Below are 144,179 nucleotides of genomic sequence, written 5' to 3' on the forward strand. Positions count from 1 at the left end.
CATAATATATTTGTTTTTAATACAGGTTTCAAATATCTATGAGGCTTGTCCTCCCTCTTTAAGAGGAAGAGTTAGCCTTTCTATAAATGAATTAGGGTGGTGCTTGTTGTGCTTTGTTAATGTTGTTTACATTTTCCTTTGGAGTTGTCTTGTTCTGTGTGTGTGTCCAATGTATAAATGAACATATTCAAAACATATTTATAAACAACATTTTCAAAACAAATATGTCAGTACTGGAACTGCATGTGTGTTAATTGCTTTAAATATGTATTTTGTATTTAGTTGAATTATCAGTATTGAGTTTAATCTGCTATTGTATTCTTTTGTTTGTCTTTGTTGTATTTGTGCATTGTTCTATGAATTTAAGTTTGTTAGAATCCTAGCTATTTGTAGACTTCACTCATATCCAGGAATGCTGAAATATTGAATGATGAATGCATTTTGTACAGATGAGTATAGTGTATGCAATAACCATAAATGTGGGATGCTATTGCACAAACAGATTACAAAAAAGCATTCTGCATGTAAGTTGCTGTGTTGTTTGTGTGCTTGTCATAAAATGACTGATTCTATGAGCAAGTGTTCTTTGTATCCCATATGGTTTCTATGATAGTCTTTTTGTTGCTCTGTTCTTTGTTGTTCTATGCAATAGTATATTTTATTTGTGATGCATGAAATGAGTATTTTGTAGAGTGCAAAAGGCATGTGACTGATGTATATTATATAGAGCACGGGTAGCCAAAGTGGTTGATATTGACTCTTGGGAGTCGATATAACATTATTGGGGGGTCAATTGAAAAATTGAAACTAAAAATCACTAATATAACTACAGACAATATTATGTTTTTGAACATTGTTTCAATGAATTTAATAGTACAGCTATCCATCAACATGTAAAATGGCTACAGATCAAGTCACACAGGACAACAGAAATTGCCAAGTCCATGCTCCAGTTCTTACATACACGTCAATCATCCACAGCATTCATAAGCTTATGTCTGATTCACAGTATGCTGACGTTATTAGCACTTCTACAGCTGTTTTTAAGCCACTGTTCGTTTAATTTTAGTATTTCACATATATACAATAAATGTAAAAAGTGTAAAATTAAAAGAGATGTATTAAAATAGTAAGATTTTTTTTTTGCTTGTAACACAAACTTTTTGGTGGTGGTCGATGTGAGGTTTTGAAAAGTTGTAGGGGTTGACGATCAAAAAATTTTAGCGACCCCCTGGTATAGGATCTTTGATATTGTTGTTTTTGGGTTTCATGTATGTTATGCCCTATGTAAATTGTAGCACCACAAATACATTTACACTAATATATGTTTAATTTGTTAACACTGATTTTAATGTCAAAACAGTTAATTATTTCTATTAACTGGATTTTAGACAAAATTTTTTCTAAATACATGATTGTAAATGTTAAAATATATAGAAAGTGAAATATAGTTAAATAATCAGAGCTAAAGTAATTTACAAAGCTATCTAAGTATTAAATAAATATATATAGTTATTATAAAATGATAACCAGTTTGAGCCAAGTTAGCTCAAATATCAATAATATACAGTAAAACATGTAAAAGCCAGAAATCTTTCAGAGGTAGAAGGTTCAAATATTTTCTAGTAAAACGATTACATTAACCTAACAAATGTTCTCTGAAAGTCAGAACCTGTGAGATGCAGATGAAATGGAAATAATCATGCTATGCATCCCAAATACAGGAAAATATAGATGCAAAAGCCAGAAATCTGTATGTTCTGAATTTCCATATTGGTGCAAAGCCATTTATCAGGAAATAAATTATTTTTCATTAGAGGGTGTTTCAAATCATGCTAAAGGGCTCATTTTCCCATTTTGTTTGGAAGTGTTATTTTGTGCTTTTATTTTTGTGCCCTTATACTTTTTCCACTGAAGAACTGATGCTATAAATCTTCATGAAATTGTGGACTAGCAAAGTAAAGACAATAAAGATGATGATGACCAGCTAATAGAAGTGTCTTTATCTTTAAATAAAACAAATTTAAATCTACAAAAAGCTTACATAAAAGCTAAAAAAACCAAGAATTTTGTGATAAGGCCGTGGAGTAAGAAATTTGTTTCAATAACTTCATTTTGCTTATTAAAGTTCATTTCTGTTGCTTTATAATATTATATATATTTGTGTTTCAATAATGTCATTAAAAAAACCAAAGTCAACTAAGTAGACAAACATAGGTTGTTTTATTAAAAAGTGAACTTTGTTTGCTTATTTGTATGTAAAATCTGTAACAAATGTAATAACAAACATATGTAAATTATTAAAAAGTTTAATTTTTTCACCAAATCCCACAAAAGGAAAAAGAAACTTTTTCAATGCATTTGTGTAGGCCAGAGCTTCTTAAACTATGGTCCCATTTGAAAAATCGCTTAGCGAAATCTTGGGATTGCGAGATTTTAATGCAAAATATTGAAAATAATTTGTGAAAGTTTGAAAATGGCACGCTTTATGTCATAGGTTTCGTGAATTGCGCTTTGTGTCACTTCTGGTGCAGCGAGACAACGATTTAGCAACACTGATTGTAGTGTGAACTAGTGTAGTGTTGTCGCTTTTCAGTGTATTCAGTTGTCTCTGTTCCATTGTAACATGGGTGTGAACTGTGGTAGTACACCATTATTGTTTTTGCAAATTTGTATATATCTTTATTACATATTTTTGGGTCATGAAAAAAATCACAATCATAAATGGAGTCGTGAATAAAAAAAAGTTTAAGAAGCCCTGGTGTAGGCAATATATTAATAGAAAAGTCAAAAGACCATATCAATGAAACATGTGAGATACTGAAAAACTTCTGGCTTTTGTTTTACTGTGGTACTTAATTTACTGTGTAAGTTTGCACCTAAGCAAATTCCAAATTTTTCTTTACAGTCCATTCAAAATTATAAATACACCCAACTTTTTTCAATAACAAAAACATTAACGATACTAATATAATAAATATATTACTATGTTGTTTACAACATCAATTTAAACATTTTCTGAAATTTTTTGAGCTGTCTGACAGTTACAAAAAAAATTATCACAGATTTTCAATTTTTGATTGTTTCAAACGTATAAACACAGGTGCATAAAAAAATTATTTGTGCTGTCTCGATATTTTGTAGGTGTACCATTTGATTTAATTGATTCAAATACTCTATCAGGCATACATTTTACTAGTTTTTCAAGTTTTTGTTTAATATTTTCCCAACAATCCATGATAACTAATTTCAGTTCATTTATAATGTTGTATTGTCTGTTTTGGCCATAAACAAGACAACTCATAATGCCCCAAACATTCTCTATCAGATTTATATCAGGGCTCCATGATGGCCAATCAATTACATTAATTTCTTTTTCAGCAAACCAATTTTTAGTTGACTTTGACACAAATGGTAGCATTATTCTGTTGGAATTGCCAGTTAGGTGATCAAAAGTTATTAAATTTTGATACAGCAGTTCTTGATACTTTTCTGAATTCATTCTACCTTCTATACAACGTCTGTTTTACCCCCATCCAAATCCTACCCACACTATCACAGAGCCCCCACCTTGCTGTCTGCTCATTCTGACTTCTTCATTCTTCCTCAAATCATGCCAGTTTATAGTCACTATTGGCATGATTTGAAGAAGAACCTGTCAGGTCCATCCAAATTCGATTTTTTTTTCATCTGATAAAACTATTTGTTTCTACTCCTCTTTCCATGTCATCTTGTCTTTGGCCCACTTTAATGTAGCTGTTTTATGCAATTGTGTTAATTTTGATTTGGCAGCCATATTTGTAAATTTGGCAATTTTATGATTATGCATACATCTCCATACAGTTGCTGGTGAAACTGCAATTGGTAATGTTGATGCTGATTCTCTGACAGACAACTTGTTGACCATCAGTAGCTGAAAAACCTTTCTTTTATTTCTAGGTGTAAGGAGTTTAGGCCTTCCACATTGCTTATTTCTGCCATAATTTTCACCATGAGTTACATTTCTCACAGCACATGTAGATGATTTACAACTGCCAAAATTTGTCTTAGTAATTGTCCTGCTCCTTTTAGTTGGTAAATTTCATGTATTTCCAACTCTGTTATTGTTTTTCCATGAGGCATTGTTTTAAATCACAAAAAAACTGTTTAAAATTGGCATCACTTTTGTAATAATGAATGATACTATCCTCTGATGACAACTAATTAAATCAATAATTAATAAAAAAATTATCATATTAATTTTATGCACCTGTGTTTATACTTTTGAAACAATTAAAACTTAAAAATATTTGATAGTTTTTTTGTAACTGTCAGATAGCTCTAAAAATTTCAGAAAATGTTTAAACTGATGTTGTAAACAATATAGTAATATAATAAATACTGCTACATTAATATTGATAATACTTTTGTTACTGAAAAAAGTTGGGTGTGTTTATAATTTTGAAACTGACTGTAATGCCTGTCACTAATGTCATTTCCAATATGTACTCAAAGACGATCTTGAGACAGAAAGCAACAAAAAATAAGATGTCAACTATGTTATTTCCTTTTCTTGTTCCAACAGTAGAAATTTGAGTCTAATGTATTTTATATGCAAAATATCATCTTGGCATATGAAACATATTATCTATACTTATTAATTTCCATTTGCTATCAAAATAAAAACTACCATATTACATATACATGAACAACTGTACTTAAATTATAAATCAGTACACACATTGTCATTACAGCTGAGTCTGTTGCCAGATGCTTAGTTTTTAATGATTTTATAATTCTGCATTGTAATAACTAAATTCAGAATGATCTAGAAAAGAAATGACTCAAAATGAATTTCAATTTGTAATGTCTTCATACTATGTAAACATATTAAAATTATGCTATTCAAACATTTGATTACCTTTTATCTAACATACATTTGGAAAAACATATTAACATTTTTATTTATCATCATCATTTGAAACAAATTAAAAACACATCAAGAAGTATTAAAAAAATGTTATGAATAAGTTTTAAGATTCAAAAAGCTATTCAATATCAAATATTTCACAAAAATCATTTTTATATAGAAATGATTGTTATATTACACATTTTCTCCTTTAAAAATACAATGTCAATTACAATTACAATGATGCAAGTTCAAGTCCCACCTTGGGCCAATTCTCTACTTCCAGAACCTTCTAAACTAATTATTAAATTTAGCAAGAGATAGCACCTAACATCTGCCTCTAGTGCTAAATTACTTAGCATTTAATTAATAATAGTCATAGTAATATAGCCCAATATAATCCAGCAATTGTTTAATATATAACTATTGGTTTGGATGTTTATATTTGTGTAACAAGTAATTACTCTGTTCCATCAAATCTTTAATTCCACATTTTTATGTATTAATTTTGATTCTTATCTTTAATTTGTCACAGACTTACAAAGAATGATCAGACTAATTAGTACGACAATTACATAATTTCTCTCTATTTTTAAATTTTGACATTGCATATTAATATGAAATGCATTTCTTATTTTCATGTTTGGCAGGCCTTGCCAGGCAAGTTAATCATTTCAAAGTTATCAAGTACAAGAAATTTTTGGGAGAGCTGATATTACCAAAATTAGCAAGTATGAAAAATTCTTGCTGATGCCAATGAAAGAATTAATGTTTTATTGTTATTGTGAACCTTTAACTTCTTTAATAGGTTAATATTTTTACTTATGAAGATTACCAGGCATTACCTGGAAAAACCAAACCTGCCTTTTAACCAGTTAAACATATTTTGAGGATTGCTCTCATCTTCAGATGCTATGATAAGACAGTAAGTAAAATTAAATTCAAAACTTTGAATTTCAGTTCCTTAAAAAAGTTCCTTATTTATGCAATTTGTAAATATATAAAAATGCAATTGTAAATATTTTTCATTTTGAACAAATAAATACTGGTAATTAAATTTTAAAGAATATAAATACTTCATAAATAAAACATAAATTTATGTAGTTTTATATCTATTTTTATTTACATATTAAAAAGAAATTTCTGTTTCTAATAGTGTTGTAACAAGTTACTTTGTTCTATTTGATTTTATGATGACAGAATTACTGATATAACTATTTTAAATATAACTCCTTTAAATTTGATTGTTAATAACCCATTATTTGCCCAATATGGATGGGCATATCTTGTAAGAGTTGATAGCATCAATAAAGAATGGAGAATACTGCACCACCATATACTCTACAATGCTATCTATTATAAATTATGATGTCTGGACATTTTAGTTTCTGATAATTTAATATCTACAGACACTATTATTGATTTAACAAAAACACAAAATATGAGTTTTGATGTTACATTTCAATTACTGTTATCTTTCATTTAATAATCGGAACATGTTATTAGCTAATACAAATAGAGAAATAATGTTATGTAAATAACAAATTCATTAGTAAAACTAATATTTATCTTTTGTACAAGGGTCATTTTATTTTTGTTTTTAATTATAAGTGTTAAAATTAAAAACAAAAATTCTGCTAAATTAAATCATAATATCTTATCAAATCTTGAAGATGGATTATGAAGATGCAAACATTTTTGGATCTTCATAATTACAGTACAATCTTGGTAATCTGGCCATTTGTCAATTTGACATATCCAGTAATCTGACACTAATCAACTCTCATATTACCAGCATACTACCATGTCATAGACAAGCATCTCATATTATAAAAATAACTGCCTAGGTATAGTAGATACTAAGTTACATTTTGCTGCTCTAGAAGGTTATGAGTAACTTAGTAAGCTTTCCATAGTTCAAACTCCAGTTCCCACTACACATGGCATGTATTGAGCTCAAATGTAAACACTTGAGCTTAGGCATGATATTAAAGATCATTAAGATCATCATCTTAGACTGCTCAACAAAGTACAGTATCTTATAATGCAATATAGGTATCCCTTGCTTAACTCAGGGTTTAATTAATTAATGAGTGAAATTGCAACAATCTTTTTTTATATGCAACAGAGTTTTAATTAATGCAGCTTTAATAGCTGTCTTCACATGGATCACTGATGGTCTGTACAGAAATTCAGACATTGATCAACTCAAGGTTATGCAAAGTACAAAGTCGACCCCCTTATAACACTGTTGATTATTCTGTTCTATATGAATTCCATGTTGTATGAGTCACTTAGATTTACAAATAAGTATGCCAGGCTATGAACGGCTCACGTATTTGTAAAATCTAAGTGACTCGTACAACATGGAATTTATATAAAATGGAATAATCAACAGTGTTATGGGGGGGGGTCGACTGTATTACAAAAGAAATGTAAAATGCTTGGTCACTTTTTTCACTCATTGGGGGTTTTTATTTGAATCTAAAACCAAACACAAAATGAATGTTATCAATAAATAATATTGTCAATAAATCAATATTGTGAATGCAATTGTTATCCTTCATGGAAAAGAGCCAAGAATCCATAAACTTATTTCAAACAAGCAGCAACAAACTTGCAGTAATTTGTTATAATTATATAAACAAGTGAATTTCATATTAATAAAGTAAAATAAAGCAAAATGAAACAATTCTACAGATGTTTGTATCATTTTAAAAAATTCACAATAGTGATCCGCAGGATTCAAAATTGTGAGTTTGGTGGTCCATGAAGTCAACAGGTTACATCACACATTTGAATATATATATTTCCTCAATTAAACCCTAGAAGGTTTCTTTTAAAATACTTCTTTCCCAGGGTTTATTCAAGGCCAGTGTCTATTACCTTACAACAGAAGATGAGTGAGTAAAAATTGAAAGAAACATCTTAATTATATGTACATTTTCCAAACTAAATAAACCATTTATTTACTGTATGGGTTACAATATTTGAAAAAATTTGCTAAAACACTTGAAATAATCAGTTTTCATAGTTAACCTGATTCAGCATCTTCCAATTCAGTTATTACATTGTTATTCATGTCTGCTTTGATGTAGGAATCAAGATCTTGACTACCATCTTCTAGTTCAAACTCACCATCTTCAATCCAAACTTTCCTAATTACTCTTTGGCTGATAAGCTCTCAACTTGTGAACTCAATCATGGTCTTTCCATACTCAATATTTGAGAATACAGTAGAACCTCTATATCGTAATATTTGATATTCACATTTTGACGACTTTTTTATTTTTCCATATTCATCAATATTTTCTGTATTTGTTGTCATTCCCAACATCAAAAGTGGCACTACAATCACATGCCCATGCTGATCAGCTAGCTGTAGTTAATCAGTCTGCTTTGCGCAGTCATTGTGTGTGTTGTTGAGTTATTGAAAAATAATCAATGCGAGAAACCAAGTTCCAATCACTCCAAAGTGGCACCCAAATGTTGCTATAGTCAACCAGAATACAAATACATTCAATGATAATGTAATTACCTACTTCAGAAAAGTTTTAAAAAGCAGACAAAAACACACAACACTGGACAAGTTCTTTATTAAATCAAGTACTACTAAATCATAGGCAAAACAGACCCCACGATCATAATTGGAATTGCCTAATGTTTTAATTGATATGTCTTCTTCTAAACAATAATACTACATTAATAATACTGTTCTTTCCCTTCTACCACTATACTGTATTTATTTAGTACAATAAAGATAAAGTTTTACAAACAACATAATTTTTATTCTTGTACCTTTTTTCAGGATGGAAACAGATTAATTGAATATCAGTTATTTATTATGAGAAAAATTGTTTCTATAGTCATCATATTCCATATTCATTAGGTCCTTAGGAACAGATTAAAGACGAATATAGAGGTTCCACTGTACTTTAAATTTTTTCAAATGTTTCCACAAACCTTAAAATAGAAAGTGCTGCCTGATTCTAGACAATTTAAAGATGTAGAATTTTACTTAAGTTCCTTACTTGTCACAACACTATATTTCCCTTTACAGTACAACACATGTTTTCCATACTTTTCAACCCAGTTTACAAAAAATACTTCTCAATGACTGGAATATAATACTAAGTACAATCAACTAAACCTTTAAAATTTTCAAAACTGGAAGTTAATGTCAAATTGACAAATGTTGGTGACCTGAAGCAGATCTTGGTTAAAATCAAAAACATTTGTCAATTTGACATTAAAATTTTCAAAACTGGAAGTTAAAGGTTTAGTTGATTGTGTCTGGGGTAAACTTTTAACAGTACTTTTATTCCCAGGGTCTATTTGAACCCTGGGTTTAATTGAGGAAACACAGAAATTAAAATACAAAAATGTAATATGCCTATAAATAAAATAAAATTTACTAAATTAAACTTTGATTGTTTTGATTATATTCTAAATCTTATTAAAAATGAACTGATAAAATACAAAAATGTAATACTAATCTGTGGACAAGCATTACACCAGAAAAAGATATTACATTATATTAAGTATACATTATTTACAANTATATATATATATATATATATATAAAATTAATATGTTTTAGCTTATACATAAAGTATAATCATCATTTGGCTTTTATAGGACTTGATACCCCCACAAAAGCCTAACTGTAGGTTTTTTGCTATTTTCAACATCTTTCCATCTTATTCTATATTCCTTCATTTTATCTCCCAAATCCTTGTCTCTACATCTACACCATTTTTTTTTCACTTCCTCTCCCCATATTCTGTTTGGTTTCTTTCTTGATAGTGGTCTGTTTATGTGAGGACCTGGACATGATTGGATCCTTCACCAAAATCCCTGAATTTTAATTGTAAAAATAATTCCTTTTAATAATTTCTATACTATTGAGAAATTTTGAATGACTGGAACTTTGGAATAATAACTATCAATTCTTGATTTAAACAATGTTAAATCCCAAGATCAGTAAACATCCCTAGTTAGAATTGGATATCAGTATCAAATTAAACATCAGTGTCAACCATTCCCAAGTCTGAGTTGGTCTTGAATTACCTCTGGAAACAGGTAAGATACCAATCAGGAAGTGAAGTTGAGGACAAAGACCAATCAGGATGTACAATCAAGTGGCAAATCTTATAAAAATCTGTCCCTCAAGGGCACAGCACACATTCTTGATCAGTTTCTATCTGGCCCATCTATCTTCTTGGATTAATTTTGTGCTGCTGCTGTATTCCTATTTGCCACTAATTTTTCTTCCCTTGTTGAACTGTATATGCTTGTGCTCTCTCTTTGATAAGACTGACTGCCCTTTACTACTCTGAGGATCAGGAACTTTCTATCCCTTTCTGACAAACTCTCTCAGCATGGACAGCTAACTGATAAAGCCTGGAAAACTGGCCTTCGTGGACTTTCATTAAAGTCGGAATAAATCAAGGATCATATAAGAGTATCTCTTTCAATAAACAGTATTATCAAATAATGAACCTTCATTTATACCAAACATACATACCCACATGCATGATTCCATTCTGTTTGCACCTATTTTCTCTCCAGTGTAATTTCTACCTTTTTAGTGAATGTTTCAGTATTGAGCTATAATGAGAGTCTCATGGGCCACATAGTTTTTTTCAGAGCACCAAATACTTTTTCAGCCTATTACTACTTATGTAGACAATAAGATATCTGCCATCTACATATTTGGCTCTTTCATTATTAATGATTAAGAGTTCATATAGTACTAAACCAAACAATCGCCATAATTAATTGGGCTATTATTTTGCTATAATTAATAATTAAATATTAAGTAATTTTTGGTATTAAAGGTAGACATTAGGCATCATATCATATCTAAACTAATAAATTATTAAATTATTATAATTAATGTATTAAATAATTTAGAACAATCTGGAAAAAATTATAGCAAAATAATAGCCTGATTAATTAGTGATTGTTTGGTTTACTATCAATGCATCAGGCTTCTGGATGTTTATTATAGGTTCATACAATTTATTGTTTTTTCTGCTTACATAAGACACATTATATGCTTTGAAAATAGGACCAGATACTTCGTGTACAACAATAAATATTTATTCCAAACTTTATAATATAATCTTTCTGAAGAGCACTATATTAGTTATATTAAAAATCAACAATAAATTAACATTTATAATTTTTTAATTGTAGCTCTTTAAAAAATTCTTTAAAAAAATAAAGGATTTCTCATCAGCAAGTTCAATTTAATTTATAAGTTAATCACAAGATTAACTTCTTGAATTTTTTCCCATATAAGAGAAAAGTTTGATTTCTCTTATATAGAATTAAAATTTTAAAAACTTACATTATAGCTATTGTTCCCTTTCCTTTGTTCAAGTTATTAATGATATAAATTTCTAAAGTTACCAGAATAATAATTATACATGTTTTGTGAAATTATCATCTTATAACATGTAAAAATACTTGAATATATGTAAACCAATAAACATTTATTCATTGGTTTAAATAAAATTTAAAACCTAAGTATATAATAATAAAATTCAACTTGTCTTTTGTGTTTATGTAGCATTACAATTCATATTTAATTATTAAAACTGTTTATTAGTTTTCTTTACCATCTTGCATGTTCAAGTCAGAATGTTTTCAAATTTTTCCTTGATTCTTAAGATACCTTTCTATCAGTTTCATAGTTATTATTATTCTTTATTGCATTGAATTTGTTACTCATTTCTATCAGTTACATCATAAGTTAGTTTGCTGTAGAAAATATTATAGTAAAATTTCTAAATTTTAATGTTTTTAATAATTTAATTAAAATCTTAAAACAGGTGCCTGTACATGCTTGTTACATTACTATCAACTACACTGTTAAAGATTAAAAAAATCTATCAAATTTTTAAAACAAACTGTTTAAGATACTCAACATGAATAAAGAATACAGAGGCTGTAGTTGATTAAATCATACAGATGAAAATTTATTTATTATTATTATAAACACAAAAAAACTAATTAAATAATATTTTAAAGCTTGCAACATCAATAAAACATATTTATGCAAAAAGCACAAATGTTTATCCACATTTAAAGAATAAAAAATAATAAAGTAAAATGCTTATGCTCTAATTTATTTCATTTGAATGTATAAAAATAATCTTTATTCAAGCTATATAGAATCACAAAATTATTTTCTGTTAATACTATTTTGCATCTGTAACATCAGCTGTTCATTTTCATGTAACATTAATTAATTTTCTCCAGTAAGATTTATATTATAGTTAATTTCTTTTAACTTATATTGTTTGCGTATAAAAGAAAATAATCATATTGCACAATTAATTTTTATTATAGCAATTTAACTATAAAAATTCTTTATTTTATAAAAAAAAAACAAATACTCATTTGTAAATTTAAATTTAAAGTTCCAGATCAACGTTAATTCCCCTAAAAAAACAAATTGTTTTGATTTTAAATTAAGATAAATTCCCAACAAAATAATAATAAAACATTTTAATTCTTATAATTATTTCATCTAAATTAATATATAAAAATACATTTTTGCACTAATCATTCAAAATGAAAAATCAATTATGCAGAATCGAATTGGTTATTATTATATTTACAATCAATTTATTTTCTATTAAAATTTCCACATCATAAATTCTTACATGCATTATTATTTTTCAATTTAAATCAAACAAAACTAAATTTTTTTTTATTTAAACAATCTACAATTATTTTATATTACTTCATTAAAAAAATATGTGTACTAATATATTAATATTGTATATACTTGAAAATATATATATATTCAAGTATATACAATATTAGTACAATTTAATATTGCATAATAAAAATAATATTTGTAAACTCAGTTTGATTTCAATTACCGTGATATTTTCTACACAAAATAATATAATTGTAGGGACAATTTTTTTTTAAATTTAGCATGAAAAGGAAAAAAATGTTTGCAATATAATAAATCTATATGCCTATAATGGAACAAGGAAATAACCATATATATTAAATTTACTCAGAATTTTTTAAAAATTGATACATTACCTATTACTATATATAAAGTTAATTACATATTTTCCCATATAAACCTTTAATGTACACATAAGAATTAATATATGCTGCATAAATGTATAAAGTTTACATGATAATTTATGAGTTTGAAACATAACTAAACAGTATTTATATACATTTTCCAAGCACATTGCTGACATTTAAATTATTATAACAAATCTAATCCGCGTATACAGGAAGGAATGTTTAGATATTGTATATGACGAGAAAAAAATTAAAAAGAAAAAAAGAATATATAGCCATATACCTCAGTAGAAAACATCTTTAAAAGACAAATTACGGACAGACAAACATATGGACGTATCGAAAAATAATTAAATTTTATACAGTTTCTATTCGATTAAATTAATATAAGAAAGATTAATAATTACCTTATGGTTGATGAATTATCTTAGAATCGATTATTTTCTTGCAAAGATGAAATGACGCCATTTCGTCGCAACTGGTTCTGAAACGTTTCGTTTTCCTTATTCTTTCTTACCCCCCCTCAATAATGCGTAGTCTAGATGACTCTCTTCTTATTACACACACATATTACATTATGTCTTTTTTTAATAATTTTTTTATTTTTATTATTATTACAAAAAATACTTTTACGATATCGTAATTTATTTATTTTATTTATTATATATTTACTGAGTAAATTGTTAAAAGTAAACATTTATTTTACACTTTCTTCGAACGGCGCCATCTGTAGTAGATTGATGTATATTATAAAAGTTGATAAATAGAGCATCGCCAATCGTCATCGTCATCATTTAGTTCGTCCGATCGACGCGAGGGGGGTTTGTTTGTTTGTTTCGTATGGGGAAGGTTCTGTTTGTTTCTGTTTTCGGATTATTATTATGTTTTTTTTTTTTTGTATAAAATATTTTAAATTTTATATATTTTTTTTATTTATTTTTATTGTTTTAGATTTGTTTATCCATTTTTATTAAAAAATAAAATAAATTATAATTTAAGCTCCCTTTTTTTAATAGCGTAAGAAGGAAAAATAATGTAAAAAATGATCAGTGATGTTTTATTTGAGATATCGAGTGGAATTTTTTGTAAAAAAAAACTCAAATTTTTTTGCTTATTTGTTAATTTAAGCAAAGATCATCGGTTCTGCTCAAACGATTAAACATTAGAACTAATTTTTTTATTCTTTGTAATAGTCCAGGAAAGCGGATATAATACGGTTGGATAGATAATTTTCGGTTTTACAGAAAATTTAAGAATTATTCAACCGTAAAAGATCATTTTGATTTTGTAAAGAATCGCATTCGTGTAAAAAGCATTGCAAACGTAGCGCGTGATGACGAAATCAGGATGATTTTGGGTTTATGCCAATAGAGCATTGATTATATCAGTAACAACTGATACACACCTGTACATTTTTTTTAATTTAAGAGTTTAAATTTATTATAATTTGCAGAAGGATAAACTTTGATTAAATAAAATTTATTATTTTATGTCAATATGATACAGTACATTGTAATGGAGAAGAATAAGTAATTGTATGAAAATTCACCAGTTATGTGGATATGTAGTAGTAAAATACAGTAACCGGTGACTACATTTTCTCTCCTGATTTTTATTAACGTAATACTATTAAGAAACTCTTTTGATGTCATATGACAGGTCACAAGAAATTCATAAAAATTACGTATAATTAAAGTATGTAACTATTGTGAAAGTTAAGGATGTACGAGACAAATATTCCAACAAATACTAACTAAACAATAGTTTATTACAACCAGAATTAACAGGTAATACAGTGATGCCCGTCAGAGACACATACACAGATAGATATATATAAGTCTCTGTTCTCGTTCGGATTCTTACAATGAGTTGTTCTCACGATACGGATTCGAATTAATTACTAACTTATAACTAACTAAATCTAACACTACACTAAGGAGAGGAAAATGAAGGAAGGAAAAGTATACCGGTATTTAGCACAGGAGGTCCTGATTGTGGTTTCTGATGATTGTGGGGATTTTGTCGATCGACATTGGAATATCCAACATTCCTGGTATGATAATTGTCACTTGGGTTTTGTAGACCACTATTTCTTATTGGACAAGTCACTAGTCCTTTTCTTTTCTTTTAGGACTACTCGATACTCAGCACGTTCGGCTTGTTCTTTGTCCTCGAGGTCCGACTTAATGTCCCGACGATACTTTCGCAACCTCTTCTCTTCGTCGCCCGGGCAAAAAGTGTCTTTCTCACCCCTTTGTTCTCCTTCTGTACCCCACGGGCAGGGCCCCTCCCTGTTCACGTCGATAAGCCACCAATCAGGACCCACGAATTTCCCGCTCCTGTCGGGTGACCGGAAATGGTCATTAGTAGAAAGAAGAAGGAAAGGAAAGAACAAAGAATTCTAAATCTAAATACTATAACTATCCATACGTTTCTATATTCAACGGTTGACTCAACAGTGAATTTTCCGTTGAGTCCCTCCGTTGAACGATCTGACGTCACGTTTTGCAGAAAAAAGAAACGCTTTCGTTGAGAGGTCGCTTTTCAAGATGGCTGACTTAAGTAACGAGAAGGTGGCGATTGTGACTGTTTTGCTAAATAATTAAAGTAACTCGCTTAACCATTATTCGAATAAATCCTTTTATTCAAATGAACCCGTATCTGTATCATTTTTTTGTATACTGGGTCTTTTTTTAATTAATAATTTTAATTAATTTCTTGAATATTTATATCATTAGGAAGACTTAGCGGGCCAAATATCAGTCGTAATCAATTTTGGACAAATGAAAAAATCTTTATATTTCAATATTGACCAAATTATCCAACATAATCGTGCAATCACGTGTTTTATCATATACAGATTGTTCATTAATCTGTTCGCTATTACAGCATCCACAGCAGCGAATGGATAGTTTCTATAAGCGAAATTTACTTTTTCGTGGAAGCCGCCATGTTAGTTTGTTGACTACTCAACGGTCTTTCAGGTCGTTGAGACCGTTGAGCTCAACGGTGAAACAGCGCTGACGTCACTAGTCTCAACGGAGAACTCAACGGTCCATTTAGAAACGTTGTTCTCTCACCGTTGAGTCAACTGTTGAATATAGAAACGTACGGTATGTATATACAAAAATGGCGGACAGCCACACTATAACTATGTCATGATAAAAGGCTAAAGTAATTTTTAATTGATTCAAGTGAATCTAAATTTATTATACAGTATTTGAAAATGTTGATTTTCTTTTTGAAACCGTGTCCTGTTTTATATTTGTGGCGTAATAAACACTAGTACTGTGTTTTATTCCAAAGACACATGGCAAATTTTTCATCAAATTTATTTATTAGTTGATACGGTACATTGTTTTGTACTCGTTTCGGGCTTTGCCCCTCTTCAGTCAACTAAAATACAATATATATATTTAACTTATTACAGTAGAGAGTTTACATAAAATAATGAGTACATAAACGATATATAGACGTACCTTTTGGTTACACTTTGTATAATTTAAAAACGTAAAATCTGCTTTAATCTTTGTGTAACTAGTATATACTGTATAAACTTTTAACCTTTTAATTTATTTATAATATATACTAGTTATACAAAGATTAAAGCAGATTTTACGTTTTTAAATTATACAAAGTGTAACCAAAAGGTACGTCTATATATCGTTTATGTACTCATTATTTTATGTAAACTCTCTACTGTAATAAGTTAAATATATATATTGTATTTTAGTTGACTGAAGAGGGACAAAGCCCGAAACGAGTACAAAACAATGTACCGTATCAACTAATAATCAACTAATAAAGGAATTTGATGAAAAATTTGCCATGTGTCTTTGGAATAAAACACAATACTAGTGTTTATTACGCCACAAATTTGAAAATGTCTTCTCTACTTAATATACATATGATTTGAAATTGCCCACCAGTAGCCAAGCGGTCTTCGTACCCTGAACACTGGTAGTTCGGTCGAGGGTTCGTGCCTCGCTCGGATGGGCTAGCCACGTGGAGTTTTCCCAGTTGGATACTTTCCGTGAAAATTTCTGGGATTCTCAGGTGAGCAGTCCTCAGACCAGTAGCGTAGCGTGGGTGTCAGCCGGCCGGGGCGGAGGAAAATTTCATCGCCCCCATATTTAGGTATCTCAATTTAAAAGACTAAAATTCAGTTTCGTCACAGAATAAGTAATGAAAAATTCCGTGCTCATTTCAATCGGTCCGAATCGTAGGTGCGACAAAAATATGAAATGGTTCAAATTTTTACAAGATATTATTATTATTATTTATTGTGAAATTTTGCCGCCCCCTAAAAGTGCCGCCCGGGGCGGCCCACTATGCTACGCCACTGCTTCACAGACTAAGTTATAAATCCTACCATCCTATTTCGTACCAACAGAAAAAACGTATAGAGTATTCACTTTAGCAATTATCCCGGCACAAAAGAGATCTTTTCAGTACTGCACGAGTATATGCATAGATAGTCTACAGTTGTAGGCCTATTAGTTCTACCGCGATGTTTTCAATAAAATAAATTATCGAAATACGAAATCGGCGTCGTATTGCTATATGATATGTAAAGATCGTATTTTTAATTTGTTCTTTGTTCTTATGTTTGAAATTTTTGGGTATTGCCGCAGAACTTCTGCGCTATTTACACATATTTTTTTTTGAATTAATTAATTATTTTAGTGTAAACATCGCAGAGAAATTAAGGCTCCATAAACTATGAATATATTGACGGCCGGATAACCGAGCGGCTAAAGTGCCAACCTACCACTCTGGGTTCAAATTCGTACGGGTCGAAAATCTCAGGGATTATTCAGGAAAGTGGTCCGTCCGAATATGTCGAGTTCAGTCCCTCACCACCTGGCCGCCTCGTTGTGAGTCTGACCAAACTCATAATAGGCTTGCTAAAAAGAGGTCCTCTTGGTGCCCACAAGGTGGACGGAGTTTTAAAAAAGACCTAATATACTCGTGCAATGCTGAAAAGATCGCTTTTGCTTCTGGATAAATGTTAAAGTAAACACCCTCTATATTTTTCCTTTGGATTCTGTGATAATCTTCTCACCTGGATTCAATACCGAATCCCTAGAGCGGTAGGATAACACCTCAACCATCCGCCATCGAATGGGTGTTAGCATCAGAAAGTAGATGTAAAAATTGTATGGAACATTAATCCAGTTTGAATATTCCATACGATTTAGCTTAAATTTGTTATAGTAATTATACATAGTATTTTATATCACGACTTCTGTTCCGTTTTCTTGAAGCTGTAGCGTGCCCAAAATACTCGTCTAATTAAACAGTATATTATCAAATATGTAATTCAAATTCTCAGCATTCAAAAGGACAAGAATTTGTTTCATTGTAAAAATAACATTTTTATACGAAGTATAAGTAAAAAAATATATAACTTCTGAGAGGTTGATCGTCGTTTCTTCGAATCTCAATCCACTAAATACAGTATTTCTGCTCGACTTTTTCTTCTCTGAATTAATATAAAAAAAGATGCAGATATATGAATGAAATTATCTAAATTATATACATAATATTAGTAATTTTCAATCGATATAATAATCATTTAATAATCAATGAAAAAAAATTATTTTATAAAACTTATAATAATTTTATTTATAAGGATTTTGTTTGATTTTATAATACTAAAATATACACTAGATTCAATTCTAGATCTTACAAAATCCATTTAATGAAATATTATACAAAGACTTTTTAATAACATTTTATTACAAAAGAAAATGTATTTACATAATCCTAAATAAAATGTTCGGTTAATTGTATATATTGATATTTTGCATGCATTATTGCATCAGTTTGATGGAATATAAAATTAAATTAATACTGTTCTTTCCCTTCTACCACTATACTGTATTTATTTAGTACAATAAAGATTCTCTAGTTTTTAACAATCAATAAAGAAATTAAATACAAAAAATTATTTTTAGTGCTTAAAATTTAAACAAATATTTAATTCTGTTTAATAGTCAAATTATTTTTAATTGATAAAACTTATTAATTTCAAACATTTTTATAACAAATTATTTTATTTAACTTTTCTTTATAATAAACAAGAATTATGTTTAATTATCTTTATCGTTGGATTGTATGTGTTTAATTTTTTAATTTGTGAAGTTAATATATCGATACAAAATATTTACATTTCTCTGTATCTATTTATTATCTATTTGTATTGCTTTAAATTACAGTAACATTATACTCTAATTACCCTATATATAAGAAATGATGTAATTTTTGTTTACCTTTCAAAGTTCATATTACAATATAACAATGATCAATCATTTTAATTCCCTATAAACTTTTTTGGAAATTCGTATTTTAGATCATTTTAATTTCATAAAAAATGTTTAAAAGTAATATTGATATTTTTAAATCACTTTTAATATAAATCATTTTATCAAAATTGTCTGATAAATCGAGATTACTCTTCTAGTGATAATGAAACTTACAGATGTTAGAACTTATACTGAACTGTCTGCTAGTATTTTAGGTGTATCTAAATAACCTAAACCAAAAACCTAAATAAAAATACCTTAAAGATGCTACCGTATCGGGATGCAGGCTAAATAATTATTATAAACAGTTTATATAAAGTGTTGTCCTTCGTCAATTACATATGCGTTGGAGAAGGGGTATCGATTGCCCTGCCAATTTCGGGAAAATAGTGGAAAAATTTTGAACAAAGCAAGAGTAAGAAAATATCAGACAGAGAAAATGTTAAGAAATTATCGGTTTTTAATGATAAATCTTATTGTAACGGATTTCATAAAGCTTTCACGATGGAAAGAAAAAGTCAAAAAAATAAAAGTCAGTGCAACTTTCTATAGGCTAAATATTTTAAATTATTAAAGAAGAGCCAATCCAGGGAGAACGGCTAAGAAACAATGAACTTTTCAGATTATAGAAAGAAACTATTGCTGAGTTTCTAAATGCAACATTTCAATGTCTTTACATCATTGGTGAAGATATTAAGTTGTCTTTTAAAAACGTGTACAGTATATACAAATCATGTCAATCGCCATGTGTTGTGACATGAGACCCGAGCGAGACTTCAGAGTGCACAGATCAGACGTAACGTTCGGTAGCTCTGACTTAAACAATACATTAGGAATTTAGGAATGCATGCAAACGACTACCGTTATCGTAAAGTTGAAAATTTATGTATAAGTATAATATAGTCTGCATAAATCGTGTATCCATATTTGCATCACCCAAATCTCCAGTGTGCTACGTTGTTAGTGATTAATCATGCTACTTTGCAGCAGGAGAAACCCCTAAATACAGCCATTAAACTTCAAGAAAGACAGGGATGTATGACTTCTGAGATATTGCAATCCTTGTTGAAAGAAACTCGAATATAATGCTGTAAATATTGATTAACGAAAATAAAAAATTCGTACGTGCTGACAGGAGTCTGGAGCAAAACGTTGCACAAATGAACAAGACTGATTTTGTATTCTAACCTAGAACGTTGGCAAACCACAGTAGCACAGCTATGAAAATGTCTGCAAGATATGTTCAACTGCGTTTGTTGTAGAGGACCTTCGGTCGCCATTGATGAGACGTTTCTCGATCTTACGCTATTAACAGCCTAAGATCGAGATGTTTGGTTTTATTGGTGTGTGGCAACGCGATACATGGGTGATCTACTGAAGGGAAAGTGCTCCCAGGAGGTCTATTATGGGAAACTGGTTCCTATTTAGGTGTTACTAATGTGAAGAAAATCCGGAAGATACCATGTGACAAGCCCAATTGGCGAGGCGCGAAACCACGACCAGTGTTTAGGTTATTAACGACGGAGACTGCAGTAGCGAGAAGAATAAGGCCACTGAGACAATGATGGACACAATATAATGTTTCCAAATAAGTTACGATATAGTCTGATATATCCTTTTCGTTACCCTTGTATAGAGATGAGAGATGCTGTAGTAATCGACTTCTAGAAGAGTCAGTTTCTGAGCTCTGTAGACTTATAGCTTGGTATCGAATGTTATGGTATGGAATACTATCAGGGTGCGACTATACAGGCGCGACCGAGCGAGAATATGTGGCGAGAAGAGGCGGGACGCGATAAATATCAAATCCTGTTAGATATGTGCGAGAACCAGAAATTCGCTCTCGCCAGCGATATTTCTCGCTTCTCGCTTCTGCATGGTTTTCCTTTGCGAAAACTACATCTCTCGCAACCTCTCGCTCGCTACTAAATTCGCGTCTGCATAGTGTCTGCATAGTCGCACCTTCAGATTAGGTTATTTAATTAAAGAGCTTATTTTCGGGCTCAAGCGTTTCTTTGTTGAATAGTTTCATTCAATAGTCTTCATTTAAAATAGTTTTTTTAAATGATAAATACATAGTTTGGTAGTTTGGAGTATCTTTTGTAACAACGTGTATATATTAAATGACGTGTATATGTGAGGTCCCAAAAATGAGTTAAAATTAAACATTTATTATTAGAAATTTATTAAAACGAAACTAGAAAAAAATCGTCTATTGTTAAAAACCGATCAAAGATCGAATTAGTTGTTCTAGTCATATGAAACCGCGACCAGAGAAAAAACTGATTGATGTAAACAAAACGCAATAATTATAAATGATTAATAATTGTAAACGAACGACCTCCAGCAGAGATGGACCTCGCTCATATGCGATCTTCAGTAGAGATTGACAAGTCGCTCATATGCAAATAATTAGAACATAGAAATTTTGAAAAGAGGAAAGGTTTAATGATGAAAAGGAACATCGCGTCGTGTCGTTAAATTTCAAAAACGTCACAGACTAGACAACAATGGTGGAAAATATGAGCGCAAGTTTCAAAGTTCCATCAACATTTTGCATCCAGAGTAACGGATGGTGTCAAGTAGATTCTTCGAAGCGGATCTTTCTGGTTACTCGAACAGGAATCATCTTTCGCTTAGAGCAGTGGTGGCCAACCTTTTGCATACCATGCGCCAATTTTTTGACAGACGAGTTCAGATGCGCCATATAACTCGACACTTTTTATACAATCTTACGTTCAATGTTAGGGGTTGATAAATAGAGATAAGAATAAATCTGCTTCGCTTAGGAGAGAAAAAGGAATAACTTTATTCCGCAGTTGAATTAATTAATTTATGACGGTTTATTGAAGCACCAATTTACAATAGTCAACAATAATCTCCTGTACGAGAGGGCTATTGCTTCATGATGGTGCTATTGCTGCCAGAGTCTCGTTTGGTAAAGATTACTCTGCACCACAATTATTGGCACTGAGAACAAGATCAGCTTGGAATAACTTTAATCACAATAAATGTTTTCGGCCATTTACACGCCTGTAAACTGATCGGAAATAAAGATCGCAAGACTCAAAATACGTGCATTCACTGTAATTTACTATGTGGAGAACACTCATTTTATCTGCAAAATAGACTGTAACGAATTGTGCAACAAATGAACTTGCTATGACAGACTATAAAAAAAATTATTTTTTTATATAATATTCTTAATCGCAAAAAAGCCAAATCTTGGCAATTTTGCTCAGAACTAACTGAAGCGCCACTTGTAATCGTCCAATGCGCCACGTTTTGGCCACCCCTGGCTTAGAGACAGACGAGAGACCAATCGGGGAGCGAGAAAAAAGGGACGTGGAGCCAATCAGAAGAAAACAAAACAAAGAACGGAGATTGATATAATCCCCGATCTTCTAACTGTGCACCTGCACACGGTTAGTCAACGCGAAAAAGCAGTTTTTCGTTTGTTGTGCCCAACTGGTAACCTGTGACTACGGACTCAGACCGACGCCGACACCGACTGACGAATCTCTACACCTGTCGTTGCCCCGGGGCCTTCCTTCGAGCAACAGTAGAAACACCTTCGACAATTCGAACCTCCAATTGTATAAACAACATTTTTGTTCCTTAGTGTAAGTTTACTTTTAAATTTATAATAAACGGGTTTATGTGAGATTCTTGTCATCTGTGTCTCCTCCGCCACACCCACACGCGAACGACCCTAGATCATCCTGACGGGGGATTAACGATTCCCCCTGGAAATTGGAAAACTTACACTGGTGTCCGAGGAGTGGGAAATCTCCAATCTCCACCAGGTCAGCGAACTTACATACATAGTATACAGGCTTAGTAGGCTACAAGTAAAATTCTGTATAAGTCGGGTGTATATGGATAGTTAACTTTAAAAATATGTCCAAAATTTAAATTCAAAACCTTGTATTTTTATTCAATTAATAACTTATTTTAGTTTCAATAAAAATATTTTTCGTTTCACATACCTGGCATTATTGTTTCCTATTCGACATTTTCTATTGATCGTACCGGTACATACATAAATGTATTCACTAAACTTTCATAATTACGTTTCATAACCAAATTTCTTTATTATTTTGTTATATTCTCAATTGTAATTTTATCTATTAGCATTATAATACTTTTCTTCAATATCCATGATTCGATAGTCAAATAGAATAGTTTTCCATTTAATTATATTGACAAAAGTATTTATTATGTTTATCTATAGAAAGTGCATCTTTGATTTTATTCTTCTCTTAATTTTTGTAATACTTCTAACCATTTCTTTTATTATTGATGCTTAGTTTATTTAATTTTTTGACCGGTTTGAAGTAAAAATTTTTTAATTCTGTAATAGCATTGCAGAAATTGATACAAAATACTGAGCTTCATTTTGTTAGAGAACTAGTCCAAAATGATCGTCTTTGGCGACAATACAGTGATATGGACTGCCAACTGTGGAGTTATGGATGGTATATCACATTCCTGATGTCATCACCTGACAGATCTTTCTTGTATGCGTCTCTCAGATCTCCGACATCAAGTGGCACTGCTGGGTCCACCTTATATTCCGATGCTCTTAAGTGATATCATAGGAAAATATCCAAAGTGATCGAGTCTGGAGAATGTGGTGGCCATGAAACGGAGCAGTAGCCTACTGTCCTATTCTGCTGCTACCAAATCTGATTTAGTTGCACTAATAACAAGTCATCGAGCCATTTGTCCACCATCTGTTTAGGATGTTCAGATATCGGTCACTATTCACAGTGTCGTCAATGAATATAGGATTAATAAGTTGCTCATTCCAAATTCCACACCAGACATTTGAGTAAAATGCACTCGGTGTCGCGTATGTCGTGGAACATGTTCTGCCTATTGGTCTACATTGTGCAGTTATACAATCCATTCCGGGAACACTGTTACGTCGATTCATAAAATGTGCCGAAAGAATTATGTTTCTTCATGCTGTAAATTTAACATCACATTGCACCAATCAAATCATTTTGAGGCATCCTCTGCATGTTATGCTGGTTGCAAATAGTAGCGTTTTTAAAAGGGGAGACATAATATCCGGTGTATTTGTTTCTATGCAGTTCACAATCTAACCTAACCTAATCAAATCATTGTTGGAAAGATATCTTTTGTCTCTGTATAGATAATTCTACTTCACAATTTACACAAATTCATTTATTTTTTGACTTGAATAATTTACAATGTATTTTACGAGATATATGATGAAAATACAAGCACAAATTTTAAAAAATTAGTCCATGTGATAAATTTGTTTTCTGAGAAGAAAAAAATCGACGATAAGCTAAAAGGAAAAAAGGCAAATAAAATTTTTTAAATTTTAGTTGATGATACGAAGAAAAACTCTGTCATTAACAAAAAAGGACTATATAAAACATGTTAACTTCTAAACATTTTTTACACGCGCACAAACGTTAAAGATTCATCTAAAACATATTATAGACAAGGAAAAATTTCTTTAAAAAGAAATTTGTGACCTAAAGAACCATATTTTATTTATAGACAAATGTGTGTATGCGTGTGTTAGAGATTGAACTGTAAGTTTTAGGCGCTTTTTGATAATGTTTAGTCATTACGCATCAAAACAAACATTTGCTTTACTATTAATTTTTCATCAACCTGTTTGACTAAAATATTAAAATAAATTTTGTACGGAACCCGTTCTTAATCGACGGATTCCGCCCCGTCGGTTCGTCTCACTAATTAATCAACTAGTCCAATATTTCCATAAAAAAAAAAAACTTTATTCCGCTCTCAGGGACCACTACTTCGCACTCCCTCTCGTGTCCCGAATTCCTCTCTCAAAAATTCCTTCTTCCCGCGTTTTCTTCCCGGGTCTTAACGGCCCCTCGTTAGCGTGTGTCGATGGATAGATCGCATCTGCCCCGACGAAAACCCCCCGGAGAGGGAGGACGAGAAGGTCCGATATCACTACAAATTTAATTGTTTTATTAAAAATAAAGGATATTAAATAGGAAAATGATATTGAAAACTTTTAAAGCAGTGATTCTCAAACTTTTTCGATCCACCGCCCCCTTTGTTCCATAAAGTTATACTAAACGCCCCCTAACCCATTTTCTCTTGTGTGAGAAAAGGATTGGAAATATTCTTAGGAAAACTTTTCTATGAATCTCACACTTTGTGCCCTTACTGTACATTGTTCTCATCATCTGGAAACCATTAAACGCAATGTTTCCTCTTAACAGCCCCAATTTTGCCTTTGGTCACCGTTCAATACCCTGCCTCTATCATAGATCTATTCATTGCGCCAGAAGGGGGCGTTATTGCTTACTTTGAGAAACGCTGAGCTAAAATAAAAGTCAATGTGTTAGAAATATTCAAGTTGTGACCTCCAATAAAAAATAAAAAATATATAAAATGTCAACATTTTATATATATTCCGTCGAATTTTTATATATAGAATTTGTCTGCCGTCGCCCCTCTATATTTCCTTAACGCCCCCCAATTCTCTTTGAGCCTTCTACTGCCCCCCTGAAAGTCTCCAGCGCCCACAAGGGGGCGTTATCGCCCACTTTGAGAAACGCTGTTTTAAAGTAACCGATTATCGTCTTAAATATTCTATTGAAAGAAATAATCTCCTATTGTTTTCTACACGCTTTGTTACCAATGTTAATATCTAGGACAAGAGGAGCGTTTCCAGACCTGACGAGGAAGAGATGTTGCGTTAGCAAGAGGCACGAGAGCCAATTTTTAAAGTAAATTTGTTTCCTCGCAATGACTGTGTCTAGTGTTACCACCCGTCCGGTTTTCGCCCGGACAGTCCGGGAATCGACTCACTGTCCGGGTGAACTATTAATTCTGTCCGGGAATATCGTGCGCAACTTGTCGTTTTTTTTTTGTTCGTACGATTCGTATTCGTACACGTCTCCAATATCCAATAGAGCTAAGTCATCTGTGGTTGTTTTTTCTTAATTTAGTTACTACTACTACCCAAGTCTCTCTAGTCCCTAACTGTAACTCATTTAGAACCGGCATGCACTGCACGTTATTCTTCGCATCGCAAAATGACATTTCGCATACGTCATGAACTTCTGTTCGAACAAACCACACCTGCCGTCTGGTCAGCGATTTTGAAAAGGTGGCAACACTAACTGTGTCCATACTTCACATACTATAGTGTGTGGAGGAGAAAATATAAAAAAATCCCCCTAAAATAAAAAAAATTGGCGAGTCAGATCCAGTGGGTCGTTGGTGCGGATAGATGGGGAATTGTGGTTAGAAAAAGGGCCGAGAGACCCGGGGTTTTACCGGACCCGTGCTTTCCCCCCAAGGGGCTTGACATATCTTTTTAGATAAATGTATCAAAATAGGTGTAGGCTTATATACACAAACAAAAAGTGTGTTGAAAGTTTAGCGTTCGAACAACTACATTGAAAAGTCGAAGTGAATTTAATTACAATAAATTTAAAACATCTAAAAAGAGCGATTATAAACTGGAATAAAAACTATTATTAATATAAATTGAAATTAATCATAAATTTTGATGGCATTTTTTCGTCATACACTTCGTTTCAACATAAAATATTATAGAAGACCGGATGGCCGAGCAGTTAAGATGACAGCCTACTCTCTGGGGATCCGGATTCGAATCTGGACGGGTCGATAAATCCCCAGGAATTTTTCGGGGTGGTCCGTCCGGATATGTCGGGCCCCGTCCCTCACCATCCGGCTGCCCCATTATTGGAATGGCCAAACCCATAATGGGCTTGTTAAAAGAGGATCTCTTAGTGCCCACAGGGCGGAAAGAGTTAAAGAAGGTACAGTTATTGATTATAGTATTGTAAATGAATTATGATAGCGAAAAAGATTTAAAACTCACACCAAATGTTGCAACGTCATGCGAATCTTTCCGAGACGAGGATCGTAGGTTCGCCATCTTTGACTTAAAGCAGGGACGTATATGAAAGAATAACAGGACGGCCGGACATATCGGTCTGGAGACTCAGGATCGAATCTGGACAGTTGAAAAACCCCAGGAATTTTTCGGGATGTGGTCTGACTGTCCTGAATGTGTTGGGCCCCAACCATTGGCATTCGGTTCACCCGTTATGGGACTGGCCGAACTCCCGATGAGTATGATTAAAAAACAACCCTCTTAGTGCCCACAAAACAAAAGAGTAATAAAAACAAAAACAAGCTAGTGCAACAGAAACAATACTAAAAGGATACAAAAAAATGATTAGGTTTTTCGAATGCACTTAGAGCATTTCAACACTTCTGTATTGAAGAATAAACAACAAGCTAAAATTATTATTACAGAGCTCTCAACTATATGCTTTTTGTATGGACAATTAATTAGCTTTTCGAGAGATGTTCACTGTGTTTGGCATTTGTCTATTTTTTTTTTCTGATGCTTCTAATTATCAATCTTTAAGTGTTGTTTCATTTTATACTTTTTTTAAATAATTTTTTTTGATATTTTTGAAAGAACTTTGACAGTTTTCTTTCAAAAGTTTTTGTAATGCTTTAAATAAAATAATACTTTTTCAGGTTTCAAGCTTTTAAAGACATTTGGAAAGAAATCGTCTAATTATGTCAAAAAACACAATTAGACGATTTATTTCCAAATGTCTTTAAAAGCTTGAAACCTGAAAAAGTTTCACTACAAATTATAAATACTCACCATTAACTCTCTTACTTGGAAATTCATATTTTAAAAAATTTGCATCATACTGTATTTCCTTTCTTTTACAATTATTGTTTTTGCATAATTTTTTTTCATATATTAAATATAAATCAACTAATCCTATTTTTTGTTGATTGTGACTGACAATCAATAGAGTGTTTTCTATATTTTTAAAGAATTTTTTAAGCAGAAAAATAATGTTTATCATAAAGTGCATATGCCACTATACAAGAATTGGTTACTCCCATATGGGAACACAATAATTGCTATTCTACACTACTGTGTTAGTATAACAAGTGCAAAATGATCAAAAATACAAAATGGGTGTAATATACAATGAGGTTCTTTAGTGCAAGACATACAGAAATAATCCTATTTAATAATAGTATTATTTCTGTATGTCTTGCACTAAAGAACCTCATTAAAATTGTCAAAAATACCACATTTTGATTAGAATTTTGGCTGTCAACATTTCTGGGAAATGCCAGCTTGGTTTGGCTATGATAGCAGATTTTTTTTTTTCAAAACTCCAAGTTTAGATCCCTGTTAGTAGTATATTAGTAATTCTCTTATTTATACAAGTATCAGCATTTGCACATTTTTCCAAAATATGATTTACATTTACGAATTTCAAATCTATGAATCAATGAAAAATATCAATTTAAAAATGAGAAATCTAGAAGAAAAATAAAACATAGTAAACAAAAATTCTTTGTAAATTAGTTTTTTAGAAAACTAATATTTAACTTTAACAGTAAAATATTTTATAAATTGTTTTGCTAACTTGCTTAGTTTCCATTATAAAAAGAATTTGAAATATATTTAATAATTTTTGGTGAACAAACTTATATATGGTATTGTGATATACTGGAATTACCCTTCCTATTTTATGCTTATATTTTACTGTATTTGTAACTAAAAATTAGATATAAATTGCTAGAAAAAGAATTAAATGTGTATAGTGTCTACATTTCTATTCTGGTATGATTGTTAATTAATTAAATTATTATCTCACAGTAATAAAATAATTTCTATTAATTTCTGACTTCAAACACCACTAAAAAACAAAAAAAAAAGCAGTTAAGAATTTTATTTTTTTTCACAAATAGATTTCCATTTATTTAAAAATCACATAAAATGTAACTGAAAATATTTTATGATCCATTAATAAAAACAGAAATTAAAAATTATTTTTTAAAACAAATGTGAATCTTATTTGTAAAACTATTAAAAATTACTTAATTCTAAAATATACAAAATAATAATAATAATGACAATTTTCTTTGCAATAATAAGGACACAACTTTACTGAGATGAAGTTTTTATTTATACTTCACAATTTAACAAAAAAGCAAATTTTTTTGCACTGACAAAAGGTGTATACAGTATTATCATGTGCATAATTAATAATAATATATTTTGTTATATTACATATACAGAAATTACCAGAATACAGATATACACAACCCATAAAACAAGATAATGTATATAATAAAAACTAAACATTTTTTTTGAAGTTATGTACATCTTAGAGGTATCTTGCTATAAATAAAACTTGAAAGTTTTTTCTTTTACATAAAACATTTTTTTTGTTTGTGCCATGAATTGCAATATTTTTCCTATCTTGGAACTGTGATGCAATATTAGGAAAATCTCATTAAAAAAATAGAGAAAGTATACAGTTTTGAAAGCTGTATAAAAATTACGAACCTTACATAACTTTTAAAAAATGTTCTGCACATATATAAAAGAGTATAAAACGTTTCAAGAGAGATACTGTTACAAATTTGATATGTTCGATATTAATATCGAATGTTATGAGAAAATTATTTTAATACCATACCAATTTTTTTTTCTTTTGGCGTAATTGTTGATTCTTAATATTGCATATAGGTTTAACCCCAAAAACCATTTGGTAAATGGTTGTTGAAGTTTAAGGACAGGAAAAATTTGCATTCATTAATTACACATGGACTATTTGTTTTCAATAACATTATCTAGAAATAACAGTATCCATTTTATATAATTTAATACAACATTTTTTTCTTTATTAAATTAATACTATATCAAATTTCATTGGCTTTAACAATGACATTTTTTTTTTCATTAGTTGCATATTCTGTTAAATGATTTCTTACAAATTGCAGTTCTGAACTAAAATAATTTTCATTGCAATAATTGAAATAATATATGTTTAAATTATATTTTAACCTAAATTACATAAACTATAATTTGTTAAAAAAATCATTTTAACTGTTCTCCTCTTAGAAGTACAGTGAAATTTTAATACTGATATTTTTACAATTACTTGAAAATGAATTTGTAAAATCCTTATCACTTTATAATTTGGTATTTATAGTAAAATATAAAAGAGCATTCAACATAAGTTCATAGAAAAACCACCTTTCAAGTAACTTAACTATGCACATTTGAATACCATAAAGCCTTTTGATTTCATGGAAGAAGGCAAACTGTAGTAGTAACAAATTTAAAAAATAAAAATTATAAATTATTTTATTGATTTATGTATTAGCATTTATTAATAGATCCTGATTAATGATTTGTATGAAATTATATAAAGCTACTTTATTTGAGCTATTTTACTATTATATGACACTTATGAAAAATATTTATACAGATGATCTTTGGTCTTAATTAACCCAGATGTTAAACATGTTTAACTATATTATTAAAAAAATATTTTATGAAATTCAAAAATGGCAGGAATATCATAGAATTCGTCAAAAAATTACATTTTTAATTACAAAATATTTGGCTTTTCATTAAAAAATTCAATTTCATTCAGTAAACTTTCTCAATTACTATTTCTGTAATTCTTTAGAAAGTAATGTAAGAAAATCTGATTGATTTTTTATTTATGGTTTATGTTAACATTTTTGTATTGATAATATTGAAACAAAATAAAAATTTACATTTTTCTCAGTTCTTTACTTTTATATGCTAAAATAAAAAACAATCATTGATATAAAATGTTAAATAGTAGTTCTTCTTCATAGAAATTTTTGCTTCAACAAAAATTCAGAATTATTTAATTCTTAAAAATATTTTTATGCACCTAATTCATATATTTAAAAAGAAAATTAAATTATAGAAAAAATTTAACTCAATGGATAAATGATACAATAATTTTTAAGTTTGACCAATAACTTTTGCAGTATTTATTTAAATATTTAAACTTACACTTTGAAATATTAAATCATCATCAGAAAAAACAAAATCAGAATTCAGCTTTTCTGCTGATAAATCAATATTTTATAAAAAAAATAATAATGGAATTTTCTTCTTTAAATTGCTTTTAATGCTTTATTTATTGCTTACTAATTAACAACGAGAAAATTTTTATCCCTGACAATGTTATAAAATTTTGTCTAAATATCAAAAATAAGATTTTATTTTATTGAAAATAGTGAATATCAAAATTGGTTTTGTTATAAAAGATCTAATTGAATGCAATTACTAATGGAAAAAAAAGCATTAAAAAAGAAAAAATAGCAGTTTGAAAAATGTTCAAAAGAACGTGAACATGTCTGAAAATGGTTAATTTAGTTGCATTCAAGTTGTGTAAGACTGCTTTGAATCTTATTTTTGTAAAAAGAACTTAATTAATCTTAACAGTGTGGTCTATGAAGAAACTAGTGTAAAATATATTAAATGTGACAATATGTTAAACTGAGTTTCTGTTAGCATTTTAATTATTCTGTATTTATGAATTTGACTCCAATATATAAAATCATGGTTTTCTAATTATTATAAAAAGTTATAAATTAAATCAGCTAACATAAAAACAAATTAAGTTTGCAGCAATTATAAGTAGACTACTATTACTTCATAATAAATTCTTAATTCAGTATTCTTAACAACTGAAATGTTTACTGTAATAATAAATTCCAAAAGATATAATGACATTTTTGAAATTATTTTATAAAATATTTTATATTATTACGTACAGATTGATTCTTTAATAAAAAATCTCACTAAACACAGTAATAAAACAAGAAAAAGAATAAGCAGCAGATAAGAAATAATATATTAAAATACACCTTCAACACTTTTACCAGCAACCCTTCTTGAAATACTAAAATGCTCTTGGAAAGTGTTACAAACTTTTGGTTTAAACATACAAAGTTGTATTCATTAAAACCTGAGACTGGTCCCTTAAAAAAGGCCGAAAACATTTGTTTTAATAAATAGAAGAGTTGCTGAAAAAAGTGTGAAAGGTGTGTTTTAATATAGACTTGTTCCAGCTTTACTTTTGTATTGTAAATAAGAAAGAATTTATATAAAATTAAAATGATACTGAAGTATGGTAAAACAGAAATATAATGAATAATGCATAATTAAAATACATAAAAGTATGCAAATACAAGGGGGGACCCAAAAAAACCAAACTGAGAGTGCGCTGCCATTCGTAGATGTAGCAGAGAGTTCTCCCATTAGATGGGTTTAGTAGAGACCTTCACAAAACAGCTGTGCAGACGGCATCAGTTTGTAGGTTTATGTTTGAGTGTAGTGTTGTGTTTCTCTTACTGTTATTTTGTTCTGCCTGCAAAGTTCAGGGCGTCTTTCAGCATATTGAAACGATAAAAATTGTTGAAAAATCCGCCAAAAAAGTTTTAAGATGTCTGCAAGAGGATGTGCGAAGGAAATGCCTGGAACTTTGGCAATCAGGTGACTGGTTCTTTCATCACAACAATGACCCGCACACACGGCCTTACAAGTGACCCACTATTTGGCCTCTTCGGAATGGCCTGTCGTTCCCCACCCTCCGTATTCACCAGACAGAAAAAAGTTGCATGGGGTAGCCCCATGCAACTTTTTTCTGTTTCCGAGAATGAAGAAAAGTCTAAAAGGGAAGTGTTTTGATGATGTGGTGGTGGTAAAAACAGCTTCGCTAAGGACACTGGACAATATCAAGGTTGAAGAGTTCCAGAGATGCTTCAAACAGTGGGGAAAAAGACTTCACAAGTGCATCGCATCTAATGGAGAGTACTTTGAAGGTGACTGAAGGAATTTTGTAAAAAAGTTAATAAATAAAGTTTTTATACAAAATATCCGTTTTTTTTTAGGTCCCCCAAGTATATAAATTCAGTCATGAAAATATTGAGTATCATCACATAGTATTAATGAGGACAGAAAATTACATTATAAACTGAAATTAAGAGAACAACATTGTAAAGTGTTAAAAATTATTCAGCTGACAACCTTAAATTTACAGATATAATATTTTTAAAAGTGAATAGATTGCTGACAAATTTAAATTTAATATGCTCAGTTTTAAAGAAGAAAAGTGAATTCTAAATTTATAAAGTTTACCTTAATCTTTAAAAAAATGTTAACAAAAAAATATCAAAATTCAAAAGTTAAGGAAATGCTGTACACTTTTGGGTAATCCAAACCTCCAAGAATTATAATCCTGAACTTAAAACCAAAATGATTTCACTTCAATTTAAAATATTTACCACTATGAGTTTTGATGAATGAACTTCATTATCAAATATATTAAAAATTATAACATATTAATTTAAAGGCAGAAAAATTAGAGAGAAAAATAATATCAATAAATTAATTTTGAGAAAAATCAAGTCTAACCTAATTAATACTATATATAAATTTTATTTAAAATGAAATATCTTATAATAGTATTTTTATATTATCTAAATAGTCACAATCTTTTTTATCATATTATTGTTTTATATAAAGTTGGGCAGTTTAAAATGGAACCTGAACTTGTTTATTGTTTGTAGAAATCTTATATTAAATTATTACTAATTAACTAATTATTGCTTTAGCTTTAATTCACAAACATTTTGTAAGATCAAGGAAAAAAAATGACAAGAGAAAGAATTTTTCAAAAGCTTCTTACAACCATTTTTCATTGTACTTATTTTTGAATATGTTTAGTGATTTGTGGCATTTTTAAATTTTTATTATTATAATCTTTTTTTAAATGAAAAATTCTTTATCATTCTTTACAGAGAACCATTATATATGTAAGTTCAATAATAACAAATAATCAGATGATAGAAGTTTTAAAAGTTTAAAAACTGCAAAACTTTAACACAACACTGCTGTTTAAACTTTGAATATTTTCTCTATATTACATAAAATTCAATGGTTTAAAAGATATAAAAACTGTAAACTAATGTTAGCATACTTCTAATATCACTTTATTATACTCCATTTACATTTAACTAATAAATTCTAAGCATTTTCAGAAAATTCATTGTAGAATAAAATAAATCATTTTTAATTTTATGATAAATATTTTGGTAATGAAAGTAAAGTCCAAGTATATTTAACTTGAAAATACATTTTTAATTTTAAAAATAAGCCAAAAATTAAAAACATTTATAATTCTGAAAAATGAAAGAATTCTTTTATATTAATTTTATAATGTAAGTAAGGACTGAATATACAATATAAAATTTGCACCTTTACACTTAAGTCACGAAAAATTTTAAATTAATTGAAAAAAAAGTCATTCATATATAAAGTTAGATCAGAATAAATTAAACATTAATGAGTACAAAATGAAAATTAAAAACTAAAATATAATATTTCTCATAAAAATACACACACACACACCAAAAAAAGCAAAAGAAAAAACTATTTCTTATTTCATAACTAAATCATTTCTTAATATTTTTAATTTACATATTATAAATCATTCACAATATACAAGGATAGAATGTAAATTGAAGAGAAAAAATAAAACATATTTACTCAAGGAAAACTGCATTAAAATGACATGTTATGCTTCATCAACTTTCTTATATTTTTCCTTAAGTCAACATATTTTTCTCTTAAAATAAACAGAAAATCTATTGGCACTAATTTTTTTTTTTAATTTTTAAATTATAATAATATTAAGTAAAATCAACTTTCATACAGAAATATAGCATAGTATATTGAAATACTATATTTTTTATTTCTTTACAGGAAGTAAGTAACAAGTTGGAAAATATTTTATAAAAAAGTTTTAGAAAATTTTTATGGAATATATCAACACATCTTTATCTCAACACTGGAAAATACTAATAAAAACTCTAACCTGTTACCAGTGCGATCTCCTTCTATGAATGTTCTGTTTATGTTTTTGTTTTTATTAATATTAGTAAGGAAAAGTTTTCTATAAACTTTGATTTTTCATTTAACTTTTTCATCAAAAGTATGAAAATTTATGATTATAATACATAATTTACTTATATTTAAAACCATATTAATCAATAAGAAAATTTATTACTTCTAGTAAACACTTTAATTAATTAATTACATATAGCTGTTAAGTTAAATTGAATGTATTGAATATTTTCACTTTTTTTAATGAATGAAAAATAATTAGAAAGAAGAATAATGCTAGTATTTTACCTAACAGAATATAAAAAAAATTCTTTAAACATAAAAATGCTTTACTGTAAGATAAAATTTAAAAACCTGCAAACATTTTTGAATTAACCAACCAATCTTCTGGTATTAACTTATGAGTTTTAAGTTCAAAAATTTATAATTCTTGGAGATGAATATCAATTCTTTCACATTTCCTTTAATTCAATCCAAACATAAAATTTTAAGTACACAAAAATCAATTACCTGTTTATCAGCATATTATTAAAAAAAAAAAAACTCACACCAAAATCGCAAAAGTATCATTATTCCAATGTTCTATTAATGGTTTAATGATTTAAACATTTGTTTTAAATTATTCTTTTTGCTGTCCTGTAAAGAGACTGAAAACATTCAACATTTAAACTGCTTTTGCTGTTTTTTTCACTAACAAAAAATTTATAGTTTCAAACAATAAAAATTTGTAACATTTATTATATTTAAACATTTTCAAAGTTTGTAGCTTCACTATCAGAAGCAGAAACTATATTTAAAATAAGAACTATAACATTTAAAAATCATTATTTAAAATTCCTGAGTATAATTATGTAAGGCATCTAATTTCATTGAACATCCAATAACTATATCATAAAAATAAAATATTTTTAATATCAGAGTAACCATTTTCAGGTTATGTGCATTAAAAATAAATAATAAAATTAAATTAATGTTAGTACATCAAATAAATAATGTGTTTTAAAATTTATTTGGAAGAACAAAAATGAAAAAATGTTCTATCATCATAAACTTGAATCTGCTGACATAAACCAAAAACAGTATTTTATAATATCAATACAAAAAGGAATTATATATGTCACTGAATACAATGAATCTTAGTGGAAATTGTTAACTTATCCAAGTAAAACAATATATCCAATTCAAATAAAAAATAAGAATTTTAGTATGTGTGTTTATTTTAAAGAATGGAAAAATATAATAGAAATAAGCATTTATAGTAGAACTAGTTACAGATTTAAAAAATGAATTTTTTAATGAATTCTTTGTATTGAAGTCTTCCATGAAAGAAGCTAAAGTCTCTTACTGAACATGTATAAACAGATATATATAAAAGATATGATAAAACAATGATGAAAACATCAAAGTTATACAAGACAACTGAAAAATACAAAACACACAGAAAAAAATTAGAAAGACTACATAATAAATATTAGTTTTATTAGGGTAGGAGAAGAAATAGGAATAAAAAGTTGAGTATTGGCAGAAAGTACATGAAATGGAGACAGGAAAAAGAGAGAAAATTAATGGAGCAGAAGAAAAAGCAAATGTGTCTGGTTTAAACATACTACTCATAAAATTGTACATAAAAATAATTTCATATTATTTATTCATATATAAATACTATATATTAATAAAATTTGATTTATCATTAGAAAAAGGTTAAAAATTTCAAAAATGTTTATTTTTATCAAAATACTTATGAAAAATAAAGCATGGAAAGCAATAGAAAATACTATGCTTAACATTTTTTTATAGTCATAGTAGTAGAAATTTTGAAGAAAAGTAATGCACAGTATCAGATGGGATCTCTAACTCCTAAATTGTGATAGTAGCAACCAGGATGTCTTTTGTTTTGTTGTGAATGACAGTCAAATTGCTTTACAGTCATACAAATCATTTGCATCAAAACTGATAAAAGAGATTAGGACTCAGAATGAATGCTGTGCTAGATAGAGATGAATAAAAAGAGCAACCCAAGATGTACAATCCTCATATTAAAAAGAATATGACATCATCATCATCAAAATATATTATACTAAACAGTTATTTTTATTTAGTAACTTAAAAATATATTCAATTAAGTTAAGTTACTATTATGCTAAAAAATATATAATTTCTATAAATAATATTTATATTATCTTATAAAAAAATTACAAGTGAAATGAAATTAATTCATTGGAATATTAATCCTGAGTTATTTCATTTAAATTTAAACAACATTTATACATAAAAAAAAGATAAGGAAAAAAAATAAATTTTACTTGATCTATTAATAATATGTAAGTTCAATAATAACAAATAATCAGATGATAGAAGTTTTAAAAGTTTAAAAACTGCAAAACTTTAACACAACACTGCTGTTTAAACTTTGAATATTTTCTCTATATTACATAAAATTCAATGGTTTAAAAGATATAAAAACTGTAAACTAATGTTAGCATACTTCTAATATCACTTTATTATACTCCATTTACATTTAACTAATAAATTCTAAGCATTTTCAGAAAATTCATTGTAGAATAAAATAAATCATTTTTAATTTTATGATAAATATTTTGGTAATGAAAGTAAAGTCCAAGTGCTTGAGTGTTTCGTTGNACAAAGTTTAAATTTTAATTACAATTTAAATATTTTAGAACTTTTTAAATTCATTTTCAGAGGATAGAAAATAAACTTACAAAAGAATTTTGTAAGATTAAAGTTGTATTTAAACTTAATTCAAGAAAATGGAAAACAAAACTGCAAAAAATAACCTTTTCTTCTTTCCAGCAAAACATTTATTAATGGAACAAACATTTTCAGCCTGATTTATAGGCCTATAACAGGTCTACTGTCAATTCTAATATAAAAAAAACATTCTAGTTTAGACTATTGAATTAAACCTGGCAAACATGTCATAAATTATTTGATATTTCAAAATAGAACTTTTTTTTTAAATATCAGAGTTGGCAGTAGACCAGACATAGGCCTATAAATCAGGCTGAAAACATTTCTTCCATTAATATTTTACTAGAAAGAAGAAAAGGTTATTTTTTGATGTTTTCAACTTTGTTTTTAATCTAATCTGTAGAATAAAAATGAATGGAATGCTGGCACATTTAAGAAGTATAATAATATCTTCAGACCTCATGTACAAAACTGATTTCTTTCTTTATTTAATTATTTTCAGAAAGTTAAAATTGGAAAACTTTTCAAAATCATTAATAATTTTGTTAAAGTCTAAATAAAATCAAAATGCTGTAATGCATCATAGAAAAACCCTGATAAATATTTTGCAATACATAATAATAATCTGAAACTTTAGACATACAATAACATTTGTTTCTTGTTTCATTATATTCAAAAAATTAACACACAATATTTTTAATAAAACAGATTATTATTAAAGATACCTGAATTACAGTGAATTGTAAGACAAACGGAATTCTGTAAATCATTGCATCAAGTTAAAAGTTTAAAAATTTGTATTTTTGTAAACTTTTGTAAAAGTTTGTATTATTGTTGTTTTAAATAATAATCTCAATAATTGTAAGCAAAAGTAAGACTAGTATTATTCTTTGGTGCATTGAAAAAACAATATAATTAAATTATTGCTTTAATTTATGGCATATATCATGGTACTAGTACTAGTTATATTTAATAGAAATATAATTTAAAATACATTTATTATTTGACATATACATAAAAAGATAAATAGTTCAATACAAAAGTTTGAACTGTTTATCTTCTATATTCATACATAACTTCAATGGTTGTATACTTATGTTAAACATATCTACTTGTTATATGAATAACAAGGACATAAACCAAATTAAATAAATCTTAATGAAATGCTAGTTATTACAATAATTGCTGAAAAGTAAAAGCATCACACAGTACAAATAATTCATTTTTATCTACTTTTGTGTAAGACAAAGAACAAAGCTCAATTTACCAAATTTTTTTCACTGTTGAATGTTTATTTTACAATTTAATGATAAAGCATTAAAACTGTATTATGACAATAGGCTTAGGAAATATTTTTATTAAAAATTAAAATTTTTCTAATTATTGTTGTTAAGTGTGTATATTTACTTCAATATAAGCTATTTTCTTAAGTTAACATATTTGTAAATGTTGCTTATATTCAAAGAAGTTAATAATACACCAAATTAACAGATAAAACAGAAACTTCAGAAAATTACAGATTTATCTACCTGAAAATTCTCACAGTTATAATCTTATAACCTTTGAATATAGTATTTTTCACAGGCTATTTAAGATAATTTTTAAATACTTTAGAATGCTGTTAATTGAAATATTAACTTATACAATTTAATTAAATAAAAGTATAAATATTAGGCTTGTTTTTTAATTATTCATAAAATAATGAATAATTAATTTATTGATATTTTATCTCTGAAAAATTTTACATTTAACCATAAACATTTATGTAAATAAATCTATCCTTTTTTTTGCGATGTTTTTGTTTCTGTTCATTGATATTGATAGGATATAAATGTTTGGTTTCTAGACATGTCTTTGTACAGATTTTTGGTTGAATATAATTGTGAAAAAGGCATTTTTTCACCTAAATGTTTGATTTGGTATTAATGCAGAATAAGAAAATATTCATAAATCTATACATCATCATTAATTTCAGAATTATGAAGTAAATCTCAGAATCTATTACTACATTTCCATATTTTGAACTAATGTATTTATCATCAATAGTTCACATACTACAATATATTTAACAGAAATAAAATATTTAGCTAAATCAGTGAACCCATAATAAACAAATCTTAAAAACAAACTGAAGTATAATCAGTTGAGGATGAAGCACTAAGATTTAAGTTTCTTAAGATTTATTTAATGATCCGAATTTGATTTTATTTTAGGCTCACATTCCCTTCGCTGTCGTTGGAAGCGCAGAATTTGCACGTGTTGGAAATAAAGTAGCAAGAGTCCGACAGTATCCGTGGGGCGTTATTGAAGGTAATTTATAACGCTATTCGTGTTATTTCGATTGTTTTGAATTGTAAGTTCATTCTAAATCTTATATATAGTTTTAATCTCCAGACTTATTTATTATTTAATTATGAATATTACTAAATAATTAATTTACAAGAATTAATATTTAAAATAGAATGCTAAATGTGGTNAAGTAAGGATATTGAAAAATGAAGCAGTCCTCATAAGATATACAAAGTACTTCTAATTTTTATATGATTACTATTACTGTATAATATATCAGTAATGTAAGTAATTAACCAGTTAAGAAGGATTCTTAACTGGTTAATTACTTACAGTAGACAGAACTATTGGCACAAATATTTTTAATTTCTATTAATTTTGACTTTAAAAGATCATCTTCAGGATATACACAACAAATTTGTTGTGTATATTTGGAAGATGATCCTTTAAGGTCAAAAGTATTTAGTTTAAGGCAAAAATATTTGTGATGGTTTGAAAGATGGTTGTCTACTATACTATAATAATATTTATATAATGAATTTCAATACTTCAAGAGCCAAAATGTTCAGTTATAACAAGTAACATTCAATGCCTTATTGAGTCTTTGGTTACATTAAACACTATTGAATATTCTCAATATAACAAGATTCGGAAGGTTCAACATTTCTATATTATTAAATATACAAATATTTAATTGACTTTTTTAGGAATGTAAAAATAAAGATTTTTGGCTCCAAATTAAACATAAAGATACATGTGATATTTATGATAGCTATTATTTTAAAATAATAATGATATTTTTAAATTTCTTTAAGACAATTATAAGTTGATGTCTATAAATAAGAAAAAAAAATCATACTTTTAAGACTAAAGAAAATTCAATAATTATTTATACAAAGTAAAAACATTCAGTGAATAAGATAATGAATTCATTAAACTGATAATGTATCTTCTCTAACTGGTTGTTATTTTCTAGTTTTAGAATGAAATATTCATAACTGATTGATGAAACATGTAGTATTAAAGTGTAACAAGTTTCAGAAAATTAGTTCATTATAACTCAAATATTGTGAACAGACTCATAACTGCATCACTTTCTGCATGAAAAAGAAAAAGTAAACACTAATTTATAGATTTGTAAAAGATTGAATGTAATCATTGTAACATTCTTTAATATTTACAGAATGATGAAATTGAATACATTACAAGAAAAAACAAAAAACAAATTAATCATAATGTTGCAAATTCAAATTTTTCATTTTGTATTGAATTAAAGACAATACCATCTTACATTATATTCACACTAAAGTTTAATTTAAAAATGATGATAAAATCTTTAAGACCTTGTATAAACAACTGTTTGACTTTAATACAGCTATCAGGCTTATGGATGCTGATATTTTATGTATGAGCATGTTATACTATTCAGTTATCATTAATGATGTCAAAATATAATAAAAAGAGTTATGTATATTAGATTGTGCAGCTGAAGGCACTTCAACCTAAAAGATCCATTGTTCTTATTATAGGCCAAAAACTTAAAACAGTCTAGAGCAAATTTCTACTATCAAATATTATCTCAGGTATTTATGTTAATGGTCTTTAAACTTCACATATTGTAAATGGGATACTACACAGTGTGCCATGTAAAAGTGGTCCCACTCACCAATTGAATAAAACTGGGCTACCTAAAACAACAAAGCATTGGTTATAAAAGTTTCTATAATGTTTTGCCAATAAAACTATGTTTTCAAAGCATTTCTTTCACAAAGTTTATTTTATCTTATTTATCCCTTTTTGATTGCAATAATTTATCCAACTGATGAATAGAACTGGTTTTACATGCAACACTTGTAGAATAACTTAATCATCATTATTATTGTATATAATGAATTTCTACAACAGATTAAAACATTTTATATAAAGTAATTGATTTAAAATATGTTAGACATGTAATAAGTCTAAATAATACTTGACAAAATAAAAGGAAAATAGATAGTCTGTAAAATATGTTAAAAAAGTTATGTAGGATTGGTATTTTGAATTGTTTGATGTAGGCGTGTTTTTAAAAAAAAATGTTTTAATTGCTGAAGTATGTACACCATTTTTTGGTATTTGTTCTGTACTAAAATCATTTATTTCAACTGAAGAGGTAATTTAAGTCTGAGATGTAAATTTTGGAGAAAAATAAAAAATGTGTCTGTCAATCTACGACTTGTGATGTGATTGTCCTTTAAATATAGTAATGTTGTTATTTATATTTGAAGAAATTATGCTGAGTTGTTAAAATTTTATGGTTACTACTTACTTAAATAATGATGAAAATATTCATTAAAATGATATTGTCAAGTTTTGCAAAAGTGATAATTAAAACAACAGAAAGCTTCAAACAAGCAAAAATTTTTATTATTTTGTTTTTGCTTGTTTCAAGTATTTTCTTATGGAATTTGGAAGAATTTAAGTGTTAAATATAATATCTTAAAAAATATGTAGATTTATTTTTATTCAACTATCATTAACATGATGTTACTAGAGACAAAAGTACTAAGTCACATTTCTATAATCTTAATCAATTGCATAAAAACACTATTCAATTTTGAATATTTCTTAAATTAAAATCTAAAACTTATAAACTAATGTATTTGAAGGAATTGTTCTTAATTTGGAAAGTTTGAAACATGGACATTTCTTTCATCAGATTTAAATAGGCATTATTGACACTGAGTTGTATTACTGTATTTATTAAAATAAAAATATAAGTAAATATCTTTGCTTTTAGACTCATAAAAATCTAATATTTATAAAAATAAAATTAGAAAATTCTTTTATCATAAAAACAAACAAAGAAAAAAAAAATGATTTTATAAATATTTTAAGGAAAGATTTAGATTTATATGTTAACTTCAGAAAAGCAAGTCATTATTCATCTTCTGTTTAAGTATTGAAATGTTTAATTCTGAAAAATCTACTGATACCATAGGCCCATAGTACAAAGATCATGTCTTATAAAAATTTAAAAGAAAAATTTAGTAATTAAAACTTTAATTTTGATTAATAGCATGGTTATAAAGTGTAAATATATATACAAAATTTTTCCCACTAAAATTCAAGTTATAATTTTATAAAAATGGATTTTTTTTAATTAGTTATTTTAAGTAGTTTAGAATTCACTCTAATACTATATTTGAAATTATTTTTAGAAATGCAGGATGATAATGTAAACTACTTAACTTTGCCATTCAAAGCATATTGTAGGCTTAATACTTTTTGGCATTATACAGTACTCATCACACATCACATTCTATTAATACAATATTTTCACATAATTTTGACTTTGTTTTTTGCTTGATTGTTCTTATAAACTTTTTAATATAAATTTTGAAAATTAAAGTTATCGAACATTGTCTTACATAATTATTATTTAAACTGTAGCAAATAATTTTTTAATACACAAATCATGTTATCACAAATTATTCAAAATATAACAGCATAACATATGTGCAATATGAACTACCTATCTATCCACAGAAAGAAATCAAGACCTAGGCAGAAAAATATGCTTTGTTCTCAGATTAAATCTGAATCCAAATCCTTTTGGTCACATGTAAAATATTCTACTAGGTTAATAGCAATTAATACATAAATCCTAGAATAATTAACAATTTCAGACTTTCAAGTTTGTAGACGAACAATTTTATTTCTAACAGTTTATTTTCAATTAAATATTTTACTCTATATAAAATAGTACGATATATAAATATTCGACAAATATAAAATTGATAGTTCTACTTTTGCTGTAAGTTGATTTTCATTAAAGTAATTCATAACACATTAATGTTTACTATAAAAGTGCTATAGATGTTCAACATTTTCAACTGATTTAACATTTTTCAATACATAATAAATAATGATCATCTGAAAATGGAAGAAAATTAAAAAATAGAAAAAGTTAAGTGACTAAAGTAGTTCTTTTACTTGTTAAAGGATATTTTGATTTTTTATATCATCATGTAAGCATTTGATTATAAGATTTGCTTGATCTACTGATGATTTAGTTTACTAGTACTTGGGTAAAATTTATAAATATGATTCTTTTTAATAAATAAATAATTTTGATCTCAATTATGTTAAACAATTTTTAATCAATTGTGAAACTTATTAATTAAGAGTCTGACATACTTTTAATTAATAGACAGAAAAATGAATAAATCTCAGAGCTACATAAGAATGAAATGGATTAGATTCTCTAAAAATGAGGAAAATAAATCCTTTGAAAAAGAAAAGGAGTCTGATATACTTTTTCAAATGTATACAATTTCAAATATTTCTTATTAATATATTCATTTTTCTAACATAATTGTTCTATTTTATAAAAGCTGGAAAAAATAAATTTCATTTATAGTTTTTTTTATTTTTCTTTTCATATGCAAGTATATATGTATAAAGTATTAATGGAAAAGATACTTCTATTGCTGAAATACTTAAGAGGGAAAAATTTAATTACTATTAATATACAATTTATATACAACTTAATTTATGAGGGTATCTCATTCCTGAAAACCTCTTGTAAATAAAAATATGGATGAGCTTCCATTATTTCTTATGATCAAAATTTGAGTTCCATTTCAGCATAATCCAGTCATCCTACCCATGTTCTCCAAATAAAATTTAAGTCCTATACATACCTATTTAACTATCAACTAATGATTCAAAATAAAATAAAATAAATAAAAGTATTGATTAAGCTATTCACTAATGTATTAGGAATTAATATGAAATGAAAGTGAATATGATATAAGTAAATACTTAAGTTATCAGACATTTCTTCATTTAATGGCAATAAAGGAATATTCATCTAATCATAGTACAGTACTTACATGGTAATTTCAATCTTCTTGTACTTGTAATTAGAATATTTTGTTCCCATAAACACTGTTCAGCAATTGTATCAAATTCTCATTTACTGAATATTCAAATCAGGATTCACACTGCATATGATATGTTGATTTTAATAAATTAAATGTCATATCTTGACACTTGCCATATAAAAATAGATAAGAACAAGTTAACAGTAATTTGCAATATAATACATACAAATGCATTTCAAGATAGAATTTTTCAAATCTTGAATCCTTGAAGAAATACTCTTTAGAATTACTAAGTGCACATGGAAAAATATATGGGAAATTTTCCTATAGAATTTTATCTGATATACAAGGTTATCATAATTAATGTTTATCTATTCTGATCTCTGTAGAAAAAACATCTACTAGTCTGACAATTATAAAACTAAATTAGATACACTACAGGAGATGTTTATATATACATAAAAACAAAAGTACTGTACATATTATCAGTTGTAATTCACATAGTCTAGAAATTGCTGTTATTTAAACATACCAACTTAACAAAATAAAGAGCCCTTTTATTTTCAAATAAAATGTTTTTAAAGCTAATTACATTTTATCTGAAAACAAAAGGTCTCTTTATTCTATTAAATAGTTCTGTTTAATAGCTGGCATGTTTAAACTTTTTCCCCTAATGAGTCACTAGAAGATGAAGCTAGTGTGGCTGTTATTTTACAACTGATGTCCAATTTTTCAATATAAATTAACACTACAAAAACAGCAATATAGCACCTGAAGCACTGAAAGAGTTTCATTGCTTGAAACAACTGCACCAAGGTCCAATGACACCAAATGGCTAAAGAAAATGTTTTCTAAATTTGAAGACACTGAATTGTTTCAAATTATATTGGTTGAAGTTGGAAAACTATCCCAGTAGCAGAAGTATAAGCCATGTCAACCATATGTAGTACATTATAATGAACATGGCAGTGAAGAATGTTTCAGTCAACAGTTCATAAAATCTTAAGCTTTATGGTATTTTCCATACAAGATAAGCCATCATCAACTTGAATCAAGTGATTCATCCATATGAACAACATTTAGTCTAGAATCTCTTGCCTAATAAAAGTAGACAATCATGGCCTTGGACCATCTTGTAGTCTGATAGCTCTCTTCTATTTGAAGGGAACAGTTAATAACCAGAACTGTTTAATTTGGTCATAAGAACATTCCTGAAGTACATAAGATAATCATTTCAGTCACCCAAGGTTACCCATGGTGTCTGTTTATAACTGAACTTATTCGAAATCCTATTTCTGTAAAGTTAAATCAATAGGTATCATGATCTTTATACTTACTGGTAACTATTAATGCTCCATATTTAGCAACAGACTCTTCCAGTCTATCATTTTTACGTACAATGAAGCTCCTTTGTTCATTGCTTTGCAAATGATAAGATTATTGATATTATTTCCCTTTACATAGCCACCTTAGTCATCAAATCTGAACTTATGTGACTTCTCTCTTTGGGGTTTATTAAAATCTAATATCTATATCAAAATGATATTCATAATTTGGCAGATCTAAAAACCAACATAACACTTCATATCACTAGTAGAGCTCCTGATATTCTTCAAAGTTATATTGCTATTTTGCTCTTTCAGTGTACTTTAGACAATAGAATGACACAGAACATTTCCTTTCTTAATGCATACAAATTGTTCTTCTGTTACAGCCACTAGCAACTCTTATTGGCAGGTACTAAATCTATTATTTTGTTCATAAATGTCTTTTGCATCATCTCATTACTGTATCTGTCAAGTGTTACAGTTATTAGGCTAATAAATATATTTCTATAGGGATTGGAGTAGGTAACTTTACATGTGGTTACCATATATATTTCTTCACCATCCAAATCAAATCAAGGATAGAACTGATATATCAAGATACAGTGCATAAGTTAAAATCAGCACTTAAATTTTTTAAAGGAAAAAATATGTTTATATACAGTTGAATCTATCTATCTATCTCAAAATTTATTTTTTTCCTACATTTTTGGCATAAATTCAATATATTTTCCATGTTTATCTCAAATAATTTTCTCCCAAAATCTCTATACAGTAGAGTCCCATACAACGCTGGGGATTCATTACGCATTATAGGAAATCACGTTATTGAAACCTGCATTATCACAAGATTTATGAAAGTTTAAACCTTGGCCTATAAGTTGAAAAAAAACGTATACCTCTGATTGACAAAACTCGAGGGTGTTGATTGCTTTATTTGTGCATTGTATACTCTACTGTACCTCAAATAATGGACTGAAGTGTAAACTACAAATTCAAAGCTCAGTGACTACATTTTGATAGCATAAATTGTAGTTGAAAAACAATTCTTACAATACATTACATAGTTGCAATTCATGCTGCTTTTCTCTGATTGGCTAAAGTTGGCTTGCATCTTATTTGTTGAAGAAAATCAGGCATCAGAAACTATTGACGAATTATATCTGTTACGGTATATCAAAAATATTTCATTTATACCTAATACAGATGTGTACTGAACTGCTATTGTATTAATAAAATACCATACCTTCAATCAAACCTATAACTGTTAATTGTGTAGGAACTTCTATATCTCAAAACCTATCTATCACAATTTTTTTCCTCGTTGCAGTGAGATTCAAAATAGACAGGTTCAATTGTAATTTCATCATTTGTTGAACTTTCGGAAAATAATATATAGAAAAAAATTTCATTTTTGTAAGCAGAACTTATACTGAGAACACAAAAAATTAAATTAATTAATTGTTAAACCTAAAAATAAAGAATTTACTGTATTTTATATATAATTATATATCTTTAGATGATATTAAAAATTTTTAGTCAGACAGTAATATTTTAAAATAATTTTAAATTTAATTAAGAATATCTTCTTAATTGTTGAGAACATTGAAAAATACAAAACATCATGGGAGTCCAAAATCTAACCAATCACCATACTTTCCCTCTGTTATATTCCATAACAGTCAGGAAAGTAAAATAAATAGACAAGTGTCACTATTGCTTATAATTAAATTTTATTATTTTTTAATCTTGTAACCAAAAGAATACTTCAGTATATAAATATTTATGACTTTTTTATATCAATGTGAATTAGTTGAGGAACATAATGTACAGTACACATCATATTTAACAAAATATCTCATTTGTGCTGTGATTAGATTTACTTTCTAGTATAGCTCCTGACATTAAAAGTGGAAGGTCAACATGGTTTAACATTGTTATTATAATCATTATATGCATAAATAAAATTTGTTTCTGCTCAGCCCAATGGAACAAAAAACAGTTTTAACTTCAGCCTTTAAGATTTGAAAAAATATTTTTTCAAAACTCAAACATACTATTTTAAAATTTTTAAGTTTTTGATACTGAAACAATATCTATTTAATAATTAATAGCTTTGAATTAACAGGATGCTAATTTATAAACTAATTACAATGAACAATCAATTTATCACAAAATTCTAGTTTTTATGTAATGAGACAGACAGGTTTCTAGTTACTTAATTTGGTAATTAAACCAGTAACAAAACTATTAAAATTATTTTCAAATTATTATTATTAACATTCATTTTAAATAGAAATTATCTGCTTATAAGGCCTTAAGAATAGTATGCAAATAATCTCAGTAATTAAATATAATAAACTCCTGTTAACTCAGACAAATTTATTTGAAAAACTGTACAGTAATTTTTAATTTCTTCAAAGAGAAAAATTATAATTAATTAGTGTTTTTCATATCAGGAAGTCTTCGCAATACCATGCATTATATTACTGTAGTTGATAAGTTACTACAATACAGTATACAGTGCTGTTTACTGTATTGCCATGAAACTTCTTGAGCTCATTCAGTAATAAATTCAGTAGTATAATTCTGCTAAAGCTCAGTACAACTTTTGTATAGAACTGATTATATTAAATTACTGTGAACATCAACTCTAGACAAATTACTTAAAATTTAATTAATTACATAGTCATATTATAGCTCAATAATTCAGCAGTTCATTTGTGCTGTACTGTATATCCATCTTCTTGTTTTCCATGTCATTGGAAAAAATACCCTGCTAACTCAAACTTTTGTAAATTCTGACAAACTTTCACTCCCTATTATTCCAAGTTAGTGAAATTTTCAATTTATTTTCAAAAATATGGCATATACTGAAAATGTTAATATAATATACTGTATATTTCCTGACCTCTTGATAATCTTTCAGTGTTTTTGTGTGTGAATTTTCAATTTATTTACATCTTTTTGTACGATTTCATTTAATTTCTTATGTAATAAGTATAATTTTATAGTGATAGATGAATTCAAATAATACATGTTTAAAATTATGAAAATTAATTATACAGTAATTAAATAAAAGCTAATTCTTTTATACTGTTCTCCACTGAAGTACGAAAAAAAATTTACTTTTGATCATTAATCAATTTATATTTATTTGGACAACCTTTAACATAAATGCGCAAAATAATTGTTTTACAATTGAATATAGCACAAAAATATACAGTATACAAAAATACTATATAACAGAATTATTTATTTAATGAAATGGTATGTATGAAAAATATTCTATACATGTATAAATTAAATATAGTAGACCATCACTTTTACAACTGAACTGATTCCTAAAAAACTTGTTAAACGAACAGTCATATTTCACCTAAGTTCAGTATCATAACATAAAGTTATGTTCCTGGAAATATAATTTGAACTCTAACCAACTCTGAGATAGTAAAAAAACCCACAGCACTGAAATACTGAATCTCATCCAGTTATAATAGAAAATTTATATATAGTAAAAGTGGAAGATCTACTGTGTTTTTAAAAAAGATCAAAATACATAATTTCCAATTTAAAGCTGAATTAAACTGTCAACTGAATAAGTACTTTTAGTTATTTTCAGATTATTTTGCAATATTTATGTGAATTATCAAAAAATTTTGACAAAACAATATAAGTTTATGATAATTTGACATTTCTGCAATAAAAAGATGAAAAAAAAAACTAAGTACATGAGATTATTTCTACAAAAAAATTATGAATAAAAGAATGCTTGCAGTGATGCAATAAAAACATAAAATTAGGATAAAACAGAAATATGTTATTAGTTGAAAAAATTCTGCAAGAAAGACAAGAGTGTAGTTTAACAGAACAAAGTTGAAATATATTTATCAAGAAAAAGATCTTGGAACAAAAAGAATATTAGATACACAGTCTAATGATCAGAACATTATGACAAACATTAGAATGTAGTCTAATATACAGTTTAGAGCTGTGTTTCTCAATCGGTGAACTGCTGTGTTTCTCAATCGGTGAACTGGTGTTTCTCCATGACGGACCATGGACCCTTGCAGAGTTCCATGGATCACTATGGGTCTGCAGAAATATCATAGTATTTTGTGGATTTTAGATGTCTGCGACACTAAACATTGAAAACCACTCACTAGCTTAGAGGATTAAATATACAGTCAGACCTCTAATTCAAAATCCTATTTATTCTGACACAGAACACTTTAATGCATAAACTTAATGTATTTGTTTTAACTCAATAATACTATATCCCTCTACTATGTATTCTGACACTAGTTCATAAAACAGTAGTTCAATACAAAAATACTATCTCCTTTCTAATCAAAGAAACATCTAGGAACTGTTAAATATTCCTATGAAAGGCCACAAAAATTTGTATCCATTTAGAGTATAAATCCATTAAATTAATGAGCTTGTTTACTCTGCTGTCAAAATCTTCATTGTTGCAACCTGGAGTGATCGGAAATATCCTATCAATCTGAGTTTCAGCAATTGTCAGCAGATTACAAGTGTCATAAGCAAAAATGTTAAGAATTTTAAGAAACAGTTGCAACAGAAAATTGTTCATCAGATTGGGAAGATAATTACAATAATATTGTTCTGAGATAATGAATGAAGACGATGAGACAGAAATAGAAGAGAAAAAAGAAAAACAAATTATTACACGTAGTGAAGCATCAAAATTAATAAACGAACTTTTTTCATTTTCTCATGAAAATGAACTAACTTTGTTAAATCTATTGTTATCTTCAAAAACAATTGGCAATTTTTTTCTTTTTTAACAAATCAAATTGCCTTTTAGAGTAATGTTTTAGTAATCTGACAATTCTTTGATCCCCTGAGTGTTGGTTCACAGGTGTTTTACTGTATAATAATTACAAAATAATGCTACCAATATTTGAGATTTTGATTCTTATTACTGTGAAATGGCTAATTATTTGAAATATGTAAAAAATATCTCATTATAGACTACAGAATAATTGAGGAGTTTGGTAGGAAAACTAAAATAAATCAATTATTAACAACTTTGGATTTGTGCATCATTAATCCATTTTCAAAGAAACTTTTATGGTTCAGCTCCAATGCTTCATGGGTTGTAAACAAATTATTAATAAAATGTTGCATAATAAAGTGTTGGTGAATTGAAACACTCCCTTTTCTTGAAAACTTCTTAATGTAGGACACTCCATTTTTTCCATCAAGCCCCTCAAATTAAAAATAATGAAATTAAGTCTTAATGTTGCAGGTTTGTTCTAGTTGTACATTTTATTTTTATTTCATATCAGTATTTGATATATATACTTAAAAACATTATAGTCAAAAATAAAAATTACAATCTAATATTAACTTAATTATATAAAAATTGTATTTTCAAATTGCAAAAATAGACTGGATTCAAGAGTGTTGTAAGTAACATCATCACAATGAAGTTAAATATGACAAATTTACAATATACCATATCTGCAATTCATAAAGCTCATCATAACCAAATTTATTATTTATGATAAAATATCAGTGATCCAATTTCAAGAGTATACTGTTTTCGTCCAATAGGAATACAGTTCAGGAACTTTAAATGGTGAAAGTTGTCTCTGATGTTTCAGTGATAAAATGAGAGAGAAAGAGGAGTCATTTTACTTCTTCCAAAATACAGACATTGATAGATGAAGCTGAAAAATGAAAAAATAACAGAATAATAAAAAGAGGATATATCCAACTTACTTCTAGTGGAAAAGGTAATTATTGGAGATTAGGTCTAACTTTCAAAGAAGTGAATAGTGTTAGTAACATATGCAGAAACATAAATGAAATTAGACATTACAAAAGCATTTCAAAAAGAAAAGGCTAGTTAAAATTTCTATAATTGATTATAACAATTCTGTTTATAAATTTTAACATGATTAAGAGAATAGTATAGTAGAGGCTATACACGATGTGTATGCCTTTCCAAATGAGGTTTCAATTCCTCAATTAAATTAAAATTGTTTCCCTCAACATTCAATAGTATCAGATTAATTCCATTAACAAAATGTATTCAATCAACAGACAAAATAAATGATAAATTTTCAATGAACTGTGTAATTTATCAATTGAGAGAGCTAAAGACTCATCGGCCAGCTTGAACTGTCTTGACTTATGACAATTCAAGCTATATTACTCTATGTTATAATATAATGATGCCTATTTATGACATTTTCGGTTATGACAAGTTTAGTGAATCCGGGTCATAGTTTGTTTATAAAGTTTATATATTTTTTAATAATTAAAATTTGGAGTGTTCTGAAATTATGTTCTTGGTAATTTGATTTTATTTGATCATATGATATTTAGTACAGTTGTAAATAGGCTTTGTATTTCTGAGAATAAATGTTTATTCATCCAAAAATGTTTGGGTTGTATTTTTTGCATATATAAGAATAAATTCTTAAATAATTTGAGAAATTTATGAATTTTGTAGCAATTTTTTTTCTTAAGAAAATTTTATGTTGAATAAAGTCCACTATTGTATTATTATAATAATGTATTTTTCTTTAATATTCACTTTTATTAAATGAAAATGCTGCAATTTAAACAGTAAATAAATAAAATTAATACAATTCAAACTATTAAAATCTAAATGTTACAATTAATAATTCTGATCTTATATTTTCCATAAATAATTTTATTTAAATCAATGAGGTTGATAAAAATATATAACAAAATTATATTTTTGTTATTAATGAAAAAAGGCATATTTTAATTATTTTATTTATCAATAATAAATTTTGAATTAAAATTTTTAAGATAAACACACAACTTTAATTAATGATTCTAAAGAAAGATTTATTAATATATAAAATAAAAACTAATGCATTCTGGTATTTTTTGTTAACATTCATATCATTACTTGAATTTTATGATGTTAAAAAGAATAAACAAACTAATAACACATCAAAGAATAACTGTTAAAAAAATTTATATACAGTAGAATCCCTCTAATCCATCACTTTTGGGACTGGGGGTATGGTCGGAACACAAAAAAAATCGAATTATCAGAAAAAAGTAAAATAAACAATCTTCCCCTTTGTTCAGTCTTTGTAGCACTGCTAATTTTTCATTTAATGAAAGAGTAACGTGTTTATGTTTCACTCCTGACACGTTGAAAACACACACAACTGTACACATACACACAATGTAAAACATATACTGTAATGAACACAGAAAAACGCCACGCACGGTGAGTCAACGACAAGTCGGGACAAGTTTCTCGACTCCGACCACGGTCAGATTAACCGGAGTGACGGACTAGAGGGGTTCTACTGTAGATTGAAATTAAAATTTATTTAATAGAATATTTTAGTGGGTTTATAAAGTTATAAGCAGAAGTATTATACAGTAAGGTCTTGTTTTATGCAAGATTGATACACAATTTGTTTTCACAAATGAAGAATGATTAGATTAACTCACTTCTAACGCCACTAAGCCATGCTTATCCAGTCTGTGACATTCCAAACACATACTACTACTGAATGCCACTCACTACAGTGAATATCCTGATTTGCTAATATTTAGCTTAATTAGAGTACTTGATATGATATAATAAAAACATAAATAAAACATTTTAATTTTTTCTATTAATTATAAATGGTTACACAATAATCTGGAACTACTTGGAATGCAACACAAATTTAAATGGAATTTCATTTTATATAGTATTTTCTGACACTGAACCCATGTATAAAACAAGACCAAATGGTACTAATATAAAACCACATAGATTTTAATATTTGATTTTATTTCATTATTTTAAAATTATTTAAAACAACATCCTATAATATTTATATATAATCCCTGTTTATTTTTAATCAATCTTTTCATATCTACCAAAATAATGAATTTTTTCCACTTTGTAAAGAAGGAAGTCATTTAATATTTATCAAATTATGTATATTAAAATACATCTGTTGTAATCTTACTATACTGATTAAAAAAATCAATTAAAGTTTGATCATGATTAAACTGTCACATTTTATTAAATATTTTCAACTACACCATTTCTAATCAAAATTTTAAATACCTAGACATTTTATAAATGTCAAATTTATATTACATTTTATTTCATTTGTAAAAATTATCAGAACAACAAATTTGCATATTTATTTTGCACAAACAGACAGAGAATTCTGAAACTTCCATGTTCTAACCTCACTAAAGTTTATAAAACTTCACACAATGTACTGTGCAAAGATATCTTAAGAAATTTAAGTAAGCTGGGACCGTTGGCTGACTCTCATATGCCTTTCTAACAACTTAAATTCCCAATCAGAAAATAAAGAAAAAGTTATGTCATACAGAAAAAAGAATTCAATTTTATCTCATGGTGTGGCTAAAGAATTGATATTAACCAGTCAAATGTATAAAAAATCAAGAAAAGGATATGGCATTATGACTTATAAACAGCAAAAATTTCTTTAAAACCAGTTCTCAAAAGATGCTCAAGAAAAACAAAATTGCATTCTCTGTTCAATGGCTGTTTTATAGAATTCAAAATTATGTCTAGAACTCTAGACACTACAGAACATAATGCTCTGACATATCAAAGATATAATTAAATAACCATGACCTTATAAAAGATTCATTTTGCAACATTTAAATGCAAGTATTAAAATGAACAATTATAATCAAGGTAATATTGCATTATTCAAAGAAAACTTAATTTTATTATAAAATCTATCAAATATAAAATTGTTATTCAAAATAAAACTGTTTTCTTGATTTAAGATTTAAATAAACAATTTCCTTTCATAGTATATAATTATATATATATAATTTTTGATTTTAAAAACTGATGATGAATTGCACAATTTATATTACATAATTATATAATCCAGTTCAATTATTCAATTATTAAAAGTATTTCATTTATGATAATGGAATTTGCATAGTTATATATTCATTTTCAGGTATTTTGTGGTAAAAATAATATTGCTATTGTTTTATATAAGATAAATGAAAAAAGAGAATACTTACATTTTACAGTTTTTAGCAGAGTAATTTATAACAAAAATGTAATATTAACTTTGGTAATAATTAAAGTTACTAGTTATATAATATTTTCAATTGATTAATTTAGGTATTATGAATTGCTGTAATTACATTATTTTAAATTTAATATTTCAGAAAAGATTCTGATTTGAGAATAAATGATTCAATCAATAAAATACATATGTGAGAACTGATGTTTGAATCCCATTCAGTTGGTTTTAACTAATGAAATTTTGTTGATTATAAAACTGATCTGCCTAAATTAATTAATCAAAAACATTACACTAGCAAGTCCAGCAACATTTAATCACTTGTTAATATCTTTGGCCTATCCATACTAGTGTATATTACCATCATTATAAACATAAGAGTTTTGTGGATAATGTAATATTAAAGTTATTATGAATTAAACCATGAAGAGAATGAAAAAAATGTTGAATCTCTAAATGATAATTTTTAAAATAAATTTATCATATTGGACTGANTTTTTTTAAGTACAAAAATATAAAATAATTCTTCCAGTAAGCATCTTTATGAAATATTACTGTTTTTTAAATATAATTCTTGTTTTCTTTAAGAAATTGAATTTATACCAATATATATTTTAACATGAATATAAAATTAATTATATTTTAAAGATAAAGATTTTAAACATACACCTAAATGAAAAAAATATATTTTGTGGTCAGATAAAACTTTAATTTAATAATAGTAAAAAATTATTTAAAAAAATAAACTGATCATGAAATAATTGCAATTACTACTTTTTAAATTTTTCTCAAGGCATGAAGGCATATTGTGGAGAAATAAATTTTATGAATGATTTAAACTTGAATAATAAATAACAAAAACAAATTTATAATTGAGTAAAAAAAGTAGCAAATGTAAAAAAAAAAATATTTCAATTATGCTTCTGTATAAATTGTATTTATCAAAATTCATGCTTGTTATTTTAAAACTAAAAACAGAAAAAAAAATCAAACTATGAATTACAATTTTTTTTTAAATGACCAATTTTAAATGATTTATTAAATTAAAAAAGACTTACTCATTAATTTATCAACATTTAATAAAAAATACTTTTATAAGATGTATAAATAAAAATGCTTACTACAAAATGGTAACTTAATGTCTACGAATCTTATAGATATAAACAGAAAGATATAAAATTAATATCTTAAATCATTTTGCTTCTTCCATGAAATCAATAGGCATTTCCAGCATGTGCTAATAAAACACTCTGACTAAATACTAACGTCTGGAAATAAAACTTGAGGTAACACTATTTTAACTACTTTAACTCATTAAAAAAAATTTCAAATTCAAAAATTATAACTACACATAAAACAATCTTATAGACAAGAGTACAAAAATTTTTGTCTTAAATATATTCTAATATATAAAACAGGACAAAACACTAAACAGAATATCTTTCTGTTCATCAGAAAGATTACAGTAAGAACACACGAGGATGGAATGATTTTAGACTTCACTAGCCATCGATGTATGGGATTTTTATGGCAGTACATTATTGGTGTGACAGGAATTACAATTTGGCTTGGACATGGCCTAATCAGTGTTCTTATCACTGTGACCTTTGTTTCTTATACTCTTGATTGCCTTTTCAAGACAAACAGGAGATGCAGTCTAAAAATGACAGTTAATTTATAAAGCTTCACAATGAATACATTTCTAATATATATATANCCCATTCCCGATAACCCGGCATTTTCACAAACTCGGCCACCCGTCGGTCCACATTAGGCCGAGTTTTCGAGGTTCTACTGTATTTTTGATAGTGAACTTTGTCTCAAAACTCACGTTGAAAGGATAGTTAAATCCCTTACCATTCAATATCTTCTAAAACAACTTTACATTCTGTTTTTGGTAATTTTCAATCACTTATTGGTTACTATATACCAATCTGGTTGATGGATGCCTCCCCTCTGTTAGGAAAAAAACCACAAAAGAATTCAATAAAATATACCTAACTTTTATTAAATTCTGTAATTTACCTTTTACTAGCCACCCTAACATTGTTAGGTCCAAATTGGGTTTGCTGTCATTTCCTAATTGTGTAAAATATTTTGATATATTATAATATAATCCAATTGGACATTATGTGACCATTGTAATATCTAAGTGTTTCTCCCATGCAATTTTTGTAATTTTTCAAACATTTTTACACCCGTTTTTTAGATTATCCCTATCTCAACTTTTTTTTTTTTTTGAATTTCACAGAATATAACAGAATCTGAACACCTATTACACACTGATCACATACTGTTTTGAAACTACAATAAACAATATATAATTTTTAACTGCATTTTTTTAATATAAGTCTGACATGCAAAAATTTCTTGTTCTATTAAAACTTATCTTATTATGCAGATTAATATAACTTCCACTTTTGTAGAATAACTGCATTTTTTTAATATATATCTGACATGCAAAAATTTCTTGTTCTATTAAAACTTATCTTATTATGCAGATTAATATAACTTCCACTTGTATAGAAATCATCATTTGTTAGACAAAGGTATTATCAAATAATACGACTTTGAAATTGAATATTCATTTTTCTATCTGCTTCATTCTGTCGTTGTTGAAATTCTAATGTTTTTTACAGTGGTGATTCTAAATGATAATGTTGAACCTATGGAAAGTATGGCATGGATGAATTCACAGATGAATTAGTGCGTAATTTGGAATGTAACAAATGCAAAGGCCTCACTATTACATATACTTTGTCTTTCTTATTATATTTGCTGGCTACATTGCATAAATTTGGCTCTACTGGCCATTTTACCACAAAAAAGCAGCACAAACACAATATAAAACCCTGTAACTTTGTTGATACGCAGACTAAATTTTTCTCATTCAGATCACTATATTGTTCACTGGGACAACCATATAGACTGAATATTCAAACCATGGTTTTTCACTGAGATAAAAATATAAATCAAACAAGATTATTTCCCCTCTCTATTAAACTCCTTCTGAGGCAACTTTGTGATTATCACCTTCAGTTTCTAATTGAGACTGTACTGGAACTCCAAACCGCTTACGCCATCTTTTATACCAACCAGCACTTCCCTTGGCACCATAATGGCCATGTTTTCTAAAAATTTCCACTGCTTTTATCCTAATTTCCCTGGACTTTGGTGTACAACCTCGAGCTTTACACGATTCATACCATTCCCAAATCTCTCTATCTGCATCTGCTGATAATGCATTTCTCCCAGACCCAGTTTTAGTATGTCCATTTTCTGCAAGTTTTTGAAGTCGATCAATGTTTTTCATCCATTCAACTACTTGTTTACGACATATAAAAAAACAATTAGCAGCAGAATTACAACTCTGACGTTGGGCAACTTTAAGCACTTCAATTTTCCAAGATGGAGGATAAATCAGATCTGCTAATCCATATTCTATACAACCTTCACGTAAAATTTTAGTTTTATACCATAAATAGAACCACTTGCAAGTTCTTTCAACTTCATTTTCACCAACAGAATCAATTATTTCTTTGACTTTTTCTCTCACATCAGTATGTTTAATATTAACACTTGCTTCATTACACGCACGAATCCAGACTAAAAATTTTTCCTCTGCTGACTTACCATTACCTTCTGGATCTTTTGTAGCTGATGTTGCTAATTTCTCCCTCTCTTTTTCTTTGCACCATACTGAAACTGTTGCATGATGTACCCCAAATTTTCTGGCTGCTTTTTTATAGTTGGTTTTTGAAGCAAACTTTACAACTCTTTCTTTGAATTCTGGAGGATACTGAGCACCTTTTTTCCTTGGTGATGTAAATAAATAATCTAAATCTTCTACAGCAATTGGATCATCATCATCATTCTCTGTATCAGTATTATCTTTAATACTTAATTCATGATTATATTTCAATAAATCTTGTACTGTTAGTTTTTGAGTAGCTGTGTTACTAAATATTCCAACAGGATACGCTTTACATTTTTCTTCTTCTTCACAAACTGGTTCATTAGACTGAGGAAATGCATTTTGTTCATCTTCATTATTCAATCTTATCCTCTTTACAGCAGTATAATCAGAATAATTATCTTCTGTTGCATCACTGGTAGCTATATTATCTGACAAGGCACTATTTTCAAATGTTAGGACTGAATACTGCTTGTTTTCCGACTGTTTATCCGTAACAGATGTATTGTAAGTTTCTTTATTTCCATCATCATCTACACAAGGCTGAAACAGAAAATATCTCACATTAATAAATAAAATATATAAAAATTGGCAAGATTAAAATTAATAATAATCAGATGTTAAATATATTAATTTTACATTAGCTATTTAGTACTAAACTGTAGTAATTAAAAAAATTAAATAAATAAAAATTTTAACCGTTTTATGGTTTGACAACTAAATTAGAAAATGTATTAGAGTTTCAAAGAAGTATAATCACAAATAATAACTTCTTACTTGAAAATGACTGAAAATGCAAATTACATTAATTTATATAAAATTTATTTCATTATTAAATTCAATAAAGATCATCATCTAACTATTATAATTACTAATAACTTCCTAATTTGTTGCTATAAATTCAATTAGTCATTAAATACTAAATTAAACTTACAAAATATATATGAATGTTAAAACAAATTCTTCACAGCATATGTAATATATAAATCTAATTTTATTATAAAGATCAAAAACTTTGATTTCTAGAACTGTTTTCTGACACAATTTCCATTATTATAGATTAAATAAAGACTTGTGCAATTCTTTAGTGTCTAACAATAGAAAATAGTTACAAGGAATAAAAATTTTCCTACAAATAAAGTTATTTATACATTCTTTTATAAATTTAATGGAAAATAACATCATCACATGCATAAATATATGATTTTTTACAATAAGATTGTTTATTTTGCTTTTTGTTGCAATATTTTGATAATATTTAAGATGATAATTATAAAATAAAACATAAATGTACAGTACTTTTCATATACTTTAAATAAGTTGTTATTATAACAATTCATTGATGTATGATTCAAATTAATTTCAACTCCTGATGATGAGTATATGTAGTACTTGAAAATTATAGTTTTTCTTTATGTATTGAATTTTAGTAAAATAAAGAATTATCTTACTAAAACATGGACTCTATCTGGATAATATAAAAGTCATATTATCCAAACTGAGTCCATGTTTTAGTAAGATAATTTAGTCTTGTTCAACAAATTTCTATTTGTTAATGCTATATTTCTTATCAATTAATTATTTTCAGCAAAAACAAGGTTAATTAACTAAAGTTTAAAATGCATTATTTAAGAAATTTTTCCTTCTCTTCAGTAGATATTTAACTTACCTAAACTACAATACACATTATTTTTCTCACAGTGCATTTAAAATTTGGTTCTATGCACAAGTTTTAAGTATTGTAACCATGCAATTACATTATTATTATTATTATTATTGTTGTTGTTGTGTTTAGTGGGTTATACTCGGTTCACATCGATGGCTGTGTACTATGCCAGACCAGAGTCAAGGCATAGCAACCAAAAACTAAAATTAAATAAGTTTGTCAGTGTCTTTTTCCTTATTAAATTTCCTAACAATATGGCATGTATTCAATATAGTGACCTTCTGTAGTGTGATGTATGTATTTCTATTCAATTGTAATGTTCCCATGCTTTTGTGTAGTGTGTGTGGTATCACACCTGTACAGGAGAGAACGACAGGTACAGGTACAATAAGCACCCTATCCATCCTTCACAGATGCCTTATTTCCTGGGCAAGTTCTGTGTATTTGCTAACTTTTTCAGTGCATATGTTTTGTACATTGTGAATGTTTGGAATGGCTATGTCTATAATGTATGTGATTTTATTGTGTTTGTCAATGAGTGTGATGTCTGGTCTGTTGTGGTAAATTGTTTTATCTGTGATAATGGCTCTGTCGTAGTACATTTTGTGCATGTTGTTTTCCAATACTGTCTGTGGAATGTATTTGTAGTATGGCTCGTGGATGTCTAATAATTTGTGTTTGTTTTCAAGTTCTTGGTGTATTATATTTGCTACCTGATTATACCTGTAAATAATCTGTTTGTGCCAACAGCTTGTACCCAGAAGTAATGTGTTGTATAGTTTCTGGCATGATGTGACATTTTCTGCATGTGTCATTTGTGAGGGTTGTATCTTTGAGTATGTGTTTTCTGTAGTTTTTAGTGTTTATGACGTGATCCTGTATGGCAATCATGAATCCTTCCGTCCCCCCAAAGAGGCATCCCCGATCTATCCAGCTGTGACGCATTTTGTCAACAAAATCCTGGGCCAGGTCATAAGGATGCTTGCTATGGAGTGCCTTTTGAGCCCACAATTGCTTGATGGTGTCTGTGCTTTTTATATGTTGTATCATGTCTGTATGATTGAGTGTAAGCTTAATGGTGTGTTATTTGAGTCTGCTACAGTTACTGCTTTATGTAACTGTGATGTTTCTCATTTCTTGTAGAAAACCTCTCACAGTGACTGTATTTGTTTATAATGAAGGTTTATAATGTCAATCAGACCATGTCCGCCATCTTTATGTGGAAGGGTTAATCTTTCTATGGTGGATTTAGGATGATGATGTTTATGCTTAGTAAGTGTTGTTCTTGTTTTCCTTTGGAGTTGCTCGAGATCTGTGTGAGTCCAATGCATAATTCCAAAACAGTATGTGAGTAATTTTTAATCAATTTTAAAATACACTCAAACTTCAGGTTTTGAACTTCCTAAAAGTTGTTTGAAAACCAATATGTTCTAAAACCAAAACAAATTTTACCATAAGAAACAATATAAAATGGATTAATCCATTCCTAACCCCCAAAACAAAACCTTTTTAACTGTTTTTCATGCATAAAAATGCCTATAAAGGCAATATATTATTATTTTATCTATATCTACATCTATATTTATTCTATATATATGAAAAGCAAAATGTTCTGTCACTGCCAACTGAAATTGAAACCAACATGTTACAAAGAAGTGCTATATATATGGAGACTCAACTCTGACTGCCAGCATAAAATATAACCAAATCAATCAACACAGACAACACATACTTTATCCACACTTTCCAAAATATTATGCTTCAATTGATTTGATTTCAATTTAAATTTAAATTAATTAATTTTAACTTTATTTTAAATTTTAGTTTCAGTTTTGGTGTAAAAGTCAGAGTTTTAATTATTATTTTATTATTTTTAGTTTTAATTAACTGATTACCTCGCATAGTATTAGTAAATCTTAAGTACTAATATTATAATATGTAATATTATATTAATAAAATTTGCCATTTAATTTAAGTTAAGCATATTTAAATACAAATTCGTGAATGCCATTTATGTTATGTGAATGTCAATTAACACAATTTTTATTAATTAATTTGATTTAAATTGAATTGTGGCATGTACCAAAAAAAAACAGAAATAGTATCTTTCCTGCATATGCATTGAAATGTAATTTAGGCTAAATAGCAACATTATCAATGATTTGTATTGTGAAGCAAGGCAATCTCAGCACCACAGAAGTCTTGTTGATTAGTTGAATTGTCAAATTTCTCTAACACAGGAAGTATAAGAAGTTAACCATGGGTGGCTGGCTCTGCTGAGTAGCTTGTTCAACAACTGAATTATCACACAGCAACTGGAGCAAATATGGCATTCAAAATTTTGTTCATAAACTGAATTGTTTGAAAAAAGGAGCATTCAAAACTTGAGGTTTGATTGTATCTATTACAAAATTTGAATGTTTGATGTAATTTGGCTTTAATAATGTTCAAAATATTGTTCTTTCAAGAAAACTGTTATTTTGATAATCATGCTGAGATTATAAAGTGTCTGAACTAATTTTTAAAATAAATATATTAATGCTCCTTACTATACACTATGGTTTATAAAGAATAGTAAATGAATTAATACATAAAAATTTAATTGAAACATTTAGTTATTACAAGTGTTATATAATAATTTAAATTACTTTGGACATTAGCCATTATAATTCATTACCATAAAGAATTTTTAAGACTTTTTATTAAACATAAATATTAATTCATATTGAATATACAACATTAAAAAATAAATACAGTAATTTTATTTTAACAAATGAATACAATTGTTATATAATATTCATAAAAAGAAAATAATAATTTACAAAATTAAACAAATATTTGAATAAAATCTTTTATTGTATTGCATTAATTGCAATAGTCTCTTATATAATTTATGAGTTTTTTTGCAATGATACTACTGTAGCATAGTTGTTTCACCATATTTATATTATGAAATATTGTTTGATTCCAAGGTGAATGGCTATATTATTATTCTATAAATATCATTCAGTGCAGAAAATTTGCATTACAGTATATTAAATTGAAATACAGTAGAGCGTCGATTATCTGAAAGTCAATTATCTGAAAGAATTCCAGTCGGCAAATTTAAATTTTCGCCAGTGCTGTGGCGCTGCAATCTTTGGCTATGTCTTGGGCTACTCAAATATTTTACGTTTTTGATACTAAATTAACTTCTGAAGTATAATTTTTTATTGTTTTTATATTTTTCAATATATTTATTTTGTTTGTACAAAATCTATACTAATATTATAAAGAGGTAATGTTTGTATGTATGTAAGTTTGTACGCAGCAGGTAATCTCCGAAACTACGCATCCGATTTCAAAAATTCTTTCACCAATATTTAGAATGGAACTTCAGGGTGGACATAGGCTGTATATTATTCCGTTAAACATGGGAGATGGACAGTTCTTTACGGTAAGCCTTCTCCGTAAGGCTTACCGTAAAGAACTTTGCTTCTATTTATACTATTTTAGATGTGGTTTTTTGCATTTTTGATTGCGTTTTAATAGAGTACGTCAACAGAATGTACACTAAGAAGGGATTTTTCGATATTTCCCTTGTGGGGGAGAGGGACAGAATTAAGGCTTACTGTGAAGAACTTGGCTTCTATTATACTATTTTAGATGCGAGTTTTTGCATTTTTGATTGCGTTTTAATAGGGTATGTCAACAGAATGTACACTAAGAAGAAATTTTTCGAAAAATTCCCCCCCACGGGGGAAGTGTTATACATTTATAATAGATACATTTTGAGCCACAACAAGGCGTGGCGGGGTCTGCTAGTAAAGAAATAATTTTTAATGATACAATAGTCTTCATTAGGCTTAACATCGACGAAAGTTCAACGTGATGTGACACGTAATGGAGAAAAATTTCAACATGGGATAGATTAATATATTTTTTCGTACATAATTGGTTATCCGAAACATCGATTTTCTGAACCCCAGTCCCCAATTGATTCGGATAATTGACGCTCTACTGTATTGTTGTAAAATTTTTCTTTGGTTTCAATTTGTATACCATACCAACTTCATCCATTTTTGTTGTGATTACTTTTGTTGTAAAGCAACTCTTTTTAAGTAGTTTTCTAAATTATTTAATTGATTTCAATATAAAAATATATAAAATACAAGAAAAACTCTGTCTCTTATTTTAATTCTTACACTTCATCATACAATTATAAGTTATGATAGGTTACTTATAATTGTATGAAGTGTAAGAATTAAAATAATTATTTCTTGATTTAAGTGTTGTTTGAATGTTTTAATCACCTCTGAAGTCGGAAGAGAGAGTTTTTTTTTCTTGTATTTTATAAATTTTTAAATTAAAATAATTTTCGACTCCATTGAATACTTTTTAAATTTTTATCATTTTTATGATTTTAATATATATACTGAAATAATATTTAACATCAAAATTGTTGAAAATAAAGTTATTTTACAGAATACGAATAAAGTTACTTAAAATGAAAAAAATATATTAAAATGACTATTTCAATACAATCAGAAAAATCAATTTATCAATTTTTCTCCATACACCATTATTTTTATCCATTTTAATAAAGAGAAACAAAATTCTAACAGAAAAAGTTTTAGTTACTTTTAGAAATTTAAATGATATAATTAAAGAAATTAGAAAAGATATTATTAAATGGCCAGATGGCTGGTGTGATTAAAACATGTCTATCACTCTGGGTCCTGGGATCAAATCTGGATGAGCAACCCCAGATATTATTTATGAGTTGTCTGTCCCAGATACTGTATATCTGACCCCATTTATCACCATCTGATCACCTCCCCTGTAGTCCTGAGTGAATCCACGATTGATATGGAGAAAGTTCTCAATACCCACAGACAAGAAAAAAGTTATCGTTATTTAAGATTTAAACTTCAGAATGTAATTATTTTTTTATTATAAAACATAAAAACATAAGTGTCATCCAGTTTATAATACTCACCAACTAGATGAAACTGAAATGTAGATAAATTATAATAATGAAATATAAATAGACAGGAATTCCACTGTATAAAACACATATCTACCAAATAATAAATTTCTATATCATTACTCTTTTCATATTTAAATTACAGTTAATTTTTACTTCCCTTTAATGAAAATTTAAACAAACTTTATTTTAGAACTGACAGTAAATCTCTATTGTATAAAAGGAACAAGAATCTAATAATGCAAAAAACTTTTTGTTTTAAAATTTTCATTGAAAAATTTTGATTTTAAATTTTAAGATTTGTTTATTTAACAGGCTAATAACTTTTAAAATGTTTAAATGTTTTCTACTTGCATATTAAATACATGTATCATCATCAAGTGTTGTGAATTGTATAAAATTAATTATAACTTTAAAAAAAATTTCATTAATGATTCATTAAGAAATAATGGATAATACATGATTATTTTGTAGATAATGTAAATGCATTGTTTTCTAACTTCAATCTTCATAAGAATCCTTCCTTCCATTCTATTAAAGTGGTCAGATCGATATAAATATATGAATTAAGTATATCAAATATTTCATCAAATGAAAAAACATATGGTACATGTTGTATTTTTCCAAATTACAATATTTATTTCCACTGTTCACTTCTTTACCTTGATTTTCTTTCATTATAAGCTTATTCATATTTCTCACTTTAATATCTTTTAAATTTATGATGCTGCATTAAAATTTTCAATCCATCAGTAGTAGCTGTAGTAGTAGTAGTTTCATTAACCTGAAAATATTTCATTATCTGTGAAATACTTTATTATTAGTATGTAGTTCCCAATCAATTTATTAAACCACTGATAAAGTAATATATAAAAATAGAAATATTAGAAATTTGAATACAAATAAGAAATATAAATTGCAAGAGAAAGATTGAAAAAATAATACATTTCAAGAAACAACTAATATTATCAAAATTTGTAAATACAATTTTATTATTATATCATTTTACAATTGAAAATTAATTTTAATTTGGAAAAAGTTTTAATGTAGGCTCATTTAACTATCAGAATGAAATTTTAAATTAATTCTAGTTTTCAAAAAGAAAGAAAAAAAATGTCATTTTATTATTTTATTTATTTATTTTTTGAAAACTAATCTGTATTTATTACAGAATATTTTTATAAAATCACAGTGATATAATAAACTGATAAGAACCTGAATTCAATGTAATATTGTATAAAATAAAACACATCAAAACAATCCATAAAACATTCAACTTACCTCAATTAAAACAATGCCATATGCTCTTTCTCCAATATGTGCATTTAATATTATTTTCTTCAGTTCACCCGATTATTTCTTGCCACAACTTAGTCTTTATAGTGATTTCAATAACAAACAGTTATTATTTAATTTAATATTAACGTTAAAACTCAATTAATTTGTAGCTATTTGATCTCTTTTCCAGTTTTACTAATAAATCAAGATGTTTTAATATAAACACACAAATATAAAATTCATCTTTATACTTCCAATCCTTTTTAAATAAACAGATAAATATAAAATAATTTCAATTAAATACCACATGTTGTATTTTTGTACTTATGATATTTTATTACAAACATACATTATTAACTAAAAATCATTGAATAATACTGAATACTTAAGTAATACTCATAAATTTGCATACTAACAGAATTATGACATTAGCAACAAGATATATATATATGAGGGGGCTTCAAAAAGTTCATGGAAAAAGGATAGTATGAAAAAATGATTTCAGTTATGATGTTTATTTTTCAACATATGCTCCATTAAGGTCAAACACTTCTGCAAATGTTGATACCAGCCTTTAAGTTCATCTGACTAGAACTGAGGATCTTGTGATCTGACCCATGTCAGAGCAGCTCTTTTTACATCTTCAACTGATGGAAAATTGGTACCTTTCAGTGACTTATCCATTTGTAGGTTGTTGACTTCTTTGGAGCGTTATCACCATAAACTTGTTTCAGAGCATCAATGATTTGCCTATTCACCCAATCAAGAATTTTTGTTCTGATCTCGATTTTGGTGGATTCCATGTTGCTCGAATGGTGCTTGACTTTCAACTGGCGGCACTGCGTTCTTACCTGCATTTAAGAGTTCATGTTTGAACATGTTATAACACGTTAGTACAAGAATGTTCAGGTGCATTGAAATCAAAATCCTTCCAAACAATTCTTAGTTACGGACTTCTTCCATGAACTTTTTGAAGCACCCACATATATATATTCAGTTACATTTATAACAACTAGAAAGTATGTTTTTTACTAGAATTGTCTGTAATAAATAAATTTTCTATCTATAATAGATACTTGCAGTGTTCTCATCAAGCTAATTTAGCTGGTGAGAACACTGCAATAATTCCCTCATCAGCTAAAATATTTTAAAATTTATATTGTTTTATTTACCATATTTCTGTGCATATTTTTGCCACTGCATATTTCCAAGAAATGTTTTTAGGGAAAACAAAATGTTAGATTATTTTTCATAGAATTTCTTGCAAATATTCTTGCTTCTTGTCTGAATTAATGCTTTCTGATGTAGCCCAAAGTTGGGTGATTGCACAGACTTATCACACTTTGTAGGTTAAGTAATGAGGTCAGAGATCAAGTTCAAAAGTATATGCTTTATTATTGATAATATTGGAAATGCACTTTGGATTGTGATAAGTCTATTCAATCAGCCAACTTTGGACAACATCAAGAAGCAACATCAAAAATCTGGTAATTAGTTTTTAGTGAAAACTAAAGTAGAAATATATGTGAATTAGAATAAAATTAACTTAATTACAAAAGTAACAGTTATAACAGTGTAATCTATATACAGAGTGAGATTAAACTTATTCTTAAATTAATCAAACTTTTCTGTTCCAAATTAGAATGATCATAGTTCGATTCAATTTATTAAGTGCAACTGTCAAGAACTTTTCTGATTTGAATTCATCCCAAACAACAAATATTCTGCTAAAAACAATCTATAATATTTTCTTTAAATTATTATAAGAGAAAAATAAAACATCATTAAAAAAAACAAAAAAGTATTTTTTTGAAATCAAATGATATGCAATTCTAGAAATTTTAAAAGATTTCATTCAATTGTTACACTATCAGTTGACATTTTGATATTAGAATTTTTATCAACAGAATTTAGAAAATTCATATTAAATATGATTCTAAACAGTAATTTATGATTAAAATTTTTTGTTTTGATTTTAATCATAAAAATAAAATTTCAAATGTTTGAAAATTAATTATATTTTATTTAATTCTTTATAAGATTACTTTAAATATTTCAAAAATTTTTTAAGAAGCAGAATTTTACTTGATACTAATAGAAAATAAACATCAAAATATTATTTCAACAATAATTTTCAAAATGTAATATATCGTTCATTTTATTTAACATGCAATATTTTCAATAATAAAAATAAATATACCTCTATATTTTCAATAATATCTTCAACTTGACAACCTTTTGATTTTCTTACTTCACACCAATGCTTATACCATTCATCATTGGCAAAGAAATTATAACCTAATTTACTACAGAAGACTTCTGCCTGTGTACATAGCATTCGTTTTGTAACTTGTTTTCCTGCATATAAATACTATAAAATTACTCTTATATTTAAATTATTATTTAAAACAAAAAAGAAAAATAATAGACTACTATAATTTTCTGCAAATAACTTGCAGGTTATCTGTGATTAAAAGTCAATTTGAAAGCAAGTGCAGATTATGTAATGATGCAGGCTACCACAAATTTGAAATTGCAATTATGATCTCATCCAACAGCTTTTCCTTTGTCTAAACTTAGAAAAAGCATCTTCCAAAACAATAAAAATCTTAACATGTCAAATATAATCATCTGTCATTGCATTTTTTTCAGACACCACTAGAGACAAATAAACATGCCTCATCTTTAGCTCTCTCCTATTTTCTGGCCCAAATTTGATATTATTAGACACTCCTTGAAGTGTTGCTTGAATGATGATAAATTTTCAGTAATTCCTCTCTTACATATATCGTTATCTAGTACAATGCCAGACCAAAGTCAAGACATAACTACAGGAAAAAATATTTTCTTTACGTACTGTTAGTGGATGTATTTGTGTTTAAGAATTCCCTGATTATGTGGCATATGTTTAGTATGGCAGTCTTCTGCAGTGTGATTGATATATAGTATAACCTCCGAAAAGCAAACATCAGGACCAAGAAATTTGTCCACTATTTAGAGGTGTCTGTTATTCGGAGGTACATTAATGCCAACAGCCATATTGTATTTTTACTCTGGTCATTATAAAGTGAAGAACATGATGGATTACGAAAACATCAAATTTGCATCAGGAATTAGGAATGTGAAAATACCAAAAATTATACATAGCATACATAATTAATACACACACACACTGTATGTATGTATGTATATATATATATATTATTTATCTTTTCAGCTGTAAAAATCACATTTTAATTGAATTCTAAATAGCAAACAGATTGTACAGGACACTTTATTTAAATGGAGCATAAAAAATATGACAAAACATAAACATTAATTAATTATTAATTCATAAAAACAATCTGGGCAGAAGTAATAAAAAGAAAAATGAAACTGTTATTATGAACAGAAGGGTGAACAAAGTTTGGTTTAGGTAGTGAGAGATTGAATATTTTGAGTTATGAAGGTGATTTGCTAGCCACTTTAAGGAATAAGAAATGTATTTGGTATTCTTGCATTTATAACATTATTTAAGCAACTAATAAAATCTGATATAGTTATTTGTTTGCTTTGTAGTTATCGAGTAGGTGTAATTTTTCAAACATTTTTTGATTTTGTTTTTCAATAACCAATTTATTAAAAATTATAATTTAGCCACTACAAAGCTGTTAAGTTCATAAATTACATTATAAATGTATGAAAACTAAATATGTTCCTACACTTTAAAGTGCCAGCAAATCGCCTTCATAATATGATCTTTGAACTTTCATAAATAAATGCTGTTGTCTTATCCTTAAAACTGTTTTATTTTTTCCCCATTACTACTGTACTACAATTCTTGTCAAATGAATGAATAACATGGGAAAAGTTTATGGTTTCTTTGTACAGTAAGCTTAATTCCAACAATAAAATAGAAGTTTAATAACATCAATATATATGACAATAAGCGATGATTGACAACTTAATCAGATTAGTCTTCTCTAACAGATAATGAATATTGTTTGGTTTTTACAATCTGCCCTCCTCCTCTATTTCTATTTTAAGCCAGTTTTTATTCAATGCCTACAGTAAAACTCATCCTCTGAAAGAGTATTTGAACTGATTTTTTGTTTTAGTTTTAAAATATTTCATACATAATAAATTCTTTCATAATTAAATAAATAAAACAAGAACTTATACTGGAATAAATGTAAATAATATAAGTAACACCTTTAACTATCCAGCAATAAAAATGTTTAATGTGACAAAAAGAATTATTCTTAAGAATTAAATTATTAAGAAGTTTCAGAATCAGAATCACAGCATCCNTTTTGTTTTAGTTTTAAAATATTTCATACATAATAAATTCTTTCATAATTAAATAAATAAAACAAGAACTTATACTGGAATAAATGTAAATAATATAAGTAACACCTTTAACTATCCAGCAATAAAAATGTTTAATGTGACAAAAATGTTTTCAACCGTTTTTTTTAACAGCCATCTTCAGTTGAACCAATATTAAAAAAGAGCATTAAAATGGAATGTATGAAACACAAATTGAACAGAATCCAAAACGCGCATGCACAGTTCATCTGACTTGCGTCTTTGGATTATCTGTAAATAACTTACAAATAACATAAAATAAAGCTGCCAACAGGGAAATATACGTTGATTATATCGTATTAATCTGCGTTATTGTAAAAAGATTTCCAGGCATAAGATAACCCTTTCGCATCTCTACGATTAATGCATTCCTTTCTTATGTGAGCATTGTGTGTCTCTACTTTTTCAAGATGCTTCACTGCTTGTTTGGAATTTGTGACTCTAATAATTGAGGCTTGATCCTAATATACCTTGACCTCCTGCTGTTTGGCAAATGCTGTGAGCACTGTGCTATCCATGCTCTTACTCACAGAGTATTTGTGTTCATTGAGTCTTTGCTTTAACTGCCGCATAGTTGCACCAACGTAAACAAGATCAGAGTTGAAACGCTGATCTTTTATATAGGTATAGAATATACTCCTGGTAAATTATTTTACTTTTCCTTTCTCTTATTGTTTCTTAACACTTTGTAGATCATTGGATTATGCCAATATACTATTCGTAGATTATTACTGTTAGCAACTCTCCTAATCATTTTGTTTAAAAAAGGAAAATAATTAATTACTACTATTCTTTCCTGGGTCATTTTGGGAGGATGCTGATTCTAATTCTGAAAATTTGTAATAAGCTCATCTACCTCTCTTCTCCAGTAACCCTGCTGCAATACCACAAGCAAATTGTAGAGCTGGCCAACTTAGTACGTTATACATCATTTTTCGATTTTGAAGAAAAAGACATCTACAAGGAAGAGGGGTGCCAATGGGTAGCCCAATGTCTGCTGTCTTATGTGAATTAGTCTTGCATCAGCTGGAAAGCAATATCCTGCCCATTTTTCAAAACAACATAATATTATACTCTAGATACGTAGATGATATTTTCATTCTGTGGAGAAATGATAACAACGCGCAATGTTTTCTAAACACAGTCAACAATAACCCATATGGTTTGACATTGGATTTAGAGCACGAGAGTGCTAATAATATTAACTTCCTCGATCTAGCTATCACGTGCAAAGAAGGAGAAATCTGGGCGGACATTTATCGCAAACCAATTTATCAATCCATTATTATTCCGAGGAATTCTATCGATCCTAGGCACATTAAATATGCAGCGTTTCGGGCAGGGATTAAATGGGCATATACTCATTGCACAAGTGTATATGATACTTATAAAGAGTTAGATTACATTAGGAAGACAGCAATGCAGCAGGGTTACTGGAGAAGAGAGGTAGATGAGCTTATTACGAAGTTTCAGAATTAGAATCGGCATCCTCCCAAAATGACCCAGGAAAGAATAGTAGTAATTAATTATTTTCCTTTTTTAAACAAAATGATTAGGAGAGTTGCTAACAGTAATAATCTACGAATAGTAAATTGGCATAATCCAATGATCTACAGAGTGTTAAGAAACAATAAGAGAAAGGAAAAGCAAAATAATTTACCAGGAGTATATTCTATACCTATATAAAAGATCAGCGTTTCAACTCTGACCTTGTTTACGTTGGTGCAACTATGCGGCAGTTAAAGCAAAGACTCAATGAACACAAATACTCTGTGAGTAAGAGCATGGATAGCACAGTGCTCACAGCATTTGCCAAACAGCAGGAGGTCAAGGTATATTAGGATCAAGCCTCAATTATTAGAGTCACAAATTCCAAACAAGCAGTGAAGCATCTTGAAAAGGTAGAGACACACAATGCTCACATAAGCAAGGAATGCATTAATCGTAGAGATGCGAAAGGGTTATCTTATGCCTGGAAATCTTTTTACAATAACGCAGATTAATACGATATAATCAACGTATATTTCCCTGTTGGCAGCTTTATTTTATGTTATTTGTAAGTTATTTACAGATAATCCAAAGACGCAAGTCAGATGAACTGTGCATGCGCGTTTTGGATTCTGTTCAATTTGTGTTTCATACATTCCATTTTAATGCTCTTTTTTAATATTGGTTCAACTGAAGATGGCTGTTAAAAAAAAACGGTTGAAAACATTTTTGTCACATTAACCATTTTTATTGCTGGATAGTTAAAGGTGTTATTTATATTCTTTCATAATATTGAAGGCAGGACTTTGTGTTTTGACAAGAGATTATGGACAACAGCATCTATTATTTAAAGGTAAATATAACAGATGTCCTATTTGAAGGGTCTGGGGATTGTAAAATTGTTAAGTAGGAGTGTCCACAATTTAGGACTGTCCATTAATAGAGGTTTCACTATATATGTCATTGTGAAGCCTGTTTCTAGACTTTTGTGTAGTGTATGTGGTATGACCCCGTACAAAAGTATTACTACTGGCACAGTATGTACCATATCCATTCTCCAGAGACATCTCATTTCTTGGGCAAGTTCTGAGTATTTACTAATTTTTTCAGTGTATGTATTTTGTATGTTGTGAGAGTTTGGTACAGTTATATCTATGTTATATGTAATTTTGTTTTGTCAAAAAATCACATATAAAAAATGATATCTGGTTTGCTGTGATGAATTGTTTTTTCTGTGATTATGGCACGGTCATAGGATATTTTGTGTGTGTTTTTTCTATAAGTGTCAAAAGCATGTAAATGTTTAAAACAGAACAACTTTTTAATTTTAGAATAAATCACAAAAATGTTATAAATTGTTATTATTTCTAGATTTTTAACAATAATTGTAGAGTGAAATATAAATTCAAATTTTAAATAAAACTTAAAACATTATAAGTGATTATTATTTTTAAAAAGTTTCAGCAGTAATTATAAGGAGTGAAAATACATGAAGCCAAGTTATGCATTGTATAAACTTATTTATAAATTAAACTCTCTATAATGCCAAAAGGTGTTCTATGTTAGAGCTTTCTCACCTGAGAATGATAGTAATGAACTGTTGAAAGTACAGTACTTGTGTAAATTTTGTTCATTTAAATGTTCTATTTCCACTCTAACAATTTTCTGTGGGTTATATGCTGGTGCAGATTATAGGCAGGAAACTATAGTATTTTTTTTTTTTATTTATTATAATTTTATAAAAATTATATTTACAAATTTAATACCTTTCTTTTGTTGTATCCTAAGCCATTCCCACACTTCATCATTTACTTCTTCTAATACTGGATTATTATCCTTTTCATTAAGAAGAAAATTTTCTTTTGTCACCCACTCAAATATTTGTTTCCTATCTACTTCCAATTTGTTTGAACTTGTAGATTTTGAATTTAACACACCAAGTTTTGTTTCCTGTATACATCATAAAAGTTATTATCATTAATTTATAATTTAAAATGAAATATAACAGAAAATTAAAATTATTACATTGTAAAGTTCAATTATAAATATTTTATAAGAAATTGCATAAGATATTCATTATAAAGGGTAAAACAGAAGGTGGAAAATATTGCTATTTTCTTTTCTGTATGCAAACAAAAATTATTTATTTATTTACTAATATTTTATATTATCTGAAAAAATTTAAATAATCTTGACTGCTAATCCTGTTTAATTAATGTTACTTCATTTGTCCATTATCATTGAGTAAATTTTTATTTAACATGTTTTAAAAATAAAAATATCTTAAAATTAGATCTTATTTAATTAATATATAGAATATAAAAATTCAAAAGCATTGTTATATTTTAATATTATAAAAAAATTAAGTTAATTCAGTTTTGGAAAAAACTATAATATTGTTAAAATGAAGAAATAGTTGTAGAAGAAAATATTGTCATTATAAGCATATAATAAGAAATTTAATTAACCATTAAAATAAAATTTATAAAAAATACTTTAATAATAATAATAATAAAATATTACTTCTAAGAGTCAAGCATTAATAACATTTTGGATAAAGTATTTTTGAATATGGCTATAAAAAATCTTTCAAAATATATTCAATGTCATGCTCAATTTGATATGTGGTGCTTGCCAAAAGTTTTTTGATTCTGCTGTTGAAAAAAAATTGTTTCTTTTAAAAACTAATTATTGCCATCACTCTCAAAGTAGTATTCTTGTAAAGTTATGCAATGATGCCAACAATTCTGCTACATACAAAAGGAACTTGTATTTCTTTGTCAGTAATTTAATTAACATCAGAGGTGCAGAATAATTTCAGGATGAAAAATTTCCCCAAACATACACAAAATTAATTGAACTGAAAGTTTTGCACACTAAGCACACAAAATAAAACAATAATTTATGAACAAATTAATAATTATTACTACTCAGTTTTAAAAATTCAAATTAAATCATACAAATAATTAAATAGGCCTAAAGTATAATTTACTACCCAATATCAAACATTTCATCATCATAGAATAACACACATAATTATAAGTTTTTGATTAATAAAAATAAAATTGAAGTCATCACTGTCACCACAAATAATATTTTTAGAATGAAGTGATAATTAACAAAGTTTTTGATCTCAAAAATGTAAAATTTATTTACAATAATGACAATGGTTTTTCTGAAAATTTAAGAAATGCACTAATACAAAAGATAAGCTTTTTTTTTAGTTTTTTGCAGACTTTTTTCATTATCATTTAGCTTTTTTTTTTTCTTGAAAATACAACCATATTTTTATGACATTTTAAAATATATTTTGATGTAAATATCTTTTATTTTTTAAATGACGATAAAACTTCTATTTAGCTATTAATCAAGACAATTTGAAGAGTTTTAACACAGTTTATTAATTTACAAATTTTTCTTATGGGGAATTAGTTAATATTTCATTTTAATTCAAGCCAACACAAAATTTCATCCTAAAACTACTCTTTCTTATTCAATTTTGAGTGATTCATTTTAGCAGACAAACAAATAACAAAGAAATATTAAACTTTAATTACTGATAACTTTATAAAATCCAAATGCATTTCGCTTACAATAAAGCCTCATCAGTGGACATAATGAACTTTAACAATTTCTGTTCCTTTTATGCTGTGTGATTTTTTCCCAGCATGCATCTACATTCATTCCGGTAATCAGATTTATCACATTTGCATATGCTACAATGCAAAATGTTCTATTAGTCTTCTTTTAAAACAATTTTTAACTTTATATAATATTTTAACATTATTCCTATCTATTTTACAATTAAATTTATTACAATGTAGACACCACTGTGATTCTTGTCTTTTTAACCTAATAGCAGCTTCATGTTCTTTTAACTATGTCTCCAAATTCCTTCCTGTTCCTTTCCTTCCAAGACCGACAATGAAGTTTTGGTCTTGGACAAGTACATGATAGCTTGTAAATGACACCTGCAACTTTAAGTTGGTTTTTTGATGTATTCTGGTCTTTGTTATTTATAACATTAATTACATTCATCATCTTATTTTTTTGTTTTGCCACTATACACATAGAAAATTTCTTGAAAACTGGTTTACAATTTTTAAGAAATTTTAGATTATTTATATAAGGGAACGTAACATATAAATTATTCATTATTTGATTTTTGACTTTATATCTATGATTTATATAATTTTTATACCACTTACATATTGTATTCTTTGGGTAATCATTTAATAAATATTTTGTAAATGATTTTTTTCTTTAATTCCATTATAAATATGCTTTTCTTGGTTTCTGTAGGGCAATATGATTTGTAATTAATAGTTTTCTTTGTATTATATAATTTTTCATACTTATGAAACAAAATTTAGGTATCGTCTCTTTTTATAGTAACATCTAAAAAATTTTATGCTTCTAACACAATAAAGTGCTATAAATTAAGACACTTGGCGGGTTGTCTCATCTTTATTTAGTTGATCAACTAAATAAAGATGAGACAACCCGCCAAGTGTCTTAATTTATAGCACTTTATTGTGTTAGAAGCATAAAATTTTTTAGATGTTACTATAAAAAGAGACGATACCTAAATTTTGTTTCATAAGTATGAAAAATTATATAATACAAAGAAAACTATTAATTACAAATCATATTGCCCTACAGAAACCAAGAAAAGCATATTTATAATGGAATTAAAGAAAAAACTCATCTTTATTTAGTTGATCAACTAAATAAAGATGAGACAACCCGCCAAGTGTCTTAATTTATAGCACTTTATTGTGTTAGAAGCATAAAATTTTTTAGATGTTACTATAAAAAGAGACGATACCTAAATTTTGTTTCATAAGTATGAAAAATTATATAATACAAAGAAAACTATTAATTACAAATCATATTGCCCTACAGAAACCAAGAAAAGCATATTTATAATGGAATTAAAGAAAAAAATTATTTACAAAATATTTATTAAATGATTACCCAAAGAATACAATATGTAAGTGGTATAAAAATTATATAAATCATAGATATAAAGTCAAAAATCAAATAATGAATAATTTATATGTTACGTTCCCTTATATAAATAATCTAAAATTTCTTAAAAATTGTAAACCAGTTTTCAAGAAATTTTCTATGTGTATAGTGGCAAAACAAAAAAATAAGATGATGAATGTAATTAATGTTATAAATAACAAAGACCAGAATACATCAAAAAACCAACTTAAAGTTGCAGGTGTCATTTACAAGCTATCATGTACTTGTCCAAGACCAAAACTTCATTGTCGGTCTTGGAAGGAAAGGAACAGGAAGGAAGTTGGAGACACAGTTAAAAGAACATGAAGCTGCTATTAGGTTAAAAAGACAAAAATCACCGTGGTGTCTACATTGCAATAAATTTAATTGTAAAATAGATAGGAATAATGTTAAAATATTATATAAAGTTAAAAATTGTTTCAAAAGAAGACTAATAGAACATTTTGCATTGTAGCATATGCAAATAAATCTTAATAAATTAATATGATAAATCTGAATACCGGAATGAATGTAGATGCATGCTGGGAAAAAAATCACACAGCATAACAGGAACAGAAATTGTTAAAGTTCATCATGTCCACTAATGAGGCTTTATTGTAAGCGAAATGCATTTGAATTTTATGAAGTTATTGGTAATTAAAGTTTAATATTTCTTTGTTATTTGTTTGTCTGCTAAAATGAATCACTCGAAATCGAATAAGAAAGAGTAGTTTTATTTGGTTTTAATCTAAAAATTATTTTATTGATTTTTAGAATCTACAAAAAATTTTTATGAATTTTACCAATCCCATTGTTTTAAATTTTATGAAAAATGTTTTTTTTTTTTTATTCTTTCTAAATGTGTTTTGATAAGGGTCCTTACTGCAAATGCATAACTATGTAAGTAGGCAATGATGTAACAAGTGACAGACTAATCAGAAACAAAGTAAACAAAATTTGATTTTACTTTCAAAGCACATGCTTTACCTATGTTTTGGCAAGTTTTCCCAATTAATGTCTCTAGAATTAGCTGAGAATCTACTCCATTTTACTGTAATGCTTTTGTGGTCATTGCTGAAAATATTCATTTTTACAACAAATTCTCCATGTCTGATTTAATTTCCCCCGAACCTCGTTCATGCAATTGGACAACATCTGCATCTCTACTTAACATCTCTATTGATTCCATCACAATCTCTTCAATTTATTCAAATTGCTACCTTATAAACTGGATCTTTATTTTAGGAAAAATTAATGAAATCATGGGGCTAAGTCCAGTAAGTATTGAGTAGAGGATTGTAACAATGTCATGAGGTAGAAGACACTTTTAGATGCCAAAAACTCTCTCACTTTCAGGAAGCATGCTTCCTGAAAGTACCAGAACCATTATTTTTTAAATTTATGTTTTATCACCTGCATTAGAATTAATATATTATTATTATTTTTACCTTAATTCTCATAAAAAAAATCTTTACATAATATATTTACATATAAATATATTTCACAGAAATGCACAGTTGCAATTGCTTACATTTTCATAATACAGTCAAACCTAATGAGTAATTCATATAAAGAGCAAAACAAATTGTAAAAAAAAATGACTCACTTAACAAGCAACATTTCGCACAACGAGTGACAAGGAGAGGGGAAGTTCCAGATTGTGCACATGCTCCATCAGTCTGTGTTTAACACTCATTCCTCTAGCATCTTAGTGTCGCTTATGATCACACATTTTTCCAAACTTGTGTTCATACATATTACGCATAAACATCAACAACCATAGCCTGTTATATAATAAACATGCCAAACAACATGCCAAATTCTTGGGCTATGCAAAGACTATAATTAAATATTAGAAATGAATTAATTTGACTAGAGATTGGCAGCATAACTGCCGACCTCTAGTCAAATTAATTAATTTCTAATAGAGAAATTGCGGCTGAAGTTTTCATCTCTAAAATGTGAACATTGAATGTTGAGCACTTCTATCTTGTAAGCCTAGAAGTTTGACAATGGCATTTGGAATGTCGAGCATGATTCCAATGACGTTCTGAACACACTGTCAAACTTCTAGGCTTACAAGATGGCAGCACTCAACATTCGACGTTCACATTTTAGAGATGAAAACTTCAGCCACAACCTCTAATATTTAATTATAGCCTTTACATAGCCCAAGAATTTGGCATATTGTTTGGCATCTTCATAAGACATTATCTGTGATTGTTTTGTTTTCTGCAAATCGAATTTGCATTTCAGGTTGGTTCATTCCGTGCATGAAGAAAACATGAAGATTATTTATGCTCCTTGACAATGTATATTGTATAATTGTCTTTGAATAAATGTTATACATAACACATTTGAGTATTTTTTCGGCATGGAATGCATTATCATATTTTACATTAATTTATATGGGTAAAACTGTTTCTCTTAACAAGTATTTTGCATTATGGGTAAGATTCTGGAATGAATTATGCTTGTTAAGTGAGGTTCCACTGTAGCTCTTTATAAAAAGAAATTAAGTGAAATCATGAAGCATAAATAAAATGTGTATTTTCCTAACTTAAGAGTTCATGAAAAATAAACAAATGTTTTTAAATGTCTGAAAGATGGTTTTAGTCAGGAATGCCAATATTAATTTTATGAATAAAAATGTATCTCTTTGTTAAATTGCAGAATACTTTAGTTACAAATGGAGCAAATTCCAATGAAAAATTATTATAAAAAAAATTTTCCTTACATTAGACTAAACACATAATTAACAGTAACCAGAGAGCAATTTCCTGTAGATCTTATTTAAAAATTTTCATATGGAAAAGCTAATGAATGAAATTATACAGAACTTTTCTGTAATTTTAGAAACACAGATTAAATATCAATTACATTTTCTATTTTAAATAATAGGTATTTTAAACAAAAACTCAGAAATATTGAGAACTATTATATATAAAAAAGAACATGAAGCTGCTATTAGGTTAAAAAGACAAAAATCACCGTGGTGTCTACATTGCAATAAATTTAATTGTAAAATAGATAGGAATAATGTTAAAATATTATATAAAGTTAAAAATTGTTTATATACAACTACAGTCAATTTTATATATTTAAACAGTACAGTTAACTTTGTGTGCATACACAATAATTAAATATATATTTAAATAAAAGTAAATTTTTAATTTGATTATATTATTAATAATATTAAACTAAATAAAAATAATTCCTAACTGAAAATTCTAAATAAGATTTAATTTTTAAAACTTTCCTAATAATACCTCTACACAATGATCCTCTTCTTTTTGAGAATTTCTAAAATTTCTAGCTACACACCACTGTCTATACCAATCATCACTAGCTGTAAAACTAGTACATCCTCTTCTTTTAAAAAAATATTCTGCTTGTGCACATATCATTTCTTTGGTTGTTTCTTCTCCTAAAATAAAAAAACAAAACTTTTTATAATTAAATTAAAATGCAATAGATTTTGATAGTGAAAACTAAAGATTCACTTCATTTATGTCATAATTATATAAACTATTATTAAAAATAATAGTATGATTAAATTATGTTTATATAATTAAATTCTAATACGGCAGAAGGATAGACAGAAACAAGGTTTTTTACCTTTGTGAATATGTCATTTTGTATTTATACACTTATTAAATTTTAATAGTTAATATTAATAACTTAAATTACTAAATTGAATCATAAATTCTGTTTTATAAAAGGAAATTTAGATGTCAATAAAATATACAACAATAGATTTTAATCTAATATACTGTATATTTATCATCATTATTAATGACTTCTTGCCATTTTTCTGCAACTTGTCAATTTCTCTTTAATAAAATTCTGATGGTTTCAAATCAAAAAATTCTTGAATCTGGTCATCATTTTGGAAATGTCCATTTAAAGTGTTCTGCAGTGCTTAAAAAAATGGAAATTTGTTGGTGTCAGGTCTAGTGAATATAGTGGACAATGCAAAACAGATCAGCCCAACTCCAAATTTTTTTATTGAGTAACCTTTGCTATGTGTGATCTTGCATTGTCATACAATAAGGTTACCTTTTTTGCTGTTAATGTGTTAAGTGTTTTTGTGTTAGGTGCATGGCACTTTTCTTGAAGTTTAGCCAAAGCTGTTCTAACTGTTGAACATATATAATTGCCAATAATAGTTTCATTGCATAGTAACAACTTGAAATTGATAATTCCTTGATGATCCCACCATACATATAACAAAATTTTCTTCCATGCACACTGGACTTGGAAGCTAACTGAGGCCAATGATCTTTGTCAATCCATTGTCATTTTCGAATGACATTTTCATTTTTCATTTCCTGTAATAATTATTGCCAAAAAGATTCAGCTTTGTGCAAAGAAAGCATGGTAGTAGTTTTGACCTTATTCTGTTCACTGAGATTATGAGGAAACTCAAACTTTTAGCTAAATTGCCTTCCTTAGTTTTTGGAAGTGACAACTGATGGTTGATTGGAATGTATTAGGCTTCTCTGCTAACTCCCTTGTTGTTTGCTGTGGGATCTGCTTAATTAAGATCTTTAAAATGTTATCATCAAAGTCTGAGGAGTAGCCTGCACTTCGTTCGTTGTGTAAAGACAAATCACCAGAACAGAATTTTGTAAACCACTTTAAAACTGCTCTATCAGAAATCATGCCAATGCCATAGACATGGCTGTTTCTGTACCATTACTGACAAATTTATACTCCCAAAGCATAATATAGCATATATGTACTTTCAAATGCTCCATTTTGAATGACTTCAAAAACACATTCTTAATACATTATTGACACTTCAGCTTTAAAATTTAGATTTACAGACTATTTGCTAATAGCCATTAATGAAGTGGCATATTTTCTCACAAGTACTTGAACAATAATTACACTTACCCTCAACTGGAATTTATTTATGACTCAACCCATTATAAACAATACAAAATAATAATTTAATACATTTCTATAACAATATATATTAGAACTAGCAGGTAGGCCTGGCATTGTTCAGGCAAAAGTAACGGTAGCAAAGATTAAGATTATTACGTTATAGTCAACCTTATCTGTTTTCACAGAATGCATCGTTTCCCCCTGATTTCATTGTTACGCAACACTTCCATTGTTGACACATTTATTGTTGACACTTTCATTGTTACTTAATACTTCTATTGTTGAAACCTTAATCCTGTCTCTCCCCCCGGGGGAATTTCGAAAAATCCCCTCTTAGTGTGTGTTTTCTAGCTGTTACCTGCAACTTTGCCCGCGGAGGTTATGCAAGCAAACCCCATTTATATTCAGTATTTCAACAACCATAGTACCTACCGCCGAGAATGATGAGAATTGCTCAAAATCAAACAAACTATTTTCAATTTGATCAATTTTCTGGAATGTTTACAATTGTTCTATAATTGAACCAATACGCAATAACAAATTCGAATTTAAAAAGGTTCAAACATTTGGTTAAAAAATCGAAATATATAAAAATATTTATAACAATGTCTGAAATGTTATTAATTTAATACACTTAAGTACTTAATGAAGACTAAACGTAACAAAAAATCGCATGTAAAATAATACAGTAGAAGCTATTCGTCCGGTTAAGCCTTAATGCTCTCCCTCTCCCCCGCAGGAAAATTTTGAAAAATCCCTTCTCAGTGTGCATTCTCATGGCATGCCATACCACAATGCAGATAAAAACAAAAAATTGCATCTAAAATAGTACAGTAGAAGCCATTCTTCCAGTTAAGCCTTAATGCTCTCCCTCTCCCCTCCGCTTGGGAATTTCGAAAAATTCCTTCTTAGTGTGCGTTTCCATGACATACCCTAACTGTCTACCAAATTTCACCTCTTTAGGTTAAGCGGTCTGCTCTGGGCGAAGATGAATCAGTAAGTGAGTGAGTCATTCAGTCAGTCAGTCAAGACAAGCAATTTTATATATTTAGATTACTAAATCTATTTATTTATTTAAAAATATTTATTTACTGTGACATTGTGATATTGTCACAATGCCAGGCTGAAATTTTTAACCATCTCTTAATTTAAAATAAAATCACAACTTCTGACCCAGAGCAGAAGTTTGTATATAGTTAATTGGGATCTCCAGCCTCTGACTTTCCATGTCTGGTCTGAATTTTAGTGGTATTTCTAGATTCTATGAGAAGTTATAAATTAGATTTCAAAGAAATTTTGGCTGAAGCTGATTAAAAAAAATCAAAAATGTTTCTAAAAATATTTTCAAAATTTTGGTCTCCTGAATAAGCAGATTTCAAGTATATAATTTATAACTGTCACTCTGTCTATTAACTTTCTTCACAATATTATTACTTGCAATATTATTCTTCATATTATTATTAATATTGTGAAAAAAATTAACAGACACATTCTTAATTTCTAGAAATGTGTGGATTGATTACGGAATTATTTACTTTTTAATAAGTATTTTAAATATTTATATTATTAAATATTATTTTGAATTAACTCATTATTTCAAAGAAAAATAAAATTTCTGATTTTGCTTTTTCACTAAATACAGATTTAATTCTTTAAATGCTAGAAAAAAATAATGTATTAAATTTTAAAATAAAAAATAAATTTATACCTTTATCCTCCATTTCTCGATACCATTCCCATATTTCATCATTGACGTCTTCTAAAACAGGCTTATTAGTGGTATCACTCATGTCAAGTAATTTTTCTAATCGATCTTTATCAGCTACCCAATGGCTAACTTGTTTTCTATCAACTGAAAATTTTCTGGCTGCTGCTGATTTTGAGTGACTAAGAGCAAATTTTACCACCTAAAAAATTGAAGTTCTTTAAGAAATTTTTAATTATATCACTTAAAACATTTAAGAATATACTGTAATCATACTTCTTGATTATAAATAGTTAGAAAATTAAAAATATGCTTCTATAAATTAGCAATTTTCATGAATCTAAAACTCATTATTTCAAATACAGTTGAATTCAGTTATAATGAGTTCATTGTTATAACAAGCAAAATGCCGTAACAATTTTAATTTACACATATTTCTGTACATTTGCTCATGTTATAATGAGCATACTTCACAGATATACCAAGCAAACTTTCGGTAGCCATGCAAATATATGAACATTCTTAATTGTTCAATTAGTAAGAAATGTTGTATGAAATTCTTGGAAGAGATAAAACTGAAAGGGTTACTTAGTTTTATGACCTGCATGGATTACAGGCCTATTTATCACATTTATCACTTAACTTTCTTTTTGGAGACCATTCCTCTCTTTGTTGACTAGCTTCCAGCCCTGCTTTGCCAATTTACCTAATCATCATTACAACTGTAAAATTACCATACAGTGTAGTTAGAAATGGACCCTTCCATGAGAAAAATGTCCATGAAGAAAAGAAAATTGCTCTCGATTTAAAAAATGTAAAAATTACTCACAAGTTAGAACATGATACTAAAATGTCAAAATATGTAGGAAGTTTTCTTGTCTTCTTCAACAGTTTCCATAATGTTATATCAACATTATGGAAACTGAGTAAGTAAGAAAAATAAAGATGTCTACCTATTGGTACTGGAGAACAATATAACTGAAACAAAAAAAATTTACAAAATGTGATCATGCAAACATCAATGAAGCACTGCTTCAATGGTTTATTACATAAAGTGCTGGATTTTCAATAGACAGACCAATCTTGAAAACTCAAGCAAGAAAAATTACTAGATAATTTGGATGTGACAATTTTGTATGCAAACAACAGTTGGCTGGACCAATTCAAAAATCAACATAATATTGTTTATTCGAAAAATCCAGCAACATTTGATGACACCATCTGTTACAATATTTTATTAAAAAAACTTTTTATATTTTTAACTATTATAAAATGGCAAAAACTTAAGTTTGATTGTAGGGATAGGTTTTATAAAAAATTGTAAATGCTAATAATGAGTAAAATTGTCATTAAGTCAGGCCCTATTGGAAATACATACAAACCCCTTTATCTACCCACCCCTTGACCTTTAACCATCAAAATTTAATAGCACCAATCCCTCTAATAAACAAACCTCTCTGCCAAAATTTCAGAAATTTTCAACAAAAAGCACAGGAGTAATTAAGCTTCAAACAGGGTGAACAAAATCATGCCCCCCACACACTAACATCCTTACATACAGAAAAACCCCCAAATTTTTTTGCATTTCTTAATGTTTCAAGGTCCCAAGTCCAAAAATATAAAAATCTGGGGAGGTTATTTTTTGACTGATCTCCATACTTCCCCTGTTTAAAAGTTGGGAGAGTAAAATTAGTGAAGAATCTCAATATGCTGATCCAGTAACCACATGAATGGATTAACTGTGTTTAGGCAGAAATGAGGAAAGATTTCAATGATGAAGATATCTATAATGACAATAAAACAAGACTTTTTTATAATCTGATGCCTGACTACATGTCTAAATTCAAAGAGGAAAACTGTGTTGGTAAAAAATCAAAGAACTGCTTGTCAGTGTTTTTATGTACAAATAAGACAGGAACTGATAAGAAAAACTGTTAATTATCAGAAAATCATGATGTTTAAGAATGTAAGGAATCTTCCTGTGGATTATACTGCAAACAGAAAAGCCTGGATGACTTTGGATATTTTTCAGCAATACCAGTCTGATCTCTTCCAGATATATTTAAACATGAGATAACCATCATCGGTTACATATGACTGATTGGAGGCTCGAGTAGCACATAACTGGCAACAATCTGCATAGTAAGCAGCAGTTGTGGGTTCAAGTTCCACTCCTAGTCAATTTTTTTTCTTCTAGAATTTTCTTATTTAATTTAATTATAATTATTAAATCTAATAAGAGATGATGCCTAATGCTTCCGTCTAGTGACAAATTATTTAGTAATTAATTTAACATAATCGCAATTTAATAGCCTGATATAACCCGGTAATTGTTGGCATATTACATAATGTAATAACATACTTTTATGTTTATTGAATCTATCGAGTTATTTAAAATTAAAAGTTAGAAGATAAATTTCACTAATCATCAATGGTGTAGCTACAGATTTTGTCATCATGAGATGTTTCCTGTGTTTGCAGCCAGAATAGCCACCCATTTGCTCCTTAGTTATCTCACTACTCTTCATGGATACAATGAGTAATTATTATAACATGATGTTGCCAGCCCCCTAGTGCTTGCTATAACTAAGTTTAACTGTATTTATGAATATTCAATTTAAATATACCAGCAGCACATTCAGTCATTTATAAATGTATTGTTGGTAGATGTAAGTTGATTATTCTTAAATACATAATTAACAATGTTACAGCAAATAATGATTCAATTACTCTTGGATTTTTTAGAATATTGTTCAGCTATATTACTTAAATGAAATCTTTTGTGTTTTTTGCTCCTAGTTTTAGTAAAACATAACATTTGGCAAAAAATGTTATGTTTTATATAAATAAAAATACTATTACTATATATCTAACAATATAAGAAAAAACAATTTTTTATTAAGTTACTTCTGTTCTCTACATTCATGTGAAATGTTAATTTGAGAACTTTCAGCTTTCCAAAATAAAGCTAAAAACTTTTTAGTTTCTATAAATTCATAATTATCTGAAAAGTCCAAGTTTGGCTTGAACATATGATAAACTTACACTTAACTAGTATGTAGTTTAAAGGTATTTCTCAACATTCCAATTTTTACTATTTTGTTAGTTTGCTTCCATTAGCAGTTCATTGTACAGATAATTACAAAAAAGTAAAATCAGAAAATAGAATATTTGAGATGGAACCTCCTGAACTTCACAATTGCAGGGCTGATATAGCCACAATTCATCATGTTACCATACAGGTAATCTCCTGACTAATTATGACATTATTTCTTGACCTATTAAGGTCAAGGAATTTCCCCTTTTAAGGAATTCTCTATTAAGGGCATTTCCCTTTTCCATTATGTAATATTTGACCAAGTCTATTTAAGCCCATTTTGCACATAATTATATACATTTTTTTTTTTTTATTAAAGAACACTTTATTCACTTCTTACAAAACATGAAAACTTTATATAGAATCAATTACGTAATTAGCTATGTCATTTCTATATCATACAAAATATTTCATGATTCTATTTAAATTAAATTTGTAAATTTTATTTAAATGAAAAAAATACTCGCATTAAGTCATAAAATTGAATTTTCTTAAAGCAAGGAGGTGGGAAATTTAAAATGATTTAAACAGAATAAATTGTATACTCCATGAGAGGGAGAAATCACTTATCATGTGCTATTTTTGGTCTAGGATGAACCCATTCTTCAAGGTCATTGCATTTCTTCCCATCCCTCCGTGAAACTTATAATGGGAGTAGTGAAGTTTTGGTAGGAAAGTGGGTCATTGTCAATGGTGGTTTTGAAAATTAAACTTTGATTCTATGGCAATATTTTGGTGTAATTCTAAAAAATTCTGAAAATGGTAGGCTTCCCAAATTTCATGGGCCATCTGAAGATGAAAATTTGTAGTTAGAGAAAAGACTTAACTAGATGTCATTCAGGTAAAAAAAAAATTGGAACTGTTGTCTACGGGACACAATCGCAATTGTTTAAGGTAGATTGTTAATCCGTCTTCGTGTTATTAGAGGAAGGATAAGATTAAACAAATAAAGTTTTGGTGGTTATCATATTCCAAGTCAATATATATCAGTTCAGGCAATGGTGCACTTGAAGTATTCCCATAGGAGTTGATGTGCTTGGTTTTCTTGCACACTCTATACAATCTGCATCATTTGACATTAGTCATTTTGGGGTTTTCATGATTCCTTTTAAATTTTTCTTTCCAATGATTTATGTTTCTTACATTTCTGTTCATGTTTCTTTTGCAATTTCTTCAACTCACACACTTATTGGCCTATAACTATAAATTCTATTTTATTGGTTATTATTGCTAAATAATATAAATCCTATCATTCTGTGCAAATCAACCCAATTTCAACATCCTATCTCTTCATGATCCAAATACTGTATTGCATGGCGTTGCCATTTTCAGTGTTCACACATGACCACTACACATATACCTCACCTTACGTCGGTAATTGATTCCAGGAGAGGTGACTTAAATTGAAAAATGATGCAAGTTGAATTTACTTGTCTCCAAATTTACTTGTCATTAAGCTAAACCACAAATACCATTCCCAGTTCTGTATTTTATTTATAAATGCATTTTTAATAATATATGATTAATAAGAATCTATTTTAAGCTTACAAACAAATAAATTTTAGTTTTTAATATAGTACAGGAAAAAAAGTAATCTAAATTTACGAATACATGTATACATACTTGTAAATATACATGTTTACAATTTGGCAATGTTTACAGTACATCGTGGACTCTATTTGTGAATGTGGTTTGCTCTAAGACATTATAAAATATGATGATTTTGTAAGGTTAATTAAATAATGAATACAGTTATTAAAATTATTTTGCAATAGTATAAAATAAACTAATTTATGTTAAATTTACCAATAACGAGTGGCGCTTACAATGACGCCAAACAGTAGATATTGGAACTATCATGGAAAATGCCAATATTGAGCTCTTAAAGACCACTAAATAAGATGACAACACAGGGTCACAGATGTTTTCATATTACGTTCTCTACAATTTATGATGATTATAACAACATTTACTGTAAATGTATGTATTCTAATATGATTTTATGTGCTTTTAACACTTTTCTAGTGATATTACGATTTCAATATTTGTGGCGGACAGACAAAGTCGAATAAAATGACTTAAACTTGATTTTTATTTTTCCATATACTTTTTGACAAACGACGTATAATCGAGAACAACGTAACTCAAGGTATACCTGTACTCCCCTGCACAGCTGCAAACCCCTACTACCCACCATTTTAAATACAACCATAAACCTTCTAACCTTCTATCCAAAATTTAAATCATTAGATATATAAGTGCAACAAATCTTGCCATTCTTTTGGTTGCTCTAGTTTTTGTAAACCCCCTCTATACCAAACCAAATTTAAATATGTATTCAGATCAAAAAGGAGCTAGAGCAACAGATGGATTCTGCGGTATTTCTGAATTCCCTGACTTTCCAGGTCTGTACAGACCCTGCAACTGTTGAGGATAACTGCAAAATGACAATTTTGTTTTATGATTTAGTTTCATTTGTGTTTTATTTATAAAATAATATTATTAATTAATGTATAATAATAATTGTAATCATAAATGTTAAAATAAACTAAAAAAAATCCTAAATAAAGAAAATTTTAATACTGATAATAACCAATGACACAATTCTAAAGTCAATGAGCAATTATTTATTGTGACATTGTCACAATGCCAGGCTGCAATTTTTTATTATATTTTCAAATTATTTTAATTTAAAATATATGCTCTTCTCCTCAAATTAGTACTGTAGTTGAATTATGAGTGCTAAGGTGGCTTTTCTTTTTTGCTAGACTTATTATATCTGATGTATCCTGTTAACTTTCCCACTTACAATTTGTGGACCATCCCATCGTGTAAAACTCTACTGTAAATTAAAACAATTTTCTTATGTCCCTTTCATTTTAACGATGCACTAACTTCACTTCATCATACTGCTTGTTCCAAAGGTTCTTTCTATTGTTCTTACCGTAATCAAGATCATGGTTTCTGAAATTTTATAATCTTAACACAGCACTGTGTCATGTATACTGGGGTACTTTTCCAACACTATGTACCATGCTGTCATGTTTGCAGCAAGTTCAAAACTTTTTACATCTATGTTGTTTGTTTCCCCTTTGTAAATCATTTCTAATTTAATCATTATTTTAGCTTATACCTGTTAATCAATAATTGCCATCCATATTTTATCTAATGTCACAACTCCTGCATTTCTCATAATCCATGTAAGTTTCCTAATGATCTTTTACAATTTAGTAACATTACAATAAATTTATGCTAACTTGTATACATTATGCTAACCTGTATGTAATTTTCCCTGTATAGTTGTAACACAAGAGTTAAGGGACATAATTGTCCAAAATGCATACTCAAAGAAATAAAAAGTTTTTCTAAAGTTTGTCCTCCTTTTTATTGATGGTATAATAAGTCTAGCGAAAAAGAAAAGCCATCTTAGTGCTCGTATAATTCAACACAAGACTAGACAAAAAGTGTATCACATAGTACGGTAGTGTCTTGCCCCTGTACATCACACTCTTCCATTAGTGATGGAGTCATGCCAGTCATCTATCTAACTCCTTTCAGGGAAAAATTTTTTAACTGAAATAACAGTTTGCATCAGAAGTTCATATATACTTAATCAGGGCATCTTTCACCTAAGCTTTCTATATCTAATCTTGACTTTCATGTATCTAATCTTGTTCTCTAATTAAGAAAAGACAGACATACAGACGACAGTGGAAATTTATAGGTCCACAATTTTTTCAAATTGCAACCCAATTATTCATCTTCTATTTATTGTAGTAAATGAAAATAGAAAAAAAATCAGCAATTGGCTTCTAAATGCACTGCTTGATAATTGCTAGAAGCAACAACATTTTTTGGCAAATTATTAGTGAATATAGTCAAGAAAGAACTACATACTATATATAAGTAGAGTCACTACTTCTTTATTGACATGAAATATCTTCAATATTGACAATATCTTCTTTATTGTCATGAAATGGCAGGCATTTTCTGTTATAGAAAGAAGCAGGACAATAAAAACAAGAAATGTGCATATAAAAATCATACCTCAAGTTTTCCAATCATATGCATTCAAATGATGTCTTTGTGGAAAATGAAACCGATACATATTTGCTTTCAATTGAAATATTCTACTAAAAAATGATGTTATCATCTTCAAATCTCTATCATATTATTCCTACAGAAATTTTGTGCAGTGAGAACAAATGTTGATTTATACTTTTTATGCAAATTGTAGGAATTGTATAACAGTGCCATCTGCAGATTGATTCAAGCAATTGCGTTGTCTACTGGGTGACATTTCGTGGAAATGACATCACTATTCCTTATATAAACATCCTACGAAACCTGATAAAGCTATACCAACTGCCGTATAATATCAGGCTATATATTAAAAATAATAATTATGAATTACCGATTAATTTGACCCTAGAGGGAGACATTAGGTGCCTTCTTGTATTAAGTTTAATTATAATTTAATTAAATCATTTATTTTTGCCAATATATAGCCCAATATTATATGGTAGTTGGTATGGTCTTCACTATTCCTTAGCAATTGTCAAGCAGTGTAGTTCTCTCAAAATTATTATATGTTATACTAACACTAATTTTGTATTATAGACTACATCAGAGCAGAAATTACTAAAAATTTATCAGTTTTAAGTAAAAAAGTTCAATAGGAGTATTTAATGATATCAATTAAAATATGGATTGTTGTGCAAAAATGAACAGGAGAAAACTTAAGACAAGGCATATGTATGTTGGCATATCTTTAGTGGTTTCCAGAAAAATTATGATGGCAGATAAGTATGTGCAGCAAAAAGAATTTTCATGTTTTTTAAAGATGCTTTTGTTTTAGACAAAAGAAAAACTGCTATATGAGTATACAATTGCAATTTAAAAACAAGAAACAACCTACATCCATTTTCAAACTCACTTTTAAGCATATAAACACTCAAAAGCTGGAACAGTTGATTAAAAACACTGCACACCACTCATACTTATCCCAGCACATAAAATTTAATAGAAACACAAACATTTTCAGCCATTTTAAGGTGTCTTCATCAGAAAAGAGAATCATTTTTTACATCAAACAAGTTACAAAACTATTTAAAAACAGAACATTCCATATGTGCAATGAAGTAGTTTACAAATTATTTGAAATGTGATTAAATGCTATTTCCAAAAATTTTAAATGACTCCAATATAAAATTAGATATATAAAATAAAGTATTATAAAATAATATATAAATAATAAATTAAAAATGAAAATATTAACAACACTAAAATAAGTACCTGACTATTAGCACAGATTACAAAGTCTTCATTATGTGGCCAGATGAGGTTTCAAAAAATTTAAAGTTTTAAACATGAATTTTCTATGGTGTGGGTTACTCACAGGCTACACAACTACACAACTTTTCTTTAATCTGACAATAGTCAGATTAAAGAAAAGTTGTGTTTCTAATAAAGTGTGAAAAAGATGGACAATACTTTTCACAGAAATCTAATAAAAAAATATCTCTTGAACTAAGTGTCTTCTTAATAAACAGCTTTGTTTACATGCATAAAGTACAAATTATGCAGACTCCTGAATAAAATGATCAACCATATCATCATTCATATCAAGATAGTACAGGATGAGTGAATTTTTTTTACCAAGATGTATAAAATGCATGTTTTTATACACAATAAAACCTATGGGATAAGGTATTGATCAGAAAAAGTCAATTTAGAATTAAAAATTGGAATTTAATATCTATCAAAAGTTACTTGTAGTCTGGAACTACATGAAATATATTCACACAAAAATGGATCACAAAATTCTATTTTCTTTTTTTATCATCATCATAAACATATGGTGGTAAATTCAATAGAATTCAGATCCTGGTGTCCTTGCAAAAAGTTTCTTATCTCCCTACATAAAATGACATCCAGTATGAAGTACAAAGAATATACAGCCTGGAAGACACCTGTGCAGGTAGTAACATTCACAATTTTGTGCAAGTTATGTGTGTCCCAAGGACATACATAATTTGCACATAGTTGTGAATATTGCATGCCTAGTTTTCAAGAGAAAAAATGCCGACATCTCACTGATGTCACATGACTAAACTTGTAGGTAAAATTTGCAGGAAAATTGCATAGGCATAAAACTTGCAAGCATTGCACATAATGAGAACAATCTGACACAACAACAATTTAAATAAATACAGTGGAACCTCGTTTAATGAGTATTTCTCATAACGAGCAAAACAAATTGTAAAAATTTGACTTGCTTAATTAATGAGCGATGTTTCGCATAATGAGTGACAAGGAAAGGGGAAATTCCAAATTGTGTGCATGCTCCATCATGTGTTTAGCACTCATTCCACTAGCATCTTAGTGTCGCTCATGATCACACATTTTTCCAAACTTGTGTTCATACATATTATGTATAAACATCGACAATCATAACCCATTATATAATAAATACTCCATCTCGTACTAAATTTAATGACCAATTCCAAATTAAATTTTAGAAATGTCTAAATTAAAAATTAATTATTTATAATTATTAAATTTAATACGAGATGGCAGCATAACTGCCTACCTCTAATCAAATTAATTAATTTCTAATATTTAATTATAGCCTTTACATAGCCCAAGAATTTTGCATATCGTTTGGTGTCTTCATCAGACATTATCTATGATTTTTTTGTTTTCTGCAAATCAATTTCGCATTCCAAGTTGGTTCATTCTGTGCTAGAAAAAAAGATAAAGATGCTTCACGCTTAATAATGTATATTGTGTAATTTTCTTTGAATAAATGTTATATGTAAAATATTTGAGTATTTTTTTTTTTGGCATGGAATGCATTATCGCATTTTACATTAATTTCTATGGGAAAAATTGTTTCACTTAACGAGTGTTTCGCATTACGAGTAAGATTCTGGAACGAATTATTGTAGTTAAGTGAGGTTCCACTGTATATCTTTATGAAAATACTATATTTTATATTCTTTGCTCTTCCTTCATACATGAACTAATTTCAATTTATGTTACTTTTTCAACATGCCAAGAAATAATTTTCAAAACTTGAGTAATAGTTTTTGGTACATCCTGTATAAAGGAAAGCAGAAAAACAATTTAGTGAATTTACTTGAATTTCCTGTGCTTCTACCTGTGCTTTCTAAAAAGTTATTTTTTAATATTATTAATATCATATTTACAACTTCAACCATAATCAATAACATGTAAAGTCTATGATTTAATTGTTAAAATCATAATTGTCTGAAGTGAATAGACAGTAAATTTTTTAATCTAAATTCTGCATTTATAGAAATTATTATTAACAAAATCACATACCATACAATTAAATAAAGGAAAAAAGTTATATCAAAATAAATAAATCAAAATATTCAATCAATATCATTTGATAACAATTAAAAATTATTTTTACCTGAAGTTTAAAGGCAACAGGTGGATATAATCGCCTCCTTCCTGAAGATGGTTTGGTAACTGCTGGCTTATCAAAAGCTAGTTGAGTATCTTCTTTTAAGTTCTAAAACATCAATTAATAAAATATTAATTTTTAATTTAAAAAATTTACAAAAGATTTATGCAACAAAATTGAAATATATAATTTTTTTTATAGAATTGGCATTTTATTTTTGAACAACAGTAGGCTAGTTCATATATATATATATATAAAATTCTTAATCTCTCTAATTATATTGTAATTCTTTGAAATGATTAAAAGATTTTCTTTGTCAATACTACATAATTTATTATGTACAACAAAAAATTACAATTGATTTATTGATCTTGGTAGAAGGCACTCAAAAAATAATGTGTAATGTTCTAGAATGTTACATTTAAATGAGTTTGAATTTGCTTTATGTTTGGATTCTGTTTACATTCCCTGAAAACAGATGTAAGATAACTGATCTTGCTGAATTATCAGGTTACTTTTGGGCAACTTTTGATCATTAATTAATTACTTTATTATTATTAATTATTGATCATTTGGCTTAATCAATTAAAACTGGGTGATGGGTTGTTGTTTATATACAGCTGTAAGAAGTCAAAAATATTAGAAAAGCTGTTTTATTTCAAGTCTTAACCATTTTGACTCCAAGCAGTATTCTTATGTTTTAAAAATTTTCCATTATTAGTACTTATACTAAAAAACATGCTTTCATCAATTAATATACAGCCAAGTTTAGTTAATTCAAACTTGTTTAATTCAAATTCATGATTAATTTGAATTATTCTACTGGTATTAAAAACAAACAAAAAAAACATGTAATTTGAACTTTTTTTTTTATTTAACTTGACCATTACTAAATGACTTATGAATTACCATTATTGAACTGAAGATATTTTTAACTTAATGGCATTGTCTTACTATTTGACACTGGCTGATCAGTCTATTTTTGAATTCAAGAGGAAGGAGTCAGTTACTGCTACAATCTTTTTCCTTTTTTTTGTATATAGTATTAGTAAGTTTCATTATGTATAACTAAGGTGAAAAGTATTGCTGTTATTGTAAGTTTACTTTGCAATTTTTATTGAATTTTGTGTCTGTCAAAAACAAAGTTTGTGTAATACAAAACATTTAAATTTTGCTAAAAATGTAGCAGTTCTATGGTAATGAAAAGGGAATTAAAAAATAAATCTGACATTGCAAAAGACTTTGGAACTGTACTGAATACATCGGTCACCTATCAAAAAAAATAAAGATAAAATTTTGAACAGTGATTAAACATAGTGGCAAAGATAGGAAAAGAGTATGAGAACTAGAAAATGTGGATGTTGACAAGTGATGTTAAAATAGTTTAAACAGGCATGAAACAAAAACCATTTCAATACGAGCTAAAGTTGAAGAATTTGCTTGTGGCCTAGGAAAAACTGGTTTTAAAGCCCAGTTTCTCAAACTTTTTGCTCAAGCAGCCAATATATTTATTTATAATGGTTTCATGACCCAAATGTTTATAATATAAAATTTTTTCAAAAAGCTGGTAAACTGGAGTCATTCTATATTAGATAGCAAAATAAAATTATATATTATTTGATAACTTCTATAACACATAACTATAGTAACATTGAGTACATTTCTATTAAGAGAAGTTCAAATCAATTTCAATTTGTAACAAATAATTTACTTCAATTTCAGTTTTACTTCTCTAAATTACCCCTGCATTTTTTTGCATTTCTCAATGTTTCAAGATCCTGAGTCCAAAAATATAAAAATCTTTGGGGGGGTCATTTTTTGACCAATTTCCATACTTCCTGGCTCTGTTATATAACAGAGCTGGGAAGTATGGCAATTGGTCAAAAAATGTTAGTGTGTAGGGCGACATGATTTTGTTCACCCTGTTTAAAGCCTAATCACTCCCATGCTTTTTGTCAAAAATTTCTTAAATTTTGCAGAGAGGTTTGTGTATTAGGGGAAATGATGTGATTAAATTTGTGGCTGAAGGTTGACAGGGTGGGGAGATAAAAAGGGTCATGTATCACATCTCCAGTAAGGTCAGATTTAATGAAGATTTTACTCGTTATTAGTATTTACAATTTTTTATAAAAACCCATTCCTACTCTCAAAATTAAGCATTTTGCCATTTTCTAATAATTAAAAACACAAAAAGGTTTTAATAAAATATCCTAACAGATGGTGACCCCACACAATTTTAAATGTTGCTGAGAAAGTTAAGCAACTCGTTGCTGGATTTTTTATTATTGAAATTTAACTATTAAAAATATAAGACTGATGATTGTAAATAAAACAGACTGTTTCAAAATAACTCAGGAATTTATTTTACTTCAAAAAATAATCTAAGTTTTTTTTTAAATAACCTTTTTTAAAATGTACTTTTTAAATTGTAAGATTTTGTCAATTTCACTTTGTATATACACAAAATAAAAAAAAAATCATTTATTGGCCCATTTGAGCTAAAATTTATCTGTTATTTATTTTTTATAATTTAATGTTATGTATGACAATAAACCTAAAAGTTTGAATAAACAAGGAAATAATTTCAAAACCATTACAACTTAAATAGTTTTATGACTACAAGCTTACACATAATGATTTCTATTTTGATGTTATTCAAAACAGAAAAGAAAAAACAATTTCATATACACATACAGTCAACCCCCCTATAACATGGTAGATACATTCCGCTTTTTATGAAATTCATGTTCTACTAGTCCTTAAATACATGAGCCAATCACAGCCCAACATGTGTGCAGTTTATGGACTATGGCTGTTTGAAAAGTTTTCTTCCATAAAATTAATTGATTCTAGACTAATTCGACTCAACATTTCCAAAACACACATAATTTTTTGGGAATAATCCATATAAACTATGCTATAAACAAAAAATTGTAGGATTACTTACTGAGTGCGCACTGTTCGATGATGCCATTGCTTAAGCTTGTTTACGCAGTGGAGCAGCACATCGAATGGCAGGCGCATGTTTCCTGATAAATTATTTTTCTGCGAAAAATTTGCTGAACTTTGGAGACATCATTAATATAAATATAATTTTTATGGCCGTTAAATAATAAATGGTTTTTGGTAGGTCCGCTGCTCGTTTAAACTCAACAGTTTGCGCAATATCCGCTATTGGTCTAGATTTAACCAATCCTGTCGCGACACGAGTCAGCAATGATGTTTTACTGTATTTTACAAGTTTCTTTTAGTGTGTTTATATAAATACGGTTGCAATTTTTTCGCCGCTATATAAAAATCTGCATTATATGAACCCGTTTTATAGGGGGGGTCTACTGTATTCCATAATCTTAACTTTATGATTATTAAATAACATCATAAAACCTTCAAAAAATACCAGCACAAAAATATATTTTAAATAAATAGGTTGTGACAAACATTTTCTATCTAATTAGGATCTGCATCTTGATCTCAATCCAATTAGAATCTGTGATAAATTATAAAAAATAAATAGATGCAGATCCTAATTGGATCAAAAGCATCAGAATTCTTAACTTTATGACAATAATAATTATAAGAAAGTAAGTTGTTAAAAGTTTTCAGTACTTAGCAGATGTATCTACTGTACATAGTTCTTAGAGAATATTTCAGTAATACAACTATTAACAAGTTTTTCTGCAGAAGGTAGTATCATTTTGTGACTCATTAAAATTTTAATGCAACCCATAGTTTGAGAAACACTGTTAAAGGCAACACTAGATGGCTTTATAAATCTAAGGAAATAAATAGCATTTATTTCAAAACTGTTTGTGGGGAAACTGGAGCTATTGATCTATAGGTGGCTGATAGGTAAAAAAGTGATTTGGCAAAAATGATTCAAGACAGAGGTGTCAAGAACATTTTTGATGTTGGTGAAACTTAATTGTTTTATAAGTATATTCCAGACAAAACATTGGTTTTCAAAGGTAAACATTGCAGTGGCACTAAACATAACAAGGTAAGGATGTTGGTTGTTTTAGCTAATGCAAACATGGTTGGATCTGAAAAATTATCTTTGTTAATGATTGGAAATAAGTTGAAAAGTCAAACAAACAATGCTTCAAAAAATATAAAACTAAGTCAGTGAAATATCAATCAGGCACAAAAGCATGAAGACAAATGAAATGTTTAAAAAATGGCCTTTAAAAATTGATAAAAAAAATTTTAAAAATCCTGTTGCTTATTGACAACTGTATAGAACAGAATACCATTCCTCTGATGGAAAATGTAAAGGTTATGTTTCTTCCTCAATATGATGTCAGTACTTCAACCAATGGATCAAGGCATGATTAAAAATTTTAAAGCACTACTATCAGCGGCTCCATACAGGTAATTCCATCTGTGATTTCTTGATATTTCCTGACAAATTATGACATTATTCCTTGACCTATTAAGGTCTCTGCATTTTCCCTTTCCATTATATAATATTCAACAAAGTCTATTTAAGCCCATTTTGCACATAATTATATAAATTATTCATTAAAAAAACACTTCATTCACTTCTTACAAAAAATGAAAACTTTATATAAAATCAATCATGTAATTAGCTATGTCATTTCTATATCATACAAAATATTTCATGCTTCTATTTAAATTAAATTCATAAATTTTACTTAAATAAAGTGGTGTGTTTACCATGTTTTATATCAAACTGATATTCCATCAGCCTCTTACATAATGTGCATTTAATGAAAACAATGTATTCCAGCTCTGTTTTGAATCTATTATCCCTCACCAAAGTAGGCCAAATAGAAACCCTGCATTGGAGGTTTCTATTTGGCCTACTTTGAAGCTCCCTGGAAATTCTGTATGGTGTGCTGGGATGCAGAGTTGGAAAAGAATTTAGCAAACTTCCTTATTAGGTTTTTCTGTAACTGTGAAGATTTAGAAAACTGAAAGCAAGGTCAGATGCATAAATTATAAAGAGGGACATAATCTTTTGTATGCCTGGCAACATTTCTTACAATAGAATGGTTTCATCCAATGTTAATGTCATTCTGGACAGTTCATCTGTTTTGAAGTGCATTTTATTTACTAATTCTTTCTAGTAATACATGAGTTGTATAGTAATATTTTGTCAACAAAACTTCTCTAAGTTAAAAAAAAAACTTATTGTATGTCAATTATGTAATATATGTTAGTTTTATATTATATTAATGACCTGATGAAGATCAGTATTGATTGAAAATGTTAGTCAAAATGTTTTCAATATTAAATGAGCAATTATTTATTGTGACGTCACAATGCTGGGCTGCAATTTTTAATCATATTTTTAATTTATTTAATTTAAAATATAAGCTCTCCACCTCAAATCAGTACTGTAATGTCTTGCCCCTGTACTTTTCCATTAGCAATGGAGTCATGCTGGTCATCTATCTAGCACTTTTCAGGAGAAATTTTTTAATTGAATTAACGCGACTTCTAGTTTTCATCAATTCATATATAGTTAATCAGGACCTCCTGCCCCTAAGCTTTTCATATCTGTTCTTGAATTTGATTTATCTAACATCATTCTCAAGATTAAGGAAAGACAGATGGACAACAGTGGGAATTTATAGGTCTACAATTTTTTCAAATTGCAGCCCAATTAAATTTTTGTTCTGGATTTAGTAAGATTTAAGCTGTTTTTTGTGTTATTATCCAGTAAGTAGCAGTTATGCTGGAATCTATATTTAAAAGTTCTGCAACATATTTCTTTTCTCTTTTAAATTTGAATGTTATTGTTAATAAACACATACAAATCTATTAGCCTCTTTTTTGTTGATTGTTATTGACAATCAGGTGTTGTCTATATTTTTTCTGTCAAAGAAAAATAGCTTTTAAAAATTTTTTTAAGTAGAGAAATAATGTTTATGAAAATGTATACCTATGACCACATAAGAATTGGTGATTCCATTTGAATTCATGACCCCATATTGGGAATTGCTGTTCTACATTTTTGTGTTAGTATAACAAATTTAAAATGATCAGAGGTACAAAATAGGTGCAATAAAATAAAAAATTATTATATAAGAGCATCACATTTGTACACCTTGTACTAGAAACACCTTGTACAGGTAACCCCCGTATAACACGGCACTTCTATAGCACGGATTCGCTCTAACACGGTTCTGGTCATCGCTTGGTCCCACCTATCGCGTAAGTTCGGGGTATTACTGTATTAAAGAATTATGCTGGATAGTTGAATGGTTTTTATTTTTATTGTACTAAAAACTTTTGGTTGTCACATTTTTGGAGCAAATACCAGCTTTTTTTTTCAAAATTATATGTTAAGAGCTCTGATATAACTATTGCAGATATAAAGCATTTAACTAGTGGTATTATATAATTGTTAACAATATTTTTTACTGAGCAAGACTTTATAACAGCAGCTGACTTTGTAACATTCCAATTATCCTTATAATTTATCAACATTTATCTTATATGGATAATAGAATTAATAGCAGGTTTTACCTATAAATGTTTAGCTAAACTAAATAATTAGTATATTATCTTGCTTTAAAAAATAATAGTTATTTTGGAATACATCTCTTGATATCTTATCAATGTAGATCTATTAGTTGGAAATAAGACAAAGAACTTTATGTAGAAAATAATTATAAATTATTTAAGAATACTTAAGAGACAAACAACTTATTTTTTATATACAGAAAAGCTCTGATTAACCAAGCCCTGATTATTGTAAACAGATAATGAGGTTCCTCATTACCTGAGGCAAATCTGTAAGTTAAAACTACTTTTCTCATCATGAAATTGATGCTGAGGTGACTGTAGAATATTGCAGCAAAGAAGTGAGAAACAACTACAAAATAAACTCTAAATGACTTTTTAAAAATTTAGAATGACAACATGCATTACAAATTGATTTGTTTCTGTTACTTCTTATCATTTAACTTCAATATAACACAAAACCTTTCATATTAAAACACAACTGAAATAATATACATTTTTTTTCTTAAAGCTATTCTATGTATCAGCCTTATAAATGATGTAAAAAAAGTTGTTTTATATATGATTAAATTCACTACAGTGTAGAGAGAGATTTAAAAGTCAGATTGTATAAATCTTTTATAATCACAATTTTTATTGCAAAATGACTGTGGCCATTTTATCCAAGTTTTCAGTTATCCAAGGTAGCATCAATCTGCATTACCTCAGATAATTGGGTTCTACTGTATTTAAATTCTTGTTCTAAATTGATAGAGGCAATTGACAGAGAAAAATCTTCCTAATGTTTAACATTAAATGCCAGAAATACAACTATAGTTTAAATTAGAAGAAATTTTGTGACAAAAATCACATAAGAGTTTTGAAGATAATAAATTTCTAAAAACTTTTAATCACTAAATTATTATTTTGAATTCTAGAATATTGCTGATTACTTTTTAATTAATTAGATGTTTGATAAAATAAGCTATCTTGTAAACATTATTAAAACTTCCAGTACTTTTTGGTTAACAGGACATCAGCCAATATGTACAGCAACATGTAAGATTCAAGCACTGAATGAGGGGTTTCACACCACCCTCAGAATTGTTGACCCTTTGCAAAATATTCTTCTTTAAAGGTCAGTTTTTAACACCTATCAACCTACTGCCTTTTCTACATGCTTTGCATGTAGCTGTACGTCTCAGTGCTCACTATTGCTCACACCTCAGCACTCAGGTGGGGGCAAGCTCCCACACCCCTAGAACTATACAACATCAAGTACTCCACGAACAGTCAACTGAGCTAAATTGTTAAATGCAGTAGTCTTTCACAATAGTCTGGCATCCCATTAACCAAAAAGAACCAAAATTCCTATATATGAGGAATAGATAATTATCAAGATTAAAAATTTTATACATACACACACCTATATATATGTACATATATATACATGTGTGTGGAAGTGTTATATAACAATTAGTGTTCTCCCCAGAATTTTTTTTTGCCAGTTGGTTGATTAAAGCTGCCAGGTAAACACTCTCTCATATAATGTTGTTGTCTTAAACAAGGTTTGACGTCCTAGTTTGAAAATCAGTGATCCTGTTGTTTTGGACTGTTATCATTATTTTGGCCATTTCTTGTTTTTTATGTTGCTTATTTAAGAATTTTTATTAATTTTTGATTAAGCATTTTCCATGTCAACATAAATACTTTTTTTAAAACATACCTACTGTAGACATGTAAAAGTATGGTTAAAGATATTCATTAATGTGTTAAAATAATCTTATATTTGCATAGAGGTGTTAATTGATCCATTCAAAAGAGCATATATTTGTTCAAATTTTGAATGTGATCTAGTGAACATATGTTAAAAATTGAGACTGAACTATACTCAAGGAACACAAGAAAGTCAAGCCTTTTGTATGTTTATATATATATTTCTCATGAAGGTTATCAGTCAAATGGTGAGAAATATCATCTGGTGTGTGTGCATGGCAAAAAAAGGCCTCCAGGGAGAACACTGAATTATAACTTTTAAAATGTCTTAACAAAGCAAATATCATCTCACAACCATCACTTTATGATTATTATAGTTTTAGTCATCAAATCAACTTGTCTCAAATAAACATACACTCAGAAGTTCTTGTAGGTTTCTAAGATGACACTGTATTTGCTCTGCTCAAATATTTTTGAATTGTATGGAATTTTTTTTATAGTTATTCTACATATTTACCTCAGGAATTCCACATGTTTTACAGTAGTCTTCCGTAATAAAATGAACACCAAATTTTCGACACCACTCTATAATTAAAACTTGAGGTAATTCTGAACCATCTTTATAAGTAATTGAAGGATGCATTTCTTTCATTTTCTCAACAAGATCTTTTACTTTTACTTCATTCCCTTCAATTAACTGTTTTCTGATTATTACAAAAACATCAATTTCCCAACTTGATGTTTTATCTTCTTGGAATGATATTTCTTGAGATGTAAGTTCTTTCATTTTGCAACAAAATTTTTCCCTGGAATTTGTTAAAGTTATATTTTTTAAATCATCTATATTGTCTGTAACTGCAATATCAGAAGATGAAGAAACCTGATGATCTTGACTATTAGAATCTTCAGTTTCTCCAGATGCAAGATTCTTATCTAATCCCTTTTTAATAATCCTCCTTATTATATTATCTTTTACTTTACACCAGAGTGTAACTTTTGGTTGATCAATTTCATATTTTGCAGATGCTGCACTAATTCCATTTTTTTCTGCATAGTTAACTACAGCTAATTTAAATGTGGGAGGGTATGTTACATAATGTCTTCTAACCATATATCTAGTACCACAAGCACTTTCTCCACTACTTCCACCAGCTGGTGAACTGTAAGCAGAAACAATGTCAGCAGTTCTATTAATTAAATGTAATCCACTTGGAGGAGACATATTATTAAATATTGGAGGTGTTCTAACTAATTTTGAAAAATTTTGTCTTTGTGCAAGACGATTTCTTCTTCTTCCTTTTCCCTGACTTTGACGATTTGGAAGATATTCAGGATCACTGGAACTACCACCATCTCCCAAAGAATCATTACTAAAAGTATCATTTTCTCTTCTGTCAAAAATATTTGGAATAAATCCATGTCCATCAGCAATCTCATCAGAGACATTGTCAACTTCCATATCAAATACAGAATGTCCATCATCTGGTAATTCATCATCATCATCAATGTTATATGCATAATACAGCAACTGATCTTCATAATCATCATCATGTTCCTTGCTGAGTATGCTTAAGAATCTTTCTTCCTCTTCCTCTTCTTCTGCAGTAAGAACACCAATAACTTTTCTTGGATTGGAAGATTTTCTTTTTCCCATTTTGTTTCAAGGCTAAAAAGAAAATAATTATAATTTTAATAAATTTTTGTTATAGATTTTCATTATATTAAATTATAATATTTCACTATCATCAAATTTACATATTTGCATATCTTTATCTATATACAAATGAATTCATAACAGATTATCCCAATTATTTTTACTTTAAAAATAATTAAACTAATACAGTAGAACATCGATTATCCGACTCAATTGGGGACTCAGGTTAACTGAAAAAATCAGATAACCGAAAAGAAGGAAAAAATACATTATTAGTATAGTATATTAGGATATTAGTAAATCCCATGTAATTAGTTTATTAGTATATCACTATTAACCAACTTTGCGTTGAATTTTCATTGATGTTTAGCCTAACAAATATTTTTCTAGCATAATAATCATCCCTATTGTATCGTTAAAAATTATTTTTAAATTATTTTATTGCTCACAAAACAAACAACCACTCATAATTAGACAATTAAGTCTCGTTTAAATATTGGCCTCCCTTCAATGGTCGAGCCGTTGATGCCAGCTAAAACACGCAAAAATTTAACAAAAATAATATTAAAGTAGCCAAGACATAGCCAAATATTGTAATGCCACATCACTAGTGGACATTTGAAATTTGCTTACTAGAACGGTCGGTTAACTGATGCGACGGTTAATCGGGGGTCAGATAATTGATGCTCTACTGTACTGTAAATTTGCTAATGATTAAAATAACTTCTATTAAAGGTAAAAATGTTGCCATCTCACTTTAATAATCTTCTAAACTTATTAATTGAATTAAATTAATAAGTTTAGAAGTTATTAATTTATTAATTGAATTAAATTAATAAGTTTAGAAGTCAGGATAAAAACAGATGACCAGTAAACAATCTGAATCTAAAATAAACTCATTCCATTTATATACTAATTTTAAAGTAATATTATTTTACAATTGTGTATTACCATTATCATATGATAATTTATTTTATCCAGTCTCAAAGAGTATTAATATTAAAGCTAACATTAATTTATTAATAACTGCTTAGTACATATAAACAATAAAGCATTCATATCTAATTTTCTCTATAACACATAATGTCTACAGTTCTAACTGTGATGTATTCTAAATCACCTTGTTGAAACATCAGAGATTATATTTACTTGTAATTGTCCTTAAATAAGCAATTTACAATGTTTATTGGTAAATAAAACTATCATCATTCTATAAATTACTCAACAATTTCATTATGTATATTATAAGATAACCACGATCTCTAATAAGAATGCAAAGAGGGGGATTAAAATTAAGTTCAAAATGTGATAGTATATAATTATAATTAAGATTAGTAGAACATAGACAATATATATCCATTGTGACTTCATTCAAAATCAAAATGTATGACATAACAAAGAAACTAGACCTAGAATCCAATTTGTAGATTGAGGAAAAATGTAACAAATAGAATACTAATTGATTGGGAGATTTGGAGGTAAACAAACTGTTATGTGATAGAAGAATGCTTGCCAAATTAAAAAGAATATTTTATAGAAGTAAATAGTTAATTAACTGAACTTTCTGCAAGTTTCTAGCAATTTTGCTATATACATACAGCAAACATTTTCGGTGTTGTTCAGGGGCCAGTGTCAGACTTTTTATCAAAAATTTTTTTGCCAAACTTCTCAATTTGGAACACATTTTTGAAAGAAAATCATTCTGGAATGAGTTCTATTTAAATTCACTAAACAGTCTGTTTTTTTCAATTATGTCATTACATGGATACTATGGGAAGAGGCCAGACTAATTAAGTATATATTAAATGCAGATAAGCTGAGAACACTGGAGACAGGAAATTTAAGCTTGCAACACGGAAAATGCTTAAACAGTAAAGACACTAAAATAATTTCCAATGCATGGAAAGTGGTTTTAGACAATCCTAGACACGGAGATATGTTTTAGGAAAATATACTGTATATGTAAACAGTCATATGTTCTACAATATTTTAAATTTATTATATATGAGCCATAATTTATAATTTTCTATGACAATTTATTGTGAGGCATTAAATTGTTAAGTGTTTGGATGTTAATGATGTTGGTTAATGACGTAATTGAAAAATGGGCAGTTTAGTGAATTTAAATAAAATTTGTTCCAGAATGTTTTTCTTTAAAAAAAAAGTGTTCTAAATTGAGACGTTCGGCTATAAAAATCTTCAATAAAAAGTCTGACACTGGCCCCTGAACGAGACTGAATACATTTGTTTTACATATACAGCTAAATACTTGAAACATGCAAAAAATCAGTTTATTATCTATTTATATTTATACATAAGAAGACTAAGTTTTTATGTTTTTTGAATAGAAGTATTATAAGATCACAGCACTTATGCTGTTAGAGAGAAACAAAATGGAAAATGCATATAACTGTAATGAGTAGAGTCATAAGAAAAGATAAAATAACAAACATCTATATAACAGGAAGTTTGAAAGTAATCCTGAATCCATTCAAGAAAAATGTGAGAGAGTCAAATGCATTCATCTGGAAATAACAAATGAAGATCAGAAAATGATATCAAGCTAAAAAACTAAAAATCTAATAATTAATGGCAAAAGAGCTAAAGGAAGACCAAAGAAGACATAATACAAACAATAAAAAAGGTATCATGGTTACGATCCATGAAATGGAATTGTCACTCATAAAAATGTATACAGTATAACATGAACCAATAAAAACACCAAACACAATAATCATAGCCAATGACACTATAGATACAGAATTAATTAACACACTCACAAATTCATTCAAAAAACTCTCACTAAATATAAATTTACAAAATTAAATGCCACACAAGCATACAAATACCAAGCACATCAAATAACTATGTACTATGCCAGACCTTGGTCTGGCATAGTACTAGGCATCAGTATAAGATGAGTACATTACATATCACTTTCATAATAATAATTAATTATGACAATATCTAATATATAATCGAGACGGGTTGATGATAATAATAATAATAAGCGCAGAGCCCAAACGGTTAGGAGTTGAAAGTTGAAATTTGGAACACAGATAGGGTACGTCATGAAAACGCACACTAAGAAGGGATTTTTCGAAATTCCTTTCTATGGGGGAGAGGGACAAAATTAAGGCTTAACACTTCCATCAACAATGGAAGTTTTAAGTAACAATGGAAGTGTCAACAATGGAAATGTTACGTAACAATGGAATTGTTAAGAGAAAGCGACGTGCAATACGCAGATGCAGTTTTTTTCATTTTTGCAGGAAATCGAACATATTTTTAGACCCATCTAAAAATTCTCTAATTAGTCTGGAAACAAGGGGACCCAATTCTTGCATTCTGTGAAAACGGGTAAGGTTGACTGTAACGTAATAATCTTTATGTTAGTTATCGTTACTTTTGCCCGAGCAACGCCGGGCCCACCTGCTAGTTATTATATAATATATGTCAAAATAATTACAATAAGCAGACTCTAATGTATTAAAAGTTTTTTGCTAGTTTTAAAGATTTGTATTTTGTATTGTTTATAGCAGTATTATTTCCAGTTGAGTATAATTCCAAACTTTGTATACCGTATTTACTCGTGTATAAGATGATCTCACATATAGGACAAGATGTGAGTTTAGAAGTCAAAATAAAGACAATTAAATTTATTAATACCATTCTAATTTTATTTCATAAATAAAATATTATCAAATCCATGTTTGCCTTAATACATGATGAATGGGAAAAAAACCAAAACATTATAATGGGCATGGCTGGAAAAAGAACTATTTTCTGCAAATGAATAAGATGCAACACAATTAACCAATAAACAAAGGGGAGATGTCTTAATTTGTTTACAGTGGGTAACAACTTATGATAAATAGACTGTAGACCTATAATGGCAGCATGAACTATACACGGTTCACAGAAATTATTGCAAAAACACTTTGGGTTTTAGACCAAATAATCACAGATCTTAAAAAAATAAAATAATTTTATTTGGAATTGGGGTACAAGGACTGCACTAGTACAATGCATGAGATAAGAATAAACTTGAGAGATAACAAAGACTATGTGGAGATGTGTTGAAGTGTTGCCAGGCTGGCCACAACGCAAAGAATTCGCTTGCATGTATAGGACGACTTAGGTTTTTGTGGCAGTGAAAAATGAATGAAAACCTTGTCTTATATGCAAGTAAATATGGTATTTTTTTTATCTGAGTAGCAAACTGTCTTCTTTTTATATAATTTATATTCATTAACAAAAAAAGTTATGCAACAGGAAGAAAGCATTTGGAATCAAATGAAACTTTATTAATGTGAGCATAATAATAAATGATTACAATAATCATAGCAAAGGGATAATTTCCTGTGGAGTCATACAATTTAAATAACCTTTAGTACCTTCTAAAACCTATCTTGCCTGGATACATACAACAATGCAATCAGGTAAGGAGGCTTACAGGCATTATATGCTATCCTGTGACTGATTTACCCATATACGTTGCAAGTGCCACTCCAGATCCCCCATACTTGTAGGTAGTCAAAGCTGGCATCTCATGGACCCACAAATGCTCAGTGGATAACATATCTGGAGATTGGGCACATCAAGGAAGTATGGCAATATGGCAGACATTCCTGGAAAACTTAGCTGTGTGGCAAGCATTATATTATTGGAAAATGCCTGTTTACATCACTTCTATAAAAGGTAAGATAAGGCTAAATGCTGCTTTGCTGACAAAGTCCTGCACACCATTACTAGAGTCTAGAGCAAGGTTCTCAAATTCAAATGCAGCAAAGGGCCAGTCAAAAAGATGCATAACAGCTGTTTTTTCTGTTTAATCCTTGCACGATGTTAGAAACAGTGTTTTTAGAAAATAAATCATCAAGACCACAGACCAGATATGAAGCCTTAATAAACCATATCTGGCCTGCATGCTGCCAGTTTATAAAAAAGTTAAAGTAGGAGGCCACAGTTCCCTGGAAAGTTGTGGGATAACCTCAGGGCCAAAAACAAAAGCAACATTTTCATTAAATAAAATTATTTTGGGCATAATGTGATAATATTAAATATGGATGTGTTCTATGTTCCATAAACATTCTTCTTCTTCTGAATGATGAAATTAATACAATGTCAGAAGTACTAGCACAACTTTTTTTGTGATATTATTATTATATAATATGAAAAAATTGAAAATAAAAAATACTGTGTAGAAGGAAAATTAAACAAATATAATCAATGGAACAAGAGTTATGGAGTACATTGTACACAGAAGGTGAAAGTTGTAACTGTTGTCCACAGGGGGCCAACATACAAAAAGTTTAAAAACAACTGATCAAGAAGTGACCAACTGTCATACGAGATGACTCTTCAGACAAGCACACCAGTAACAAAAACAGTATGCTCCACAACAGTAAAAGTGGAATTGAAGCAGTCATCTGTGGTTGTCCACACACTAACATGGTGGTCATGCATTCCCAGACAGAACTAAGATTTGTTGCCAAAGAAGATGCACTGCCAGTCCATACTTCTCTGTTGAGGCATTACTGCAAAGATAACAATGTTGAGGTGCTAATGGAAAATGCACAGCAGTTGCCATGCATGAAAATTATATGAGAAGAAACACAAGTTATTCCACCTAGTTGTTGTTTACAAAGTTATTAAAGTACATTATGCGAAAAGACAATGTTTTCCTCTACAACTGATGAGTCTCACTTGTTAAGTTTTACATGTTATTCTATAGAGGTGGATAACTTAGACTCGTCTATAATTGATGTAGGAAGTATTAATGAAAAAATTATCATTTCCACCAATAAGTGGCACACATTGTTTAATATTTTGATGTTTTGTAAAAAGGATGTGTACAGAAGGTTATTGACCAATGAAGGTTTGCATTTAATAAATGATAATCTAAGGTCAGAAATACATAGATTTGATGCCAAAACCAAAGAAAAATAAATCTGATCTAAACTCTATCAATATAAACAGCATACTATTATATCAGACTTTCTTTAATTTAAAAAAAGGACATTTTATTCTAATTTTTAAAATATTTTTTCTTTTTAACAGTCATTCTGTTAATTGTTTCATGTTAACAAAAGCACAAAGAAACAAATCCAAAATAACACAACATAAATATAATTGGTTTTTTAATGATTTTTTTGGAAAATAACCAAAAAATTCCAATCTACACAGGCATTCACAAGAACTTACTCCTAGTCTGTGTTAACTGTTAATTGAAATGAGCATTTTACAATGCAAAAAGACTAGTTTTTATATAATACTTTTTAATAGCTTATTTTATAAATCCTTATTCAATTTGCCATAGTTACATTGCCGGCCAAAAGTTTTTAGAACACTTGTATCTCAAGAATGATTTATTTTTTGAAATTTGTTTTTTGGACTACATGTTAATTTATTATTATAAGTTAGATGGCAAAATTCTAAAGTGAGGCATGTTCAAATTTAAATTTATTCCATTTGTCTAAAAAACTGAAGTGAACAAAAGTTTTTAAAACACTTGAAACTTTTTGTTTATTCTGTTGTATTTAATGTTAATTTGTCTGTTTTTGATATTATTATAAGATATATTTGCTTTGAATTAAATATTTTTTATTCTAAAATGACTTTATTGAAAGAAATAAACAAAAGATTCTCCAATTATCCGCTACAGGATTCATCATAAGAAAGATAGCACAGGTAATCTAAAAGTAGATGTATACTTAAACCAACATCTACAAACCCAATGTATTGTATATATGTAATAGGCTAACAACTACTGGATTATATCAGGCTATTTTATTGCAATTATTTTAAATTAATTATTTATTAAAGTAATAACAATATAATAATAGCCCAANAATAAAAAAAAAAAAAAAAAAAAAAAACATATCAGAGAACATTACAATTTTAATTTAGTTACATTTAGTGATGAAAAACATTTTTGTTTGGAGGGTTGAGATAATATAAAGTCTTCTTTTGAGAAAACTAAAGGAATTATGGTAGGACCTCATCATAAAAAATGCCAGTAAGGAGTGGCTCCATAATGATTCCGGGTGCCGTAAATAGTTGGAGAAAATTGATAATCAAATTCACTGAGGGAAAATATAATGCCATGAAGTATCTGAATGATCTGAAAACATTTCTACCTTTGGTGAAAATTTTTTGCAGGGGAAATGGTTTTGACAGCAAGATAATGCTGCAATCCATACAGTTGGCATAGTTAGGCATTACTTTCAATAGAAAAATTCCATAATTAATTAGCGAGTTCATTGTCCTGACTTGGACTTTATAGAAAATGTCTGACATTTAATGGAACAAAAAATTTATGAACATGGACAGTTTAACTCTCAGGAAGAGTTGAAGTGCGTAATTCAACATTGTGCTGATAATTCTGATGAAAATGTTATTGTAAATAAAATTTATAAATCAAATTGATTTATAGGTTGTTAAATGCTGCAGAGAAAAAGGCAGTGCAACAAGTTATTAATTATTAACTTAGTATGTACAATTTTCTGTATCTTTAGGGAAGTAAAACTGTTCTAAAAACTTTTGTCCACTTGATTTTTTAAAAAAATGGAATAAATATCAAATTCCAACACATCTCACTTTGAAATTCTGTTGGCATATTTATAATAATAAATTAACTAACAACACAAAAAATCAATTTCAAAAATAACTTGTTCTTGAGATACATATGTTCTAAAAACTTTTGGCCAGCAGTGTGGTTCTACCCTAGGAAAGAAATATAAAAGTTACATTTTGTAATTTAAATCTATATTCATCACAATCCAAATGCAAACTGAAAAGAAAAGTTGGTTACAAACATTTTAGTAAGTCTTACTTTCACATAAGAATATGATTATTTAATTCATCTAATCTCCAAACTTTTCTGAGATGAAATGTTTTAGGAATATTCATTATGTCTAAAAGTGGTTTATTTGTGACAGATTAACAAATCTTGTCATACCAACATAAATTTATAGTTGTAAAAGACGACTGAACTATTTTTTGACACTTAAAGAGAAAAAAAGAATGGAAAATTGAAAAAGATACCAATAAACAATTAACTAATAATTTCTATTTATCAGTTATTTATCACCATCATTATCCAAGCACCTGACTGAAAGTAGTTAAGTTGTTTTATAATTACCAACTTATATTAGAAAATTTATAATAGTAATTAGCATACCCTGTATAAACAAAATTACAGTGAAACCTTGATTTCATGGGCAAAATTTCTGATCAGTATGTCCTATGTGAAAGTTAACACCTTGTTAACTTTAATATGCATTTTACTTTCGCAGCTGTTATAACAGAAGGAAAGTATGGTGATCTGGCAAAAAAAAAAAGGTCCCTCCTAGATTTTTACATTTTTGAACTTAGGATACCCTGAAATGTTGAGAAATGCAAAAAAATTCAGGGGTAATTTCTGTATGTATGGATGTTAGTGTGTGTGGGGGACACAATTTTGTTCACCCTCTTTGAAGCTTAATAATGCCTGTGCTTTTTGTCGTAAATTTCCAAAATTTTGCAGGGAGATTTGTTTATTAGAGGGATTGATGCTATTAAATTTTGGTGGTTAAAGGTCAAGAGAGTGAGGAGATAATTGGGATTGTATAGGGTCGAACTTGATGATTTTACTTGTTATTAGCATTTACAATTTTTTATAAAACTCATTCCTGGAATACCCTCAAAATTAAGCTTTTTGCCATTTTATAATAGTTTAAAATATAAAAAGTTTTTTAAATAACATATGATAACAGATGGCACCACCAAAATTTTAAATGTTGCCAGGATAGCTGAGCAACTCATTGCTGGTTTATCATATGTAATTAAATTATCAGTTATTTATTTTTTCAAATCTAATAGTTTTAAAAGCATTATTTATTTGTTTAGTCAAATACAATTAAAGTGTAAAAGGAAGGAAAACACATTGAGTGCAGCCTTACAGTTTTTTATTTTAGCTAGTGCTTTCAATGAACTTGTGTTCATCGTTGTCAGATGAATGAAAATTTTGTAGCATGCTCATAATGGTTTTTAATTTTAATTTAAATAATATGTGTTCCACTTACATTAGAACATTGTATTCTATTCTTAAATTTTCGTTTGCCTGATGATGATGAACATAAATTCATTGAAAGCACAAGCAAAAATAAAAAAAAACTGTTAATGCCACACTCTGTGTTTTCTTTTCTTTAATCTGATATTTGGCATAAAAATCAAGCTGTATTGTGTGACAATTAAAGCATATTTTCCAAAAAAAAAACAAAAACATTTATTTATTTATTTCAACTTAGATCATTTACTTGTTTATTACAGTCTCAGAACTACAAGTACAGTACATAACCAATAATACATATAGAATACTTTTCTATGAAATCCTATATATATTTAATTTTAATTACACAAATGTATCTATGAAAGTAACTGATAAAGTAACTAATATGTCAATTTTTTAACACGCATATTTGAAAAACTTACTTTATTATTCAATGGAGACCAATGGCTCAAACTGGTCCATTAAATCAAGGTTTCACTGTAATGTTATAATCTAAACAAAAACATCTGAGATGTAAAAAAAATTATCAAGTAAAAATTTATGACAATTTAGATGATGATCAAAATTTTTCTTAGGAGTTTTTCTTTGCTAAAGATAAGCTTGGTGCTTTGAGGTGAAATGTAGAAAATAATAACACTGGTAAAAATCTTCTGGGTACAGCTTCCAAGTGTCAAGTTTATCTTTACCAAAGAAAAACTCCTAAGAAAAATTTTGATCGTCGTCTAAATTGTCATAAAGTTTTACTTGGCATAATTTTTTTACATCTCAGATGTTTCTGTTTGGATATCAATTGTTTTTGTTTAATAATTGTATTATTATTATTATTATGTCAAGACATATGATCAGTTGGCACTCTGTGACTGCCAACTGAACGCATCACCAACCAATGCTTTTGATACACTGTTTAGAAAAATTATTATTAATAATTTTAATTCTCATCCCTAACTATCTTACCCACTACTAAAAAATTACTTCAAAATAAGAATTTTAAAACTAGTATTAATTGTTTAGATGAAAAATTATAAAATGCAACAAGAAGGAATATGTTGTAGAATGTTTCAAAAGGGATTGGGCTAAACCCCTACTATAAAATTGACATATTTAAGTTTTAAAGCATTTTGTAATTTTAAAATGTGTTAGTTAAGTAAAATTATGAATTTTGGAGACTTCCTAATCTAATATGGTTAAAATTTATTTCAAAATATTTTAATTCTCTAATTCTTTCTGAATTCCTCATAATTATTGTTTAAAGAGATAAAACACCACTTATTGAACTGGAATGATATAGTAAACACTTCAATCGAAAGCCTTCAAAATTATTTTCCAGTAAGAGTTAATTCAAAAAACTTTTTTCGATGAATGTTTGATTTAATGTTCATACCTTCAATCTGAAGCAGGTGTTAATGAACTATTCTAAAAATTAAACAAAGTGCAAAGCTTATAAATAATTATAATTTAATTGGTACCATTTACCATTTTTCAATTTTTATTTTAATAATTTTGATTGTGTAATACGAATTAATTTCTGATTTATTTTTTTAATTTTTTAAAATTAATTTATATCTAGACTTTCTATATAAAATACTTAGTTTAAAATTATTACACTTTTTGTCATCATAAAAAAAATATAAACAGTAGCAGTAGGAATTGAGGAATTGTTATGAATAGTCTATATTGATTTGAAGAAAGTGGGCAAAGCAAGCAGGGGGGAGCAAAGTCTCTCCTTAGTACGGTATATAAAATTCTTATTTATTTATTTAAGTAAGTAATCAGCCAATTTTTAGTGCCAGTTAATTAGTACTCGGATAATTAGCCAAAATACTTATTAGTGCATCACTAATTAAAATATCAGGAGTCATGACAGTGACTCCCCACCATCAAGTAAAAAACAAACACCTGAAGTAATTCTGAATAGCTCATTTGAAAAACAATTGGCTTTGAAGGTAGTGTACAAAATTTCAAGATTTTCTATAAAGTAGTTGTTGAAATATAAGCAACTAACTGTTACCCGCGACTTCACCCGTGGAGGTTTTGCAAGCAAACCCCATTTATATTCAGTATTTCAACAACCATATTAATTGTTATATAACACCTACCACTGAGAATGATGAGAATTGCTCAAAATCAAATGAACTATTTTCAATTTGATCAATTTTCTGGAACGTTTACAATCGTTCCATAATCGAACCAACGTGCAATAACAAATTTGAATTTAAAACAGTTCGAACATTTGGTTAAAAAATTGAAATATATAAAAACATTTATAACAATGTCTGAAATGTTATAAATTTAATACACCTAAGTACTTAATGAAGACATAGTTAAAAACAAAAAATTGCATCTAAAATAGTACAGTAGAAGCCATTCTTCCAGTTAAGCCTTAATGCTCTCCCTCTCCCCCCGCTTGGGAATTTCGAAAAATCCCTTCTTAGTGTGCGTTTCCATGACGTACCCTAACTGTGTACCAAATTTCACCTCTTTAGGTTCAGCGGTTTGCTCTGGGTGATGATGAATCAGTGAATAAGTCAGTCAGTTAGTCAAGACAAGTAATTTTATATATTTAGATTGAAAAGTGCAAAAATTGCCAAAAAAGCTGTATTTTCTTCCCCTTCTTTTTTCTTCATCTGGCACTGTAGATGCTCATAGAGAAAAACTACTAACAAGTAAGTCTAGAAAGTTCAAATTTTAAACTTAAGCCTTTCTAGTTATCAATAAGGTTCTCAAACTTCCAGGTTGATAGGTGAAAATTTATGGGGTTTCTCATAGAACTAAGTCACTTTTACGACTTAATTTTATGCTTATAAAGATAAAATTGCATGGAAATAAATGAATTTTATTCAAAATGTTAACATAAAATAAATTATATACTGGATAGTGAATAAGTTAAAAATCACACCTTTATCAATCCAGCAAATGATTTTTAATACCACAAAAACATTTTCAATCGTTTTAAACAATCTTCCTCAGTTATACCAAAACAGAACATTGAAAATCGAAGAACATAAAATAAAAACATGGAATAAATATAAAATTCAAACAGAAAAAAATGCACATGCGGAGTAAATATAATAAATAAATGAAATTATGGAATAAATATAAAATTCAAATGGAAAAAACGAGCATGCATACTAAATATAATAAAATAAATGATATAAATAAGGCCAAAGCAACAAAAGTGAATCAAATTGTAGTATTATCTAATAACAGATAATACTACAATTCTTAATTATTCTCCAAGCAGTGGATAACATGTCTGTGTCTATGATTTATACATCCAGTTCTCATTTGTGCTTTGAAGATTTCTAATTTCTCAAGATGTTTCAATTTATGCCTGTTCATTGTACAACATATGCCTGTTCATAAACTCCCACCATTGAATTCCGATCTTCTTTCTTTTTATCATTTATTAAAAGCTTGTAAACAGTGGGATTACGTCGGTATACAATTTGAAGATTATTAGCTTCAGCAATATTTCTATGTATTTTGTTTAAAAATGGGATGTAATTTAGCACAATCCTTCTTCCTCGATCGACCTTGAGAGAATGTCGTCTTGTGGTTTGGAAGGATGTAATAAGCCTCTCTACCTTGCGTCTCCGGTAACCTTGCTGTTCAGCTACCTTAAGAATGTAATCCAATTCCTTAATTGTATCATAAACGCTTGTGCAATGTGTATAGGCACGTTTAATCCAAGCCCTGAAAGATGCTAACTTGATGTGCCTGGGATCGATGGATTGTCGTGGGTAATAATAGGCTGAAAACAGGGCTTCCGGTATATATCGGTCCAGATTTCCCCTTGCTTGCAGGTGATGGAAATGTCAAGGAAGTTAACGATTTTTAATGTTCTATTTTGGTATAACTGAGGAAGACCATTTAAAATGATTGAAAAGATTTTTTTGGTATTAAAAATCATTTGCTGGATTGATAAAGGTGTGATTTTTAACTTCAAAACGTTACTCTGCTTAAAAGCTTAAATTTAAAGCTTAATACAAAAGCTTAAATTTATGAGTGTGAATGGTCTTAGACTGTGTAACATCTGATTGTTGTGCAAACTTAAATGACTTAACTACAGTATATTCACTCATGCATCTCCTAATGTTGGGCTTGGCTGTCCAAAAGTAGTTGAAAAAAACTTATTAAAATGAACTCCAGTAAAGCAGATTATTATTTAATATATTTTTAATTTACTTTGGCTATAATAGTAGTCAAATACAGAAAATGTTTCTTTTATCAGAATATAGCAAAATGATTGCCTAATTACATGGGCTATATCAATGCTATTAGCGAGGTTGAGGCCGAAGTTTTAAACATGAAAATGTGTACGTCATACGTCCAGAGCCACTTTCCTGTAAGCCTAGAAGTTTGACAACAGTGTTTGGAATATCGAGCATGATTCCACTGACTATCCAAACACCATTGTCAAACTTCTAGGCTTACAGGAAAGTGGCTCTGGACGTCTGATGTACACGTTTTCATGTTTAAAACTTTGGCCTCAACATCACTACTAACTATTAATTAAATTTCAAGTAATATAACCAAATATAATCTGGCAATTATTTTGCTTTAATCTGAAAATTGGGCTTGTAGATGTTTATATTTTCATTTATCAGTTTCAGATTATTAACAGAACTATCTGATGAAGTATTTGTCTTATATAAACTGACTTAAATTTAACAGAAAGTAATAATTAATAATAATAAATGATAATTAGTCATTTGTTTTACCAATTAGTTGGCCAAGGAGTCAATTCTGCTAATTATGAATTGTCTATCAATTAACCAGTGCATCACTGATTTTAATTATTTAAAACTACTAAAATATTTATTATTTTAGAATTATATATTTGAACACCAGGATTTGTAAAGATTGGAATTTAATTTTCATATGGGATGATTTTATTCCTTATTGTTATTTTAAAGAAAATATTTTAACCCTTCATACTGTCGCATCCCATTCATTTGTTGTGCAAAATGCTCTAGAAATATTTATTTTAATGTCTCTGGTGCATTTACTATTGTTAAATATTTATCTCACTATTTCTCCAATAGATGGCATTATGTTACAAAAATTATTTTGCCATTTTTGGTGGAAAAATATAGTTTATTTTCGGAATCTGATAGCATCTATGTAAATTGTTTTTCGTAGTTTTTCTTTTAGATAATCAAAATTATTTTATTTATAATTATTATTAGTAGCCATTAAATAAATAATAAATAATTAAAATTATTAATAAAATAATATAAACTATGAATAAATAAAATTATTTTACTTTTAGACAAAAAACACATGTAAGTGTTAATTTTTTTGAAAATTACTTCATAAATATTAATTATACATCAACTATTAATGAAAAATTTGAAATTTTGGATGATAACCATGAAAAAAATTTGACTGAGAAGGGGTTAATCTATCCATCAGAATAACTCAAAAAAACACGCATCATACAAAAAAAAATTGTTAAACCAAATATATTAGACTTCAAGGGTGCCACAAGACAGGCTATTGGTTGCATCATAGATAGTGTTACAATCAATGTAAACATGGTCAACTTCCAGTGACAGCGTGGGTGTCAGCCACCTGGGGTGGAGGAAAACTTTTCCACCCCCTTATTTAGGTATCTCAATTTAAAAGACTAAAATTCAGTTTTGTCACAGAATAAGTAATGAAAAATTCCGTGCTCATTTCAATTGGTCCAAGATGCGACAAAAATATGAAATGAAATGGTTCAAATTTTTACAAGATATTATTATTATTAATTATAAAATTTTTCCGCCCCCTAAAAGTGCTGCCCTTGCTGCCCCCACTACGCTACGCCACTGTCAACTTCACTTTCTTAAATGGAAATCTCCATTTTTTTTATTGTATATTACAATTCTACATCAAAAACAAACAACTTTTTTCTGGAATGTTTTTTCAATAGATGCACTTAACAGAAGTTATGAGCATTTGAAGTTTTATGCAGCCACCACACTATACACAAGTGAATCTGAGGGTATATGTGAATTTTATTGAAAAAAGAAGAAAATTGCTAAAAGAATTTTTTAGAAAGTTACTATTACAGGAAATCCTTGTTAATTTGAACTTGAATAGTTCAAAATCCAATTACAGATAACCCCCATATAACACGGCACTTCTATAGCACGGATTCACTCTAACACGGTTCGAGAATTGGTACCATCCCCCGTATAACACGGTACTTTTATAGCATGGATTCACTCTGACACAGTTCAAGAATTGGGTAAAACCCTCGTACAACAGGAAATGTAATAAATTTTTACATACTTAAGTAATAATAGTTCACAAAAATTATTATTTTTGTGAACTATTAGTACTTAAGTATGTAAACTTTCTCTTCTTGCCTTCTGTCGATACCCGTGGTCCTTCTCGAAACTTGTTTCAATGTTGCCAGATCGCGACACTTCTGCTTCTAATGTTGCCGAATGTTTTTCCCTTATTCCATACTTGCTTTATTCTTCATAAGTGCTTAGCACCATATAAGGAAATTTATAAAGACCTTTTAACTAGAAGCAAGCAATCTAAAGTTACATACATTTTGCAAAAGGTAAAGCATGGATCTGAAGATAATGCAGAAAAATGCTCAGAGGATAAGGATAACTTGCCAAAAAGAAAACGCTCTCGGTTAATTAATAGTGTTTTTAGTGATGACGAAGAAAACATTGTTTAATTTATATTAATATGTATCACTTAAAAAATTTTAATGAAGATATTTATCTTAATTATGAAAATATACTAGTATGTTTTTTTAATTTTTGAAACCTAACCCTTCTTTTCGTATTAGTTCTTTGTTTTGTATAACACGGATTCGCATAACACGGCAATTTTTTGGAACGTAACTACCGTGTTATACGGGGGTTACCTGTAGTTCGTAACTACAATTTGTCCTGGCTGGAAATATAGAGAATTACACGTTAAGGAATTCAATTAGTTTGAAATATAGTTACTTCAAAATTCAAAGCACAGTTCAGACAGTATTAATTTCTGTCTGAACTGTGTTAACATATGGGTTCCATATGTTAACTCTCATTTAGATTGAAGTCCTTCCATACTATAAGAGAACAATATACCAAGAACAACTTTAATTTGGTCAATATGGCTTTACTTTTACAGTGACACATTTTCAGGTGTCATCTTAATCATGGAGTACTCTTTTTTTGTCTTATCTCATAAAATATGTGTTGGAAAATACTAAACTAGAGCAAGAATGAATATCACAAACTATGTATGAACTGGCATCACCCCATGTAAGACAGCTTGAGGTGGGAAAAACCATTGTTCAGTCGTGCGCCAAGTTATTGATGAGTGAAAAAGTGTATATATAGTCTTAGATTAGAATAAACTTTAATTATAAGTTAAAGGACTGTCTCATCATTGTTCTAACAATATGACTGGGCAAAGTTGGGCTACAAGTAGCAGACTGAGATACTTGAAGGGCTTTGGGCTACTAGATTTGGGCAACTTTTTTGACTACTTTGGACTGCATTTCGAGAATTCTGCTTTATTTTTTATAAAACCTATCTGGCAACCTGTAAGGTTCTCTCTGAACATTTGCTGTTTACCTGCAGTTTATTTATATTATTATTATTATTAATTAACAAAAATACCATTCTGTATAACCTAGCCATATTCCATTTGTTTAATAAATTACATCAGTTACATAGCATTTGGCATCTTGTACAGAAATATATAATCTCAGATAATTCAAAACTCGATAATTCAACATCATGATTATTTCGTCCCTTGAATTTCTAACTGTTGAGAATTTCCCATATTTGGTGGAATCATTACTTTTCTTTAAGTACTGAACTGATACAAAACTAGTGCCACAGCATGTTAAAGCCATCATGCTTGTGATAAAGGGAGTACATTGATCTATATTTCATCAAATAATATTAATTTCTGAACTTTTTTTAAGAATTCTTCCTTTTTGTGAACTTCACAGATGTCTGAAGTTTCATGCATGCATGGTATGAAGGCTGCATAAAACTTCAAACATTCCTAACTTCTGCTAAGTGCATTTTTTGAAAAAATGTTTTAGATAAAAGTTCATTAAAATTTAATGCAGAATAATAATATGGATTAAAGAACAGGAATTCCCATTTAAGAAAACAAAGTGACCCCATTTTCACTTACTGTAGCATCATCTACGATGAAACTGATAGCCCCATCTTCTGGGCCTTTAAAGTCTAACATTTTTAATTCAATGAAGTTTTTTTGTAAAATGTGTATTTTTTGAGTTATTCCAGAGAACTGATTAAAATGGACCATCCTGTATATGTTTTATAATTACTTTATACTCAATTTTTGAATCCAGAGATTCATTATAAATGAAACATNAGGATCAACCGAATACGAATCTAGCTTCGGGGCTCCCTATTTTTATACAGTATATCATCATTTTTACATCTTTAAAAATCGTATGAAGTAAACACCCTTGTATGTATATGGCTATTTTTATGCGCCGGATCGAAAAGTAAACAGCAAAAAAGGGGAGGAGGGAAGGAAACACACGAAAGTATTTTCTCCCCGTCACGAAGATAAGAATGATCAAACAATATAAACCCATTAAATTTCATAAATATTAACCGACAAATATTGATAAATGGTAAATTTCCTTATCTTTTTTTTTCTATTTTAGATTTTTAAGAGGGTCTAAATGTATTGTTCGGTTGTGTTATCCAATAATATATCTTACCTTCTATGAGCTTAAGCATTATTTTATATTTGTGATCACGTCATAACGTTGCCTCAGTAAAGAAAACAAAATTGATGAGCAACGTCATGTCCTTATAACCAAAAAGACGATTAATGCGTTATATTAATGATGGGGAATTCCGGTTATTTCGGGAAATAGCACGGTCTTGCTATTGTTGGAATTCCTAAAGATCCTCCTTAAAAAAAAAAAGAAGAAGAAGAAAAAGAGTAAACGGTAAATGTTGCTGATATAATTTGTCATCGTTCAGCATTTCGATCATTCTTCTCGTTGTAATCACGTTATGCCCTCTCTAATTAGTGATATTTTTAAACTTCTGCTTCATTTATAGTCACTCTAACGAGTGGGGAAGATGGCTTCCTCCTTCTTCTAACAAGTAAAAAGTAAAAAGGAAGAAAAATGTCTTCGGTATAATTCTAAAAAAAATAATAATTGCATCTAAGATTATATTATTTCTTGAAAATTAATTTAAATTCAATCTGTTTTCATTTTTTTACACTAACAACTCTTGCTAGATTAAGCTAAACACATATAGGAAAACCTGTATAAATTGTAATCATAAAACTATTGCATTATTTTTTCCCATTCTGCTAGGTTTCCATTTTGAACCATACATTTTAATATTTTTTCCTTCTTTATCTTTAAACTACACCAGATAAATGTCACATAGTTATATTCATTTTTCATAGCAAAATCACTTTTACATACATAAAAAAAATTCTATTACTAGGGTTTAATCCAAATTAATCCAATTGAAACAATCCAACATCAAGCAATCAAGTACTAATCCAATGTGATTACGACTAAAGACAAGAGTATATGAATGCAAGAATTGAGAATTATTAAATTGCTAAAAGTTTCTATTGTTCCCAAGAACTTGTGCTAGCTATTTGAACACTTCTTGCATGCAATCTTTATGAGCTGGCACAACAGTGAACAAGCCAAACTGAGTACCAAGAACTAGTATCTTAGGCTCTGCTGGTATTAAAAATTCTAATTGTATTACAGTAATACAGAGACCAAGTTATTCTGTCTATGTATTAATGTAGACATGTTAATCAATGTCATTCTGAATACTTAGTACTAGTTAGTTACTAGCTATTCCATAAAAAAGAAATTGGCAACACGCTGTATTATCTTATTTTCATTGTTTTTACAAATTACATTCATTGCTTGTTCTCAAGAACTCAATTCTCAAAAACTGATTTAATTCTTAAAAGTTAAAAATATGACACTTCTGTGTTGCGGCGTTATTGACAGCAATTTGTTAAATTTCAGATGTGCTCGCTAGTACTTTCAACAGTTTACAACTGTTGTCTTCAGGCGAAATCGAATACCTTTGTTTTCAAATTGACAGCTTTTAACGGACTTTTCAAATTACGTAATGCACATGGTTGGAATATAGAACAAATTAATAAAATTGAATAAATAAATAATTTTAAAGAAACATGCTATAATAACTTGAACCCCCTAAAACACATAAACATTGATTGATGGTGCCGTGCATGGTAATGGAATAAAATCAGAACACAAAATTATAACTTGGATTGTTTAAATAAAGTTATCCATAGCTGTGGTATTTCCAATGTTGTCACATTACATGGCAAAGCAGTGGATATGTAAAGGTTTTCCCATATGAATATTTGCCTACGATCATTGCAATGCTTAAGTAATTTAACATGGTTCCAAAGTGGAAGATAATCTTGGTCTAGCACCTTTTTCGCTAATTCTGTAGCTGGTCTGTTATTTCTAATGTCCTCTTGATGTTCGAGGATGCGGGACTGCATCATTCTGGTGGTAGCTCCAATATAGATAATTTCCTCCCCTGATATTGTATGTTTTAATAGAATTTTATAAACCCCAGATTTTTCATTCAACATGAGAATGTCTCTATTGTTGCACAATGTTCTTCGTAGTAACAGTTGAGGGGTTATAGGTAATATAAAATCATGCTTCCTGAATATACATGTTATTTTTAATGAGATGGTGCCCAGGTACGGTATTGGAGGGTTTATTATCTTTAGGCTTTCTTTGTTGCAGAGGAAAGATTTTGGAAATAATTTGTTTATGACCCGGTTGTAGAGATATCGATATTTGGAGTTAGAATATCTGGCATTGTGCATTGCTCTTTTGATAATTTGTAATTCTTCATCAATTAATGTCTGGGAGGATGGAATGAGGAGCGCTCTCCGAATAAGCGAAGTAATAGCGGAGTTAGCGAAGCTTGGGGTTGGAAAGCAGTTACAGGGATAATATCTGACCCTCTGTTGTTTTTGTGGTGCACCGCAAAAGTTACCTCCGGAGATCTATGCATTTCTAAAAAGGAAATTGTATTTTCTTGCTCCTCTTCTACAGTGAAATTGATAGAAGGATATATTGAAGCTAGCATTTGAATAAATTTGTCTAAATCCTCTGCAGAGCCATTCCATGCAAGCAAAATATCATCAACATATCGAAGATACATGATAGGCTAGTAGATTGTTAAAGATGCATGGAAAATACGATTTTCTATATTCCTCATGATGAGTTCTGCTAAAATAGGTGACAAGGGGGAGCCCACTGGTACACCCTGGGCTTGTTTGTATATTTTGCCATTGAATCGAAAATAGTTGTTTTCTGTGATAAATAAAAGAGCCTCACGCAAATGTAATACATGTGATATGGGGTGTCCAGAACTCAGTAGAAGTGCATTAGCAAGCATGACAGCTTCAAAATGTGGTACCAATGGATATAATGAAATAACGCCTATTTTGTACAACCGGTACGAGTTAGTGGGAAGGTTACCTAGTGTAGCTACAATGTTAGCTTTAGCATTTAAAACAGTATTGGTTACTAAGTTGGAGGGAGGTACTAAAGCAGAGATATGTTTTGGTAGTGCTGTCTCTTAAAAGTATTTGATTCTGTTCCTGATCAGTTCCAACAAAGACTGTGTGTCCATATGTCTCCTTGTCATATGACCTTCATTTCCCTGACAAGATCTGAAGTGGTTCTCAGAAAACAGTTTGTTATGCTCTGCAATGACCATTATACTTGGTCATTTTACTTATTGTCTACAAGTGAAATCTTAATTTTTCACTTTATCCAGTTAAATTACATTTTTCATACTCAAAAACCTCTTCTGTATCCATGTTGGGCAGATTTCAGGCTTTAGTAGAATTTAACATAAAAAAGTTCTTCAGAACAGAGTAAGTTTCATTTTAAACAGTTTTCATTTTAGACAGGTTTTAAAATATATATATATATATATATATATATATATGCAGTAATTTATTTATTAGCTTGAAGAAAATGCATCAGAAGTTACACTGTATATAGTTCAGATATGCTTCGCAGAGAATAAATTACAAATTTATGACCACACCTATGCATTTGCTGAGAGAAAATTTTTTAATTACTAATGTTTTCAGCCTACTCCTATAGGCCATCATCAGGTTTCTTAAAACTGCTTTTAGAAACTGTTCCAGAAATAGAACATTCCATTTAAATTTTAACCCTTGAAGAATTCTAATTAACAATTTAAATTGAAACAAGTTAAATAAATAACTTATGAAAAATATGAAGGTAACAATAATTAAAAATAAACTTAAAAAATATACAAGGTTAACAAAATACAAATAAATATGCTAATAAAAAAAAATATATAAAAAAAACTATGAGAGTATAACATATAAGCTAAATATAATTATAGGGTGACACATAATTTAGGGTTTTTCATGTCCACATCTTTTTTCAATGATTTATTTCCAGGCTGAAGATAATGCCTTTGCATCTCTCTTGTTCAGGAATTGCTCTTTGATTACAACAGCAAGATCAACTTGCTTTTGTAAATCTATTTTTTCCATATCCATAGCAATGGTTGGAGAATGTACCTTTTTAATGATGTTTGCTTCATCTCACTTTATAACAGAGCCTTACATCTGTGACATTGATGCCAAAATTGTATTACTGTGGCCTTTTTCTACATTGTATTTCTGTTACTTGAGTTGCACCGTCAGGTTTCTTTTTGTGACTCCAACAAAATCTTTTTGAACCTCTAACTGTTGATTTTCATCAGGTATTTTGTACTCCAGCCTATTCTTCTAAATTTAGTTTGTCTTTATAATTTTTCAGTAAGTAGTAAAATATTAGGAGCTCTTTTCTAAACTATCCTTGAGTTTTGTAAGTTGCCAGCTCATTTATAGTGCCTCCCAACCCTTTGTTGTATGTAAATTTATTGATTTTATCAATGCTTTTTGGAGATTTATCTTTGTTTTATTCATAACTCCTGATGAGCCCTTCTATAGAGAATGTTCTATAGTCTAAAGTCGTAGCAATTTCTGTGCTATTTTCACCACACCAGGTTGTATATACTCCAAATCAACAACTATCTACAATTAACCAGTAACCAGTGCGAAATTCTTTAAAATCAGCAAACGTTTTTGATTTCCCTCCTGGGATCTTCTTCAGGCTCACTTTTTTATACCTTTTGTTATAACCAGATTCTTTAATTTGAATGTTTTTGAAAAATATGGAATGGCACGTTCCATATTTTTCAAAAACATTCGAATTAAAAAACCTTGTATAACATTCTTGTATAACCTTGTATAACATGTAAAACATTCAAAAACCTTGTATATTTTAAGTTTACTTTTAATTATTGTTACCCTCATATTTATTTAACTTGTTTCAATTTAAATTGGTAATGAGAATTCTTCAAGGGTTAAAATTTAAATGGAATGTTCTATTTGTGGAACAGTTTCTACAAGCAGTTTTAAGAAACTTGATGATGGCCAATAGGAGTAGGCTGAAAACATTAGTAATTAAAAAATTTTCTCTCAGCAAATGCATAGGTGTGGTCATAAATTTGTAAGTTACATTGTATTTTAATTTATGAATAAATAAATATAGAAGGAAACAAGCAATTATTTATTGTGACATCGTCACAATGCTGGACTGCAATTTTTAATCATATTTTAATTTATTTAATTTAAAATATATGCTCTCCATCTGAAATTAGTACTGTAGTGTCTTGCCCCTGTACATCATACTTTTCCTGTTAGCAATAGAGTCATGCCAGTCATCTATTAACTGCTTTCAAGGAAAAGTTTTGAATTGAAATAATATGACTTCTGGTTTTCATTGGAAGTTTCTATATAGTTAATTGAGATGTCCTGCCCTAAGGTTTCTATATCCGGTCTCATATTTCATATATCTAATTCCATTCTAAAGATTAAGGAAACATGCATGGACAGACAGTGGGAATTCATAGGTCTAAAATGTTTTCAAATTGCAGCCCAATAAATTCAAAATTAGTGTACCAACATAGAATTTGTACAATTTAAATTGAACATATCCCACATTAAAACACTAATTTTGAATTTGTTCTTTTTCACTTATGTAACCTAAAGCCAAAACCATTTGTTTGATTAAACTTATACATGCTGGAAGTAAAAAATGTTTTGAATTGTTTGATCATGAGATTCATAAACAGAATTTATTTATTTCCAGTAAGTTAATATATCAAGCTTCTTATCCATTCCCAAGATTATTGAGTCTGCTGAGTTTTTTAAATTTTCTTTACTTTTTTGAAGAAAAAAAAAGAACACTGCAAAAGTCAAATTAAAACTGAAACTGAAAATATTCAAAAGTCAAACCTGACAATTCTGCTATATTCTCTAAAATCTTAATACCATATCTAGTAAGAGTAATGTTATCAATAATTTCTTCAGAATTTCTATTTTTGTCATTAGGTCAGTGATTTTCAACTGGTATGCCACAAGAGGATAATAGGTGTGCCATGAAAATTTTTGAAGGTTATTAAACAAATTATTTTTGAAAGAAGCCCAAAGAACAATAAGTGTACATGATAAAATTAAAACCTCTTCAAATTGATTATAGAAATTTTTCATTGTCATAATAAATAAATAAATGCATACATAATGTAGTAGAAAATATATATTCATAAGCAAAATTATATATGTATAACATCAAGTTATTTCATTTAAAATGAAACTTTCTTTTAATCAAAAACATATCTATAATTGCCCATATTTAGTTTAAATTATTTTAACTTAGAAATAGCAGGATAATGGGCAGGTTTAAAACAAAGCCAATTATCTCATGCCACTTTTAAATGCAAATCAAGATTTAATGTTAATTGCTTTTGTTATGTAAATGAAAATTATTATTTTAAATAACTATTGTTGTCACCTGATGCTATTTTAAGTTAATTTAAGGAACAATAATACTGTTTTATTTAATTCACAAAAATATAGACAAAAAGAATTAGGTTAAGTGACAAGTAATGTGACAATAGAATGTTTACAAACACAACTTTAAATCGTGTGATTTATTTTGAGGAAATTTTTGCCACGTTCAAGTATGCCATGAGATAAAAAACATTGAAAAACACTGATCTCGGCTAATCATATTTTTGGTAGCTTGTGCAGCCTACCAAATGCTACCTATGACAAAACCCTCTCCAACATCCATTAATATAAGGAGATCACCCATAAGAGCAATTTCAACATTGATTACAGTAGAGCCCACTGTTTCTTCAATGATCAAGAATGCCAAGAACCAATCTGAAAAATTCCTATTGAGCATATATACCAGGGGTGGGCAAGCAAGAATTCAGTGGATGCTGAAATGTAGGTTTTGCAAAATGCATGGGAGCCGCAGTTCTATACTTTTTTATTCTGTACCGCAGTTCTGTACTGCGATTTTATTATATAATATAAATATAATATAAAACAAATATTGAATTTTTTAATAAACATATTTTCACAAAATTGTGGAAATAAAATTGTAAAAATAATAATAAAAAGCAGAAATTAACACTTTCAGCAAGAGCCGCATGTAACTCAAAAAGAGCTATATTTGCCCATGTCTGATATATACCATCCCCATTCAGAGTGAACCATTTTTGGCAGTATGTAGGAGTGATGGCTAGGTTCCTAAACATGCAGATAAACCTTTATCTGGATAAGGTGAGTCCATTGGACTCTCTTCAACATACTAATCTTTATACTTCTTTTCCAATTTAAGATTATTACTTGCTGCTTTATGTATTTGTCAAGTTATATTTACAAAATTTTATCATAAAATCATAATGCATTTTGTCTACAATGACCTAAAATATTATAAATAAAAAAATGTATATCTTCAAATGGATAAGGTGAGTCTGATGGATTCACTGTCAGAGGTACAGCAGAGCATCGATTATCAGAATCAATTGGGGACTGGGGTTGTTCAGAAAATCGATTTTTCAGATAACCGATTATGTACAAAAAAATACATTATTAATACAGTATATTAGTATATCCCAATAATAGTATATTAATATATCCCATGTTTAAATTTTTCTCCGTTGAGTGTCACTTCGCATTGAATTTTTGTCGATGTTAAGCCTAAGGAAAATTTTTATAATAATAATCGTGACTTATATCATTAAAAATTATTTCTTTATTTTGTACAAACAATATAAATATATTGAAAAATATAAAAACAAAAAAAAATATACTTTAGAAGTTAATCTAGTATCAAAAACGTTTGATTCAGCACGACACAGTCCAACTAAAACGCTTTCAGTTAACTGACATTTCGGTTGATCGACATTCGGATAATCGACGCTCTACTGTAGTTTTTTCTTATTGAGACAGGCAAAAAGACTGTTCAGACTACAACTATTATTGTTTGAAGGTGCTACTTCTTGCTATTAGTGAATTTCTAAATTTTGAAGTTACTTGGTGCAAATTACACAATATCTATTTGAAATGTATTTCGTTTCAGATAACACTTATCTCAATTGCCAGAATGTCTTTGCATTGTTTTTTGTCTGATCAAGATCTGCAGGATATTATATATAATCTAAATGATGACAAACAAACTGTACTTGACAATGTTGAAGAGAAATTCTAAGGAGTCTGATCATGTATTGGAGTTATAAGATGTTTCATACATTATAATCACTTTTCTATCTGAAGAAAATAATCAAGATTTGGGTACAATGGTAGGAAAGCATAGAACAACATGGTCTTACATTCCACCTCCACAAAAGAAAACTCAGTTGCATAATATTGTAAGAGGAGCTTTATGCAAAGTTGTTCTTCCACCTGGGAAAAAAATTATTGATACAAATAAGTGAATACTCTGAAGTATAACTTCTGATATCTTTCTAAAAACCATTTGGTGTATAAACCAGGAAGTTATATGAGTAGACAGTAACCACTATCTCATACACCAATGGAAACCATTTGACATAACAGAAATCCTATCATTTTTTGGACTTCTCACTGCAGGACATTTGAAACTCAATAGCACAAATTACAAAGTTTTGTGGAATCCTATTTTCAGTGATACTGTTGGACTCTGTTCATTCAAGAGTGTACTGCACTGCATTAGATTTGATGATAAAAGTACAAGATCAGTGCTGTAAAAAAGACAAATTAGCTCCAATTTGCTGTTCTTATGAAGAACCACAAAAAGTGTTTCATATGCCCTACAAACATGTCTCATATACAAAAACATGATGTATGCATCTATAATGTATGCAGTAAACATTCAGTAAACTTTTATTTGGTACATGTAAAAATAGGTCCAAATAAAAGTTGCTGGAAAATGTATTACAAAAGATTATTAATAAACATGTTTTATATTAATAATATCACTTGAAGTAACCTAAAAGAAAAATGGATATCACACCAAAGATTTAATGCTGGGTCTACAAACTTCCATAATTTTTCTATAATGTTTTGTTTATTTTAAGAAACCTGAAGATGTTTTCTACTTAATTGAACAGTCATTTGTTTTATGTTTTTACATTAAAATTATTCTTCATTACTGGTTTTTGGTATTTTAATGCATTTATCTTTATAATTTTTAAAATCAAAATCTAAAAATGTAAACAAAATATTTAATTAATACAATTTTCCAAATGAGAATAGAAGCAAAATAAAACAAGTTTCATTAAAATCAGGCAATGGATTACCAGGTTATTTCTGTGTTTTCTGCTGATTATATTATTATGCACTGTACAATGTCACCTTTTAAAATTGCTGGTTACTTTCTTATAACTATATCCTTAAATTGTCTGACAGATTAACTTCATTCAGTATTGAAATTATCTCTCATTCCTCATAACTTCTGAGTACTAGACAACCCTGCAGTCATAGGTAGAGTAGTGTATAACTATAAATTCGGTTATAACTTTGAGATTAGTGTTTCTCAAATGGGATTCCGGGATCCTGGTTGTTTTTTTAACCCGGAAAATATCCCGGGAAATTTTTCTTATCCCAGGAAATCCCGCAAGTTTCTTAAAAATTCACTGTTTTTTCTTATTTTGTGTTAAGGTTGAGAAATTTTGCAAATAGAAAGCATAATTATCTCATTCACTGTCAGAATACATTTGTATTTATTAATTTTAAACCTACCTATTAGTTTTTTTCAAATTTTTGCTCATTATGGCATGTCACAAATGGTCAATAATCAATACATAGCTTATTTGTGGCAGGACTCTGAAAATTCTTTACTTGTCAGAACCTGTAATATATGGAAGAATTGGGCTTATGCTGTCTTAATTTTTAACCATGCCCAGTAGCTTCAATAAATGCATAACGCCAGGTTGTGCAAATTGGGCAAAGATACAAACGAATACGAAGTCTGCAAGTATGAAGTTTTTCTTCATAAACCTGATTATTAAAGCCAAACGAATTGCCGAATTATTGAGCTATGATAGCTTGATGCCGCTATTAAAGCAGCTAAGGTAGACAAATCAAAAATACTAGACAGCAAAAGAAGTACTACAATCTCAAAAACGAACTTGAAATCTTCCAGGCAACAGGTGAAAAAACACATAATATCTGTCTTCTCTTAAATGCATTAAACACTATTCCAATCACATCAATTGAATCGGAAAGGGCATTCTCGGTAGCAAGACTTTTCATTACTAAAATAAGAATTAGAGTGAGTGATCAGAGTATTGACCATCTTTGCTTTTTAAAATCTTATAAAAGTTTACAATATTTTGTATTATATTTTATTTAAAAAACGAAAATTACCTTCTAAGTTATAAGTTTGATCTAAGTTCAATTTTTAATTTTTAACTAAATTCAAATCATTTTTGTTGTTGTTGTTGTTGTATGCAGTTTCTAGCAAACTTTAATAGTTTTTTTCTATTTGTGAAAATTTCTACATAATTCAAAGGTAATTTTTATTATATATCTTACACAGCATTATTAATATGATTTTGGATAATAAAGAACTTTAAAATTACTTTAAAAAAATGAAAAATAATTATATCATTTAATTTCAAGATATTTTGTATACCTTAAAAATAATTAATTCTATCCCGGGAAACAGTTCACTTTTATCCCGGAATCCCGGGACAAGCAAAAGACCGGGAAATAAGAAACCCTATTTGAGATAATGTAGCTCTAATTATTTAAAATTTATTGTTTACATATATAAAACAGAATGGCTGTTGTCTATCCTCTATACACTTCTAAACCCTATACACTTATAACCAATATGCTCCTTCCTCAGGAAAAAATACAAATCAAATGTTGGTTACATTCAAATAGAACAAAATATTTTTAAAATATTGTAGAATAAATATTTCAAATGTTGGTAGCTAGACCTTTGAAATTATGAATGAATGAAAATATAAAGATACATGTGTAAAACATATTAAAAAGCAATAAAAATATAAGAGCAAATAATAATAGCTCAGTATAAGCATTACCCCTAAAGCACATGCTTTGAGTTGATACAGTAGTCACTTGGTTATATTTAAAAATAAGGCTCCCCACATCATGGGTTACAGTATCAGCCCTCACTTTGTCCTGTGGGACAAAGGTTCAAGTCTAAGGTTTATTTCAAGGGGGAAATCTATAAAACAAGATACGTAGAGATGTAACACATCTATAAAACACTACTATTACCTATTACAGTAGCTTCTATTCATTATAAATTTTAAGTAGCAAGTAACCGAATGGATCTGGATGGTCTAGTGTGCCCTAAAAATATTGAGTACCAATAGAAGGATTAGGATAAAATTAAGTACAGATATACAATATTTATTTCAAAATGAAGGTCCAATATAAAAAACTGTTTTCATTTATTAATAAAATATCCAATTTACATAAAGTATAAAAACACAGTATATATTTTACAATTCATCAGAATCATAGTCTGTTTCTGTATCAGTGAGACCTGACTTCTCATTTTGTCTTCCTGTTCAGTTAGAAAGAACTTTGCCTTCTTGTAGGATTTCTTTAAGACAACTATCTAGGTGGTTTGGATTTTGAGTTTCATTATTTGTCTACTCACTGCATTCTTTGAATGAATGATAAGCTCACAGGAGATTGATTTTGAGACTCTTTTACCCACTGAACTGTCAATTCATATAACACTTTAAGGCATTTACCATTTTTCATGTACTCTGTGTCTCCATTGCTAATCTAGTGCTTGACTGGATAAGCCATTTAATCATCTCAGTTTTAAATGGTTTATTCCAATCTGTGCTGTGAAGCTTCAATCCAAGCCCTTGACTCAGAATTTTGGAAGGTCTGATTCTGACTTCTAAATACAGTAGAGCATCGATTATCCGACCCCTGATCAACCATCACATCGGTTAACTGACTGTTTTAGTTGGCAAATTTCAAATATCCACTAGTGATGCAGCGCTACAATATTTGGCTATGTCTTGGCTACCTTAATATTATTTTTGTTAAATTTTTGCATGTTTTAGCTGGCAACACTGGCTCGACCATGAAAGGGAGGATAGTATTTAAACGAGACTTAATTGTCTAATTATGAGTGGTTGTTTGTTTTGTGAGCAATAAAATAATTTAAAAATAATTTTTAATGATACAATAGCGACAATTATTATTTAAAAAAAAAATTTTGTTAGGCTTAACATCGATGGAAATTTAATGCGAAATAAGTTAACAATATACTAATATACTAATTACATGGGATATACTAATATACTATACTAATAATGTATTTTTTTCATTATTTTCAGTTATCCGACCAACCTGAGTCCCCAATTCAGTCGGATAATCAATGCTCTACTGTAATAATTTAAAATATCCTTTCATTACATTAACCCAAAATGGCATTTCCTCACTATCAAGTTTACAAATTATCAGGCTACTTTTAAGCATTTTTTAAGTGAATTTTGACCATTTTGGAGATTTCAGGATTAAACAGATATTTGTTTTGCTATTTATGTGAGAAACTCTATCTTACACTTTCCTTTGAAAGTAACAAAAATAACATTTTATCACCAAAGGAGCAATTATATAATTATTAATTATTAGTTATAGAATTTGTTTTTTTCTATGCTGTCCTTATATTGTTGAATCAATTCTAATAATAATTCTTTATAGTACATAATAAATTTTTTCCATACTAAAGTTGCTAAAATCACCATGCTAGAATAGTTATGGTTACTACACAAAGAATGTGCTTATTCCTTTGTCCATGGCAAGTACAGTACATGGCAAAACCTCAAAACCTGGTTGATCAATCACATTGATCCTAACAAAATTCTTTGACTCGAGACAAGAATCAGTTAAGGTTGCATCAAATAAACATGAGGAATAAAAACAATTATGAGACATGGCTGATTGATTGAACCTTGGATCACATGAATCTCATTTTGAGAACTGGTTAGTGAATAAAACAATTAACATTGCAAATTATACTCCTTTTGAAAGTAAACAAAAAACTTTGTTACAATTACTTTTATCTAGCAGATCAAGTTTAGATGGATTTTGAGTTTTTACTATAACATACACAGAGTCTCTAAAATTTATAATTTCATAATTAAATAATTAAAAAAACTGGAAACAATAGATCTGAGCCCAAAAAGTGTTTAAAAAAAACCTGCATTAGAAAAAGCTAAAACTGATTTCCTTTGTTGTTTAGTGTTAAAATTTTATTAAAAAATTTTGCTCAAAAAGCTAATATTTCAAAACAAAAAATGATAATTTTAAGCACTAAAAGAATATAGGTACTAAAATACAAAAAACTAAATCTGGAAATCTTGCTCTCATCTGTACTAACTGCAGGTAATGCTCATGGTAGACTCACTATATTAAGAGAATACTACATTTTGATTCCAAAAACAAGTAATAAATTAAAATTAATTAAAATTCACTTTACTGCATTAACAACATAAAGAAACAAAAATACTGTTTATTTTATGAGTACAGTAAAAACATTGTATTGTTAAACAGATTTATTGCAATAGAAGATATTCAATCAGAAAAAGTTTTACATTAAGCCAATATGAATTGGTAGGGAATTATATTTATCATTACGGAGAGATTTATTGTTATATTGATATTTGCTATACCAAGATTTGTCTATATTTGACAGTGAAACTTAATCATAAGATCATTAAAAATGCATTAAAATTAATTACTGTTTTGTTTAAACTTGCAAACAAAATTAAATATATGTTATATATTTAAGTAAATATATACTTGTTAAATACAATATACTATCTTAAAAACAATACATAAATTAAAGTTATACTTATAAATTATAGTAGGCCTATTGTGTTTGTAATAAATATTTAATAATACATATTAATTCTATATACCATCACTACAAATCCAATTAAATTAAAAATATAAATAAAAATTTAGAAAAACTTTTCCATTAGAAAAAAGTAAAAAAAATAATAATAATAAGTGAAACAAAGAAACAAAAATCTTTTTCCCCATGAAATAATAAAAATAAAATTTATTTTTTTAACAATTAATAGTTACTAAAATAAAATTTCAAATTACACTTTCAATTAAAAAGAAAATATAATAATAAAATAAAAATAATTTTTTCAGCCTTCTAATATTAATGCAGTATTTTTCATATATTTTTTTTGCATTTCTTTCCTTGATTTTGCAGATTTCTGGTTATAAAATCCAAAAAAATTGTTAAAGTTGCCTTTTTCTTTTATTGAATAATTAAAAAAACTGAAAATTACAAATTTTTTATTACCTGTTTAGAAATATACAATAAAAGAGTAAGCATAAGGTAACTTTAAAAACTTTAACTAGTAATTTTATTAAAATTAAACAATTCTTTAAATTCCAAAATAACAAATTATTAGAATTAAATTAAATTTAATTCAATTCTAACAAATTCCCCAGATAGTTGGTTTAATTTTATTTTAAAATTTTATTCAATACATCAGAATTTTGTACAGGATTCCTACTCAAATTTTTGTTTTAAATGTCATGACTTTCCCTGACCAACTTTGTACAAATTTCCTGACCTCAAGTCCCTTATAGCAGTGTTTCTTAACAGGGGAGCCGCAGCCCCCTGGGGATCCGTAAGAAGTTTGCCAAGGGCTGCCAAATTTCCTTCAGAATATAATAAAAAGAAAATTGATGTATAACTGAATATCATATTGAAAAGTGAAATAAGAAAGATAAAGTTTTCATATTTAGTTTTTTTTATTTATTTCTTCCTACATACAACTTTGTTAGTACAGAAGAAATAAATGCAAATATGCTAATTACATCACACTATTTACATCTTTTATTCCAAAGTAATTCTAAGAAACTATTAATGTTTGGAATTTTAAAAATAATTAGGAAAAATAGTAGGCTTTGAAATTTTAAATGGTTTTGCAAAAGATATGTAAAATCTTTACAAGTTGTGGGTGTTTTAGTTTTAGTTTAGTTTTAGCATCGACTTTGGATCAAATAATCACACCAAGAATTAACAAATTAGTTTGAGGATATTCAGCAGCAGAAATCTCATTAAATTATTTTTGAATATATTTTGTTTTTTCTATGTCTCTAACAAGCAATGTGGCGGCGTAATATCATCCCAGGCTGTTATAAATGTGTTCTCTTTTCTGCATGGCCTCATGTTCTGGCGCTTAAATAACCATAAAAGCTTCTTAATATAGTTGCGTTTTAAATTTCTTTCAACTGAACAAGATAAAACTATTACCCTGTTGTTGATATCCATTAGAAGTGCTTGGTCTTTTCCATAAAGATCATTTTCAAAACTTATGAGATTGTGTAAAAGCCTATAATATTGCCTCCTCGTAGTTCTGATAGCCTTGTTGAGGCAAAGCTACCTTAGTTTCGGTAACAACGAGTCACAACCCATTGGAAGTCTGATGCGATATATAGACATTGGGAAAACTCCATTCATACGGCATTGCGAAAGGAATTCGAACTTTGTTCTTGCCTTGCAAAGTTTATTAAGAACCATTCTTCTATATAGTTTGGCCAGCGTAGCCATTAATAAATAATCAAAAAGTCTTACTGGAACTAAATCAAATAAATAATATAAGTAAACAACGCCTTTTTTAACAGTCCAGCAAAAACACTTAATTCTCTAATAATGTTTTCAACCGATTTTAGCGGTCTTCATCAGTTACTTCAATATCAAAAAGAACAAAGTATTTGAAATTTATGTAATACAAAATTAAATAAAATTAAATTAAACTGCAATTGCATAGAACAATGGAAAAAATAAAATAAAAATAAAAATGCATAAATAAATAAATAAAAACAAACAAATAAACCCAAATAAATAATAATGCTGTCATCATGGATACATATATTAACTTGTGTTAGTGTAAAATGATTTCCAAGCAGTTGCCAACCTTCTGCTTTTTCTATGAGTTTTTTCTATGAATTTTTAAATGTTTCTTATTTTACTTTTTGTTAAAAATTAATCAGATTTTATGTTTAATTGTGAATTTTGAATGTTATTTAAATAGATAATGAAATAATAAAGTTATGTTTTACATTTATTATATAAAAAAATAAAGCAATAATAAAAAAATCCATTTATTATAGATAATTTAACAAATATAAATTATTATTAAAAAAATGGGGTCACAAAAAAAATTATGAAATATTTGGTGAGCCGCGAGTATAAAAAGGTTAAGAATCACTGCCTTATAGTATGGCACATTGACAAAATAAACAGCATTTGACTTTTATCCACATATGCTATTCCTTCTACAAATTTTAATTAGTTATTTTTTCTACAATCTCTCTACACACCGGTGTTTAAATAAAATAAAATACTCCTCAAACCTTTAACCAGAGTGCTTCTATTTTTAGAATTGTGAAGGTTTGGTCGCCCCTCCTGGGCTCTTCTTCAGGCTATAACGAATGGGCTTTTAATATTCAAATAATTTGAATATTAAAGGTTTGAGGAGTATTTTATTTTATTTTAGTTATTTTTTCTAATTAACAGTTATATATTTTTTATAATTGCCAAATTATTAAAACTAAAAATGAAATGTTTTATTAAATTATAGTAGTTTATTTTGTTAATAACCCACAACCATAAATCTACATTGGTTAAAAAAAAAAAAAAAAAAAAAAAGAAATTTNCTTTTGAAAAAAGCAATTATTTATTTATTATTCATTAACAAATCCTGTATAATTCATGTGCAAAAGTATTTATTTATTAAATTTCTCTCTTAATAAATTTCTTAAACTTTATAAAATATTAATTAATTGGAAAAAAAAATTCAGAAATTGTTTTGTTACACAAAATTATTAAAATAAATTATTATTATCCTCACTTCCTCAGCTGTTTACTTACAAATATATTCAAACACCAAACACTTGCTGAGCTTACTATTAATTTAATACTCAAATGCTTTCAGCCTATTTCTAATAGACCATCCTCAGGAAACTACTGTTCTACAATCGAGCACAAAGCTTTTCAAACAATCTTTAAATTGTAGAACAGTAGTTTCCTGAGGATGGCCTATTAGAAATAGGCTGAAAGCATTTGAGTATTAAATTAATATTAAGCTCAGCAAGTGTTTGGTGTTTGATTATATTTGTAATTTATCATTTTTTAACAAAAAAATTTTTTGTACTTTGTAATTTTTGTAGAAATTTTGGGTCCTGAAAATATTCTGCACACATTTTCACAAGTTGTATTGCACTACTACATTACTTCTCGCTGCCTGCAGATGGCTATACTTAGTCAAGCATATTGACAGCAAAAATTCAACAAGGCAGCCAAGGAGACAAATTCCTTGACTTTTCCTGACTTTTTCACAATTTTTGACAAATTTCCTGATTTTTCATGATTTTTTCTGAATAATAATGAAAATTCCTTGATTTTTTGACTTTCCAGGTGCATAGGAATCTGTTTGTAACATTCTATATGTATCATTTATCTTACTCAAGAATTGATTTTGGAACATCTTTATAGATGTCTAAAATGTTCGCATTTTGAGTATATTTTCTTATATTTTTATTAAAGTGATTAACATAAATACTCTGTTATCTTCTAGACAAAAGATATCTGTTGTAAATTAATTACCTGATAACCAAAAATATTGGAAATAAAGTAACATTCAGATCCAGCTATTTCATGTATTTGTGATAAAAACTATTTTAAAACTTTTTCATTTAACGGTTATAAATAATAAAACAATTTTCTATAAAATTTCTAACAATCATATAAAACAGCAACCGCACACCAGGTTGTATATAGCAAAATATGACCTACTTGAACCTATAACTGATGCATATAGAGTTTAATCTTCCAAAAACGTTCGTTTTGGAAGATTAAACTCTATATGCATCAGTTATAGGTTCAAGTAGGTCATATTTTGCTATTTCTAACAATCTAAGAGAAAATATAAAAATCTCAATAACTAAATAACTACACATTCAAACTGTCTTCAAATTCCAGAAAAAAATTTTAATTTAACAAAGCAAAACAAAGCAAATGTTCAGAAATTCAAATGATTTATAAACCTGAAGATGACTGTTTAAATGGGCACAGTCAGCTGAGCAATTCACAATGAGCAATGGTCAACTAGGTGATAGTCAAGTGAATAATGATTAATCAGATGACAGAAACTTGAAAAATTTTTTTGCACTCAGCAAGCATACAATTTGGCAGATTTTTATAAATTTTTTGTAAATTTTGATAAAATATATATAAATATAATATTGCATATAACCAGAATATGAATTAAAACATTTAAAATAAAAATGTCTTGAATTTCATATACTTTTTTGTTTTAATGCATGTAACATGCATAATATGTTCATTAACACATTAAGCACCACAGTAGTGAGCCAGAAAATATCATCCTAGATCATGGTCCTTTTTTTTAACAAAACAGCACAAATATGGTGGCTATTTACTATAATTTTATCTACATTATTAAAAAAAAATTTTTTCTCAATTTTTAGGTATGTTAAAAAATTGCAACATGTGGCCTGAATGATTTTTTCTGATCATGTTATGTCATTTCATATGCTTATCAGCTTTTGAATTCAAAAAACTTCTACCTTATTCAAGATTGAATAAATGGACCAATACAAATCCAAGAGAAATAAAATAATCACTGAAATAATACACCTACTGATTTTTTACTGTTTATGATCATTGAGAAAAAATGAAGTTTGTTTTTTGAATATTTTTTTTGTGTTTTCTATTTTTATGATATTGTACTTATTCATGTTCACTGTGCAAGAAAAACATTATAAAAAGGCAAATTTTGCTTATTTTTCATATTTTACATGAGAAAAAATTAAGTTTCTATTAGTATTCTATCATTATAAAAAATTTACTAAGCTAAGTGCAATTTCTATTCCTACAGATCATGCTTTAACTATTTCCACTACATTTTTAAGTTATGGCTAGTGTTTTGCTGCAAAGTAACATGGCTCAGATTTCAATGTATTGTGTTTGTTGTATTTCTGCAACACACATACTGGGTAAATTGCTGGGTATGTCACAAATATGTAACACATGGTGTTTAATGTGTTAAAGTTCCTTCTTTTTTGCTGGAATATGAAGGTGGTTTAAGTATTTAGTTATTGTGATTACCTTCCAGCTCATCTTTATATAAAAATCTCAAAAAATAAGTGATATAAATATAACCTACATGATAAAAACATGTCAAAATTAGATTACATCAAAAAATTAATTTCTGTTTTAAATAAACTAAACAAAAGTCTACTTCATCTATAAAGTTTTTCTAGTTTTAGACTTTGTTTAATATTGTGTTTTGTGTTCCTAGTCCATAGAACAACTATAAATATTCTTATCAGCCATCCTTAAAAAACTTTTTTGATCTTTATAATAGAAAACATTAAAAAAATGTAAATTACAGTACTATTATTATAATTTTATATATATATATATGTAACTATCATTTAGGCTTAATAAAATTTATGTAATTGTGGTATAATACATAAATAATAATTGAAAAAAAAAAATCAAGTTTTTGCAGAATCAATATATTTATTAAAGCAATTTTAAAAAATCAATTTATACTTTTATTTTTTTTAATAGTCATTTATCAATTCTCATTAGTTAAGAAATTGTTAGGATTACCATTGATGAACAGACTTTATAATGTTGACAACAAAGCCTCACCATCACTGGTTAATATATATTTAAATAAACAAATTTTTATACAATTATTATAAATTTCCATAAACATATTCACTAAAATTTCCATAAACATATTCACTAAAATCTATTTTATTTTTAAATAATCTGTAATTCATGATATTAAATCAATCTGATATTAAGAGAGAGATTTAGTAATTATTTATAAATATCATTCATTTTTCACTTTAAGTCAAAAACAGTAAGTTTAATCATCCTATTTTCTTGATTTTTATGATACCATTGTTTTCATATATAGTAACTAGCAGATGAGCCCGGCATTGCTTGGGCAAAAAATAACAATAAACATTAGATTCTTTTGTACTTCAAACCATTATATTATATTATAGTACTAGCTGTTACCCGCGACTTTGCCCGTGCGGATTTTGCAAGCAAACCCCATTTATATTCAGTATTTCAACAACCATAGTAATTGTTATATAACACCCACCACTGAGAATGATGAGAATTGCTACGAATCAAACAAACTATTTTCAATTTGATCAATTTTTTGGAATGTTTACAATTATTCTATAATCGAACCAATATGCAATAACAAATTTGAATTTAAAACGGTTCAAACATTTGGTTAAAAAATCAAAATATATAAAAATATTTATAACAATGTCTGAAATGTTATCAATTTAATACACCTAAGTACTCAATGAAGACTAAACGTAGTTAAAAACAAACAAATTGCATCTAAAATAGTACAGAAGCAGCTGTTCTTCCAGTTAAGCCTTAATCCTCTCCCTGTGTGGAGGGAATTTCCAAAAATTCCTTTTTAGTATACATTCTCATGGCATACCCTACTAAAACATAGTTAAAAACAAAAAAAAAAAAAAATCACATCTAAAATATTACAGTAGAAGCCTTAATCCTTTCCCTCTTCCCCCCACAGGGAAATTTTGAAAAATTCCTTCTTAGTGTGCATTTTTATGACATACCCTAACTGTGTACAAAATTTCACCTCTTCAGGTTCAGCAGTTTGCTGTGGGCAATGATGAAATCAGTCAGTCAGTCAGTCAGGACAAGTAATTTCATATATTTAGATGACTGAAATTCAACTGGCACTATATAGTCAAAAAGGATTTTATTGCCAAAATTCAATAATGTAATCTATTAAAAAATGATGGTATTAAACTAAGATTAAAGTGTTTATACAAAAAAATTTTTATTTGTATAAACACTTTAATCTTAGTTTAATACCATCTTCTTTTAATAGAATGTATGTTTTTTTTAGAAATTCATAAACAATGAAAAAAAAATTTTCATTAATAGTGTGGAAAATGCTAGATGCCACAGAAAAAATTGTGCCATTCAGCATTTTGTCAATCTTATAATACTGTATGTATCATTATTATTTTTATTTTATTTTTTTAAGGAATATTTCAAATTGCTACTCATTCAACACAGAACATGACATTAGACTCCAAAGTAAAAAGCTGTTTTTATAATTTATTAATTATTGCAATAATTAATTTCAAGTAATATTTTAAAGATGTTTTGTTTATATTTCAAAACTTGATATTTTGTTACTGTAACAAGTGACAAATGACAAAACATTATTTTTTTCCATCAAATTAATGGTTAAACTTCAGTAGTGGAAGACTAATCAAAGTATGCAATAAAAAGTAAAATTACAGATTACTGCAATATTCCAGAAATTAAAATTAAACAAAAAACTAAATATAGTAACAAAATGCACAAAAAAGTAGCTTTAGTAAATGAAATTCATGATAAAGTAACTTTTCACTAACTTGTATAAAAAAACTAACCATTTCCTAAAAAGTAACTGTTTCAAATTATAAAAAAAAAATTTTTTCAAGAATTTTTCAGAAAAATTTTTTAGGCCTATATACAGATTTATTTAATATTTATGCATTTATTAATGTTTTATTTTATTGCTTATTAGGTTAAAATATTTTGAATTGTACATTTAGAATATTTTTGTAATTCTGCATCAAAGGCATTGTTTCTAAGATGAAGCCTACATACTTAAATAAAAAATTTTAATTTGCATTAATAGTTAAATTGAAAACATTTAATGAAATTTCTTTAGAAAAAATATTTTTTTACCACAAAAAACAATTTGCTAATAGTAAACAATAAAAAAAAGCATTATTCTAACATTTCTAATTACATAATGAAAAACAATGATACAAATTATCATTATATTAAAGTATTGTCAATTAAGAAAAATAGAAATTTATATATTTCCAAGAAAATGTTGCATTATTACTACAAAATCTCTAATTCATCAATGTCTGTATAGTTTATAAATAATAATAAAAATTTACCAGCG

At 28.2% G+C, this 144,179-nt stretch overlaps 2 protein-coding genes across 2 annotated transcripts in view; both read right to left on the reverse strand.

Annotated features, from left to right (window-relative positions):
* LOC111620180 overlaps positions 1–13,636 on the reverse strand; it is a 42,156-nt gene extending 28,520 nt beyond the window's left edge. The window contains exon 1 of the mRNA XM_023362063.1: positions 13,357–13,636. The gene's annotated coding sequence lies outside the window, so the exon portion shown is untranslated. The remainder of the gene's footprint in view (positions 1–13,356) is intronic.
* A 44,055-nt stretch (positions 13,637–57,691) lies between these two features.
* Positions 57,692–120,717, reverse strand: LOC111620181. The gene is made up of 9 exons (XM_023362064.1): positions 120,708–120,717; positions 112,840–112,842; positions 103,557–104,705; positions 94,862–94,963; positions 84,327–84,525; positions 80,995–81,152; positions 74,482–74,665; positions 69,081–69,238; positions 57,692–59,513 (listed from the first exon to the last, which is right to left on the reverse strand). Exons 3-9 carry the CDS (start codon positions 104,691–104,693, stop codon positions 58,275–58,277), a joined length of 3,177 nt encoding a protein of 1,058 aa, XP_023217832.1. The 5' UTR covers positions 104,694–104,705; positions 112,840–112,842; positions 120,708–120,717; the 3' UTR covers positions 57,692–58,274.
* Positions 120,718–144,179: the final 23,462 nt, after the last annotated feature.

The sequence above is a fragment of the Centruroides sculpturatus genome, unplaced genomic scaffold (assembly GCF_000671375.1).
Source record: "Centruroides sculpturatus isolate CEXI.00-Female unplaced genomic scaffold, Cexi_2.0 scaffold206, whole genome shotgun sequence".
Taxonomy (NCBI): domain Eukaryota; kingdom Metazoa; phylum Arthropoda; class Arachnida; order Scorpiones; family Buthidae; genus Centruroides; species Centruroides sculpturatus.

Excerpts from the sequence above, each read along its gene's own strand:
- LOC111620181 (XM_023362064.1), bottom strand. The coding sequence starts at position 104,693 with ATGGGAAAAAGAAAATCTTCCAATCCAAGAAAAGTTATTGGTGTTCTT. Across the intron at positions 94,964-103,556 it reads AAACATGTGGAATTCCTGAG|AACTTAAAAGAAGATACTCA; the intron begins GTAAATATGTAG and ends TTGATGTTTTAG. Across the intron at positions 84,526-94,861 it reads CTGTTGCCTTTAAACTTCAG|GTGGTAAAATTTGCTCTTAG; the intron begins GTAAAAATAATT and ends TCAATTTTTTAG.